General features: G+C 50.7%; 35 protein-coding genes across 35 annotated transcripts; 15 read left to right on the forward strand and 20 right to left on the reverse strand.

The window, feature by feature from the left end:
- Positions 1–978: 978 nt before the first annotated feature.
- Positions 979–1,461, reverse strand: TGAM01_v200596 (hypothetical protein; the record flags this gene model as incomplete). Its single annotated transcript, XM_018808206.1, has 1 exon — positions 979–1,461. The coding sequence occupies one exon, from the start codon at positions 1,459–1,461 to the stop codon at positions 979–981; it is 483 nt and encodes a 160-aa protein (XP_018658606.1).
- Positions 1,462–2,409: 948 nt separating this feature from the next.
- TGAM01_v200597 (elongation factor Tu) lies at positions 2,410–3,871 on the forward strand (the record flags this gene model as incomplete). Its single annotated transcript, XM_024548585.1, has 3 exons — positions 2,410–2,587; positions 2,639–2,679; positions 2,738–3,871. 3 exons carry the CDS (start codon positions 2,410–2,412, stop codon positions 3,869–3,871), a joined length of 1,353 nt encoding a protein of 450 aa, XP_024406596.1.
- An 806-nt stretch (positions 3,872–4,677) lies between these two features.
- TGAM01_v200598 (40S ribosomal protein S29) lies at positions 4,678–5,125 on the reverse strand (the record flags this gene model as incomplete). The annotated part of the gene is made up of 3 exons (XM_024548586.1): positions 4,678–4,686; positions 4,815–4,998; positions 5,064–5,125. The coding sequence occupies 3 exons, from the start codon at positions 5,123–5,125 to the stop codon at positions 4,678–4,680; spliced, it is 255 nt and encodes an 84-aa protein (XP_024406597.1).
- A 528-nt stretch (positions 5,126–5,653) lies between these two features.
- Positions 5,654–6,831, forward strand: TGAM01_v200599 (protein disulfide-isomerase erp38; the record flags this gene model as incomplete). The annotated part of the gene is made up of 2 exons (XM_018808209.1): positions 5,654–6,167; positions 6,242–6,831. 2 exons carry the CDS (start codon positions 5,654–5,656, stop codon positions 6,829–6,831), a joined length of 1,104 nt encoding a protein of 367 aa, XP_018658609.1.
- A 234-nt stretch (positions 6,832–7,065) lies between these two features.
- TGAM01_v200600 (hypothetical protein) lies at positions 7,066–7,546 on the reverse strand (the record flags this gene model as incomplete). The annotated part of the gene is made up of 3 exons (XM_024548587.1): positions 7,066–7,157; positions 7,216–7,318; positions 7,505–7,546. The coding sequence occupies 3 exons, from the start codon at positions 7,544–7,546 to the stop codon at positions 7,066–7,068; spliced, it is 237 nt and encodes a 78-aa protein (XP_024406598.1).
- A 604-nt stretch (positions 7,547–8,150) lies between these two features.
- TGAM01_v200602 (hypothetical protein) lies at positions 8,151–10,652 on the forward strand (the record flags this gene model as incomplete). Its single annotated transcript, XM_018808210.1, has 1 exon — positions 8,151–10,652. The coding sequence occupies one exon, from the start codon at positions 8,151–8,153 to the stop codon at positions 10,650–10,652; it is 2,502 nt and encodes an 833-aa protein (XP_018658610.1).
- A 511-nt stretch (positions 10,653–11,163) lies between these two features.
- On the reverse strand, positions 11,164–13,412 carry TGAM01_v200601 (hypothetical protein; the record flags this gene model as incomplete). Its single annotated transcript, XM_018808211.2, has 2 exons — positions 11,164–13,057; positions 13,126–13,412. 2 exons carry the CDS (start codon positions 13,410–13,412, stop codon positions 11,164–11,166), a joined length of 2,181 nt encoding a protein of 726 aa, XP_018658611.2.
- Positions 13,413–16,318: 2,906 nt separating this feature from the next.
- Positions 16,319–16,867, forward strand: TGAM01_v200603 (hypothetical protein; the record flags this gene model as incomplete). Its single annotated transcript, XM_018808212.1, has 1 exon — positions 16,319–16,867. The coding sequence occupies one exon, from the start codon at positions 16,319–16,321 to the stop codon at positions 16,865–16,867; it is 549 nt and encodes a 182-aa protein (XP_018658612.1).
- Positions 16,868–17,341: 474 nt separating this feature from the next.
- On the reverse strand, positions 17,342–17,575 carry TGAM01_v200604 (hypothetical protein; the record flags this gene model as incomplete). The annotated part of the gene is made up of 2 exons (XM_024548588.1): positions 17,342–17,452; positions 17,525–17,575. The coding sequence occupies 2 exons, from the start codon at positions 17,573–17,575 to the stop codon at positions 17,342–17,344; spliced, it is 162 nt and encodes a 53-aa protein (XP_024406599.1).
- A 908-nt stretch (positions 17,576–18,483) lies between these two features.
- TGAM01_v200605 (hypothetical protein) lies at positions 18,484–20,143 on the forward strand (the record flags this gene model as incomplete). Its single annotated transcript, XM_018808213.1, has 3 exons — positions 18,484–19,030; positions 19,099–20,039; positions 20,099–20,143. The coding sequence occupies 3 exons, from the start codon at positions 18,484–18,486 to the stop codon at positions 20,141–20,143; spliced, it is 1,533 nt and encodes a 510-aa protein (XP_018658613.1).
- A 1,719-nt stretch (positions 20,144–21,862) lies between these two features.
- TGAM01_v200606 (DNA polymerase delta subunit 1) lies at positions 21,863–25,288 on the forward strand (the record flags this gene model as incomplete). The annotated part of the gene is made up of 3 exons (XM_018808214.1): positions 21,863–22,618; positions 22,678–24,491; positions 24,547–25,288. The coding sequence occupies 3 exons, from the start codon at positions 21,863–21,865 to the stop codon at positions 25,286–25,288; spliced, it is 3,312 nt and encodes a 1,103-aa protein (XP_018658614.1).
- A 2,306-nt stretch (positions 25,289–27,594) lies between these two features.
- On the forward strand, positions 27,595–29,338 carry TGAM01_v200607 (glutamate/Leucine/Phenylalanine/Valine dehydrogenase; the record flags this gene model as incomplete). Its single annotated transcript, XM_018808215.1, has 4 exons — positions 27,595–27,640; positions 27,840–28,065; positions 28,132–28,181; positions 28,302–29,338. 4 exons carry the CDS (start codon positions 27,595–27,597, stop codon positions 29,336–29,338), a joined length of 1,359 nt encoding a protein of 452 aa, XP_018658615.1.
- Positions 29,339–29,804: 466 nt separating this feature from the next.
- Positions 29,805–31,998, reverse strand: TGAM01_v200608 (hypothetical protein; the record flags this gene model as incomplete). Its single annotated transcript, XM_018808216.1, has 10 exons — positions 29,805–30,341; positions 30,402–30,524; positions 30,585–30,928; positions 30,989–31,109; positions 31,180–31,214; positions 31,287–31,477; positions 31,553–31,628; positions 31,691–31,739; positions 31,805–31,825; positions 31,894–31,998. 10 exons carry the CDS (start codon positions 31,996–31,998, stop codon positions 29,805–29,807), a joined length of 1,602 nt encoding a protein of 533 aa, XP_018658616.1.
- Positions 31,999–33,439: 1,441 nt separating this feature from the next.
- Positions 33,440–34,540, reverse strand: TGAM01_v200609 (hypothetical protein; the record flags this gene model as incomplete). Its single annotated transcript, XM_018808217.1, has 1 exon — positions 33,440–34,540. One exon carries the CDS (start codon positions 34,538–34,540, stop codon positions 33,440–33,442), a length of 1,101 nt encoding a protein of 366 aa, XP_018658617.1.
- A 1,223-nt stretch (positions 34,541–35,763) lies between these two features.
- Positions 35,764–37,343, forward strand: TGAM01_v200610 (hypothetical protein; the record flags this gene model as incomplete). Its single annotated transcript, XM_018808218.1, has 3 exons — positions 35,764–36,436; positions 36,724–37,037; positions 37,140–37,343. 3 exons carry the CDS (start codon positions 35,764–35,766, stop codon positions 37,341–37,343), a joined length of 1,191 nt encoding a protein of 396 aa, XP_018658618.1.
- A 197-nt stretch (positions 37,344–37,540) lies between these two features.
- On the reverse strand, positions 37,541–38,971 carry TGAM01_v200611 (C6 zinc finger domain-containing protein; the record flags this gene model as incomplete). Its single annotated transcript, XM_018808219.1, has 1 exon — positions 37,541–38,971. The coding sequence occupies one exon, from the start codon at positions 38,969–38,971 to the stop codon at positions 37,541–37,543; it is 1,431 nt and encodes a 476-aa protein (XP_018658619.1).
- A 1,275-nt stretch (positions 38,972–40,246) lies between these two features.
- TGAM01_v200612 (hypothetical protein) lies at positions 40,247–46,412 on the forward strand (the record flags this gene model as incomplete). Its single annotated transcript, XM_024548589.1, has 9 exons — positions 40,247–40,392; positions 40,469–41,331; positions 41,396–41,511; positions 41,574–41,718; positions 41,779–42,208; positions 43,217–43,893; positions 43,991–44,727; positions 45,088–45,181; positions 45,298–46,412. The coding sequence occupies 9 exons, from the start codon at positions 40,247–40,249 to the stop codon at positions 46,410–46,412; spliced, it is 4,323 nt and encodes a 1,440-aa protein (XP_024406600.1).
- A 655-nt stretch (positions 46,413–47,067) lies between these two features.
- TGAM01_v200613 (vacuolar protein sorting-associated protein 1) lies at positions 47,068–49,577 on the reverse strand (the record flags this gene model as incomplete). Its single annotated transcript, XM_018808222.1, has 6 exons — positions 47,068–47,236; positions 47,296–47,380; positions 47,438–47,699; positions 47,782–49,168; positions 49,293–49,427; positions 49,516–49,577. The coding sequence occupies 6 exons, from the start codon at positions 49,575–49,577 to the stop codon at positions 47,068–47,070; spliced, it is 2,100 nt and encodes a 699-aa protein (XP_018658622.1).
- A 2,010-nt stretch (positions 49,578–51,587) lies between these two features.
- Positions 51,588–53,150, reverse strand: TGAM01_v200614 (hypothetical protein; the record flags this gene model as incomplete). The annotated part of the gene is made up of 1 exon (XM_018808223.1): positions 51,588–53,150. One exon carries the CDS (start codon positions 53,148–53,150, stop codon positions 51,588–51,590), a length of 1,563 nt encoding a protein of 520 aa, XP_018658623.1.
- A 1,638-nt stretch (positions 53,151–54,788) lies between these two features.
- Positions 54,789–56,817, forward strand: TGAM01_v200615 (WD domain-containing protein; the record flags this gene model as incomplete). The annotated part of the gene is made up of 4 exons (XM_018808224.2): positions 54,789–55,473; positions 55,540–55,961; positions 56,036–56,661; positions 56,727–56,817. 4 exons carry the CDS (start codon positions 54,789–54,791, stop codon positions 56,815–56,817), a joined length of 1,824 nt encoding a protein of 607 aa, XP_018658624.2.
- Positions 56,818–65,009: 8,192 nt separating this feature from the next.
- On the forward strand, positions 65,010–67,031 carry TGAM01_v200616 (hypothetical protein; the record flags this gene model as incomplete). The annotated part of the gene is made up of 3 exons (XM_018808225.1): positions 65,010–65,081; positions 65,190–65,339; positions 65,415–67,031. The coding sequence occupies 3 exons, from the start codon at positions 65,010–65,012 to the stop codon at positions 67,029–67,031; spliced, it is 1,839 nt and encodes a 612-aa protein (XP_018658625.1).
- A 1,184-nt stretch (positions 67,032–68,215) lies between these two features.
- Positions 68,216–73,962, reverse strand: TGAM01_v200617 (hypothetical protein; the record flags this gene model as incomplete). Its single annotated transcript, XM_024548590.1, has 11 exons — positions 68,216–68,843; positions 68,898–69,201; positions 69,261–70,656; positions 70,762–70,932; positions 70,993–71,160; positions 71,250–71,392; positions 71,507–71,753; positions 72,235–72,434; positions 72,530–73,475; positions 73,557–73,866; positions 73,919–73,962. 11 exons carry the CDS (start codon positions 73,960–73,962, stop codon positions 68,216–68,218), a joined length of 4,557 nt encoding a protein of 1,518 aa, XP_024406601.1.
- A 780-nt stretch (positions 73,963–74,742) lies between these two features.
- Positions 74,743–75,609, forward strand: TGAM01_v200619 (ATPase; the record flags this gene model as incomplete). Its single annotated transcript, XM_018808228.1, has 1 exon — positions 74,743–75,609. The coding sequence occupies one exon, from the start codon at positions 74,743–74,745 to the stop codon at positions 75,607–75,609; it is 867 nt and encodes a 288-aa protein (XP_018658628.1).
- A 461-nt stretch (positions 75,610–76,070) lies between these two features.
- On the reverse strand, positions 76,071–78,606 carry TGAM01_v200618 (hypothetical protein; the record flags this gene model as incomplete). The annotated part of the gene is made up of 6 exons (XM_024548591.1): positions 76,071–77,041; positions 77,307–77,565; positions 77,617–77,787; positions 77,847–77,970; positions 78,044–78,491; positions 78,552–78,606. The coding sequence occupies 6 exons, from the start codon at positions 78,604–78,606 to the stop codon at positions 76,071–76,073; spliced, it is 2,028 nt and encodes a 675-aa protein (XP_024406602.1).
- A 3,571-nt stretch (positions 78,607–82,177) lies between these two features.
- TGAM01_v200620 (hypothetical protein) lies at positions 82,178–83,941 on the forward strand (the record flags this gene model as incomplete). Its single annotated transcript, XM_018809082.1, has 3 exons — positions 82,178–83,603; positions 83,694–83,825; positions 83,886–83,941. The coding sequence occupies 3 exons, from the start codon at positions 82,178–82,180 to the stop codon at positions 83,939–83,941; spliced, it is 1,614 nt and encodes a 537-aa protein (XP_018657749.1).
- A 677-nt stretch (positions 83,942–84,618) lies between these two features.
- Positions 84,619–89,370, reverse strand: TGAM01_v200621 (hypothetical protein; the record flags this gene model as incomplete). Its single annotated transcript, XM_018809080.2, has 1 exon — positions 84,619–89,370. One exon carries the CDS (start codon positions 89,368–89,370, stop codon positions 84,619–84,621), a length of 4,752 nt encoding a protein of 1,583 aa, XP_018657747.2.
- Positions 89,371–93,213: 3,843 nt separating this feature from the next.
- On the reverse strand, positions 93,214–96,050 carry TGAM01_v200622 (hypothetical protein; the record flags this gene model as incomplete). Its single annotated transcript, XM_018809078.1, has 2 exons — positions 93,214–94,007; positions 94,091–96,050. The coding sequence occupies 2 exons, from the start codon at positions 96,048–96,050 to the stop codon at positions 93,214–93,216; spliced, it is 2,754 nt and encodes a 917-aa protein (XP_018657745.1).
- A 1,197-nt stretch (positions 96,051–97,247) lies between these two features.
- TGAM01_v200623 (hypothetical protein) lies at positions 97,248–97,781 on the reverse strand (the record flags this gene model as incomplete). Its single annotated transcript, XM_024548592.1, has 2 exons — positions 97,248–97,425; positions 97,540–97,781. Coding segments are annotated over 2 exons (420 nt in total), but the record flags the coding sequence as incomplete, so codon positions are not given.
- Positions 97,782–99,094: 1,313 nt separating this feature from the next.
- TGAM01_v200624 (L-serine dehydratase) lies at positions 99,095–100,241 on the reverse strand (the record flags this gene model as incomplete). The annotated part of the gene is made up of 2 exons (XM_018809077.1): positions 99,095–100,091; positions 100,159–100,241. 2 exons carry the CDS (start codon positions 100,239–100,241, stop codon positions 99,095–99,097), a joined length of 1,080 nt encoding a protein of 359 aa, XP_018657744.1.
- A 1,761-nt stretch (positions 100,242–102,002) lies between these two features.
- Positions 102,003–102,952, forward strand: TGAM01_v200625 (hypothetical protein; the record flags this gene model as incomplete). The annotated part of the gene is made up of 2 exons (XM_018809076.1): positions 102,003–102,466; positions 102,532–102,952. The coding sequence occupies 2 exons, from the start codon at positions 102,003–102,005 to the stop codon at positions 102,950–102,952; spliced, it is 885 nt and encodes a 294-aa protein (XP_018657743.1).
- A 759-nt stretch (positions 102,953–103,711) lies between these two features.
- On the reverse strand, positions 103,712–108,832 carry TGAM01_v200626 (hypothetical protein; the record flags this gene model as incomplete). The annotated part of the gene is made up of 9 exons (XM_024548593.1): positions 103,712–104,570; positions 104,639–104,729; positions 104,830–105,127; positions 105,214–106,089; positions 106,164–106,252; positions 106,314–106,447; positions 106,498–107,319; positions 107,888–108,733; positions 108,807–108,832. 9 exons carry the CDS (start codon positions 108,830–108,832, stop codon positions 103,712–103,714), a joined length of 4,041 nt encoding a protein of 1,346 aa, XP_024406604.1.
- A 1,610-nt stretch (positions 108,833–110,442) lies between these two features.
- On the reverse strand, positions 110,443–112,496 carry TGAM01_v200627 (NDT80/PhoG like DNA-binding family protein; the record flags this gene model as incomplete). The annotated part of the gene is made up of 3 exons (XM_018809074.2): positions 110,443–111,097; positions 111,154–111,525; positions 111,625–112,496. 3 exons carry the CDS (start codon positions 112,494–112,496, stop codon positions 110,443–110,445), a joined length of 1,899 nt encoding a protein of 632 aa, XP_018657741.2.
- Positions 112,497–126,227: 13,731 nt separating this feature from the next.
- On the reverse strand, positions 126,228–128,414 carry TGAM01_v200628 (hypothetical protein; the record flags this gene model as incomplete). The annotated part of the gene is made up of 2 exons (XM_018809073.1): positions 126,228–127,768; positions 127,835–128,414. The coding sequence occupies 2 exons, from the start codon at positions 128,412–128,414 to the stop codon at positions 126,228–126,230; spliced, it is 2,121 nt and encodes a 706-aa protein (XP_018657740.1).
- A 909-nt stretch (positions 128,415–129,323) lies between these two features.
- TGAM01_v200629 (hypothetical protein) lies at positions 129,324–130,099 on the forward strand (the record flags this gene model as incomplete). Its single annotated transcript, XM_018809072.1, has 2 exons — positions 129,324–129,380; positions 129,455–130,099. 2 exons carry the CDS (start codon positions 129,324–129,326, stop codon positions 130,097–130,099), a joined length of 702 nt encoding a protein of 233 aa, XP_018657739.1.
- A 603-nt stretch (positions 130,100–130,702) lies between these two features.
- On the reverse strand, positions 130,703–132,765 carry TGAM01_v200630 (hypothetical protein; the record flags this gene model as incomplete). Its single annotated transcript, XM_018809071.1, has 4 exons — positions 130,703–131,785; positions 131,849–132,225; positions 132,281–132,444; positions 132,494–132,765. The coding sequence occupies 4 exons, from the start codon at positions 132,763–132,765 to the stop codon at positions 130,703–130,705; spliced, it is 1,896 nt and encodes a 631-aa protein (XP_018657738.1).
- Positions 132,766–136,144: the final 3,379 nt, after the last annotated feature.

Genomic DNA, 136,144 nt, shown 5'->3' on the forward strand with positions numbered 1-136,144 from the left:
GTTGCCACTCGTGCCCAACCAGCCCTTGCCTCCAACCATGTCGATAAAGGGCCGTTGAAAAGCGCCTGTCTTAGTACGAGGCTGTGCTGTATGGGGCAGTGAGAGTCTAATATCTATAAAAGCATTTGATATTGTCGCTGAAGTCCGAAGTAGGGTTTCTCCGTTTCTCGCTTGTGTTGGCAGCTGATCAAGTATCTTCTCCATCGAGACAATTAAATTGGCGCACATGCTGCAACTGCATCAAAGCCGAAGCCACCTCGAGCCTGATTTCCCTTGATTCTTGGAGTCTAATGTCCTGACCATGTAGATTTTCGTCATCTATTCAAAGTAGATACTAAATTTGCAGTAATTTGGTTGGCATAAGAGTCGGGTTTTTGACATGGGTAAAATATCTTCACGCATGCTCATGTCAGGCCAGAAAGCTGAGGCATATTATAAAGAGGCAGCCGGGTCAAACACGTTCATATATAAAGTGCCTATATGAAGCATTGCATACACGTACATCGACTGCTAGTGGTGTGGGGTCCTCAGCGAGGTTGCTTGATAGGCGTTTTTGGGACTTTGCAAGCACTGCCGCCCAAATAGAGGCTTACCTGGGTACATGTAGGTTACAGTAGTAGAGGTAGGTAGGTACCTAAGGCACTAGTAGTACTAGTAGTATTCTTTCTCTGACACAGGCATGCATGCGTTTCTTTCTGAGACTTGAGTGTAAATTATGTGATTATTATTATTTTTCCACTTTCGTGAGATCGTAACGTATTAATTAGGTATGATCATTTTGTAAGACGTAATGCATGATAAGGCCACTTTGGCCACATCCACCCAACCCGACTTTTGAGTATTTCGAACTTTTAGGCACCAGCCTAATTGCGGCTCCCAGACCGATTGGCATGCTTGCAACAAGCAACTTTGATAGCAAGTACGCAAACCAGCAAAAACCGAATATGGCCGTTGCTAGCCCAGCCAATTTGCCCCTGCTTACTCCAGGAGGTCCCTGATGTCCTCGTCACTCTCCTCCTCATACCGTCGTTGCTCCTCGGCTTCCAGAATCTTCCTCAAAGTCTTCCTTTGCCTGACTCGTGCCTTTGAGCCCCAGTTAGCCTTGGATCCGTCGGCACCCTCATCAGCGTCCACATCTTCTTCTTCCACCGCACCCAGGCCACGCAGGTCATTTGGCGACATTTTCGCAACCTGCTCCTCGGCGAATTTCTTGTCCTTCACATCCTGCTCCTCCAGCTTCTTGACAGCATGCTTGGTTGAGTAATTGATGATGTGTGGTCGTATCAGCAAGTATGTGCATACAACCATGATGAGACGAAGCCAGCCCTGTGTTGACATGTCGGTGAAGCTCTTCTGGATGTTGTTGGAGGCATTCTGCCCGAACTGAGACAACTGGCCAAGGATGGACTGAGCAGACTGCCCATCATCGTCTGGGTATGGCTGGTATGTTTGAGAATCCATGGTATCAAGAGCAGCGGGAAGTTCTCATCAAAGGGACAATAGAATTTTCTTCAATATGAGCGGCAGATGGCCAGACAAATGAAGACAACGATTTCCAACACAATTGGAAAAGAAAAAGCCAGCAAGGTAGGTGAGGCAAGGTGACCTCTTTATAGGGGATGGCGAGGTTTGGTAAAAGATGAAGATGCAACCGTAGTCTCAGAGGAGGGATGGCGGAAGTTTTTGTTTTAGACACCGACTCTGCAAATTCGCTAGTGAGCACGGCGTGCTCCGGCCTATTTCTCCGAGACTGCCGGTTGGGCGTGGCGGATCCGATGAGCGCCATTTACATGTATAGAAGCTCAACGGGACCCATACGTCGTAGGAAAGCTTGTGTTTTTGCGCGAGGTAATAAAGGGGCAAAAAGTTAACCCAAATATTACATTGCTACGTAGCATCAATTTTTCTTTTCTAGTATCGATTAGCTATCGACGGCTTTCAATCATTTCGAGAGGGTTTCCGTGCTCTAGAGAAGTACTGCGATACAATGGCTTCCGGAGTTTCCTGACCGCAACCTCTGATGTAGCACGGCAACGCCGTTGGGCCACTTGCTCCCCCCAATACTATTTCTTTTGCTGCTTAGTATTGACTGTGCAATTCGTTCGTTCTCCCAAACATTTTGAAATGATTTCGCAATTTTAACCCGCGAAATGCTGCATTACATGAATATTAAAAGCGAAAAGCTGCTGTAGAGTTATATATGAGTCACGTGATGTCCGATTGCAGCCAATCGGCCCAATCAAGATAGCGTGAAAGCGCTCCATGCTGGCAGCTCAAAAATTTCGTCTGTACTTTGTACCCCGGAACGCCTGATTTGCGACTCGGTTTTTTCCCCTCCCCCACTGGCCAAATATTTTTTTTTCTTTTTCGTTTGGTCTGGCATTGTGTATTTCATATTGGCGGCGCAACATGTCGACTGCATTCAGATCAATTGCTCCGTTTGTACGGACGGCCCGATATGGCCTGAAGTCCGGCAGTGTCAACCCTCTCCAGGCTGCGCTCAAGAACAGCCGCAGTGCGGCTGGTGTTCTTAACATCGCTCGTACATATGCCGTTTTTGAGCGAACCAAGCCTCACGTGAATATCGGTAAAGCGCCTTTTCGAATGCGTGATGATTAGGGATTTTGTATTAATGAAGGGTTTGCAACAGGCACCATTGGTCACGTCGATCACGGAAAGGTAAAGTTAATGGAAGCATCTTATAAAGACTTCACACTGACCCATTTCGCTGTTGTAGACTACCCTGTCCGCTGCCATCACCAAGAGGCAAGCCGAGAAGGGCTTCGCCAACTTCCTCGACTATGGCTCCATTGACAAGGCTCCCGAAGAGCGAAAGCGAGGTATCACCATCTCTACTGCCCACATCGAGTACTCAACGGAAAACCGCCACTACTCCCACGTCGACTGCCCTGGTCACGCCGATTACATCAAGAACATGATTACTGGTGCTGCCAACATGGACGGCGCCATCATTGTTGTCGCCGCCTCCGATGGTCAGATGCCCCAGACCCGTGAGCACTTGCTGCTTGCCCGACAGGTCGGTGTCCAGAAGATTGTTGTCTTCGTCAACAAGGTTGATGCCATCGACGACCCCGAGATGTTGGAGCTTGTTGAGATGGAAATGCGTGAGCTTCTCAGCACCTACGGCTTTGAGGGAGACGAGACCCCCGTCATCATGGGCTCTGCTCTGATGGCCCTGAACAACCAGAAGCCCGAGATTGGCCAGACCAAGATTGATGAGCTGCTCAAGGCCGTTGACGAGTGGATCCCCACCCCCGAGCGTGATCTCGACAAGCCTTTCCTCATGTCTGTTGAGGATGTCTTCTCCATCTCCGGCCGTGGTACCGTCGTTTCGGGCCGTGTCGAGCGTGGTGTCCTCAAGCGCGATGAGGAAGTCGAGCTTGTCGGCAAGGGCATTGACCCCATCAAGACCAAGGTCACTGATATCGAGACTTTCAAGAAGTCTTGCGAGCAGTCCCAGGCTGGTGACAACTCTGGTCTCCTGATCCGTGGTATCCGTCGTGAGGACGTCAGGCGTGGTATGGTCGTCTGCAAGCCCGGCACCGTCAAGTCTCACAAGCAGTTCCTTGCTTCCCTCTACGTCCTCACCAAGGAGGAGGGTGGTCGCCACACTGGTTTCCACGAGCACTACCGACCTCAGCTGTACCTGCGTACATCTGACGAGTCCGTCGATCTGACTTTCCCCGAGGGTACCGCTGATGCTTCTGGCAAGATGGTCATGCCCGGTGACAACGTCGAGATGGTTGTCACCCTGACCAACCCCAACGCCATTGAGGCTGGTCAGCGATTCAACATCCGTGAGGGCGGCAGGACCGTGGCCACTGGTCTGGTCACCCGTATCCTCCAGTAAATACAACTAACGACTTGACAACTCTGGAACAGCGTGGAGTTGTTGGAATGAATATAACAAACAAAAAATTGGACAACAGTCGTCAGGAAACTGGGAGACGACAATATTGGCGCAATGTTACGGCCATATCTCCTAAATCTGAGCCACATGTGCTCGTGTATAGTTGTAGGGGAAGCGGATATACAAAAAAATCTCCACTTCGCTTCTTCCTTAATGTCTTCATATATCAATGTACTTTAGACGGATGGTGGAGGCAGGAATAGATGTGCAAAAATACAAAAGCATATGATTTACCTCTAGCTCGTTTTAAACAACCAGAATGTGGGCCAGAAGTTTGCTAAAGCATTGCTTTCCTTTAATGGATATATCATATTGGGGCGATGGAGTAATATCTTGCATAGAAAGGTTTGGGTGAGGTCACTTGTATTTACACATATTTGAGCAGTATCGAAGATCTGTTGCCTACGAAAATGTCCCTTTACGAGAATTGCGACGATGCAAGTTTCCAAAAAAGTTTGATCCATGGCATTCATAGGTATTCGTCTCATCATCTCTTGGGCATACATAATGCACCAGTGGGGAAAATAGCGGACGCAGAAAAATTTATCGAATGCAATGGTATTCGTCTATCCTCGGAGGATGTTCGTCAGACGCACGATCTTTTCTTAAAACCAAGCCATCCATTAAACTCCGGTTCCAAGCGGCCGCCCTCCGAGTGCTTTTTGTGTATTGGCCATCAAAAATGCAGCACGCATCCGTCAATCCCTTGTCCCCCTTTGGAAAGCCCCCTTTTTACAGCAACTCCTTTATCGGTACTAGAAAGACGCAAAACCACGTTAGTCACTGCCCTCTCTGATGTCTCGAACCCCGTATCCCAATATCTTTCTATCATGTCTTCCATCTTCCAGCTCCTCCTCTCCATATATCTTTTGAGGTGGCTTACCTTGTGGAAACCAATGTCCTTGGCCTTCTCACGGAAGCATTGACGGCACAGGTCAAGGTCGTACTTGCGGATCAGACCAGCCTTGTGCTTGCAGACGCGGCTAAAAGAATGTCCTGTTAGCGTTCGTGGTTCATTGTATTGAATTTCGTCGATCGCCCTAATATCCTCCTGATCCGACACTCGGCTGCAAGTCGTTGCAGTAAAGAATCCCCCAGCTACAAAAAAAAGGGTAGATATCAGGCGTCATACCATTGGCGAGAGCCCTTGCCGTAGTTTCGCGGGCGCGAGTTCCAGACGCTTTCGTGAGACATGATTGCGGTTGTGGTGTTGCAAGATGGTGATTTCGCGAGGGTAGAAGTGGGCGGAAATTTTGTGTGAATTTTGCGATTTGCCTAGGCCTATCCACCAACCGATTGGAGGGTTGGCAGCCCCGGCGAAGCGGGCCCACCAAAGCCAAAGGTCGCTTTTGGAGGGTCACGTGCGATATTTATCATTATCAGCACGTGCAACAATCTTTATCTGATTTTCGACTAGAGCAAAGCTTCGGTGGGGCCCCTCTCTCTCGGTGAGGCCACCGCCACTAGCTTGGCTGAGCTCCCCGCCGTGCCTGAACCAACCACACACCTTGCATTTGGCGCAAGCTGTCCTCTTTTTGCCGCCTTGATTTCAAAGCACTTATCTCAGGGCGACTGCCGGGCTACAACGATTGATTATCAGGGGTTTTCAAGTCGGCCGTATAAATCACCACCTGCTTCTCCATTATATCCAAGCTGCATTTGATATTTCCACTACGGAAGCACCCCAGTTTTCATTGATATTACGTCTTTTCCTAATCCGTCATGGTTCTCATCAAGAACCTCATCTTCGCTGCCCTAGCGGGCTCGGTGGCTGCCAAATCGGCGGTTATTGATCTGATCCCGTCCAACTTTGACAAGCTCGTCTTCTCCGGAAAGCCCACATTGGTCGAGTTCTTCGCTCCCTGGTGCGGTCACTGCAAGAACCTTGCCCCCGTTTACGAGGAGCTGGCCCAGACCTTTGAGTTTGCCAAGGACAAGGTACAGATCGCAAAGGTCGATGCCGACTCTGAGCGAGACCTTGGAAAGCGATTCGGCATCCAGGGATTCCCCACGCTGAAGTTCTTTGATGGAAAAAGCAAGGAGCCAGTGGAGTACAACTCGGGCCGTGATATTGATAGCCTGACCAACTTTATCATTGAGAAAACTGGTGTTAAGCCCAAGAAGAAGAAGGCCGACCAGCCCAGCAATGTTGCCCACCTGGATAACAAGAGCTTCTACGAGACTATTGGTGGAGACAAGAACGTGCTGGTATCATTCACTGCTCCTTGGTGTGGTCGTAAGTATAAACCCCATTTACCCATGTTTTCATTCAGTGATCATTATATATTTACCGCCAATGTTTTCATCTAGACTGCAAGAACCTGGCACCTACTTGGGAGCAGGTTGCCCACGACTTTGCCAATGATGCCAATGTTGTGATCGCCAAGGTCGATGCCGAGGGTGACAACAGCAAGGAGGTTGCTGAGGAACAGGGCGTTAAATCTTACCCCACCATCAAGTTCTTCCCCGCTGGCAGCAAAGAGCCCGTCGCATACGAGGGTGGCCGACAGGAGATTGACATTGTCAACTACATCAACGAGAAGGCCGGCACTTTCCGCGCTGAGGGAGGCGAGCTTAACGACCAGGCCGGTCTCGTGCCGTCTCTGGATGCTATTGTGACCAAATTCCTCGGTGGCGTCTCACTCGCCGAGGCTACCAAGGAAGTCAAGGCCGGTGTTGCCAAGCTCAACAACTCCGTCGAGGCCAAGGCTGCGGAATACTACGTCCGTGTCTTCGACAAGCTGAGCAAGAGCGAGCAGTTTGCTGCCAAGGAGCTCACAAGACTCCAAGGCATCTTGGCCAAGGGCGGTCTCGTTGCTGGTAAGCGAGATGAGATCCAGATCAAGGTCAACGTCTTGAACAAGTTTGCCGCCAAGCCAGAGGAGAAGGATGAGCTGTAAGCTATTGAAGCTGTGAAAGGAGTAAAATAACATATTTCTTGTCTACTATCAAAGCGAAGAAAGCATCATAGATTGTATGAACCTAGTTGTTACAGCTATCAAGACAATTATATATCAAGACAAAAGTCAAAACAAATCCTCCAGTAACTCCGTGACTACCTGATGAGTTCACTTCCTAGTTGGGCCGTCATGAATCTCATTACAAGACTTGGGCTTGATTTCTTCAGTTCATCATCAAGGTTTAGATGAGGAGGTTGCTTCTTTGTTTTTCTTGCTCTCTAGCAGAGCAGCTTCCAAGCTATCGAGTCTGCGAGACATTTCATCCACTAGCCTCGCCTATTAGCATATTTTGAGCTACTGAGTCTTTCAATCCTTCTCACTCACTTTTGGCGAAAATCTCGGACGATACACCAGATAATTTGTTGGACAGGGTGTTCAAGAGATCTTCAACAGCTGCTGTGACATCCGCATTTCCTTCGTCCCCATTCTATCCAAGGCGGTTAGCTAGCTTCTTCCAAGCCATGTAATTGTATTTTGATTGCACAGTAATTATGGGAGGAGAGATAGAGTGTATAGAGAGCAAGGTGCGGTTTTATACATGGAGCAGTGACTGATACATCCTTGAAGATGCTCCTGTAGTATAAAGGTGAGAGAATGAGTAAACCAGACGTACAGCAGCTGGATTCGAGGCGACAGAGTCACGGTTCGATGCCATGTTGAACCTGGAGATGAAGGGTAGCGCGGGATTCGTCGTGGATCCTTTTTTGGCGGGCAATAGCGGTGGGAGCTGTTCAAAAATACGACGCGACCTCCTTCTTGACTCTGAAACTAGACGCGTGGCTTCGGTCTCTTGTGTATCTAATGTGGAATCGTGGGCTATCTGGAGCTGAAGTTTTGCACCAGGTAAAAGCGAGGTTGAGAGTTTGTCAAGGAACGCCACGAAGAGGAATGAGATTGAGCTCGAGCACAAGCATTACCGCCTAGATTTTAGCCCACCGCTAAAACCGGAGACTTGCGACAGCAGCTTCCAGCGTCTCAGTAGCGACATTAGCTCCCTGCAGGGCACCCCCTACAAGAGCTGTGCTCGGCCCATAGCTGCAGGAAGCCCCTCCGGATGTCGCTGACTGATAACGTTGTGCTGCCACTCTCGTTACTCCGAACTTGGAGCACCGCTACCACATCAACATCCCCCGATATATATCTTCTCCTAGAACCCAGCCGATTCGAAGCGCCCGCGTCCCTGACAACGCTCGGTCTGGGACAACTATAATGATAGCGACATAAACGACTCCGGGGTCTCGTCCACTAATCGGGACAAGATGCCGCAGACAAACCAACCCCACGCCTGGAAGTTCTTCTTTGTCTTCTTCGTCATCTGGCTTGTTTTGCCCGATAACGAGTACCAAAGCCAGTCGGTTGCTCTATCCGACCTCATTCTCTCGCGCCTTTCGGACTACGGTGTTGCCCTTGATGTGCTAAACTCGACACGATGGGGGGACTTTGCTCCCCTAGAGGCAAACCGTACGGAGAACAAGGACGCGAGCTCCCCCAAATATGTCAACTTGACGGGGTTTCGAGAAGAGGATCACTTTTCGTGGCAACACTTGAACAAGTTCCGGGAAAGAGGCCTGAAACTCAGCCACCATGCAGTCTCTGCAGTTGATGGCAATGAGCTGTGGGATGTGGCAGAGGGCGAGCCGATATGGGCAAACGCTTCCGGTGTTCTTGGGGGCCAGTGGGTGCGTCGCCCAGAGCTGAGTCCAAGGATCCCTGGCAGCTACAATTTGAGCCAAAGTGTGCCATCCATGCACTGGTATGCCGATAAATGGAACTGGGCTCGTAATTTGACTGGTACAAGTGGGCGAATCCATCTGCGTCTGGAAGGGAACAAGACGGTTACTGGATATGAGCAGCTCTCGAAGACCGATGCCCCCCTCGGCGGCGGCCTGATACGCAATATGAAGGGGGTTTTGACGATGGAAGATGAGGGATCATCCTTTGAGACGCGTCTCTGGGGAGTACATTGGCCACGGCAAGGAGTTATCATGATGACGACTACGAGCGAGAAATTCGACGGCATCTTTGGGCTGCCGCATCTTACACCTGGACCAGACTTTTTCCAATCTAGCCAGGGGCTCCTCAACCAGTCTCTGGCGCACACTATAGCCACAAAGAAGAAGAACATCTATACCGACCAAAATATACCGTGGAACGCAGACATTGAGAACCCTCTCCACACTCCAAGTCCTGCTCCCAACTGCGAATACGTCATGTATGCGCAGATCCATCCTCCAAGCAGACAGAGTCTTGGTCTCGGGGATACTGTCCCCAAGGGCGAAAATGTGGCAGACATTATACAATCAATCGAGTCAGAACTGGAATATCCGCTCGGTGTGCCCATTCAACGCATCCCAGATCTACACATGTCGTCGGTGATATACTCTCCAGACTGCTCATTCATGTTGGAAACGAAGGGCCCTCCAGATTTCCCTCCCAGCGAGGCTGACCATCTTGTCGGCGTCAAGTCTGAGGTTCAGGTCACCAGGATCAATAAATGGCTCATCACATATGCGGCAGTGATATTTATCCAAGTAATGTTGCTCAAAGACCAGATGAGGGAGACGTACACACCGTCCACTCTCGGCAGGGTCAGCTTCTGGACAATCAGTGTAATGGGCATCGTCGACTGCATGACCTTTTGTGCGGCTGCGACGTGGGTTTCCGAGGCTCAGAGCACCTTTTTACCGACCTTGACGCTCATGTTTACATCACTCATGTCTATGATGATTGGAGGGAGTCTCCTTGCTAGGATCCACGAGATTCAAGCGCCACAGCCTCGTGCCCGCCGAGAAGGCACGGCTGGATCAAATAGCGGCCAAGCCAGCTCGACTGCTTCTGCACCTCTGACTCCCAATGCAACGGGCACAGGACCTATTCTTCCTGGGCCTGTGACAGCAGGACGTGGCCCCGATCCCGCTGCTGCTGCTGCTGCTAATGTCGCAGACGGCGCTGCGGCCGTACCTGGGGCTGCCACAGCTGCAAGGCCATTGCCACCGCCCTCACCACCTCAGACGTTTCAGTCCATCATCGGCCGATACTTACTTTTGGTCCTCTTCATCTCTTTTGTTGGGATCTCTTCTCTGACGTGGTATGCGACTGCGCGCTCATGGTTCATCAACATATGTGTGTTTATATATCTATCCATGTGGGTTCCCCAGATATACCGAAATGTCATCCGCAACTGCCGCCGCGCCCTCAAATGGAAGTTTGTCGTCGGCCAATCCATCCTTCGTCTGGCCCCGATGGCGTACTTTTGGCTCGATGCGGATAATTTCCTCTTTGCTCGGACTGAGCCGCACTCCTTTCTGGTGCTATGCCTCTGGGTCTGGCTGCAAATCTTCGTGCTGGCCACGCAAGATATCGTCGGCCCGAGATTCTGCGTTCCCATGGACTGGACGCCGGATGCATGGGACTATCACCCAGTGCTGCGGGAAGACAACGTCGAGGCTGGAGCCTTGCCCATCGGGCTGAATCCTGAAGACAGCCCGGGTTATGACCCTAGGCACAGCAGCGAGGAGAGGGATAAGCTTCGCCCGGGTGGCGGTGTTACGCGGACCATTGATTGTGCAATCTGCAGAGAGCTGCTCGAGGTACCCATTGTCAAGGCTGGGGAAGAAGACACGAGCGTGACGGGGGTGTTTGCCAGGAGGATGTACATGGTGACTCCGTGCCGGCACATTTTCCATACTGATTGCTTGGAGAACTGGATGAAGTTTCGATTGCAGTGTCCGATTTGTAGAGAAGACTTGCCTCCTCTTTGATTAAGTACTAGTATATACCTGTTCAATAAACTCAAGTTATAGCGGAATAACACACCCAAGTTAAAGCAAAATACAAATCGCGTAATTGAGAGATTTTGTTGACACAAGAGGCAAATAGACGACGATAATTTGTCTATTAAATCTTTGACTACATAGTACTTGAACTATATAGTAATCTAGTAGCAAACCTATGGTCAATCCTTCATACATGCGTTCATCTCAGCATTTCTATGTGACGGCGTGATGCCATATGCTTTTTCCCGCTCCCTTTAAACTCCTTGTGATAAAACAAAAGGGTAGAAACAATCGCTAGACTCATGCAGATTTGATTCCAACAAGAGATAGAACACAAACAAAAGAAAGGAAAAGTGGAAACTTCCAAAGTAAATATAAATGAGGATTATTGTGCTGCGTAACACAATCATGTCGCATCCATTGTATGTTTCATAAACGCAGATGCAAGAGGAACAAGCCTGCTATTGGCCTGTTGGCTGGCTGGTTGGCTGTTGGCTCACCACGTAATTCGGGTTGTCCTGTGTCGTTGGTCATGCATCCCTTGGCGCGCATCTCGCGAGCCCACCGTCAAGTCGGCAAACCGAGCGCGCAGATCAAAGTCGACAGATTGCACCATGACTCTCTTTTCCTCGGGGATCATGGGCGTCGTCGTCATTTCGCCTGCGCGGACTACTTGAGTCTTGACATCGTCGTGATGGTGATGGCGCGTGTCTGGAAAGGCGTCGGCCTCTTCGAGCTCCATGATCCATTGGCCAATGTTGGCCGCCAGCTCGCTGTCCCACATGCCCTCGCGGCGGGCACTGCTCCTCAGTAGCCGGATGGATTCTCGCCGGACAATGGGATCTCGGCATTTGGTGGCCACGACGAAAAGGGGCGTGACGATGCCGAGGTCTGCGGAGAAGCTGGGCTTGATGTTGGGGGTGTGGGATGTTGTGTGATGGTTGTCGTGGTGTTGCTGGCATCGTTGCGGATCGGGACAGCGGTCAGGGGCTGCTCGCTTCTCGTCATCGCCGACGACTTCCCACCCGAGGCTGACGACCTCTTTGAAATGCGGAAGGAAGTTGTCAAACTGGACCTCGGTCTCGCAGAAAATGGTCAAGAATACGATTTGGGTGTTCATGTGGAACATCTTTAGAGCTGAGATGGCTGATTTCTCCAGGAGGTCTATGCCAGGCTGCAGCCGTGATTGAAAGATGGGTTCGAAAGCCCTGGTCCAGGAATCGATTTGAGCCTGAAACGTCGAGCCCAGCTGTAGCCAGGACGGCGGCAAGGTGTATGTGGGTTCTCTCCTGGCTGCCTGCAGGTGCTCGATGAACCGGAGCAGCATTTCACAGAGCTGGTCGGAAGCGAGGCGTGCTTCTCGCAGAGATGCGAATTTGTGAGGGATGGGACTTGATGGCTGTGGTGAGCCTGAATCTGAAAGAGGAGAGGATGGGTCGTTCAAGCTCTGAGGGCCGAGCTGAATCACATAGGGGTGGGGGAAGTGGAAGGCCATATCATATGATTTGGCCTGGATGGCGAATCGCGTGAAGATGACGAGGAGATCCTCCTCGACCCGTTCGCTCGGATGTGGATTTCGGGCCTGGTCATGCTGAATACGCGCCAGAAGCTGCAAACCGGTCTGGATCTGAACAATGGCCTGCCTGTGGTCACCGATAAAGGAGTCGAAACAGGCCAATAGCACGCTGGCCATCAGCCGGGTCTTATTGGTTGATATCTTGTCCCCGCTGAGAAGCAGCATGGCGTTGCAAGCCTCTGAATACTTCCTGACGGCGACTTGCCAGTGACACATGACAGACTCCATTCGGCTCATGGCACCAGGGAGGGTTGCCACATCAGGCTCGCACGACTGCTCGAGCGTCTTGTACAAGGCGCCGAGAGCCACCACGGCATGCCGGATGGAAGGCTCAAAGTGGCACTCTTGAAGAAGCCGCTGCGTCCAGAAATTCATGTTGAAGTATCCAGACAGCTCCGACGCCGTTTGCACGCGGAAGAGGTCAAAGTAGAGGCTCTCGGTGTGCATCAGGGCCAGGCTATGCGACGGCTCATACAGCAGGGGCATTGGCATCGCGCCGGCCGCGATCTCAGGGTTGTTGGCCTGGCGCTTGCGGCGATTCGCCCTGCGCGGAGGCAGCAGGATCGTATGGCCGGTCAGGAGGAGGCTGGCCGTGGTTGAGGCACCCGCCATGCCCGCCATGCCGCCGCTCGGCGCCGGTTGGAGACGCGGCATGCCGGCCGACGGAGGCGCCAGAGGCTTTGGCGCAATGCGGACGTCGGCGGCGGTAGATCTGGCGGTTCTGCTGGGGGCCGGATAACCAACGCACTCTTTTTTGCTGCGGATGCATTGCGAGCAGGCTGGACGCTTCTCATCACACTTTATGCGTCGTTGTCTGGCGGCGGTTAGTGGTGAGCTCACAGGGTTATGTTCCTGGGCCGGCTCTGCTTCAAGGAGACTTACTTGCAGTTCAAGCATCCGGTCTTGACTTTGGGATTGCTCCGTCGCCCTCGCTTGGCCGGTTTGGCTTCCTCGACATTGCCTTGAGGAGCATCTGCTGGGAATGGAAATGGAGCTGGAGCTGGAGCTGGAGCTGGAGGTAGCTGGGTTTTTCCGTCGCCCTGAGGCAGCGCCGACTTCATGTCTTCAGGATCAGGAGAGCAAGTTGGAGTTGCATCTGGAGTCCGATACGAGCCCTCACCAGACGAGGCCATTGTTAATGAGTTGGGTTCCTGGCCGGGAGCAAACATCAATGACAAGGGGTCGAAGGCCGAAACGTCAAAGCTTGCTTGTGCGAATGCTGCGGCTTCTAGGCACGGGACAGAGCGTCGTAAAAACTCTCCGTAGCCAGTTTCAGAATGAGAGGGAAGAAGAAAAAGAAGAAGCAAAGGAAGGAGAAGAAAGAAAAACAAGAGAGATGAGGAGAGCCCTGGCAATCGCGAGTCTGGATGCTATCTCGAGAACCTAGCTTTGGCGGGAAGCTAACTGACTTATAGCCTCTTCTCTCCGGTCCCCCGTCAGTCTAGCATAACCCGGTCCAGGGCCCTGGACCCAGGTCCTTTTTGGCAACTGACGGCAAGTCATGGAGCAGTCAAGATGCCCGGAGCCACCTGTTAACTAATACAGCACTAGCAGTAGCGAAGCCCGAGTGGAGCTTCAAGTGAGACACCGCTGCTGCATCTGTAAGACTGCATTGTGATGGAACATGGAGCATGGATTTCTCGGCCTGCGGCAGCGGTGCTGTATCTGTACCAGGCCGAGTCTGGAAGAGGACTGGAGACGGTTGACACGGCTTTGCGTAAGCCCGTTGTGGCCGCTGTTGGCTGACCGAGCTGGTTCCGGGAGAAGAGGAAAGAGGAGCAGGCAGATCAGAGCTAGCATCGAGATGAGATAAACGCGGAGTATACTGTACGAGAGTGTACCGGGCATGTCTTGCGGAGAGTACACACGGAATCGCTTATCAGTTCCCATTATTCCGTGCCGCTAGGTACATGTATCTACCTTTTCACATCCAAGACATCACCGTTGGCCCCCCGACATGGTCTATGCCATGAAGCATGAAGACGCCGGCTTTCTCACAGGAGCTGGATCGTGAAGGACTAAATTTCAATAGGACTATGGTACTACTACTGTAGTAGGACTGCATATATGCATGTCGCCCCCAGTTATGCAGGTCCCCCTACAAGGCTGTTGGTAAGATGCAGGAATCCTTCAGAGTTGACAGCTTGGTACACTAACCAACCGTCCCGGTTGACAAGTAAACTACCCAGTACCGCATAGTACTAGCCCGTCACTGCCAAAGGCGGCGTCTGACAACTTCTCTTTGGCGCGGGATTCGCGCGACAGCCGGAGACGGGACATGTGAGCTGCTGTGTGTACATCCATGGCTCCGCGGAGTGCTATGGCGGGAACAGGTACCTGCTCAATGGGTTGCATCGTCGACCCGCGATCCTTGGGGCCGGAGGATGAGGGAAGTCGACGTTGGCGCTTGGCCAGCGAAACACGTTGCTGGGTTTGTTGTTGGCAAGGGCCGTAAACCTGGGAGTCGGGTAAATGATATGTCAAGAATGTCGTCGTGTGCTATGAGCTACCTTGATGTAACTACATGCAGTACAGCTTTGTTGTAGCACTTAGCACCGTTGGATGATTTTATGTTCCTTGTAGAAATCGCTTTTACAGGGACTTCGCGGGTGCGGAGACGAGCGAACTTGACTCAAGTGACATCCCCAACCCTTGCATCGCGGTTTGATTTCTCCTCTTGATGACTTCTTCTATACAAACACACATTGTAACGTTATAGTCCGCAAATGCCTATAGTAGTGCGAGGTCAAAGGGTCTTCATCCCCACTGGATCATGCACTCGCCAAGTCGGGCATGTTAAGCGTAGAGCCAACGCGCGTTTGTTAGCCCCAGCGCGGTTACTTGACTTGAATCTGATCTTTGATCCTCCGAGCACCTCAGTACATGTGCGTGAACTAGACTGACAGGGTTGATCGGGCGGCAGCCTTCCCCTAGCATCATACAGGCATATCCATGTCCACGTGGGCAGAAAATTGAACCAACATCTGCCTGCTATTGGCATTAAAACTGACACTAAATTGCTGCAAGCAGCATGAATTACTACATTTCAGGTAGGTGAGGAATTCTCTTTAGTTTACCTCGCCTATAACGGTGATAGGTGCTGCTGCTGCTGTCGTGTCGTAGTCGCATGAACACGCGTCTTGCATGCATCCCCTCTTACCTGCTTGGACTGTATGATATAGGGAGGGCTCCTGTGTATGAAGAGCTCCATGCTGCATGTCGCCATGTCAGTTGGCAGCTTCTTGCGGTCAGCCAAGATAAGCTGACAGTTTCGGGGTAAATGTCATTTTACCTAATTGACTGGCTCTGCGCCCTGTTGATGGAGCAGTGCAGATGCGTGATGCTCTTTACTCAACATTGAACTCTACTCAACAAAAAATTGGATTAGATGTAGGTAAGTGCCTGTTCTCGCTGCGTTATTCTAATTGGTACATATATGTAGAATAACGGTCCAGCAAAAAGGATTTAGAGCCCCTGCATGCGGCCCGCGCCAACATACTGCCAGCTTTCTCTGCTTAATAGTGGATACAAAGAGGAATGACCCTGCTCAGAATGATTAGATGAGAGATGTTTAGGTCTGCAGTTCTTAAATCATTGTCTAGTAATCGCTGGACCCCAGATCTCGGCAAGTTCCCAGTCTCTTGCTAGGCCCAGTTCATAAAACCAGCAATTACCCAGATGCGTGGCAGACGAGCGATCATTCTCCAGTATCAACAAAGAATTAAACTCATCGTCTGATGCTCGCTGTTACGAAACATTAAACGGTGGACAGAGCGAGCATCGCCGGAGGCGGCCAGCTGAGGTCGCTTGATTGGCCGCATCAATGGTCCGCCCCGCAAAAAAGTTGCGATGATTTGCGCAATCGATTTGAATCTTTCGACTCTCCATCATCCGTCGCTGCAGATCTTTAATTGCGCATTCCATAAGCTGTGCTACGCACTCTATCGAACGAAATCGATGAGAAAAACTACATATTGCATCATCATCTTTCTCATACCCGCATCTCACCATTCTGGCGGTGCATGCGCCCTTGCCGGTCCCTACGATATACCAACCATAGCCATTATATCGAACCATGTCTGAGCAACCTGAAAACCCGCTCCCGCCTCGCAATGAATTCATACACAAGACGGCGCTCGCTGGAGCAATCCTAACCCCTCTAGCCATGCTGCTCCCGCCCAGAAAAGCCGATATCCGATTATTTGTGCTGGTGGGAACGTTTTCGCTCTGCACCAACCAGCTTGCGTACGAATACACAGGACAGTCTGTCTACGGCCGGCTTGGAAGTCGAGTGGGATCAATATTCGATACGGGCTTGCCGGAGGGCGCAAAGAGGACCCAGCAGCTGTTAAGGGAGCAAAAGGAGAGAGAGGCTGCGCATAAGCAAAAGCAGGAAGAGAGTAAAAAGTCTGTGCTCAAGGATATCTGGATGGGCGGCGAAAGCGAGGGTTGGAAAGAGAGGAGAGCGGAAGAGCACAACAAGAGCTTTCAGGAGGGCAAGGGCATGAGCGATATCATCTTTGAGCAGATTGCCGATGTGTTTAGTGGAAACTGGAGAGGGAAGGGAAAGGCGGACGAAGAAGCTTCTTCGTCTGATGACTCGCAGGGAGAAAGGAAGAAATAGATTTGAGAGAGGGAAAGATCTACGATTATGATGATGATGTCGACGATGCGGTATAGCATGTGTCTATGGTTGCTTCGTGTGTATTATATGTACGGGTTATATATTTGTCTGAATATGGGATACATGTATGGAATATGGTCTCAATGACGAGGGATTGTTCAAAACAAAAGGGAAATAACTATTACTTGGAGAGCCGAGGAGCGTCATGGAGTCTCTCATAATGAGCAAGCAAAGGGAAGGTCGGGGTCAGTTCAACTCGGCGTTTTGCTACCCTCTTGCGAACAAAGGATCGCCACACTTGACAAGACAATTTCAAGCAATTTAAGCTTAGAATGACAATCATTGGTACCCAATAGGGTCTACCTACCTAGTAGTTTGTGGAGTCTGCGCAAGTGTCTCTTGACTGAATTGCTCCATAGGTACATGTAGGTAGTTAATACGAGTGTGTTGCTTGCTTGCAACGTCAATAAGCTTTCATGGGGATTTACAGGTTGGCAAATATGTGGGCGGAATAGCTTTCACATGTAAGGTAAGACTGATCTGATAGTGTACGTGTAAGACAAAGGCGTGGAATGAAGAGCATGTCTGGTGTGAAAGTCAGCGTGCGCTGCGCTGGGGCTCTTCAGCATACAAAGAGCTAAAGGTATACGAACTCACACAAGCGGAAACAAACGTCACAAGACAAGACAAAGGTGCTTGAATATTCATCCAGCTCTGTGCTGTGCAGGGGGCAAAATGATAGGCTGGAGGCCCTCCATGCGTCCAAAATAGCAGCATTTTGGGCTCCAGCTATATGCTCATGAGCCTCCGATCGCCCACGGCACAGCCCAGCCCCCCTGGCTCCACCGCGTCAGCGCTCTGGCGCATGCCATGCCGTGGGCACTGACTTTACTGTTGAAAAGAATGGAAGCCCTGGAGTTGGATGTGCGCTGCGTGTTTCATCGCTGAGCCAGGCTGGCTGGGCGGTGCATGCAGCCACCCTTTGCTGGAGCTCGTATTTCACAGCTGTCTGCAACGCTGCATCTCTTTCTTGCAAGGCAGCGTTTTTGCGTCTCTCTTGTTTGCCTTCACCATCGCCTCGGTTCTCAGTTTCAGCCTGCCAAGCCGCGTCCATGTCTTTTGACGTCCCCCGCTGAGCTCCCGAGGCCTGAAACACCGGCATCCCAGCCCTGTGCCAAAGTGCCAAACAAAACTGACGAGTCCGGTCTGGTGGCAATTTGGCGATCTATTGCTGCACGAGCACAGACCTGCATCTCCGTATCCATATTAAACCACGCGGCGAGCTTGGCTTGGCAACCGGTACGAATCACACACAGCCTCGACTTGCTGCAATGCTTGGCTTTTTGATCGTATCCACTACGTAATCGCCCGTGTGCCAACCTTAACCACGACCGAGACATCGGTGCTATTTCACTTTTCTCTCCTCCATACCTTTCATACCTTTCGAACCTAGAAGAAGGCAGCTTCTGTTCTCCTCACGATACACCGATTCCCTGGAGATAGAAGGCGTTCGCTCATTACTGAAGCCGGCCCTTGATTTTGGCTTTTACCTTAATCTATCCCTCCTTAATCTCCTCTGTGCGTGGCGTTAGAGCCCGCGGGACAGCCCGTTCGCCATGGCAGCAAACAACTACTACTATGGCGACAACCATCAGCCTCAAAGCCACCAAACTCCCCCTTACTACGATCACACGCACGCGCCCTCCGCAGACTCGGACCTCCCGCAGGCGTACAACCCAGGCTACTCGGATCCTCATTACGGGAGCCCATACGGCGCTCCTGCAAACCACCAGGGCCAGACAGGTGCGTCGCCGTTTGATACCGTATTCGACGATCACGCATACCCAACGAACTCGAATCCAGGCCCGGGTGCGAGCGGCAGCGACATCTCCCAGCAAGGCTTCTACCACCAAGATACGAGCTACTATGGATCGAGGACGGAGAATATTCCGTTGCAAGACCACACGAGCAAATCCCCTGACATCAACGACCACATCTACGACGCGCCGGCCGAACAGTCAAATCAGAGGCGGGATAAGAGAGGCAAGGTTCGGGTTGGGGAGCTGGGCATGCTAGGCTCCAACAAGAAGCGCATCCCGTGGCTGGTTTACATCTTCTCGTTGGCGCAAGCTGCTGTTTTCATTGCCGAAGTGGTGCGCAATGGTAAGGGCAACACTCTTGATTCCGGAAATATAAAAAGCTTACGACTCTAACAATGTTGATTTTGATAGGTATATTGACGGGCTCTCCTATTATGATTAAGCCCCAGTTCAACCCCATGATCGGGCCATCGACGCAGGTTCTCATCAACATGGGCGCTCGATATGTGCCCTGCATGCACAACATCAAGGAAATTCAAGGCTCCACCATTGAGGTGCAGTTTCTTTGTCCCAACGCCACAAAGAGCACGCAATTCTGCCCCCTTTCGGAACTGTGTGGCTTCAGCGGCGATGTCCCCAACCCCAAGTTTGACGGCAACGCGAACCAATCGCCTGCTCCCAACCAGTGGTTCCGCTTCATCATTCCTATTTTCATGCATGCCGGACTTATCCACATCGGCTTCAATCTGCTTATGCAGCTCACCATCGGCAAAGAGATGGAAATTGCAATCGGCTCGATTCGATTTTTCCTCGTCTACATGAGCGCTGGCATCTTCGGTTTCGTCATGGGAGGAAACTACGCTGCCCCTGGTATAGCCTCCACAGGAGCTTCAGGCTCTCTGTTTGGAATCATTGCTCTTACTTTGATCGATCTGTTGTACTCGTGGAAGGACCGCCGAAGCCCCGTCAAAGACCTGTTGTTTATCATAATTGACATGGTCATCTCTTTCGTGCTTGGTCTGTTGCCTGGCTTGGACAACTTTTCCCACATTGGAGGATTCTTGATGGGTCTTGTCTTGGGTATCTGCCTTCTCCATTCTCCCAACTCGTTGCGACGTAGAATTGGTCCAGACCCCTTTTATTCGGCGGTGCCCGGGGCACAAGATCCGGATACTGTTCCCTTTTACAAAAACCCCGTTGGATTCTTCAAGGGAAGGAAGCCGTTGTGGTGGGCCTGGTGGCTCGTCCGAGCAGCCGCTCTCGTGGCCGTTATCGTTGTCTTTGTCGTTTTGATACACAACTTTTACAAGGTGGGAACCACTTGCAGTTGGTGCAAGTATCTTAGTTGTCTCGTGAGTTGTCCCTCATTGTCCTTTTGCTAATGCATGAGTATAAAGCTGACTTGTCTTAGCCTGTTAATGGTTGGTGCGATCTCGGAACCATCCAGGTACAATAAGAGATGGGGATCGATGTACGAAGTGAAAAGAGACCAGGGAAGAATACCGACATCTATAGTTATTAAGTAGGCAAAAAAAAGGGAAGACATCAATTGGCGAGGGGATTATTTACATCTTATACAGCGCTGGCGTTCAGGGGGCGAGGGAGAGATCACGGTTACAAGCAAGACAAAGACATTGGGGGTTAGATGATGGCACCATGGCATGTGCAACAAGCCTGCTTGCTGCCTTGCGGTTTGTATATAGAAACTTACTGTATCGTTTAGGTTAAACAGCTTCTATGGCAATTAGAAAGAAGTTGAACGGTGGAAAGCGTTGTTACCTGCCATTTGTTCTTTCAAAGAACAATAAACTTGTATGGTTTGAAGTGATGAAAATGCATCTGGCCACTTTTGCGTCACATCTCGGCAGACCATGCAACATGAAAGGCAGTTGTTTGCCCGCGCAGATTCCAAGTCACGCGACCTGTCACCTAACAAGCTTGCCAAGCTGCCTGATGTTGCGTCAACAGCTGGGGCGCGGCTAAATGCTCTACTTGTGATTCTTTGCCCGCTCTGCCTCTCTTTTCTCTCTCTTCTCTTCTTCTTTGTGCCTCGTAGTTTGCTCTGTTGATATGCTGATCCTCGCACAAGCGAACACTACTCGAATGAAATGAACGATGGGCTCTAGCTCAGGAATCACATAGCCGTGATATGACGGCACCAGGGATTTTATGATTTGAATTAAGGAAACAATCGCGATGCACTAGGTAAGAAAAGAAGTGGCACTTTAGCCACTTTCCTCGCTGCTATTTCATGATGAATGTTCTTCAAATGCATGGCTTAACTGAGTGATCCCGCAAGGAACATGTGTTGAGTAACAGAAATACATCTCTGATACGGCGGCTTGCTTTCTTTCTTTTTCTTAGCACTTCTGCCAGCTTCTATCAGATAATACTTGCCAATTGAGAATATAGGAAACGTGCAGATGAGGTCAACTTGTTGGCAGTGTGCCGCTCTAGTATTGCAGCATTGCCTCGATTTCTAAACCCTAAAACTACCTTCTTGCCCGCCCATGTGTCATCTGTAACGAATCACAGATTCTATAACTCTAGTCTCCCCTTATGATCTGTCGAGTATTTGCCTAGTAGTAGATACCTGGGATGGTCATACCTCGTAGTTTTGGAGTGCATGCTGCTCTGCACCGTAGATGAGGGGCTGCTGAAGATCTCCAGGTTTCTCAGCTGTGACTCCAGCTTTCTAGACTAGCTGTAGTATCCTACTATAATCATGCGATCTCATTGATCAACCAACTTATAATAGAGATTACAGTGTTTCTATCAAAGGCCATAGACCAAATCTAGCTGTGGTGGCGTTCTTTGTGTAGAATCTCTGCGCCCAAGTAGGGAAAAAGCTGATTCCTGTTCCTGGAGGGAGTTTAGTGGCGGGAGCCCCCGGAGAGCTGCTTAGTGGAATGCAGTGGCGAGAGCAACGCCAACTCACGTGCAAAACCCATTAAACAACAGGTGGGACTGTCACGTCACGGTCCAGCGGCGCGTATGTGCCGGCATCTGGAAATATTACCGTGTCGGCCGTGCAGCGGGAAATCCCACCTTTCTTTTCAACAACCGACAATTCGCTTCACAGAGATCTGGGACCTGTCTCATGACGAGAATTAGCTGGCCCCGATCTTGCTTGACACGCAATTTCTAGAGAAAGTACAGCGGAAAGAAGATCACCATGGCTCCTACGGCTGTTCCCCAGAAGCGAGTGCTGGGCGAGTCCCGCGACGGCCAGAATATATCGTCGCCATCGAACATCAAGAAACGAAAGACCGATGTGGATGAACCCGTACCGACACCTCGCTTCCTCAGCTCACAGAAACCTGCCGGAGCCAAGCTGGGAGCTGGCCAGCCCAAGAGCGCATTCGAATCCGAAGTTCTCGAGAAGCTCAGCCAAGACATATCAGAACGCAAGCAGAACAATACAGAAAAGGACCAGGCATGGGACCGGCCGCCGGTGACGGATTTTGTCCCCTCTCGAGACAGCCTCACCTTCCAGTCCATCGAGGCCGAGGAAGGCACCCTGAATGGCGGCAAGGTCACCGTGAAACTGTTCGGCGTGACGATGGAGGGGCACTCCGTCATGCTGCATGTCACCGACTTCAAGCACTACCTTTACGTGGCTGCGCCAATGTCCTTTCAGCCAAAGGACTGCGCTCTGTTCAAGGCATACCTCGAGACGCAGGTCGCTCAGCACCAGCCTGCGATCCACTCGGTCAGCTTGGCCATGAGAGAAGACATCTATCATTACCAGGGCAACGTGCAGAGTCCCTATCTCAAAATCACAGTGACGGACCCCAAATTTATAAATTCGGTGCGATCAACAATAGAGAAGGGCTTTGCCAATTGGAAAGGCATGTGGGGAGTTTTGGACGGTGGTCTGCGGACGTATGACAATATTCAATACGTGCTGCGATTCATGGTTGATTGCAAGGTAAGGATTGATTCTGGACCTACTACTAGAGTTTGCGGCTAACGTACTATTTAATCTAGATTCAAGGCATGTCGTGGGTGGAAGCCCCTGCTGGCAGCTACAGTTTAATCCCAGAACACAGCAAGCAATCCAACTGCCAGATTGAAGCCGAAATCAACTACGTCGATCTCATTGCCCACAAGCCAGAAGGAGAGTGGGCCAAGATGGCTCCTCTACGGATCCTATCCTTCGATATCGAGTGCGCTGGACGCAAAGGCATCTTCCCCGAGGCCGACATGGATCCGGTTATTCAGATTGCAAACGTCGTGACCAAGTACGGAGAGAAGAAGCCCTTTATCCGAAACGTCTTTTGCTTGGACACGACCAGCTCTATTGTGGCCACGCAAATTTTGGACTATGAAAAGGAAGAGAAGATGCTTCACGAGTGGCAGCAGTTTCTCATCCGGGTCGACCCAGATGTCATTACCGGATACAACATTTCCAACTTTGATTTTCCCTACCTTCTTGATCGTGCAAAGCACCTCAAGGTGCAAGGCTTCGAATACTGGTCGCGCATCCCCAGCAAGCCTTCCAGGGTGAAGGATACCAACTTTACAAGTAAACAAATCGGTAGCCGAGATACCAAAACTACAAATACCAATGGCAGATTACAGCTCGACATGCTGCAGTTAGTCCAGCGAGATCATCACCTGCGAAGTTACACCCTTAACTCTGTGTGCTCACAATTCTTGGGCGAGCAAAAGGAAGATGTGCACCACACCATGATTACAGAACTGTTCAACGGAACACCCGAGTCGCGCCGTCGTCTGGCGCTCTACTGTTTGAAGGACGCGTATCTTCCCCAGAGACTGATGGATAAGCTGTCTTGTATGGAAAACTATACAGAGATGGCCAGAGTCACGGGTGTTCCTTTCAACTTCTTGCTTTCACGTGGACAGCAGATCAAATTCGTGAGCCAGCTTTTCCGAAAGGCGCTGGAACAGAAGCTGGTCATCCCTAACATCGCCCCTCAGGGGACAGAAGCTCAGTACGAAGGTGCGACAGTTATTGAGCCGACACGAGGATACTACGACGTACCTATCGCTACGCTGGATTTTGCTTCTCTGTATCCAAGTATCATCCAGGCACACAACCTTTGCTACACGACCTTGTTAAGACCAGGAGACGCGGAGAGATTTAAGCTCGAAAAAGACGTGGACTACATCATCACTCCTAACGGAGATCAGTTTGTGACTGCCGCAAAGCGCAAGGGTCTGCTCGCGCAAATTCTTGAAGAATTGCTTTCTGCCAGAAAGCAGGCCAAGCGAGAGCTTGCCCAGGAAACGGATCCCTTCAAGAAAGCTGTGCTGAACGGTAGACAGCTGGCTTTAAAAGTCAGTGCCAACAGTGTCTACGGCTTGACGGGTGCAACAACAGGAAAGCTGCCTTGTCTCGCAATCGCAAGTAGCACGACCAGTTTCGGTCGTCAGATGATTGAGAAGACGAAACGAGAGGTGGAAGAGAGGTACAATATCGCAAACGGCTACGCCCACGATGCCCAAGTCATCTATGGTGATACCGATTCCGTGATGGTCAAATTTGGAACCAAAGATCTCGCAGAGGCGATGAAACTGGGCGAGGAAGCCTCCAAATTTGTGTCGGAGAAGTTTTTGAAACCAATCAAGCTGGAATTCGAAAAGGTCTACTTCCCGTATCTTCTCATCAACAAGAAGCGATATGCCGGCCTGTACTGGACAAGAACGGAGAAATACGACAAGATGGATACCAAGGGTTTGGAAACAGTGCGGCGTGACAACTGCTTGCTAGCGCAGACGGTAATTGAAAAAGTGCTGAGAATGATTCTTATTGACCGAGATGTCCAGGGTGCACAAGAGTAAGTAAAGTGTTGATTGTGTTTCGTGTTGTCAGATCACTAACAGAAAGAAAAGCTACGTCAAAAATACGATTGCAGATCTGCTGCAGAACAAGATTGACATGTCGAAACTGGTCATCACAAAGGCCCTGACCAAGGAGGATTATGCAGCCAAACAAGCTCACGTTGAGCTTGCACAGAGGATGAAGAAGCGTGACGCCGGCTCGGCTCCTGGTCTTGGCGATCGAGTGGCGTATGTCATGGTGAGGGGTGCGGCGGGAGCCAAAAACTTTGAAAAGTCGGAGGATCCAATCTACGTGCTGGAGAACAACGTGCCGATCGACACTAAATACTATTTGGACAACCAGTTAGCGAAGCCGCTTGGCCGTATCTTTGAGCCCATCCTGGGTGAGACAAAGGCCAAGTCTCTGCTAAATGGAGACCACACGCGTATCATCTCGGTGGCCGCCCCCACGGTGGGAGGTCTCATGAAGTTTGCCAAGAAGACGCAGACGTGCATGGGGTGCAAGAAGCCGCTCACAGGCCAGCACGAGAGCGCAGGCGCAGTTTGCAGCGACTGCGCGCCGCGTGTCGGAGAGCTGTACAACAAGACGCTGGATCGAGTATCAGACCTGGAAGTGCGGTTCGGACGGCTGTGGACGCAATGCCAGCGATGTCAGGGCAGCATGCACTGCGAGGTCATTTGCAGTAGCAAGGACTGCCCCATCTTTTATATGCGGATGAAGGCTAAGAAGGATTTGGAAGACGCGGGCAAGGAGCTTTCCAGATTCGATGCAGATCAAGCAGCTATTTGGTGAGAGATGGGGGTTAGGAGGCGAAAAGAGCGAGTGTGTGGGGACATGTACAATGATGCATGCAACCCTTTTTTCTGTTGATCTACTATTTTATCCTTGTCAAGCGAGGAGAGCTAACTTTGTTTTGCTATTTGTATTCATCATTGGATGTGTATGATGTATGCGTGGGATAATGCGATGCGAAAGGGTGCGGAAGAGAGGTCGGTAGTTGGTATGAGGGGCATGTTACAAAGTGCTTGGGATCGGTTGTGCATATCACAACTTTTGATTTATCATTTATTTAGTCGGAATAGCGTATCATTGAAGATAAAAGAAAGAAGAGCATTTAGGATCTAATTACGTCCCGATATTATGAGAGGAGATGTTGGAGTGATGTATGCATCGCCGAGAGAGGAGCGTATATACGTTCGGCGCTGATGCAACGCAGGGCCTAGGTTTGGCTTATTCCGAGGCCCAAAGCAGACAGCGCCGCTAATACTATTATGCGCAATTTCAGATGCTAGTCTCTGCTAGTAATTGCTGCGTCGCCTCCCGCGTTTGTCAGGCCAGTTGAAAGAATCTTGGCGTGGCGGTTTCCGTGCCACTCCGATACCGCACTTTGCAGGCTTGGAATCTTGTGTGTGGCCATTGTATTGGCGGTTTGATGTTGCTCGGTAAGGGTGAATTCGGGAGGCGAAGGGGACGATTTGCAGGGCGGGATGACGGGAGGAGTCGGAGAAAGGGAACCTGGAACTTTGAGAGTTTGTGATGCGCAATGTACCTAGATTGCGTGTATGTATGTAGGTTATTGTGAGGCTACATCGGGCCTATGTAGAGATTGGCTAAATGAAGCTTTTTAATACGATGATACTGAGGATATTTATGTTAGGATACGTAATCAAGAGAGATGATATTTAAAAAGCTAATCGAATAATATCAAGCCAAATTGAATTAAAAGCATTGAATGTTTGGAACTTTGATAAAGGCTCATTTGTATAGATAGGCACGACAGCATGTGCCAGTGGACAAAGTGTAATATGTGGTGGCGTCACCTACGATGCTGAGATAAGGCATTCTGCCACGTCGGCCTTTGTGTCCTCTGAATGGCTCAGACACGGCAAATTACACATGTCATGCCAAAATATAATGAATTACACAGCAGAGATACTGTACTACAGTACATAGACAATCTGAGTAGAAATAGCTCGTGTGCTCCCAATTCCCACAATGCCGGTTACGGCCGTCCGGGCAGCGGCCAGCAAAGCGCTGTGATTGGCCAATGGGCATTGCGCGAACGCAATTGTATCTTCAAACCGTTTGGAGGCGGATCTGGCCAATCACGGCGGACGGGGTCGCTCGGATAGGGACAATTGATAATGGAATTTCGGGCGCTAAAAGTTACAGGTTTCAAGCCGCAAGACACTTAGATATCGATGTCGGCCTTTTTGGGGGGGGCGTCTTGGTCTTTATTTGGTGGATCGATCGGTTTTTCTTTTTTTTTTTTTCTCTTTTAATTATCGATATGGTTTACTTGATGAGATCATGGCTTGGGATAGATAGGAAAGATATCAAGCCGCCACGCTGGCTAGGCTTAGTCCTGTATCCTCTTTCTCTGTGTACACTCCCTGTCTTCCCCCAGTTTGTTGCCTTGGTTGATTGCAAACCATATTTGTTCCGGCAATCGGTCCTTGTGCGTGTGTGAGACGCAGCTCTCGGCGCCTTTTTTTTCTGATTGAAATTAAATTGCTTTTTCCCAATATCGCGCGTGGGGCTTGTTTTGCCAGCCACGGTGAGCGATTACCGGCGAGGTGCATTAGCCTTTCCTGGATCTTTCTCGCATTCTGGCTGTAGCCTTTTTGGTGGTGGTGATGCCATCTCATCTAAGCAGCACCCCCCCGTGAGCGACTTTCGGAGCAAAAAAAGGAAGGCTTGGTGCTAGTAATTGAAGTAAAGTATCAAGCCATGGCTTAGATCTCTGGAGACGTAACGTCCCATGGGGGGCGTGTGTGGGATGGGCGGTCCTCCCGGTGGTTTTTATCTGTACTTTTCTGCTTTGCTTGCGTCGAGTTTCGCCGAGAGTGGAAAGTCTAGCCTGGGCTTGTTGATAGGCAACGCCCATGAGCAAACGTCTATATAGAGCAGCGTCTTTCCCAGATTTCCTTTCCTCGTTCTCTCTCTCTCTCTCTCTTACTTCTTTCATATCCATCTGTCGTGATTTGATTCATCTAGCTGTCGCTTTAATAGACCGCAGAGCCTGGACGGAACTATATCCTGCTAGATACCATCCATCACTTTAGACGACAGCAAGGTTCAGCAAGACACCATCGACAATGTCTAACCTTGCGAGCGAACCCGAATTCGAGCAGGCCTACAAGGGTGAGTGGTCACTGCACTTTCCAGAGCCTCAGTTGGTGCTATGTATATATGCCCAACGTTTTCAAAACTTCATGATGCTCTCTCTCTCTATATATAAACACACACAGACACATACATAGAGAGAGAGAGCATCGAGAGATTCTCGAAAATACAGTCAACACCCATCTTTTTCGCACATATACCAACTCACACCAAACAGAGCTGGCCAGCACCCTCGAAGACAGCACCCTCTTCAAGGAGCACCCCGAGTACCGCACCGCCCTCGAGGTCGTGTCAATCCCCGAGCGTGTGCTGCAGTTCCGCGTCACCTGGGAGGACGACAAGGGCGTGCTGCGCGTGAACCGAGGCTACCGAGTGCAGTTCAACTCGGCCCTGGGCCCGTACAAGGGTGGACTTCGGTTCCATCCCACTGTCAACTTGTCCATGTAAGAGGAATCTGAGGTTTTGATTTCCGTCTTGAAAACAGACAGCTGACAAAAGAATCTGTATAGTCTCAAGTTTCTCGGTTTTGAGCAAATCTTTAAGAATGCTCTGACTGGCCGTAAGAAATAACCACCCCTTTTCATGCTTCTTCTTGCCATGAAGATCTCTCGTGCCATCTTCATGGCAAGAAGAAGAAGAAGAAGAAGGTTAAGGACCTCTGAAGCTAACCATTATACAGTCAGCATGGGTGGTGGCAAGGGAGGCTCCGACTTCGACCCCAAGGGCAAGTCGGACAACGAGATCCGCCGCTTCTGCCAGGCCTTTATGCGCGAGCTGTCCCGCCACATCGGCGCCGACACGGACGTGCCCGCCGGCGACATTGGCGTGTCCGGCCGCGAGATTGGCTACATGTTCGGTGCCTATCGTCAGGCGCGCAACCGCTTCGAGGGCGTGCTCACCGGCAAGGGCCTGGGCTGGGCCGGCAGCCTGATCCGCCCCGAGGCCACGGGCTACGGGCTCGTCTACTACGTCGAGCACATGCTGCAGCACGCCGGCCAGGGCAGCCTCGCCGGCAAGCGCGTGGCCATCTCGGGCTCCGGCAACGTGGCCCAGTACGCGGCGCTCAAGTGCATCGAGCTGGGCGCCACCGTCGTGTCGCTGTCCGACTCCAAGGGCTCGCTGGTCGCCCCCGAGGACGGCGCCTTCACGCCGGAGCACATCACCGCCATTGCCGACCTCAAGACCCAGCGACGCCCGCTGACCGACTTCCACTACGCCGACAAGTTCAAGTACTACCACGGCGCCCGGCCCTGGGTCCACGTCGGCAAGGTGGACGTCGCGCTGCCGTCGGCGACGCAGAACGAGATCAACAAGGCCGAGGCCGAGACGCTCGTCGCCAACGGCGTGCTGGTCGTCGCCGAGGGCTCCAACATGGGCTGCACGCAGGAGGCCATCGACCTGTTCGAGGCCCAGCGCAAGGTGAACGGCCAAAAGTCCGTCTGGTACGCCCCCGGCAAGGCCGCCAACTGCGGCGGTGTCGCCGTCTCTGGCCTCGAGATGGCCCAGAACAGCCAGCGCCTCACCTGGACCGAGAAGGAGGTCGACGACAAGCTCAAGTGCATCATGAAGAGCGCGTTCCTGGCCGGTCTCGAGACGGCGCAAAAGTACGTCGCCTCCAAGGAGGGCGAGCTGCCCAGCTTGGTGGCCGGCAGCAACATTGCCGGCTTCGTCAAGGTCGCCGAGGCCATGCGTGACCAGGGTGACTGGTGGGCTTAAGTTGCTTGTTTCGACCTTTGAGCTTTTTTTCCTTTTGTGATACCTCTTCTTTTTTCCTCTCTTTGGTGTCTTTTAAGAGCAAAGGGACGTTTGGCGTTTTGGGGCCGGGACACGGCAAGGACTACAGTGATTGCATAGCATGGCATTGATATCGGCGGTTGAGATATCCACGATGGCGAAAAAAAAGTATTAGTGATAGTGATGATTGTGAAAATAAGACATCTATTATTGCAAATATTATGGGCCATATTCGTGAAGATTTGTAAAAAGCCAACCGACATTTCAACCAGTTGACGTAGATTGGTTTAGACAATATATCGTATATATAAACGTTTCACCTGACATTACAGTAGATGACGTAGACAATGACTGTTTTCTTCGTCTTTCAACCAAAGAGTTGTATTATACTGGGTATCGATATGAGACGTGCATCAAGCTACTTTCGTTACTCTCTAATTCCAATAAATCACTCTTCATCCGCAGATTCTCCTGCCAGGAGCTGTTCCTTTATCCGCTGGCTCGGCAGCCATCGGTCTTCCGGAATCCACCACCAGGAAAGCAGCGCAAAGATTGTCACGGCGCCCATAATCACCGGCGCATAGTTGAGTGTAGAGCCCGTAACGGGGAATTCATATGGCGAGTAGAGTACCGCGACCACCCATCCGTTCCACAGGACAGAAATCGCCTGAAAGGGCTTGCTCCAGCGGCCCAGGCTCCAGGCTGGCTTGGGGAAGGTCTTTGGCGTAAAGAAGAGCCGGCCAATGCAGATGAGCCCGTAGGCTGCGGCAGAGGGAACACCTGCGGCTGATACGAGCGATGTAAAGGCCACCGAGGAGGGCAGGATGGTGCAAGTAATGATGGATGAGACGACCCAGACGACGATGACGGCGTTGCGAGGCTGGCCGTCGACGACCTGAGAGACCCAGGAGGACCAGGGCAGGACTCCGTCTCGAGCTACGGCGAAGACGAGGCGTGAGGCGGCGAGGATAGCGATAGCAGTGTTCTATAAAAGTGTAAGCCGGTGAATGCGACGGGCATATAGAAAAGTAGGGGTCAAACATACAAACCATAGGGCGACGATGCAGACTATGTTCATTACAATGTGGCCACCCTTGCCCAGGAGGACAGCATATAGAGGCACAAATGGTTGAACGCTGCCGTAGGAGAAGAGAGTATCTGGATCAGGCTGTTGCAGAGATGGTCAGATTGGTTTGATTTACTGTATAATAACAATTCCGGTCCTTACAGTGCAGAAGAGGAAGAGGATAACGACGACGAAGCCTCCAATCCCGCTGACTACGGTACTCCAGAAGATGCCTCGAGCCGCAGTTACGCTGGCGTTGCGCGTTTCTTCGGCGACGTGGCCTGACGCATCGAAGCCGATGAGGATACCGGCCGTCGCAAGGTAAGAGAGGCACCAGTTCCAGCCAGGAGAGGCGCCGGTACCATTGTAGGTGGTCATGAAGGCATCGTGGGCAGAGCGGAAACCGATGGTCTGGGCGGTGCCGATGGGGAGCCAGATCATGTTGAGGAGGAAGTCGAGGATGACAGAACCAGTTGAGAGATAGAAGATCCATTTAAAGTATTTTGCTGTTGAAAGGTGTTAGTTGAGGCAGGGAAGAAGTGATGGGGTGGGATGCAACAACATACGAGGAAGAAGATTCCATAACGCTGCTAGGCCAAGCAGGACTTCGGTGCAAATCCACTGCACGGCACGGAACTTGACGTCTGAAGGGTCCGAGGGGAAATCAAGATCGAAGACGACAGTTTCCTATCAAGTTTGTCAGTCGGACTGACCAAGAAGTCGTTGGTTGAATGAAGAGATTGATTCCAAGACGTACAGACAGCATGTAGTTGACAGCACCTTGCGTGTTACCTGTAGGGTTCGAGAATCTGGGTCAGTCTGCTGAATTCATTCTTTCGTCTTGAGTAAAACAGTAAAACATACTCGCACAGAATGTCGTCCAGGCAGTTGTGCTCCACCACGCCACGACATAGCCAAAGAGCCTTCCGTACTTTGGTCCGCCTGCCTCAGCCGCCCAGAGGTAGATTGATCCAGCAAGCGGCAGCGATGAGCAGATTTCAGCAATGACGGCGGCACTGATGAATGTGAAGACGCAGGTGACTATGAAACTTGTCCTGTTGGGGTATATCATGAGCAAGGAGGCACAAAGACAACCAACTCATCGTGATGAGTGGGAGATGGGGCCTCACCAGTAGGCGAGATTGCCGCCGGCAGCAATGCCGGTTGAAAAGGTAACTCGAACACCGCCGATGAAGTAAAGAGCGGCTGTGTTGTTGTATGTCTGTTAGTATCTCGTCTCGTCAAGTGCTGGGGGTGGCGATACTCACCAAAGGTCGTCGAAAAGTTGTGAAACAAGTTGAAGGTTCTGTGAAGCACCTACAACAAATTGTTAGGATTTTTCACTTTTCCCAGAGTGAGAGAGCAATATTCCCTCAACGTACAGGCTTGTATCCGAGTTTTGTCTATCCTTGTAGTGTAAGCCAAGATGAATTAAGCCAATCGTTTGAGATTTTTTCATGCAGCATCTTACCAGTACTCGTTGATCTGCGGTCTCTTCGACAATGTCTTCGACGTCTTGCGATTTGGAACCAGTAGATGCATCCTGTAGCACAGGAGAGGGCGCTTCTTCTATCATTTTGAAATCAAGTCGTGTTTAAATGTTTTTGTGTCTCGGTTTTGTAACAGCTGAATAAAAATGAAAAGAGAAAAACGAGATTAAGAATTGCCTGAGAGCTGGGACGGAGAATGAAGAGTGTTGGTTGGCTACCAAATCCTAATCCTAGCTCAGAAAAAAATAGCTCGCTATCACAGCAGGTGACAATGAAATATGGGAAATGAAAGAAGCTTAGTGTTATCACGCCCTGTCCGTCACCCGTTTGATTAACGTATGACAGCCGCCAATTCTTGTCAAGGACGGACTACTAGTGAGCAACAAACAGTTCGTATCCCGAGAGACTCCACAGCGTCGAAAAGATGGATTTTATCATTGTGCAGTAAGAGGATCTTGGGAGATTCTTGTCCGTTTTGCTCTCTCGCCTCGACCCACAATTTCCCATTGCATACGATTAGACGATTGAACTTTATTTGGCGACTTTTCTGCGGGCTTAGAGAGGGGGCCTCGATTTAGCACGCAATTGCCAGGCTATTGTGCTGCCTTTTCACCTCGGTTAAGCCACATGATTTCGGTGGCAATCTTGGACAAGTCTACTTGAGATAAGCTTAAGGCACAGGCAATTAGATAGACTTCCCTAGCTGCGTCGCGAGTTGCTTACATGTAGGGTATGGTGCAGCGAATTCCAGAAGCTTTAGGGTAGCAACACAGTTATAGGCGGGGAAAAAACACTACAACTGGGAGATATCGTCGACCCTGAAGAGTGGGAGGATACGCCTTTTGCTAAGCAGATCAAGCGGCCCGTATGGGTTTACGAGATGAGCCGCTTGCTATCTCTTGTATGACAATAGAGATAGACAATAATCATCAATACTAACCGAAGGCGTTTTTATATCATGTCTTAAGACATGCATATATATATATTCCTATCATCAAGAGTGAGAAGGCTGAAGCAAAGAGCTTGCGCACTGTGTTTTGAGACAGAAATCGCTGTAGTCGACTAATTGCGGTTGACTATAACAGCTTCTGTCTTAAAACAATTTTCGATAATCACATTAAGCTCGAATGCGGCTACGGTGCTAGGGCAGTCTACATTAGCTGCTTCTTACGTGCAATAAGTTTCTCATGCGTTTAATAGCTAAACAGACCGTTTGAAACGTCCCACAGGCGCCGCAAAAAGTCTATAATCATGCGCTAAACCTGTTGAACACTTTGTTTGAATCAGCTAGCAAAGCAGGTTTCAATTTCATCAAAACACTACATGAATGAAGGAACAAATGGTACATTTATTCTATTCTGAAACTTCATACTCGCATTATATTTTCTGCGTTACTGAAAGATGATCAAATTTCGTGTATAAATCAAAACTCTTGTCTCAAAGACGAAACATTACCCAAACTTTACTTGACTGTCATAAACAATTGGTATATATCCCTTTCTTCCCTCTTCACAACTCCCAACGCCATCAATTCTTTCCTTTCTTCTCGCTCGAAGAGGCCGGCTGTCCGGGTATCAGCACCAGCCACAGTGTCTGCGTCTTCAGCTGCAGGTTCGCCATCTCATCAATCTCCAGCCCAGCAATCAGCGGCTCCAGCGCTCTCATCTGTCCCGCAGCGTCAACCCCTTTTGTCTCCCACGCCCTGCTTAAAAAGCTGTCCAATGGCTGGCCCAAAAGATGAGCCAAGCCCGCCGAATCAAACAAGTGGGCGTGTAAGCCGCGCCTGTGAAGCCACTCTTCGTTTGCAACGGCCGCATATGTCGCCGCTCTGTCTTGGGGGGTTTTCGGCTTCTTGGTCACGGCGCCAATGGCCGAGCCGGGGAGCGACAGCGTGGTGCCGACGATGCCAAAGGCCGTCGAGATGGGCAGCGAAATGGAGCCTCCGATGAGGCCCACGGCGGCGCCGATGATGTTTCCCCGTTTGGCGTCCCGCGTGACGTTTTTGCCTATGGACTTGGCTTGGGCGATGACGTTCTTGCCCAGGTTTTTGGGGTTCTCGCCAATGTGCGCAGCTACATCGGTGGCATGTGACAGCGCACGGTCTGATATCTTGGCCGTCAAGAAGGCAGAGATGGTGTTGAGAAAGGAGCGCCAGGTCTGCTCGGTGATGCCGTAGCTAAGCAGTACAGGGGCATATGCTGGGAGGAACGCCGCGTCCGGACTCGGGCTGACTTGAGGAAAGGCGATGGGTCGTGGAGCGGCTTGTGAACTGCTGGAGGCCCCAATGTTGTCGTAGACGGGAGGACTGGCATCTTCCGCGGAGCCGTCTTTGCTGTACTTGGGGAAGTTGAATGGCGAGGTGACGGTTGGGACGAGGGCTGAGCCTGATGCTGGTGCCTGTAGCGTTGATGCTGATGCTGATAGTGACAGCGAGTGTGACGCTGAAGCTGAGGCTGAAGCTGAGGCCGATGGCTCAAGATGCGACTCTTGATATGCTGGCGGTTGTGATGCTTCAAAAGGAATCACCTCTTGGGGCAGATCTGGTGCAAATGCACTGCTTGTGGCATCGCTGTTGTTGCTGCCCTTGGCCTGTTTGTTATCTGAGCCGCTCCCACTGCCTTTCTCCATGGCTGGTGATGAATCAATCTGGTTTTTTTCCGATCAACGATGACTATGTCGCAATTCAATTGGGATTCTTCACCGCGATTATACAGATTCCACCGTCGAGAGAGTGTATTGCGGTCTGCTATATCACGTCATAAAAGCGTCGCGATACAAGGCAGTATAAATACAGCGTGTTGCTGGACTACGAGCTAGGGTAGCACTTGCGTAGCTCTAGCGGCTGCGCCACGGATGCCTCGCGGGAAAATGTCGGCTCATGCCGTCTAGCCCACATTGTTTCGTTTTCGGTTGAGTTTTCAGCCTTGAAGGATTGGCATCCTGAAGGCTGAGAGCCTGCTAGGGAATGCTTCAGATTGCGCGGCCATTCTGGTCCTGGATAGCGGTTTGCGGCGCGGGGGGAGCTGACGTTGAATGGAGTGGCTTTTGTAGAGGCCCGAGTCATGGATGTTTCGCGAATGAAGCGTCATCGATACCGAATATTTGCCTGTCAGCATTCATCTTGGCGTGCTGCACTCGGCGCATGGTTCCTTCACGTTAGTACATGAACAGCAATGCGAACAGCAATACCTGTCTGTAAAGGATGTTCATACCGTCCTGCTATAGACTGCTTGCAAGGAGCAGCCTTTGTTATATACTGCCTGGTGGGGCGACCATTATTTCTCCAACCTGGTCCTGTTCCCGCACTAACACAGCAGCTTGTATGGCAACACTAGGTATCGTGCAGATGGCAGTACTTGCACTCTACTGCCCTTCATTGCTGGTGGCTAGCACTTGGTATCTAGATATATACCAGGTACTGCGATAATTGTTCCGATAAAATGCCCAAGTACCTATTCTGGAATTACCAAGTATTACAGATGCAAGCTGCGTGTACCTCCAATAGTAGAGTCCCCACTCACCGAATACACTATTCCCGTATAGGAATTTGCATCTCAGCGTCCGGCTTACTATTGGCCACCCCCGGATCATCCAACGTCTGTCCATCCCGGCAGCTTCAACTCCCCTCCGTCGCCCCCGTGAATGTCTCTCGAGCAATACTCTCGGGAGCTTTTACCCCAAAGATGAATATGCGCTTCTAATTGGACAGAGTCTACTCTCCTGATATCCCCAATACTTGAGACAATCAGCCTTGACCCCGTCCTGCCTCCGTTATATCCACTCTCTATACACTAGGTCCGAGGTTACTTTTCCCATCTCCCCTATTATTAAGATAGAAAACGAATCTAGTCATGGCCATGGTCGGGGAATTCAACGACGATGAAGATGGCCGTTGGACTGATAGTGGCTCGTTGAACCATCCCATCATCAACTCCAAGCCCCTAACTGTTCTGCCATCACGTTCTCGTCCTAATCGCTCCTCAACCGCCGCCTCCGCCAGAACCGCAGCCACCACCATACCGAGGACGCCAGTAGTTAACCTTCAATTCATCAACACAGCTTATCCCGGCGATTCCACAACGGCAAAGCGCATCAGCCAGATCCGATCTCATGTAGCCAAGGACTCCCACGCCCGCCGCCGCCAACGCAAGGCTGCCCAAGCAGGGGCAAGTACTGCCACCACCAGTAGCAGCAAGGGGAACAATAACATCATTCTCTATTCATCAGCATCTTCCTCGCCGCCCTATGTATTAGCTGCGGACGATGCCGCCCAAACCGACGAATCATACTCCACTTCTGCGAGTCCAGATGGCCTGCAACACCCACACCAGGCCTGGCATTCATCTACAAATACCGGATTGGGACACAAGGGGTTTCGGAGAATTGCCCCGAAAGAAGGCGCTATGGTGCCGAGGGTGGCTTCGCCTGGCCCGAGGCAGATGATTGGCGACACGATGAAAGATGCGTGGAACGGACAATTTGCCTGGGAGCTGTCAGTTGAGGATTACGGCATCTTTAATTACTGTAAGTCGACGTGTCTTCTCCCATCTTTGTAAAGGCACATGTATTACCTACTGGTACTCTTACGGGAATCTCCTACCTCATCTCTTCCTCCCATCTTGTGCGGATCTTGCCGATCATACTTAGCTGCAGAGTGCCCGAGGAGTGTACTTTGGCTGCTAGGACATGTATACTACAGCGATTGTATGCACAAGCAGGGGGACCTGTACCTCTTTTCACATACCACTATTGATCCGACGCAATCACCATGTGCACATTCTGTCCTTGTCCATACTAATCGCCGCCACCAGATCTGGAATGGGTCCTCAAGTATGGCTATGCGGCTTGCTTCCCTCCCGGCCAGGGCATCCTCGTAGAGAAGCGCCTGAGGTCGACCTACGTCCCCTTTGCCATGAGAAACGCTGGTCTTCTAACTCTGATTCTATACGTCGCCTACCACCGGCGCGCCATGAACACAGATGACCTGGACGAGGCAATCAAATGTAACCGCATGGTGGAGCGCTATCGGTTGGCTTGTATAGAGTGGATCAGGCATGCCGTCTCTGTGGAGAAGAGGCCGTCTATCGAGACTGTGGCCATGGCCCTGATACTGAGCTCAGAGGCGGTAAGCCTTTCTTTTTTTTTCTCTTCTTCTTTGTCTTTTCTTTTGTCCTTGTTTTTGAAATGTCACTGCATAGCAGCAGCTAATCCTTTCCCCGTCTCGTAGTTCTTTGAAGCCAACCTCGACACATCGCTCACCCATGCCCAAGCTGCGAGAACCATGGTGTCGGCAAGGGGCGGCCTCGAGTCGTTTGGCAAAACGGGCATCGATGGCCTCATCGGCTTTCTGCTAAGAACATCTGTGTATTGCGGCAACTACTTTTACGTTCCGGGGTGCGCTCCTGTTCCCGTTCCTCTCCCTGCAGAGTAAGGATTAAAAGGCAAAGTATTGTTCAATTGAAACTTGCATCAGATTGTAATATGTACCTATATGCTTGTATCTAGGCTTCGAGGCGTTATACATGGCGTTTTAAAATTATATACAGGAATTTGCTTCACATCACGTCATGCTATCTTCGTATGTATGCTTGATATCGTTTTGCCCTCTGCTCTTCCTTCGCCGGGGTATCAAATCATGCTCAAAATCTCCCCTGACTCGTACCCCCATTCTGCCTCCAGGTCTTTTAGCCGCCAAATGGCGCCCCATCCCGTTGTCCTATCGATAATCTTGAATATCCTCGCAACTTCCAGATGCTCTCTCGGATGCGTCAGCAGCCTGCCCGCAATGTACAGCGGCTGAATGGCATTTATGAGATTGCCGCGGTGCGGATTCGTCCACGAGATACCGCAGACCCTCTGCGCGTGCCAGATGGCCGAGTATTCGAGCGTGTTGGGCAGCGCCTCGCCTGGCGGCCGCATCTCCAGCATGACGATGCACGCCGCGTGGTAGAGCTGGTTGCTGGAAATGGCCGCCCAGTGGGCAAACAGGATCACGGGGAAGATCTGGTTCTCGCTCGGCTCCGTCGTCATGATGGGCAGCAGGCACTTGGGCCGCGTGTCACGCCAGAACTGCAGCTCCGACCACAGCCGATGCCAGCGGTCGACGAGGGGCCGGTCGTCGGACTCGTCGGCCTCACCGAGCTCGAGCAGCCTCACCTGGCGGTACGTGAGGTCGCAGGCCTTTGCGCAGAGATAGACGGCCCAGTTGGCGTGCATGTCGGGCGTCTCGCGGCCCTTTTGGTAGAAGATGCTCTTGACAAAGTCCTCGGCCTGGGCCCGCGTGGTGCCGATGCCCTCGGGCACGGCCGGCACCCACTTGTCGAGGCTCAGCACCGTGCTCTCGGCGCCGCCTGAGATGATGGCGCCGCAGAGCTCCATGCGCGCGTAGCACCAGAAGACGGCCTGCAGGAGGCCCCCCGAGAAGCCGGTGACTTCGTAAAAGGCAAAGAGTGAAGCGCAGCCCTCGATGTGGCGTCGCCAGTTGCGGGGGCTGCCGGACATGAGCTCGAGGACGGCGAGGATGCAGGCCGTGACGAGCATGTTGGGATCCTTGGCCTGCAGCCCTGGAGCCAGCAGCCTGATGCTCTCTTGGTACAGCTCGAGGCTGTCGTAGCTCTTTTCTAGACACGCCTTTCTCTCCATCTGCCGTGCTGAAAAGGCGAGCACTGCGTAGAACAGGCCGGGCGAGCTCTGAGCCAATAGGGGCACCTGGATGCCAAAGTGCCGTGCCTCATCAAACTTGTCCAGGTACGGCGAGCATTCAATGACCCAGTTCTTGAGGTACTTGACCAGCCTCATCTTGGGTATCGAGACTCTTGAGAAGTCGAGGCTTTTTGACGACGGCACGGGGGTCCGTTCAGGGTCATCGGCCTCATCAGACGCCGGCTCAGGCGTTGCGCTCTTGCTGGGGTCGAGACTTACGCCTGCAAACAACAGGCCTCGCAGCTCCTCTTGAAGCTCGATATATCTGGGATTGGCGGCGTATTCATCAAAGGGCGAGAGCGAGGTCGGGGACATGAAGGCGTCCCCGTCAACCTGGCTAGCATTGGGGTCGTCCATTATCATCAGCCATGGGAAACTGAACAGCGCTGTCTGTGCTTGCCGGATCTACACTGCCAAAAAACCTGGTCTGATATCGAGCCGGTCCCTGGTTTCAATTTTTTTTTGTTAAACACAAGAGATCGATCTCTGCTCTGGCCGAAGACAAAAAGGACCCGCCGCTAAGCAGCATGCATGGCAATTGTAGTACTAGTAGTAATAGTATTAGACGAAACTATTGCTGATCCCACCTCGTATCACTTTAATTTCGAAAAACAATAGATTCAGAGAGGAAATCTCTGGCTCTCCGCGTGAAAAGAAAAATTTGGGGAAATTCGGGGGAATCGCTCAAGTGGAACCGACAAAGAGATGCCCGCTCTATGCATTGATTGCATCTGGGCCTTGCTTGATCGATCAACTTTCTCCGCATCTGCAGCAACAAATCCGGGACGCCACCGCCGTGAGGACGGAAAACCAGCATCAACGCGGTTTAGCTCAATTTCCCCGGCCAAACACTAATCAGCAAGGGAACAAGGAAGAAAAGTCATACGAAAGAGAACTGCTCGTATGTTTTACGTGTTTAGTCGGCGGCCGGCACATGACAGCCCGAGTCAGTCAACCCATCCTTGTCAGCACATGGCAAAAGAAGCCGTCAGTAGAGCCAAGCCAAGTCGAAGAGAAGAGCGCCGCGTGTAGGCTACATTGCCGCAAACAGGATAGACTGCCCCGGTGGAGAAACGGCGTCCTTTAGCCGCCTTACAGGAGGGTATCCAAGTCAAAGAATGAGAGAATCGATACGCGGACAACAGCCGAGGGCGTCGTGGAGGCCAATCGGGTCCTTTTTCGGTACTCGCTGTGGCGGTGATGCTATTCCCAAAGCAGGGGGCAGAGCCTACGAACCCCCTCAGATTTCACCCAGATTTCGCCCGCGAAGACGCTCTCTTCCCATCAAGGACAAGAATGCACAAAACTTGCCAGCTTCTTTCCCCCACCGCGGGTGTAGGTCTCCACCGAATGAACCCGGGGACATGATTCGTATGGCTGGGGGGGGAAGGCTCCAGATTTTTTCTGTAAACCACGAGGGAGCAGTCAGTCTAAATAATGGAAACATGGGGTTGAAAATCTGGAGTAAGAATCCCAGCTGGAGGGTTGCATTTAAATGCTGGGGTTCTCCCACTTGCTTCTGATCTTCGCCTCTCTCTCCATCAGCTTTGACTGAACATCTTCTCTCTCTCTCTTTTGCCCGGCACATCGTCTGTGTGGGGTTGCAACTGGAACAGACTCCTCGATTTCAACATGTCCACTGGATCGGAGGATATTGAGGTTGCTGCCAATGGCGGCCTGGCCGTGGAGCCAGCTCGACGTGTCAATGAAGCCCAGAAGACCATGTGGCAGTCGCTTAGACACAACCCCAAGGTCCTTTTCATTGCCTTTTTTGCTTCGTATGTGCCTTGAATCTGTTTCCTTTTCAACTTGATTTACAGGAACATTACTAACAAGTTTGTGCTCAACATACAGACTGGGTGGCTTCGAATATGGCTACCAGCAGGGCGTCTTGGGCCAATCCCTGGTCATGACTCGCTTCAAGGAAAACTTTCCTGCCGTTGTCAACTCCTCTTCAGCGACAGGCTGGTTGACATCCGTTCTCCAGCTCGGCGGTATCGTCGGCTCTCTATCCGCCGGTGTGCTGGGCGAGATCATCTCCCGCAAGTACACAATGTTCATTGCCTGTCTCTGGGTCATCCTGGGCAGCTACCTCTACGTCGGTGCCCACGAGGGCATGTCCTCCCTTCTATATGCTGGCCGATTCTTCACCGGTCTCGGTGTCGGCCTCTTCAGCGGCGTCGGTCCCCTTTACAACGCTGAGCTTTCCGCTCCCGAGATGCGAGGACTGTTGGTTTCTTTCTATCAGTTCGCCACCATTCTCGGAATCATGCTTTCTTTCTGGGTCGGATACTGCAGCAACTTCATTGGCGGAACCGGCGAGACCCAGTCCAACCTTGCTTGGAGACTGCCCTCCATCATCCAGGGAATCCCCGCAGTCCTTCTTGCCATTGGCATTTGGTTCATGCCCTTTTCTCCCAGATGGCTTGTCAAGGTCGGCCGAGACGAAGAGGCCAAGAAGACCATGGCTTGGATGCGAAAGCTGCCCGAGGACGACGAGCTTGTCCAGATCGAGTTCCTCGAGGTCAAGGCCGAGAGTGTCTTTGAGAGACGCGTCTTTGCACGAGACTTCCCCAACCTGGCGGCCAAGAAGAAGAGCGCCTTTATTGAGCAGTTTGCCCAGTATGCCAGCTGCTTCAACTCCAAGGATAACATTAAGCGAGTCTTGACTGGTTTCTTCATCATGTTTTTCCAGCAGTGGAGTGGAATCGACGCAAGTAAGTTTTGCCATATCCATACCTAAGTACGAGTTGAAAAGAGCTTAAGCTGACTATCCTCTAGTTATTTACTATGCGACCAACATCTTCATCACCCTGGGTTTGACGGGAGGCACAACAGCTCTGTTGGCAACTGGTGTCACTGGTGTCGTCTTCATTGTTAGCACCGTGCCTGCGATGGTAAGTTGTCGCCAGAATTTGCCACTCTTCAATAGCTGGTAAACTAACTTGATAATCCGCAGTTGATTATTGACAAAGTCGGTCGAAAGCCCATGCTTATTGTTGGCTCAATTGTCATGGCCGTCAGCATGATCATTGTCGGTATAATCGTTGCCAAGTTCCGCCACGATTGGCCCAATCACGTCGCTGCTGGCTGGGTTGCTGTTGGTAAGTAATTGTCGAAAATGATCTACTTGGAATATATTTCCCTAACAAGACTTCTTATAGCTCTTATCTGGGTGTACATTGCCGGTTTCGGCGCTACTTGGGGACCCGTGTCCTGGACTCTCGTGTCCGAGATTTTCCCTCTCTCTATCCGCGCCAAAGGTGCTTCCATCGGAGCCATGAGCAACTGGCTCAACAACTTCGCCATTGCCTTCTTCGTGCCTCCCATGCTTTCGGCCTGGGCTTGGGGCACCTACATTTTCTTCTCCGTCTTCCTCATTGCTGGCATCTTTGCTGTCTGGTTCTTCCTCCCCGAGACGAAGAACGCAACCTTGGAAGATATGGACCGAGTGTTCAAGAGCCGTACCGGCGAGAGAGATGCACAGCTCCTGAGAGAGGTCCAGGAAGAAGTTGGCCTTGTTGCACTCGTTGAAGCTTACACAGCAGGCTCGTACGAGAAGAAGGATATCCACGAGTCACAGATTGAGAAGCTGTAAGCAAGACAGCAGATGGAATGGAGATTGTGTGTGTTTTGGCAGTAATGAATGTTACGGAGTACTAATAACCATGACGATTTTGGACGCAATTGCCTTTGTTTTGAGGGTCTGTTTTTCGAAAAGAAAAAATCCAGTTGCAAAATAGGAGAAGAATAGGAGAAGAATAGGAGTAACAATATACCCACGACAAATAATTACTTAATAAGTAACTTGCAAGCCCGTTGTTTTTGTGATAGTTCCAAGCCAAGGCTACGCCACACTGGGGATAAACCAATGCACAATTAACGGGGCACCCCGTGAAGTCTGCAGCGCACTAGCGGGGCGCTAGAATATTTCGCTTTCTGCTGAATCTTGTACGCGGAGCCCCAGAAGCTGTCAGCGCGGCAAACTTGACCCTTAACCTCATCCAATCCACGGCCAACTATTTGCATTTTGAAGGCTCATATCACGTTGTTCTGCGTTTCTTATTCGTCAGTGGTGAGGTGGATGAATGGCCTCCATGTATCATGCGCTTGTAGCAGAGTGATCCCGTGTACTCGGAATCAGTCCAATGCCTGTCATTCGGAACATCCCAGACACTAAGAGGAGGGTCCGGACGGGATGCCTCTCATGTCGCAAACGCAGGCGGAAATGTATGTCCATGCTCAATATCTTCCAATCACTTACACGGTTTCTTCACTTTAATATTTCTCTGAGTAACGACTTGCACTATTTGGCGGAGGCCATCGATGGTTAATACGCCGTGAGTTAACCGCTAACTGAGCATCTATAGGTGATGAACGCAAGCCGCGATGCAGCAGCTGTGAAGAGAGGAACGTTCCTTGTACTTATCCTGACCTGACGTTTATAATGGGTCCGAAACTCGGTGCTGCTCAAGGAACAAACAGTCCCTCTTCGGATCAACCCTCGCGGCCTTATTCGAACGTCAGGGTGAGTTAGCCATCACTCTGTACCATGATCACTTCTCCAATGATCCGCAAATGATGGAAATCAACTAACAACAGACGCTACAAGTTTGTAAACGGCGCTTCGTCAAGGCGTTCGGCCCCATCGACTGAAGCAGCACAAGCATCCATCCAGCATAAAGAGCCGCCGGTGCTCATTGAAGGAAAAGAGCCGGAACTACCTCTCAGGCCTGAGGACGATATTATGGACTCTCTTATGACCAGATCAAGCTCGCAATCCAAGACGGCCTCCCCATTTACGGCCTCGCACTTACCGCAAGCCGAGTGGAAGGATTATTTTTCTCCCACCCATGCTGCCTCTATCAAAAACGAGACTGCTGCTCTGCTGCACTTCCAGTACAACCTCGCGCCTTGGATCGAAGCAGGCGATCTAGGATCTTCTTTCGGAACCGAGATTATGCTCCTCGCACAGAGACGACGACCCGTGTCGTCTGCTATCTCGCTGGCTGCTTCCAGTCAATTAGCCAAGTCTACTTCAACCTATGGGGATTTGGCAGTGCTCCAGCAAGAGACGGAAATTGCTCTTGCTCTTGAAGAGCCACGAGTGAGGCGGATTGGACACGCGCTACTCGCGGTGGGCAAAGTATTCAATATCAGTCCTTCTCGGTGGAGAACGCTATCTTTCTTCCAGTCGGATGAATCCACGAGAAACACCAACAACTTTTCGGGATTTGGAGAGCCGCTGGAAACTCTACTGAGGTTCCATTCCAGACTCGGTGAGTAATGCCATAATAGCCAGTACATCTCATGTAAGAGTATTTTGAAAAAAAAAAGGAGATTTTGGCTAACATACTCTCTTTTCTTCCTATACAGACCTCGCAGCGTCACTATTGACAGATCAGCCGCCGCTTACAACTCTGGGATTCGCCATGAATCACGATCCAGCAGACCGCACTCTCCCATTGTCAACAAAATCTATCCACAACGCTTGTCTACTTCAACTCGCCAGCTGTCTTCAACTGCTACACGGCAGCAACAACAGCAGCAGTATCGCTTCCCCCTCACCGCCCTTCTTTATGTCAGCAACTCAAGAACCGTTGCCGCCGAGCCCAGGCTCGTATTTTTCATCAAAATGGTCTTCTTTATGGTCAAACTGCCAACAATGGTATCACAGTCGCCCGCTTGAAATGCAGCCTATTCTAGAAATCCGCAGTGTTGAGGCAGGCCAAATCGACGCTGATAACGAGTCCTCGTTCCCAATCCCCGTCTATACAAGCTCGATTGCTCTGCAGTGCAACATTGTCTATCACATCTCGTCACGCCTTCTTCTATCTCGCAAACCTCGACTTTTGCGACTGTCTAGTCGCCAGCGTCATCTGTCATCGCTGAGCTGGCACGCGCAGCAAATTGCGGGAACGGCAACGCGCAACGAGTTTGCAGAGCAGTGGGACCCTATTCTCATTGCCGGGCTGTTGTGGATCGCCAGGGACATGACGCATCCGTCGCAGCAAGAGTCGCTCTTGTCCTGCTTCAGCCAGATATCATCCAGCACAGGAATCAACTTGGATGAGGAAATTCGCCTGCTGAAGGCTAGGTGGAATGTGTCACATGTGAGGGGCCATCAGCTCTCTGGCTGACATGCTTACCACGGCGGATTAGCACGACATACCCCTAAATCTCACCTCCAAAGGATCGTTTCCGTGAAAAAAGGCATGCAACAATACCAAAATCATCCTCGTGCAGCGATGACTCAACAATGCTACCTACATGCACCTTTTACTCCATGGAGCACCAAATCAGGATGGCCACGCGCAATAGCGGCTTCTACCCCACACGCTAAACCTCGGTTCGTCGGATCAAGATCCTCATCTCACCTCCCTTCTCTGTCATGAGATTCTAAACCCGCGATCCTGTTATAAATGACAAATCTACCTCAGATTGAAGATGCCCCATTTATGAAACCTTAACAGAACTCATCCACTCCCGCTGCAATCATGGCGGCCAAGGCTTCAGCTCCCCCATTGAAGGGTATCAAAGTCTTGGAATTTGCCGGTCTTGCTCCTGGTAAGCACTTTTCCCCATCCGCCTTTCGCCTTTTAATACTTCATGCATCTCATCATTACTCGCCTTTCACATTCAATCCTCATATCTGCTTCAAATAAATAACTAACATTTCCTAGGCCCATACGCAGGCCTCATCCTCGCCGATGCAGGCGCTTCAGTCCTCCGGGTCGACAGACCTCCTTCACCCCGCTCCAAAGGCGAAATATCCATTCCCGATGTGCTCGCTCGCAACAAGTCCTCCATCGTCATAGACCTTAAGGACCCTCGCGGCATAGCCCTCATCAAGCGTCTCGCAAAGCATGTCGACGTCCTCATTGACCCATTCCGACCGGGTGTGCTAGAGAAACTGGGCCTCGGGCCAGATGAGCTGCTTGCCATCAACCCGCGCCTTGTATACGGCCGCATGACTGGATTCCGCCGCGACGGCAAATACGCCGACATGGCCGGCCACGACATCAACTACCTGGCCGCATCTGGCGTCCTCGCTCTGCTTGGACGATCAGGCGAGAAGCCCCTCGCCCCGTGGAATATTCTCGCCGACTTTGCGGGCGGAGGCGCCACGCTTGCCCAAGGCGTGCTCCTCGCCATCATCTCGCGCTTCTCCACGGGCAAAGGCCAAGTCGTCGAGGCCAACATGATCGACGGCAGTTCCCATCTCGCATCCTTCCCCCGCATGTACCTCAAGACCCCCCTAGGCGACCAACCGCGCGGCAAAAACGTCCTCGACGGCGGCCGTCCGTTCTACGACACCTACGAGACGTCCGACGGCGAATACATGTCCGTCGGCGCTCTCGAGCCCCAGTTCTTCCAAGCCCTCATCAAGGGCCTCGGCCTAGAAGGACAAGGCTGGGAAACAAAGCGTCACGACCCTTCTGCCTGGCCACAGCTCTACGATCTCTTCACCAAGACATTCAAGAGCAAGACGCGCTCGCAGTGGGAAGCCGTTTTCGACGGCACGGATGCGTGCTGCGTCCCCGTGCTGCATTACAGCGAGCTAGAGACGCAGCCCGATAGGGAGGGCGACCAGAGGCCGGCGGTAACGCTGAGAGATACACCGTTGTACTCGCCGGCTGATGCAGAGGGGAAGGGGTATGTGGCAGAAGCTTTGGTCCCAGGCCGAGGGGCAGAAGACGTTTTGCGGGAGTGGGTTGGATGGAAGAATGGAGATGAGTACGAGTTGGAGAAGGGAGCAGCTGTGCTCAAATACAAAGGCGAGAACTCCAAGCTATGACAATAGCCTTGAGATTGTATATCAATACAGATCTATACGACGTTTACGAATACTGCTGCATCCAGATAGCCTAATAGTTACGATATCGTCATTAAAGCCATACACATTCACATGAAATAATCACATCGATGGCTACTCCCGATTTCACATCAAAAATAAATTGTTATTCTAATCTGGTCATGCTGTAAGCCTAAAAAAAGGGAAAAAATTGAAGAGAAGAAACGAGAATAAGTAACCCCTTTTCCCTCAACAAAAACATAAAAGCAGGCCCCCCCTTTCCCCAGCCCAACCCGACCACCCAAAAAAGAGCAGCTCTACTTTCTCCAAATACTCCGCTTATCCGACGAGTTTTAAAACCTTTGATATCCCACACTTTGCCAAACCCCTCCAAGCTCTTCGCTCTCGTTTCTCTCTCCGGACTCATTACTCATTTACTCTAGCCTCCGGAACAGCCGATGGTATCGAAAAAGGAAGAAAATAAAAGGGAGGAAAGGGGTTTAGGAAAAAGGGGGGAGAGGAGGGAGGAGGAGGAGGAGGAGGGGAGCGAGTTTCATCATGCCTCATTGCATCTCATAAGCCGTAAAGTCGCCTGGTCCACACGATCGTCTAAACATAATCACAATCTAGAAAATGGCGCGTCTCGCAAGTTGTCTCTCTACTGCACTTGGCTGACAATCTCGTTAGCTTTGCCAAGGGATTCAACCATCTGCTGACACTCTTTCCGCCTGCGGATGGTGAAGTCGCTTTCCTTGAGCAAGTCGTCGATGCTGTCGTTCTTGTACATGTTCTCTAGCAATTCTCGCTGCATGCCATCTTTTGTGAGCCTGCAAGTCAAAATAGTTAGCATCTTTCTAATTTTCAACTTCTCATTTGGGCGACATACTGGACAAGATTGAACATGATGGCCTTGGGAACCATGTCAGCCATGGTTCGCTTGACAATGTTGTAGTAGGATGAGATGAGCAACTCTGTTCATCGTTAGCATACGCACGGAAGCCTCGATTGGCTGTATATATTGTGCTTACTGATAACCTCAACTTCAATCACCTCACGCTCTGATAGAGTGCCTGAAGCCTTGAGGGTTGGTGGCGGCGGCTCCATCGATGCGGCCTTCTTCTTGTTCTTCGCGGCGAAAAAGCTTCCAAAGAATCCTCCATTGGCGCTTGGATCAGTCTCTGGGACTGTTGGGCTGCCAGCTCGGCCAGGAGTGCCAGTCAGTGGCTTGCCGGTCTTGGGGTCCACCTGAACAGGCTTTGGGTTGTGACGCTCATTGACAATGGCCATAGCCTAGAGGTACATCTCAGGTTAGATCGATTTCATACACCAAAGGGAATAGACAAAAAATAAAAAGGAAGAAGAAGATACATACGCGGTGGCCGTTCAAAAAGTCAGGATGAGCTGTGTTAATGTAGCACGCCTCCATGGAGACCAAATCTCGGACGAGCTTGTTGGTAGGCTCCATGGCCTTCTTGAAGAAAGAAACAACGGTGCTGTGCATCTTCTCCTTCAGTGAAGGATACCGGCGGTAGAGCTGCTTGGAGAGCAGCTGTGACAGAATTCGCACCAACTCGTCGTAAACCAGCGACACGCACTTTAGACTGGGGTCTTCCATTCGCTTGATCTGCTGCTTGACAATAAGCTCAAAAGCCGTCGTGCCGACAAACAGTGCGGGAGAAGGACCAGATGAGTTGTACAGGTAGGTTCGGATATCAAGATCCTTGACAACGTCAAACGGATCGAGGGCCTTGACACCGTTGGAGTAGAGTTCATGGAAAACGAAGCTGATACGGGCACCACCAGACAGTTCGCTGCTGGAGAGCTCAGTGTTGTTGCCGTCCAAAACTGTGCGCCATTCGTTGGTGAACTCGGTAATGACGTTCAGGACAATGTTGGAGCTGTTGCCAAGCATCGAGGGGCCCAAGCTTTCCAACTCGGCACTGTACTTTTGCAGGGAGCTCGAAATTCGCGCCTTGATATCCGGAAGTGTCTGCTTGATATGCATCATCAGGATGAGGTTGAGTTTGCGAGCAAGGTAGGGAGTGCCGCAGTAGGAGCTCTTGTTGCGGTATGCGTTGTGGTTGTCGAAATAGTTCTTCTCTGCCTCCAGGGCGGCGCCAATGGCCTTTTTGTTATCAATGTCTCGCTGTCCTCGGTTGACCACGGGAACGTAGCCCAGACGCAGCGGAATGATACGGTTGGACAAAATGTCAATGACGTCGGTGCCCTCTTCCATCAAATCGACCTTGGTGAGAACACCAATGGTTCGCTGACCCTCGGGGTCAACCTCGCGTGCCAGCTTCAAGCCATCGGAGTTGGCCAGATCGATGTTGGCGGCCGTGACAGCCAAGATGATGGCATTTGACTTTGAGATGTACTTGAGAACCATGTCGCGGATCTGGCGCTCAATATCACGGGGCTGGTCACCAACGGGAACCTTTGTCAGACCTGGCAAATCAACCAAGGTCAAGGTCAGGACGTTGGGGGAGTAGATGCGCAAGTTGATGGGGGCTGGGGAGATTCCCGCATTTCGTCCGACCTTGGCCTCGGTTTCTCTGGAAATTTCGTCTCTGATTTTTCCAAAGTCGTAGAATTTCTGTCCAGGCAAGTGAAGGAACTCGCCCCACTCGTCTACGTTGGCGGCTTTGTCGTTGCCAGCTTCGATTTCATCATGGCTGACGCCGTTTGTCTGGGCGGGGCGGTTGATGAGTTGAAGAACGAGAGGACGACGCGTGACAATACCGGTACCTCGGGGGAGGCTGCAGCGCAAAAATTTAGCATCAGTCTTGTCTCGAAACGATGAAGTAGAGAAAAGAAAAGCAAAAGAACAAGTAGCCGCGGTAAGTAAGGGGGCTGAGAGGCTTGCTCCGTAGCGGTACTCACAAGTCACGGCCGACGATGTTCTCCAGCACCGAACTCTTGCCGCTGGACTGACTGCCGACGACGGCGATCTGGGGGAGATCAATGGGGTTGTTGACGCCGACGGTTGCGAAAACATCCTGAAGCTTGTTGACGAGCCTAACGGTGAAGATTCCTGGTCAGTAACAGAAGCCACAGCAGCAGCAGCAGCAGCAGCAGCAGCACGAGCTCAGCGGCAGACACTCACTGGATCAGGGCGGGATCGGTAATGCCTCCCGACTGGGCGAGTGAAGACCCGGGCGTGCTCATGGTCGCGCTGGTGTTTGTGGGTTGTTGGAGCGTAGTTGAGAGGTTGAGAAGAGTTGCGGTCGAGTTGCTAAAGGGGGTTTATCGCGAAGATCGCAGCGGTCGATCAAGTGGCGGGGTGGCCTTGCTGATAAGTGCGGGAGAGACGGTGAGAGCGCAGCGAGGCCGCAGCCGGGTCGATGTTTCTGCACAGAACGACGAGACTCGCGCACACGGAGCTTGCGGCAGATGGTATCCTGAAATTCGCAGAAATGGCGGAGCGCCGCTACCAAGCAAAAGGCTGGACAGAGATGCGAGTTTATGGGTTTGGATGGAGATTAGGAGGGACTTCGCAGGAGAGCCTGAACAAGGGAACGGCGCTAGGCGGCTTTGGGCCGGTGCCCTGGCCGTCCAGCCACACGTGGCGATGCGCCCGCGGGAGGAGCGCAGCTGCAATGGCTGAACGGGTCTGGGCGTGAGGCTGGTGGCTCCAAAACAATAGGTAGCCAGGCCCTTTGGCCCTCCAGCACAGCGGCCTAGCAGGGGTCGACGTCACTGGATGATGTGGACAAACCGCGAGGCGCCACATTGAACTCTGTGACTGCCATGGCTTCCGTTAGCAGAGAAAATTTTCTGATTCTTGCAGACAGACATTCAGTCACCGTCGCATTTGGCGTCAGGCAGCGGGTATCGGCGCCGTGGCCTGTCACGAGCCAGCCAATCGATGCCATCCTACGGGTGCGTTCCAAGACAGGCCGCGTGGTATCAGGTATCATCGATTCACCACCAGACGGCCTGAATGTCCACAAGGCTGACAGGCCGCATGAACGCTCCATGTTGAATTACTCATAGTGGTACTTGCTAGGAAAGAACCATATAGACAGTTGATCAACTTGGCAGCATTTAAACAAGTTATGTATCTTAGGATAGAAGGCCGTTCAGAGTCTTTTCCCTCGCTGTTCACTACGCCTAGAGTTACAGCATCTCAGTTGGGAGTTACATAATTGTTTTCCATCCGCCACAAGTGGAAATCTACTTGGCCGTGTAATATCTAGCTCAGCCGCTATGGACAGTAAATGTCAGATCACCTCGGTCCAGTCCGCCATTAGCACCCAACGAGGCCTTGACTCTTATTAGGTACCATTTGTGCCCAGCTGCCTTACCGATGTATCAAGCCATAATCTGTGGTGGTATCTTGGTTAGTTGAAAAGCTAGTTGTCCAATACTCATTAGTATTTCTCTAGTAGGGAGTTATCAACAAGGGTACCTTTTTTTCCATCCATTTCTTTCCAACTGCAATTGGTGGAGTTTCATGTATGTGCTCCAATACGGCTGCGGATCCTGCATGAACACCACTCGGATCAGCGCTTTCTCAGGGTCCTTCCAAGCTGGGGAGGCCGGATTTGGAGCCACTATACTCCGTAGGGTCCCGAAATATGCCGTGTGCAGCTGCATACTTGCAGCCCAACCAGCGTTGACCTTGTCCTGTGGCCTGCAATCGGGAAAGCCGATAGAGATGGACGCCTAAATGGATCCGTACAAATGCCCCCAAGCTGGCCAAGCAAATCACGAAAAAGACATCATGGCTTTCGCTTGAGTAATCATGAACTGGCTCAAAACACCACATCTGAGTATTCCATTTATAACCAAGAGAATAAGAAATAAAGTTGAAATTGTTCACGATGATATGCATGTAATGGTAAATCTGATACTTGAAGATCAACAGCAAGAGGTCAATTTAAGAGATAGCTATAGTAATTTCTGAAAATCTCTTCGGAAAGCTCATGTAGGTAATATGCATCATAGCTTTGCTTGATACCACCTCAAATCCCATAATCTAGCAAATTGAAAGAAAGCAAAATTGAACCATCCCAACTCCGTTTTCGAAAACCTCTGAGGCCCACCATAGGCAATAGTCATCTCGTCTGGATATATTCCATAAATAGGCCAACTTCAATAGAAAGTGGCAACCCAAGTATCTCGAGAGCACCGATAGCAAATAGTGAATAAGAAGAAAAAGAAAAAAAAAAAACTTTAGTAGTTCATGTCCTCGGAATCATCAAAGTTGATATTTGGCCAATTGATTGCCAAGCCCATGGTCGTATCTTGGTGAAAATTCCTCTCATTGCACTGCGCCTCAACGTGCTTCGCAAGCCCATCGATCGCTATTGAGGTTCTGTTGATCATTTCCTTCATGCGATGTATCATAACTTGGTCCCTCTCATCGAGAACGCCCTGATGTACTCTCCCTTGGCGGAACATGTTGTGGTATCTTTCCCAGCGTCTGTTCACGGTAAGACGAACCGACCCGTCTTCGCTCAAAGTCATAGTTGGGTTGGAAGACTGTCGGCTCATGTACCTGGTGAGTATCTCGACGTGCAATATCTGACAGTCGAGAGCTTTGATGGCCCGGATAACGGGCGCATCGGTCTCAAAGAAATCGACAAAAGTGAAACGGCCCGCTCCGGGCTCACCTCCCTCTTCATTCCAAAGAGGCGATACGCGAACGGTCAGCGTATGAATGTTACAAGTGTCGTCCCTGGACGCATCATCATGTTGCGTGGCAAAGAATCCAATTGCTTCAGCCATACTCTCTTGAGTTGCTTTCGAGTATCGATTGTGTTCTGCTTCAACAACAATTTTCCGAAATAGGTGCGCATATTTGTCGACATCGATGCGTTTCTCTCTGTGATTGCTACAGGAAAAGGAATCTTGTTCCTCGTCCTCGTATTCCGAGTCACTGTCGCTTTCACCGTCGTTAAATGGTTCATCATCTGTCGCCAGATTGAGAATTGCGCGCTGAGAGAAGATTGGATCGCGAAGAAGGTATACGAATACATTTTCTCCGTACAGCACAACGCAGGCCTCGTCGTGCACAATCTTGCATGTTCCAAGTATACTCATAGGCAAACTCAACTGGTTGCTCCTGTGAACTTGTCTCCATTGTCCGTGAACAGTGATTGGTTTGTCGCTGAGAAGCAGATGGCGATATATCTTCATCCTAATCTCTCTTGGAATGCCCATAAAAGTGGGCGGTGTCTTTCTCACCCAACACTCTAGAAGTTCTTCTTCATCAGATTCGTCTTCTGAGTCAACAAACTCTTGAGACAGCGGCACTTTTGGTAGCACATTCGATCTCCTGCACGTTCTCTTGCTGGGTCTTCCATTGTTACAAGCACGGTTATTCCCTTCGTTTTCTTCGTTCTCGTACCCGTAACGGTGGGTTGACTCCTCGGTAGTTGGGTCGGGAATAAATGGCGCAGGGGCTTTCAAAGTCTTTGGTATTACTTGTGGATGCTCAATGTTCAATTGCTCTTGTCGCTGCCGAAGTCGACTCCAGTGTCTCTTTCGTGGAAGGGCATTAATGCCGAGATAGTCCTCCTCGAGAGGAAGTTCCATATCCAGCCCATTGGGGCGCAAATAGTTGAGCTCATATTGTTCTCTCCGTCGCTGTACCTCAGCTTTAGCTTCCTTAAAGACTGCATCGCTGACAGATGTATCATCAGGGCCAGAGATATCCTTATGCTTCCTGCGGCGAGACGTCCTGTCGTTGGGCTCAATGGTATCAATCAGCTCCTCCAAATTGGGAAGATCCATTGTCAAACGTGTTGGTAGTGGAAGAAGAATAGGCACCAGTTGTGTTATGTGACAGATGATAGAAGATAATGAAAGAAGAGGAGATGGCAAGATGAGGATGAGAGGAAAGAGAAGGTAGAGAAGGAAGAGAGAGTCTATGCAATAAATTTATAGCTGTGCATCTCGTCTTCTTTGCCTGAGGCAATCCTCTTCGAGTGAGGAGTGACGGTGTGTAGAGCTGGTGTGTAGCTGGAGACAAGATAGACAAGGTTCGACATTCATATGTCCATGACCAAGACATGAGATGACAGATAGTGAAGGCATTATCAAGAAGCGCCGATAGTACCGGCAGTGGTTGCTATCACCTCCAATTACCAATCTTTACAGCCTTGTATAAGGAATTTACCATAGCTTTTCGCTGCTAAACTACAGATAGATTATGAGATATCAAATAGTGTTTGAGAATGTCTGCAGACAAGAAACACCGATTTTGTTTCCCCGTACTTATACATGAGTCATGATTGACAAGACTGGCGAGACCAGCTGAGGTTCGCCGCTTACACGTTTACTCGGCTGTAGTAATAGTATAATTCACACCAGTTTGCGTGAGAGATATTATATTTCGAACACTATAAATTAAAAAACCATACTAACATACTTTTATACTTTACGTATTCAATTGCTTTCCCAGCATTACATTTTTGCGGTGGAGCAGCGTTCATAAACCATTGATCTCCCTTTGGCTGCACATGTCAATCTCCCAAGTGTTATCACGGCAGCTAGAGATTGCTGCCATCAGTATCAGAGATACCTCCGCTGCCGCCAGCGCTAGCCGCCACCTCGTGAGTGCTGTAGCATAGCGCAGCTGGCAGCCACCGCAGCCGCCACTGGGCACCAGTCAAAGCCCATGACAGGCGCCATCCCCAGCGGAACCTTAATCTCTCGGAACTTCTACACTTCTTGAACCGCAACCCCTCTGACGACATTACTCATCCCGCACACGCAACGACTGCAACGACAGCTACTTTTGTCTGCTCGTTACCACGGCCACCGTTCTTCCAAAGGGCCTCGAATAAGCATTTCGGCTGCGTGTCTGCTGGGCAAGCGAACCCCCCAGACGCTGCGGCCAAGCTAGTCCCGCCTAGTTTCGTCACTGGCTGAGCTTCACGATCTGAACCGTCCAGGCCCAAACCTCGACTCCTGTGAATTGTCATATCCTCTGGCTCTTGGCCAGCCGCCTGCCGAGTCTCTTGCCATTATACCGCGGCCATCTGCCGCGGAGAGGTCGACGTGGACCAACTCTCCAACTCTCGTGCCCTCTCGGTTGACGCCTCCGACGGCCCAAGCCCTCCGCCAGCCTCTCGGAACTCCTCAGATACGTCTTTGGCACTCGACTCTCGCTCTGCTCCCCGGCCCGTCGATACTTCCGCGCGAGTGCCGGCTACTGCTGCGAATATAGCATCTTCGACAGCAAACCAATCTCCCTCGGCCTCTCCTCAGCCTCCTCCGCAGATCATAGGCCGACGACGACGACCATCGGCAGAATCTCAGCCAGAAGACGGGCCCCATATTGCCGTTCCTGCTGCGGACGCTGTGTCTGCCGCTGCAGACACAACTACCGGAAGGCAATCAAAACGAAGGCGGCGCGGCGGCGCAATCATGTCATCAGACGGGGACATGGCCGGGGCGTTTAATGGATTCGGAGCGACACAGTCAAACGGCTCTTTCGCCGCATCTACAGCGCATCGAGATGTAGTCTCTTCAATTTCCGCCAACGGCAACCGTAAGGCGAATGTTGTGACGAACGGATCGTCGAATGGCGAGAAACGATTGGCTTCGCACCCTCTTACATATTTCGGACACAATCGAGAGGAAGTCACGCGGATATTGATTCAGGCTCTGACAGACATGGGCTATCAGGCGGCAGCCGACAGTGTTGGGCAAGAGAGCGGCTACAGCTTAGAGAATCCTACCGTCGCGGCGTTTCGGTCGGCTGTGCTTGCTGGCTCCTGGGCAGAGGCCGAGGACCTATTAAACGGTGCAACAGCGCCAGATGAAGAAGGCGAGGGAGGAAACGGCCTTGTTCTCACAGCTGGCTCAGACAAGGATATAATGAGATTCTGGTTACGGCAGCAGAAGTTCCTAGAGCTACTCGAGCGTGGAGAAACATCCCGCGCCTTGACAATACTTCGCATGGACTTGACGCCCCTCTATCAAGATCCGGCCAAGCTTCGACTCCTATCAAGTTTGCTGATGTGCAGTTCTCCGGAAGAGGTTATGCAAAAGGCCAACTGGGATGGCGCCAATGGGCAGTCTCGAAGAAAACTGCTATCAGAACTATCTAGTATGATCTAGCCAATAGTTTCCCCCAAGTATTACGTCCTTTTATGCTAACTTACTCACTTTTTAGAACGCATATCACCGTCGGTTATGCTTCCAGAGAATCGCCTAGCTGTGCTTCTTCAGCACGTCAAGCAAAGCCAGATCGATACGTGCCTCTACCACACCGCAGCATCGTCTCCTTCATTGTATGCCGACCATCTTTGTGACCGACGGAATTTTCCTTCAGAGGTAGCGCTCGAACTGGGCGACTTTGGAGGCGAAATTTGGTCCGTCCGATTTTCTCACGACGGTACTCGCTTAGCTGCCTGTGGTAGCCGAGAGCACGTCAAGATATGGGATACACACACATTCTCCATCGTTAGTGTTCTCACAACTGGTGAACATACAGACGATAGAAGTAAAGGCATTTGTGACATCTCTTGGAGTCCCGACGACTCCATGATTATGGTCTGCTCTTTTGATAAACATGCTCGACTGTGGGACCCAAATGTAAGAAGAGAAACTCCATTCATACACAATGCATTTCACCCTTATTTCAAGTGCTGCTAACACTCGAGATCTAGACTAGCACCCTCATCAAAGATTTCAAAAAGTTTGATGAGCCGGTAAGCGGCTGTGTGTGGGCGCCAGACGGGAGATCATTTGTCTTGGGTACCTTGGATAAATTTCACGGCCTGTGTACCTTCAACGTATACGACGATGAGATGATCGAATGGGACAAAAAGCATAGGGTACAGGACCTTTGTGGATCTCCCGATGGGCGCTTGTTGGTGGTGGTAGATGACTTACAGCACATACACGTCTACGATGCCATTACGCGGGAGCTAGAGTACGATTTAGAACTAAAGGCCAGGCCAACGTCGGTCAGCATCAGTCAAGATTCTCGGCATCTGTTGGTCAATAAGAAGGATGGCGAGGCTCAACTCATCGATCTCACTACTAGGAACTCTGTTCAGAAGTTTTTGGGGCACACGGGGGGCGATTATCTTATCCGAGCTGCATTTGGCGGCGCAAGCGAGAGCTTTGTTATGAGTGGAAGCGAAGACGGAAACATTCTCATCTGGCACAAGAACATCGGCGCCGCCGTCGAGAGGCTGCCCGGCCACCAGCCGCGGTGCAATGCGGTGGTTTGGAATCCCACGGATCCGTGCATGCTAGCATCGTGTGGAGATGACGGCCGCATCAAAATGTAAGAAACACTCAGGAATCACCGACGCTGGGAGAGCCGCAACTTTGCTAACCATGAATTTACAGCTGGACCAACAAAGCGCGGAGCGTGGAGCTTCGGGCAAGGCATCCTAGGGGAGGCTCTAACGGATGGAGGAATGCGATTGACGAGTCGTAGGCCGAGAGGCAAGCGCTGCGTCCTCTATTCCGACCCATCAACCGCGTTTCCAGACCTCCACCAAGACCGCGGCCCGCAACAACGGCTGTCTTGGAATCAGAGGTAGGAGAAGGATCAAGACGTCCAAGATTACGACCAGGGCGGCCAGCGGGATTTGTGCTCCCGAATATCGCGCCATTAGTAGATACAGCAATCTCTGCTAACCTCGTGTTGCATGCTTTGAGTTCCCGTATACGTTCCTTGGAAGACTCATCTGAAATGCACTGATATCGACGGTAGAAGTGGCAGGCCCCTGGCGCGAACTGCCTGGAGATATCATGCTTCAAAGGGAACAATGGACGAGAGGAAAGTAAAGAGCGATACAGTGCTATCATTGAAGCGTCATGCCCTTGTCAGCGTTGAGAGATGCTGCTACTCAGACTCAAGTTGCCTCAAAGCTCTTTTGTCTTTTATCATACGCTTCGCATGAGTGTTTATTGATATGTTTACCATCATGTCCTCTCCTTTCCTTCACTAGTTAGCTGCTGGGGTGTCTAACGGGAGGCGTTCAAAGAGGTAGCGGTTGATGTCTAATGGTTTTTGATGCTTTGAGCGATTAATGTTAGGTACCTATGTGTAGAAGAATGGCTTTTGTTTACATCATGCACACTCAATAAACAAATCTACACTCCAAGTGGTATTTGCACAGTCGTTACTCCTACCGGTGACATGCCATTAGGATCAGGATGACATTCAAGCACGTAGTACTAGGTAATACTAGTTGATGGATTACTACTAGTATAATACGGGGTAAGGAAGGGATCGTAGGATTTGTGTGGCTGTCAGGCTAATACAGATTGGACTTTGTAGACATTTCCCCCCTTACATGCCCTCTGCATATGCAGGATTCGAGACATGCCGTGCTACTGCTACCTGTCGGGTAGGACAGCCATGGTTCGTATGCAGAATTGCTTTTTATATCCTCTTCTGCTTTCCGGATGTAGAAAGGCTCGGTGTCACTCGTCTGCAGCTTCAGGCGAAGGGCAGCTAAACTAACAACTAGACGTACCGGAATCTCAAACAAAAAGGAAAGGAAGAAGAAAGGCAAAACGGCTAAAGGCGTGGCCGATTAAAGATACTACTGTGGGTTATAATCAAACGGCTGCATATGAAGGACTGCCTGTTACTTGTAGTAGTATTACTACTATTACTGCTACTAACAAAGAATCCCCGCAAGTGTCGCGTGAGCACAAGCTCGCTAAGATGTACGAACTGCCTTATACTGTGGTAGGTAGATATCGTGGTCATAAAAGCCAGAGGGCATTTTCGGTGTTTAGTTGGGATTAGCATTGGACGGGGTGACCCCGGACTGGGCTACCATGTTCACCAGACAGCTACACATGCTTGTACGGTATTTAGTTGGCAAGTGTTACGAAAGTAGAGTTGGGTTAAATGGGCTACCGGGGATATGCTGGCTGCATCCCCTTCTTGGATGCTCATGCTAGTGCTAGTGTGCCTGCGACAAGTCCATCGTTCAGCTTGAGATCTGGGGGATGAGAGCTAAGAATCTTGAATGCACACTGGTACACAGATGAAGCTAGTTAGAACGCAGCATCAGCATTCATGCTCAATTGCAGGCACTCCAGCTTCGTATTATGTACTACTACCTAGTACTAATATTGCCCGGTCAAAAGTGGCGATGCCAAGAAGGTGTAAAAGGAATGAAATACTGTACGGAGAAGCTATTGCTTGCGACTTTTGCACTGCGTACAAAACAAGATCCCAGCCATTGATTAGCAGGGAGCGAGATCTGCCTACAATGAAATGTCATCGCTCTTCGTATCAACCGTCTGACGCTGCCAGCATGTGCGATCAGATGGTGCTCAGGCCATTCATTGTCCGTGCTCGATGTCAGTTTTCAGATAGATTAAGCGATGCTACCCAGCGATTCCCGAATGTGCTCAGAAAGCATGCCATATGCTGCATAGCCACTCAGGGCACTGGACCACATCGGCTATCAGCATCTGTTGACGGTGCCCGTCAAGTAGGCCTAACATCTGCCGTGAAAAATTGTCTTTCGCCTCTCGTCTCCCATTCTCGGGCGCACTTTGGACATGTCATCATGTAAGAGGCTTAAATGGCCGTAACGCGGGTATGTAGAAGGTATTTGCAGTACAGAGTCTTCGAATCCCGTACCCTGGTTAGAATACGGAGTAGATACCACCGCAATATTACTAGGACCAGCAGTATTCGGTAGGTGCCGGAAAGCTTACTTACTTACTTACAGTATATGGCATCCTCCTAATCGCCCGTGCTGCTATTATAAGCACCAGCAGCTGCAGTATCCAGGGAGCGGCTTCTCCAAGTTCCCATTGAGAAGGTTCTCTTTACCCTGCCCCGACTCTCACGCTCTGCCTGCTGCGTGCAAGTCAAGTCAAGCCTGCAGGGTAATGTTGAGGGCCTGGGCTTTGGCCATTCTCCAGCATGACATGTTTACCCCTTTCTTTTTCCAACAGGCCTGAGCATTAGCCTGCTGCTGGCTCTGACGCTTGTGGTGTAGTCTGCTGAGATGCATGCATATATACGTGTATCACAGAGTTTGCTCGTATGCAGGGCGACAAAAGCCTAACATTGAGCCCATATTGCATTCGTCTTGGCTCTCTTTTGTCTCAATTCTTTCAGTTTGTTACTCTTTTGAAGCCTTGGTTGGAGCTTTGAGCAACTTTCGCGAAATTGGACAAGGATTGAATCATGGCTTGTCACGAATAGCGAGAAACCCCCACAATCCGGGGCATTTGTGAGGGGCGCGCGCCGTTGACTCGCAACTGTACGGCGCTAAAATGTTGCTGCAAGAACTCTTGGGAGCGTAAGGAGGTACTACTTGTTTGTATACCTGATATATTATCCATATCATATGAATGTACAAAGGTATAGTCGATATTATAAGTGGGAAGCTGAGCAGTTATTCGGAATTACGAAGAATAGGTCGGAGAAAAGGGGCGGTTAGAAGTCGCGCCGTCTGCTTCTTGACTGCCGAAGACTTGGAAGACCAACTAATAGCGACTTAGCCGTAAAGGCTGATACCTACCTACTCCAGACAGACTTCCAGAGACAAAAATCTCGGCTATATTTCAATTACCGAATTTTTTCGTAGGCGAGATCTACTACAAGGCATAGGCCTAATAACTGATAGACGACCACATAGGCGAGGCGAAATGTCATCCGAATAAGCCGACTTGACAGCGTATCGTTTCCCCTTTTGTCCCCAAGTGCACGTTCGAGCAGCGTGCATCGTGACCGAGGCCTCTCCCTGGCACCATGGCCTGATTGCTTTTTTTTTTTTTTTTTTTTTTTTTTTTTTGCGGGAAATGGAGCCGGAACTGCTTAGATCGGTTGCTGGCCTGGATGCCTGCTTTCAGTCGTCCCTTCAGAGAACATTCTGCTTATTGTGAGCGTTGCTTCTATGCAGGGTTGGCGCTGTAGATGCATCTTGTTAAGAGGCTGATATCCCTGGAAAGTATCCAAAGTATATAAGTCGAATACAGTATGCCGGTAAGAGTCTGTGTTGCTGACATACATGTGCAGGCAGGCTCACCTTCCATTCAGGAGACAGTTATCGGCCTTGAAGATCAACAGGCTGCTGCAAGATGGCGTTGCCTGCGTTGACGCCACTTCCAAGGCATGATGCTGCGGATCCCTTCCGCTCACTTCACATACTGCAGCCTGTTTTATGTAGTACTACTTACCAGTAATACGGCTATACACTTTGTATATTTCCAGAGACGTACACTGTTTCGGCGGATCCGGATGCAGCAAATACTATGCTTATACAGACTGTTGAGCTTGCATTCGAAACAGAAGGTGACAAGGTGAGCAAGAGACAAAGGAATCGCGAGTTTCACCAGCAACTCAACTCCCCCGGCCAGTCTTACTCGTCACATTATCCATCATCCTACTCTGTTATGAAATGCTGACTGTTGCAACACAAACAAGGCCTTGACAAGTCGATCAAAGAAACACATGTAGTACAGTACCAGTACCTATGGATCTGTGACAGCATACGTCAACATAAAGGGACCAAGAAAGAAGCCCTTGTACAACATGAAGCAGCCATGTAAACAGCGCCCGCTTGTCTCTGGTCTTTCTTTTTAGTTTCGAGCAAACCCTGGGCGGCCCTAGTACAAACAAGAGGATGGCGTGGGCGCAGCGTCGCATTGGAGCTCCAGCACTGGCCAGCTACGCATCTGCGCCCGGCCAGTAGACCAGAGATTGAAATTGATCGTAGATCAAGATGGAGGCTAACGATCACTGTTCCCCCCATCGGTGAAGTGCTATTGGCTTGAGTGAGCCCAGAGCCACGAGCCCAATACCACCGCGGAATCATTGCACCGAAGATCGGCAGCTGCTAGCAGCAGTGCAGGGGGGACTTTGGGACAGAGTTGACGGCTAAAAGGATTTGATGCGAGGCAATCAACATCACTCACTAGCAGCAGCATGGTGCTGTGTGTGTTGTGTGTGTTGTGTGTTACAAACTACTCTCCGAGCCGCTCCGTTGGCTTGGCCGTCAGTCATATCGTCTGATGTCCGTCGCCAACTGGTCGGTACAGTCGTATTCTGCGCTTCGTACCAGCATTTGATCAGTCGCCACCGTGACCATCACCGTCGTGAGATGCCGCCATGCATTAGGCACATGTACTCGTAGCCAGACGCCCTCTTCTCGGCCAATGAGCAGATCTGTGCCTGATGCAGGTACCGGAAGAGCACTAGCACCACCAAGAACGTAGCACCAACACCCCCGGCTTCCCCGAGCTTTTTTGTTCTTTTGATCTTCCTTTTGTAATCTCTTGTTTGTCTTGTTCCTCGGGGCGATCCAAAGCGCTGGTATTTGTTGCACAATCAACCGTATCGCAACGATGACATGCCCGGAGAAGTGACAAATACGCAAGAGTACCTTCCTTTAATTGATATGCTCCGTATTGAACTTTCGTTTCTGCTTAGTGCTGTCAAGATGAACCATGATCTGCGGAGTGCTGAATTAGGTCGAGGTAGTGCGCCCTGCAGATTGCTTGCTCTAACCACGACAAGTAACGGAGTAGAGTGAGCCCCATAGACATATCATTTTTGTCATGATATTACAGTAGAGCGATAGAGAACAGACACCAGTATGCGCAGATGTACTTCTGAGAGTAGTACTAGTATACAGGCAAAAGCACACAGGTAATGCTGCTCTTGGTGGAGGCCGGTATCCATAATTGCCATCTTGCAATAGCCGCCCCTGCATGCAGCAAGCAGCTAGCCTCGATTTTTTTTTCTTTGGCGGAGCCTTGAGTAACGACACGACTCTTCGAGAAAGCTGTGCTTGTACGTCCTTGTATTCGTGCATGGTATACATGGCGTTACCGTGCTAGCAATAAGCCATGGCTGCAACTTGACCTATGCTTCGCCCGCTTGGGCGTATGCCTGGCATCAACATGTTGCGGAATGCTCGGTATCTTTGCTTGCTTGTGTTTTCCCATCCTGCTGTACTTGAAAAAACTAACTAACAGCCGAAGCCATGACGAAAGGCGGACTGCCGTCTTGTGTGCCCGTACGGCTGGCTGGCTGGCTGACTGGCTGGCTTCAGGAATGATGGCTAACACGGCTAATGGCGGACACAGCCATGGCAATGCCGATCAAGACCCGGATGAAGGGATTTCGGCGCCGGGCGGAAAGGAGGGCGAAATTAGTGGTGGCCAGGCGCTGCTTGGTGCGTTGCCATGATGATACCGTGGTTGGTGGCTTTCTAGAGACTCTGCGCCGTTCCTGGCCCCTGGCCGAGGCTGGCCCATTCTGGCGGCCAAGCGTCGAGACGCTATTCCATAGACTTTGCTAGAACAGAATTAAGGAGCCACTCTGCGCTCCCGTGGCCACCCTCCCCTCCCAGATAGCCTGGCAGACCCTTGTCCGTGGGCTTCGTACTTCGTACTTCGTATACTTGGCTTGGGCTGGCAGAATCAGAATCGACTGCAGCCAGCGCAGGTGTCAAGTCGCTCTAGTCGCACACGCGGATGCAGCCCTGCAGGAGGCGCACGTTGTGCCTCGCTTGCTTGGTGCCCGGCTCTCCTAATCCGTCGACAGAGTTATTCATCCTGATAAGCAGCATGGTGGCAGTACAGCATGGCATTTGCATACGACTCACACACAGGCAGGGTGCCCAAGTGCAGCGGAGTGGGTGTTATTTCGTATATATGTGCCTGTATCAGGTCCAGCGGTGGTCTGGACAATGATCATAATATTGACTCCATCTCGTAGACGACGACTACTACGATTGAGGACAGTACTCCGCGGTACGGGACTCGCAGTAGAGGTATTTGTCAACCGCCTCGCCGATAGCCTGGCGCGGAGAGCGATGGCATGTATACACAGGGAGCTGAAGAGTGTTTTGCGGGAGAGAAACCATCAAAGCTGATATAAAATATGGAGTCGGATTACAAGTGTTATTACCGCTGGAGACCCTGGTGGGGATAGGGACCAGCAGCGCTCCGCTCCCTGGCGCAGCTTTGCCAATAACTCGATAGGCTGCGACGCCAAACGGGCGAGAGCGCTGCCATCGTCAGTTGAAACGAAGCTGCTGCGGCCGTCCTCGTGGTATCGTGGAGTACCTGGCGCCCGCTCAGGTGGGAGACGGTACTCCAAAGTACGCTGGACGCTACTGTAGATGTCTCGCCAGCGGGTGGCGAATGGTTCATGATCCAAGGCGCTATTGCTGCATCTGGTGCGCTTTAGCAGGCACATGGAAGGATCTGATGCTTCTACTGGGTTGCTGGGCTGTAACGGCGGCTCTTGTCTGTGCCTATAGCGCTGGGTACTGACCAATATCTTAGGTAATGCCATTGATTGATATGGGATGGGGTTCTGCTTCAAAATGAATTGGCAGCAACATTCCATTACTTGTGCTACTACTAACATGAAGGCTTACAGAAATTGTCTACAAAGAGTCAAGTACCTTGCATTTCCGCTATTGCAATATACTACTAGTAGCACTCTAGGGCCTCCGTCCATCTCGTACCAGCGTTTGACTACTTTATACACTTTCGATTAATTTTTCTTTCATCCTCTCTTCGTGCCCCCAAAGCCTCGCTACCTGCTCCCCAAGAGATTCCGGGCGGTGGGGATGCAATTTATCAGGAACCCTTGGAAAAGCCCAGGGAGGCGGCGTGGCCCACACGCTGTTCTTTAGGGGACAGCATGGGCCTTAGTGCGCCGGCGAGCTCCATGTACTGGGACGCCTCTGCGGCCATGACGAGACATGCCTCGAGGCCGGCTTTAGCGCTGATTGGGACGGCGGCCCACTCATTCTGGAAGTATCCTGCATCGCAGACCTCGCGCCAGGTACATGGAAGCGGTGCCTCGGATTTGACTTCGATTGCGCCTCCCCAGCGCTGGGGCCGGTGGCGGCCCTCCGTCGCAGCAGCAGAGGGCACAAGGTATAGCGAGGTATAGCGCTCAGCCAGCGTCTTCTAGCGACTGGGTACCTGCCGACGAGGGCCGTCCGGGGCCCTGTGCTTTTCCATCACTTGCAATTCTTTAGGTATCAAATACTGCTGGCAGCTTGAGCACGTCTGCTGCCCCCCCCCGCCGGCGGCGCCTGAAGACCGGATCGTCATCTATAAACTCGGGTTTGGCAGCTAAAACCTCGTCCCCAGCCGCATCCACCATCTCCGGACAGAACTAGCCCGGGCCCTCACTTGCTAAATTACTGCCCGTTGCTAGTATTTCAGCTCGCGCTTCCTCCTTCTCCATGGCTCCATCTCGGTGAATCCCTCATTTCGCCGTTTCTTCTCTTCCTTCAAGTTCTTTGTTGCTTTGCTGTGATACCCCGTTGCCATCTCTCGACCCACCAGAGACTCGCTGCTATTGCCTTGCTGAGCCTCCCTCTGTGCGGACATTCAGACGAGGTTAAAAAAAAAAAGAGGAGACGACAAGATAGGAGGCCATTCCCATTGTCGAGTTCTTACAGGCCACAGGCTCTGCTCTGCTCTTACACCCGAGAAGCGCAAACCCTCTCGACTACGCATATGAACTCAGTCGATAGAGGCGATTTTCGTCTTTGCTTTTTCTTCCTCAGCATGTGCTTTTAACCCCAGCGACTGACAGTCCCGTTTCCCTTTCTCCCGGTCTGTTTGCGACTGCAGCTGCGGCTTTCAGGAGCAGCAGCCTCACAACCGCTCACCATGGATTGCCTTGACGGTTATCTCCTTGTTCCTCCCGACCGAAACCACATTCTCGCGAAAGCGCAATGGAAGGTATGTTTGTTTGCTTGCTGTCTCGTTTGGCCTGATAACAGTTTGTGGCTCATTACTCGCCTTCTTTTCTGCTTGGATCCTGTCTAAGCTAACTTGCACTCCTTGCAGTCCCGATACGTCTTCGTTGGCAGACGGACTACCATCAACAAGCAGAAAGACCGACAGAGCGGTAACGGCGTGTGGCCTTCCAGCTCTGGCCCCAAGCCCCTCGTCAAGACGTATACCGATGAATACTGCATCTCCGTCTTCAAGTCCAAAGTAAGCGCGGATACGCTGGCTGCTGCGATTCTTGACAACCTATACAGCAACATCTAACACTTTTCTCTCTCTCAGGAAGATGCGGAACCCTCTTACCAGTGGCCTACGAGCTGCGTTCTCGACTGCCAAGTCCAAATGGTCGCCTATCGCAAACAAGGGCCTATCCAACCCACGCTTGTTGTCACCATATCCGATAAGGAGCGGAAACGCCGCTCTAGTCGATCTGTGGGCTTGATGGCAAGCAAGGAAGCTGGTACTAGTACTCTGTGGTTCCGGACACCACCGGATGATCATCACAACAGCCTTCACGAGTGGGCTCAGTTTATCCTGGATAAGAAGAATCCTCCAGCCTCAGATGGAAGTAGCACGCCGGTGTTTTCGAGCCCCTTCAGCCCCAGGAGCCGTGAGACGGAATACTTTCCCAGACCTGATAGCGGAAATCAAGGGAGTCGCCCGGATGCGAGGCCTCTACAGCACAAGAGCTCCAGCGCTACGTATTCGACGGGACCTCGCGAGCGGCCTGCCACATTCAGCTCAGATTCGCCGAGCCTGCGATCCAAACGAAGCGATCTTTCTTCGCCCTCTAGCGTCAGCCAGCACCCGATCCAGAAGTCATTTGCGGTTCCAGGCCAAATCTACACTGGACCGATGCATAACGATGCGGGGTTGCCTTCGATCAGAGACTCGATTTACCAGGGAGAGCTGATCGAGGGATGGACGCAGGCCCAGGGGCGCTCCTCGACTTTGAGTTCACCTACGCGTGGCCCTGAAACGCTGGGCTCACCAATGGAGGCGTTCATGGGGTTTGACGTCAGCGCACCGCCTGCCCCTGGAGAGACGATCCTGGACAGGGCCTTTCAGATGGGGCATATTCCATGGGCTGACACAAGCGTCCCCGGTCAGGAGAACTTCAATTCTATTGCTCGATTCGATGCTCTCATGCGTGAAGTAGACGATAAGCGGAAACAGAGAGAGGCTGCCCAGCGCCTGGAACGAGCGGCCGTACGCAACACCTACAATCCTCAAGCAGGGCAACATCTCGACTATAACGAAGAGTTCGACTCCGATGACAACGCGCACTCGGCGGATGAGCAAGAGGGCGACTATGATAGGAGCCCGATTATCTCCCCTTCGGCTCAGCGAGCATTGGCCTTTATCGCAGATCGACGCGGCGAGTCGCCAAGAGAACGTGGATCACGACGTCCCACCATCTCCAGGGCTCACTTGAGCTTCCATGTCGATACGATGGCCTCGGCATCAACATCGCAATCCCCGCCCTCACGGCCTCACACAGCTCATGCCAAAAGTCGCCTCAATCCCACGCAGAGGACCCAGAGCACGCCGCACCTGAATCCAATCTCTGCAGGCAGGGTGACTGATGATAATGCTTCACGGAGCGGAGACTCGGATCACCGCCGATCTGGCGCGAGCTCCAAAAGGTTGAGTTTCTCTGAGTTCACCAGAAGGCTCTCGAGCACCAGCAGCTTACTGGTAGTCCAGACCAACAGCAGCGGAGATAGCCGCCGAGGAAGTGTTGGCGCAGAGCCGCTTCCCTCCAGCGTACGGCGGCCCAACATGAGCCATAGGGATACCGTTCCCCCGCCCAGAAGCCAAGAATGGCAGACCCAAGATCGACGCTGCCCGTGGCGCAACAGCGTTGTCGGCGTTGGCCCCGAGGGCGGATTTCTTTAAACTGCCGTTACGCCTAGTTTTACTGCCCTCCTGTGCTATACATCTTGGCTGCCTCTATTCACGTTATGATTCTTTGCCGACTAATACACATCACCAACGACCTTCACTCATCAGCGTTTTGTTTTTCATGTGAAACTGAGTGGCACAATTCCTAGAAGAGGAACCCAATCCAAGGAGCAAGATTTCGAAATGCAGGCATACCTGGCTCACGTCGCCTGGGCGAGATTTCTCCTGTTTTACTCTTACTTTTATTAATATCGCCTCTACATAACGACGACATACATCATTTTTACTATTAGCATCACTACGCACTACGCACGACGCATTACGACGAGGACTGTTTAGCCTTAGCATGACTCCGGCGCTGGTTTTATCCTGGGAAGAGTGTACGATTCTTATCTTCATCCCCTATTCTCACTCTTCCCTTCTCTTTTCTCTTTTCTCTTTTCTCTCCTCATCCATCGGAGAGGCGGCCCCCATTTCTTGTTTAAAAGATCTTACGGTGTTTATTAGATATTCTCACAATTTTCTTTCTTTTCTTCTTCTTCCTATTTAGTTTGTTCTGCGCCCCGGCGTGGGAGAAGGAGGGGGTAAAAACGTATTTAAAGTGACCATGATGGGTAAGCATATAGTCTTTTCAAGTACATGGTTTTTTTTTTTTTTTGACTTCACGAAATGAGACGCAAAGAGATTACGCAGTGACTGATGAGGTAGTCTCTGTACGTTGTTGAATACTTTTGATAGATAATTGTCCTTGAAAGAAGAAATACAATCATATCAATCAATCACTGCCGTGTAATATACTTCATCTGCTCATCACATGGCCTTTATTCTTCTGACGTTTCCACAATTTCTTGTTCCTTTATCGCGTCAAACATATGTCGGGCGCGGATATCAATTACTAACTACTAGACTACATACCTATGTAATGGATTTCAGTGTATCTATCTACCTTTCTCTCATTTTGGCCTCTCGTTATTTTATGTCGCTTATCAACTTTCCGTGCCTCCCCCTTGACAGCCTACCGCTTCAATCCCCATGTCCCCGTTCTCGATATGGCCTTGTTCTTCTTTCTGTTTCTTTTTTTTTTTTTTTTTCATAAATGGTCATGATTTTTTCACCAATAGTAGAACAACACTGTTCTTTTCTTCTTGGCATACTTGTTCTTCTAAATTGTCGAATTTTTATCGAATGTACTGAGCAATGGCTTGCTGCAGCTCGGGCGTAAGACGCTGCGAGATGAAGCCCTCAATGGCACCGCCATGTCTCTGGTTAGCCCCAACCATGTACTGCTTGACCCAGGTAGTCACATCCTGCACCTCGGGGAAGTCATCCCGCGCAGCAAGCTTGCACGTGTTGAGGGCCGTGAATGTCAATCCAAATCCAATATCATCAGGAGAGTTTTCAGTAACGATTTCGTCTCCGACGCCAGCGGCAACGCTGGGAGGGTGTGCCAGCAGAGTGAGGAGAATCCTGCAGGTGTTTCCCCAGCCCTTGGCGAACTTGGTAGCGAACACTTGAGAATCGCATAGCGTTTTGGTCAGAGAGACCACAGCAGCCTTTCGATCAACGGGTCTTGCCAGTTTGTCTGTTTCCTGCAGGATAAATGGAGGATAAACTTGGGCAAAGACTTTCTCGTCTACTTTGTCGGCATGCTTGACAAAGTAATCTGCTCCGTAGCCAGCTTCCAGCTTCCCTCCAACGAGATGAAAGAATCGAACGAAGCGGATCTTGAAAGAATCAGCTGGGGATCCTTGTAGCTTTGTGAAAAGCAGCCTGAGAATGGTGTCAAAGTACGGGTCAAGAGCCGATCTGGGAAAAAAAATTAGTATTGCAGCATGGAAGAGTCGTTTACGATCAACTCACGGCTCAAAAGAGTTGACAATAGCCTCAAGAATGTCAAATGCATGGAGCTCTGACTTCTTTCCGCTGAGTAGTCGTTGAAAAATTCCAAGAACAGCCTCAGTCTGATTCTCAGTAACAATCTCCTTGGCTACTCTGGGAATAAGCGCGGCCAACAAGCGTGTGCAGGCTGGGATGTTGCCCCTGGTTTCCCACAAAGGAGGCTGCAGTAGAGGACCAAGTAGTGCCTTGTAATTGTCAGAGACGGAATCCACAGGGCTGGACTCAAGGAGCTGCGCCAGGATCTGGAAGACGTATGGAATAAATTCTACCGATATACCGTTAGTTCTGGAAAATTTAGAGTCGTCAAAGATGAAGAAAACCTACCCGTAACATCGTCAACCAGGATTTGATGTGCTGGTTCCCATAGTTTCTGATTAATTGCAGCGGCATGCGTCGCGGCACAGTATCGTACCAGAGCGCCGAGAGCCTCAAAGTGATAGTAGTAAAAGCGAGGGTTGCTAGGGTTAGACTTCATCACATTTGTAATGAGAATAAGGTGTGTCAGGATAGTATCGAGCCAGGGGCCCGCTCCGTCCTTGATGACAATGAGAATTCTCATCACGCATCGCATCAAGAATTCGTTTTCCTGCAACTTGGGAGCGCTAGTCTCCCTTTCTATCAGCTTGAAAAGATGAGTGAGCAGATCCTTTGCGAACGGCTCAATGTCTGCGCGGGGGAACATTGCATTGCCCGCATCGTCTGTCAGAAACAGCACGCGCTCCACGGCAATGGCCGCGTAGGTATATACAACATAGTTGGACGAGTTGAGGTTCTGAATCAACGGACCAATCGCCACTTTCCACTGCTCCTTGGACAGCTGACTGCGGAATGTGTAGAGAAATTTAATTGCGTCAACTTTAGAGATTGGCTCAATTCCCTCTCCATTCACCAGGTCAGATGCAATATGCTGCTCGAAGAAGTCGACAACGTTGACAAGTGGGTTGACGGTCTTGACGCCTTGAGCCTGTGTGACGGCACCCTTGGCGGCAATCGAAATGAACAGGTAGACGGCAGTGTCTTTAGACTTCCAATCGGATTTTCCTTGGGTGAGGTAGTGGTTGATGTATCTCGAGACAGAGCCAGTAACGGGGGCCTCAAATTTCTCTTGCAGACTGCGGAGGAAGTCGGTGGCTGATCTGCGTCGAGAGCCCGTATCAGAGCCCTCCAAGTCTCGGCGAATATACTCAATCGGCTCATCCTCAAACAGTTCGATATCAGAGTCTCGCAGGCTAACATTGGGCAGAATAACCTTTTCAATAATCTGGGTGAGGACTTCTTCGTTGTTGAAGAGCTCGGAATGCTCTCGAGTCGCCGCAACTGCCGCCAAGAAGTGCAGTGACTTGCTGACAAGAGTGTCGTACTTTGTCTCTGAGCCAATGGATGACACCAGGTTCCAGGTGCTTGTGATGAATGGCTTGCAGTATTGAGAGAAATCTGCGTCATATTTGAAGGTATAGAGCTCAAGGAAGTCGCAAATGTCGGCCTTGGCGGTGTCGACAACGCTGACTTCATCGTCGTCGTCGGTATTCAGGATGGCATTGGAGTAGTTCAGATACTTGTGAAGCAGCTCGGAGATGCTGGAGAGGTTGTCTTCGAAAACAGGAGGCAGGTCGTGGCAAGACATGTCGAACATAATTTTCAGCTGCAAGCTTAGAACCTCAAACCAGCCTTGAAGAGCCGCCTTGTCTTGCGCATTCTCGGTGATTTTACTGTCGGTAGTCTATGGGAATTCACATGAGCTGATATTAGCCTCAGGTCTTGGAAGAGAGATGATACAACCGGAAAAGGGAAAGAAAGAAACAAGGTGGGCCAAAACTGCTCTTACCGCTAACAACTGGAAGAATGGAGCGCCAAATGTGTTGATGACATGGTTGATTTCGGTATACAGGGCGGTCGTTGCCATGAGCGGCCTCCATCGAACGAAGATGGAATGAGCTACCTCCAGCACACCAATGTTCGCCTTGGGATCGGTGGCGGAGAAACGGCTGACAAGGTCCTGTTTACCATGTCATCAGTACATGTAAGGTCTTTCGAGGTCACATTGGAAGATAGCTACCTGGGTTAGAGTATCCCATCGCTCCCAAAAGTCTGAGTCGGCTATAATGCTGACAGCCTCACCCAGCTGGCTCTGAATGTTGGCAGGAGAAGCGATCATCAGCCCGATGAGGCGCTCTTTAATTGTCTGGACCTCGTCCTGAGGGATCTTGTAGTTTCCATCGGCGTCCTGCACGTAGAATTCTTAGCATCTCGAAGGTCCTGTCTCGGAGATGAGGTTCGCGTAGGTCGCGTCGGTGGCGTGGCATCGTTACTTACCACATAGTTGTTTCGGATGAAGTTCTTGAAGGCCAAAGCAGCGCCTAGCCGAGTGTTGATGGGCAGAGAGTCGTTGCTAACAATCGTGAGCAGCGTCAGTGAGTACTGAGGCTTGGCCGCCTCCTGCTTGAGAGCAGCCTCGGCTAGAGTAAATCGACGCTCGTCAGTCTATGGCGAACTCTACAGACGCGTTTCGCGCCCTCCTTGTGCTTCGCGTTTGCATCCAAGGCGGGGCAATGACGAGAAGCGCAACATACCTGTGCGGTGCTGAGCAGGATCCAGAGTTGCCTGCAGCAGCTGTGCAATGTGGCCAACGTCGGCCGCCATCGTGAGTTCTGTTCGCGTCGGATACCGGGCGTGGATGGGTGCGCTATGTTGACGAGACACAGGCGGAGAGAGGGCTTGAAGGCGTATGTACAATGTGGTGTTTGTGTTGGCGGTAGGTATGTTTGGTTCGCGTCGACTTTTTTTGGAGGTTGCCTCGTCGCTGCTGGGAGCAAGGCTCTAGTGGGGTTGGAGCTTTGTCACGGCCCTGTTGGCTCTGGGACGGCGGGGGCGGCTGCGGCTGTGGGCATGGATCAGGCCGCTGAAGCTCTTTTGACGCTGTAAATGAGGTTGTAATCCATGCTGGAAAAGGATTGCTATCGGAATTACCTGTGGGTTTATATTATTTTATTCGGTTTTTTTTTTTCTTTTCTTTTCCCTTTTCATCTATTCGAACTTGTCAAAACCATTTAAAGCTCTAATATACTGCTTTAGGCGAAGATGAGCAGTACATGTATACATCATCAGCTCTTGGCGATGAGCTAACAACTACTAGGACAAGACTTGTATGTTCACTTGACAAACTGTGCTCTATTTGAATTATCTATGCCATACATATCTCTTTGTAGCTTTATTAACATTTCTTCTATATCGAGATATACAGAAATACATCTCGTGAGTCTTTAATTCATCGCATACTTCATCTTGACGCAATCTTTACCCTCGTCACTTCCAAGGTTTCCGTATCCATCAACACAAACTCCTTCGTTTTCGAAAATGACGGCACAGCAATAAGGCGCACACTTTGGCCGTCAGGGCCGTGAATGACCTTGGTTGCAAACTCGGGTTGGCAGCCAACAAAGTAGACGTGGGGGCAGGTCTTGAGGACGAAAGGGTCGTCTTCTTGGAATGGATAACTCCCTAATAACAATTTCGTCAGTATTTGACCAGTGCTATGAAAAAAAAAAGAGCAGGGGCATAGAATGGATTTCGAGGAGAAGAGAGGGAAAACATACATAATGTATCGGGTGCGGTGGGAGCGCAGCACCTCCATCTGCACATGGCCTCCATCATGCCTAGTCGGTCGTCGCTCTCCACATACTTGAACACATCGTCCACGTTTTGGCCACCCGTGCCCAATATCCTCCACCCTTCTACCTCTGCTTCCCATGGATTCGTCACGGGGTCGAACCACCCAGGCTGTGATGCTGCTTTTGTACCAAGTTCCGCCGCATAGGCTCGTGAAAGGGGAAACATGGCGCTGTGAACGGGTTGCTGAGGATAGCTTGCGTTGGCGGGATCCTGAGCACCGGGGAGGAGGGTGACAGGGATGGAAGGTAGCAGCTCCGAGACAAACTGATCAAAGAGCTGGGATGGCACGGGGTTGTAAGCGCTGGCATCGTAGCCGTATTTCTTCTGCACCGCCTTCTTTTCATCTTCATCTTCGCCGCCTTCGTCGTCGTCCTTCTCTTTGATGGTGGAAATAGAATTACCAGCGATAATGAGCCTACTGATTTGTGAAAGATTGGTCTGCTCGTCGGGGCCGAGTGCCTCTCCAAGCAGATACTCCAACAAAAGATCCAGCTCAAGATCATATGACGCGTCGGTACCGGAAAAGGACAACCCCGATACGATGGCAATCTTCTTGCCACCGCTCTGTGAAGGGCTATCCGTCATTTCTGTATCCTCGCCTTCGGATTTGCCGCTCGCGGTAGGTGGTTTGGAGAGGGCCCAGCGCTCTGGCTGAGGAGCCAAGTCGGGAACTTTCAGATCAATGACCTCGAACTCGCCGTTTGTATTCTCGGTGCCCATAACAGCAATGATGCAACCGGTGACAAGTGGGATGTTATTGAGCACGTCGCCGACTAAGCGCACACGGCCTGAGTCGTCTTCCAGCATGATCTGATCGGAGCCGTCGTCGGAGTAGTACTTTTGCGAGGAGATGGGCGCAGATAGCCAACGCTAGCAATTTGGCAATTTCACAGTGAGTATTATCCATAGCGAGTATAGGCTTATGCTAGCCAAAGAGAAGAATATACTCACATCCTTGGACACATCCTCAAGGATGTTGGGCTTCAGCCGCATGTCCATGTAAACCGTTCCCGCAACCCAGCACAACTCGCCCTGCCGAACATCAAGCACTCGTTCAACCCTCGTCGCTCGCTCGCCGCCAATCTCTGTGCCTTCCCATGCCTTTGCAGCCACCTTTTCTACCGCGGGCTTGATCTTGGTGAGCCGCAAGAAGTACATGTCGCCAAATTGCTGCTTGTAGGATCGCTGCTTCTCCAAGGCGAAGGAATGAAGCGGTTTGTATGCTGACTCTGCTCGGATGGGCGCCTTCTGGGAGAGATCCCTTGCATCAGCGTTAGAATGGAAGCAGACGGGCTGAGGGGATCAGGACATACGCAGGCGTCTGCAAGAGACTAGAGACATCTTCGAGCTTGACCATGGCGGCGGCTGTCAGCAGCTACGGCCGAAGCTTTCGAGGTGTGTGTAATTATTTTTCAAATTTGATGCTCAGTTGGGCCGTCTTCGTGCTTCTTTGAGTACGTATTATGTGGGTTGGTCGTGCATTGATTGTTCGAACTGTTAACATCCAGGTGTCATCGTGAACATGCTCCAGGTAGAGCACTTTAGCTCAAATGGTGGTGGTGGAAGCTCGACGCGCCTTTGCCTGCACGCACTTTTTTGCGCTGCCCCGCGTCGGACACGCGAGGTCACACACCAAGTAGCTGCCCTGTGCCTCGGTGACCATTCCCACCAAAGGAGCGACCAAAGCCGGACTAGGGGTACATGAATGTACTTTTAGCTGTCTCATCCATTAAAGTAGTCCGCTATATGCTCTATTTGGCCGCTAAACCAGCGTCTTAAAGGCCTAGACCCCTGCTGTCTATTTACTGCTCTCAGCGGCGGGTTCCGGGCTGACCTCTTTAATTCGGGCATCAACTGAATGCTGTACGGAGTAACGGAGCGCTCCGTAAAGGACAAAACCCCTCCCCCACCATGCACCGATGAGGAGAGCGATCCCACCGCAAGAAGCCGAGAACAGACGGCCAAGCTGGCGCTAGAAAACTTCGCCAGTGGGGTTTGCGATTACTGAGCCTGATTTCGATGTTTATAGGTATATGAAGCGGTAGCAAATCGGACTCACTCTTCTCTCTTTGTTACTCCTACATACACACATATCGTACACTTCATTCATTTCAGAACCACCCGCAAAACCGCCAACATGTCGACTCAGCAGCAGAAACCACCTCAAATCGTGACCAAGAGTCTCTCCTACACCTTTCCAGACTTTTCCACGGGCGTTCAGAACATCACTCTTGATCTGCCTCCGCGCTCACGAACGCTTCTGATTGGTGCCAACGGTGCCGGCAAGACGACTCTTTTGCGTCTTCTGGCTGGAAAACGCCTGGCCCCGGGAGATGCCATTTCCATCTGTGGCGTCGATCCCTTCAAAGACGGCCTCGAAGGCGTCACGTATCTCGGTCTCGAGTGGGTGCTCAACCCTATTGTGCGCAACGACATTGGCGTCGTGGAGCTGCTTCGGTCTGTTGGCGGTGATGCTTACCCCGAGCGCCGTGACGAGCTGGTTGACATGCTTGATATCGACATCAACTGGCGTATGCACGCCGTGTCCGATGGTGAGCGTCGCCGAGTCCAGCTGGCAATGGGTCTTTTGCGTCCTTGGACCGTGCTCTTCTTGGATGAGATCACTGTTGATCTTGATGTTCTGACTCGTTATGAGTTCCTTGCCTGGCTGAAGCGTGAGACGGAGAACCGAGAGTGCACAATCGTCTATGCTACTCACATCTTGGATAATCTGGCTGGTTGGCCTACCCATCTCGTCCACATGCATCTCGGCACTGTCAAGGAGTGGGACACGGCAGAAAACATGCTGCACGCCGTTGATTCAAGCGTTGGGGCCACTGGCAATAGCCGTCTCGGAGAGTTGGTCATGGGCTGGTTGAGAGACGACCTAAAGGAGAGAGGACCGAGAAGCCAAGTCAACCGTGCTCCTGAAGGCAAGACTTATGGCTTTGGTGCCATCAAGATTGGAGGATATGGCGATGAGTCCAAGCAAAGGGAGAACTAAGAAAAAAATAGTGCCTCAAGCACGAGTCGAGTTTTCCCGAATCCACGGAGAGCACGTATTCTTTGGGGATGATGCCTTCAACGGTTTCTCAGACGATACGTGAGGTGGATCTTTTCTTTGTTGTCATAAACGGGTCGATGAGCACAGCATTCAACGGTGCATGGCGTTGCTATTTGGCGGAGAGGCAGGCCTCAACTCTGCCTTCACAGCCGGATTTCAGTTTCATTCTGTTTTCAACATTTTGGGATAGGATAGCTGATGGATAAACAGCATTTCTTTTTTGTTTTCCCCTTTTTCTTCAATGTCTTTTCATTTTTGTTCCTTTTGATGATACCCTGAATTTCAACCGATGGGATAAAGGCAGCTGGTCTGTTTCAACTAGGCCTAACCAATATATCAATATATAGTCACCACAAAAAGGCGCAATATCTTTTCGTTCTCCCTAGCTTCTTCGTCTTCATTTATATGGACATTTTTGCTCGTGCTCGTGGTGTTGCATCCATTGAGTTCTTCAGCACTGTCATTGTGTTTTTCAACAGCTCGGCGATGCCACCAAGGCTCTTTTCCGCAAGTGATCTCAATACTTCGATGCGATAGTCTTGCCATGAAAGCTGTACACCTCCCGCGACAGCCAATTTCGAAAGACTGTTTTGTGTCACAGGCCCGGCGTGTCTTGTCCTTATGGCGTTATCGCTGCTTCCTATGGCGGCGTCCTCAAGATCTCGCACCGAGCGAATGCTCTGAAAACAGAGTACAGGCGAATATGACAACGTAAGAAGTGAAGGCAAAGAGAACGCCTTGTCCACTGAAGAGACATATGCCGTGAGGTTGGCCACGGTACGCCGTGGCATCAGGCAGCCATGAGAGTTGGTATCTGCATCGCTAAAAGCCCTGCTTCGCCAGAAGCAGTTACAGATATCCATAAGATACCCGTTATAGAGATTCACGTAGGCTCGGTCATAAGAGAGCGCATCGATTCGATTAGAGCCATCATTTCTTGCCTTTGTTGACATGGCCATTTCGAAGCCTTTTTTGTAGCAGGCCAAGATGCCACATAGGCGAGACATGGTCGCCACTGAACTGCTGAACAAGAACGTATAAATCAGCTCGGATGGTGGCAGTTCAATCCGTATATAGTATTTGAGAGAATCGTCATTGACGAGGTGAATCGCCTGTTCATAGAACTCGATGATGGCGATATTCACCGACTCTGTGGGAGAGGTTTGTAGAAGAGTGAGACTGAGTCGCCCGGTATGGCGTATCAACGCCGTGATGCTCGTATTTGCATGGGCTGGAACTGGATCGCTCGATTGTAATATGGCAGTCCAGTGACGGAGTATGTTGGTACATAGACGTAGAATTTCCTCCTGGGAGCCTGGCGTATTATCCAAGATAGCCAGCTCTAGTGGTTGCAAGATGTGTTTATACAATTCTAGATGGAGGAATTAGTTTATATGCATTGATAGCTAGAAAAAATACTTTCAAGAGGAACGGATACTTGCCTTGGAACTCCACAAGAGGAGTGAACGACAGAATCTGTAGAATGGAGCCATGCTGACCAGACCCATTCCACTGTTGGAAAAAAGTAGCAAAAAAGCTAAGAACAACGGGAGGTACGGACTGTCATCATGTATCAGCACCGGCCTTGAAGATAGACAGACGGTATGTAAGCCTGCGAGAGCTCTAACCTACTTTACTTTGCACCACAAATTCTTTTACGACATCCAAAACTTCCCAGAGCACGGCTTCGTCAGCATCGCCATCAATGACATTTTGCAGAACCGAGTTGAGCCAGTTCGCTACCCGTTGGTAAGCCTCTGCGTTTGGACGCAGAAGCAGCAGCTTTTGCAACAAGGGATCCGCGAGGACGGCCACAAGTTGGTTGGGTAGCTCTATCCTGTCAATATTCTGTACAAAGCCTGTGATGTTCTCGACTTCTTCCAAAGTGACAGAATTCTGAAATCATGTTAGTATACGAATATACATTGGAGGTCATGGCCATATTACCTCTGTGGCATGAGACGTGTGGACGGCTGGTACAACTCTGTTTCCTCGGCCTCGACCAGTGGGGCGATTAACCCGGAAGCCGTCAAGAATAGCTTGTGAATTCTTCTCTGCTTGCAGGGCATAAGCCTCTTGTACTTCCTGAAGCCTTTCTTTCCACGATATGTCCGGATGCTGAGGCAGTATTGATTAGTTCGGGTCAACTTGAATCTGTGCTATCGTCATGAACCAACCTTGAAGGCTGAGGCCCTGCCTCGAACTAGCTCTCCCAAGATGATTTCAGGATAATAGTCTTTGTAGACTCTAAGAAGGCCGATTAAGTAAGGATCATTGGCAGTCTGCCGTGATAAGTTCAAGCTTTAAAAAGAAATCTGGTCAGTCTTTCGAGCTTTCCTAATGCATGGCCCTATCCTCCTGATGAGATACTCACAGAGCTTGGATCCTAAAGGGTCTAACATGCTTTCTTCGTGTGATGAGTGCAAGTAAATGGCAGAGATTGGGTCGAATCGCTGCCGTATTGAGCAAATTGAAGAGAACACTGTAGGCTTGAGCGAACACGGCTGGGGTTTCCAGCACGTGGTGAATCATGATGAGCCATTTCAAAAGTGCTACCTGGATACTGAGCGAAGGTTTAAGTGCTCCATGGCCAAGAGCCCCAATAACACGAATGGCAACATCGCGGGATACTCTGGAGACAGGATACAGATTTCTAACTATGGCATTTCGACTAGCCTGATCAAGGTGGCTGGGTGCAACAACCAGATCAATAAGCTGATCAAGTGCTTCCGGCAGTAAGCCATTTTCGTAGGCCAAAGAGGTCAGGCTTGCCACTGTAGGCCTGATATCTCCCATTCGGGACTTGGCTGGTAACTTGGAAGCTAACAGAGTAGGTACGGTAAGTAAATGCTACACCAAAGGAGGCATACTGGTCCACTCACCCGCAGCCACATCGCGAATGAGTGCGTCAATCTCCTTGGCTGCAGAAGACGACATATCCTTGTCATTCAATGGTAAAAAAAAAGAATAAAAGAAAAAAAAAACAGGAGAAGTGAGCACTATGGCTGGTGGCGGTAGGCGAATGCAAGAAGCCAATTTGGTTCAAAACACGTTGTGGCGCGTCAGTCACCAAAGCGAATCAGAAAACAAGGCGGCGTTGCTGCCAATTTGTCACTGTGGGGAGACTTCCATGAATAATGCAACAAGAATAAGAAAGGACGCCACGTTTTGATTTGGCCCGCTGTCCGGCGTCTTGTTGAGCTGTGCCCCGCGAAGTTGGCGATATCGTGGACTGGACGAATTTCTTGTTTGAGCGCCTGTGGAGAAGCTGTCTAGCGCGTGCAGCTCTGCGCCGGCCAAGGCATTGGACTGCGACTTGGATGCACCTGAATAGGAGAGCAGGAATAGCAACTGTGCTGTGCTGTGTGTGTGTGGATTAGATGCGGCGTGTGTACGTGCAGAGGGTTGATCGAGGCCTGGACGGGCTAATTGGACCGATATGGAGCGTGAAGCGGCGAGCTGCCTTGCGTCGAGCTAGCGGCAGCATTGCATGTCGGTCGTGTCACAGTACGTCGCACTGTATGTATCTGCAAAAGAAGCATTTACCCCAGCACCAAAATCGGAACCATCTCGAGGCAATTCGCACAGTGCCGCATCGATGTGAAGCCCAACTACCTCTTTCATGCAGCTTGCACTCCGGCTTCAGTCCCGAGGCGTCATGGCGGGATACGGGCTATGCGAGGCGTGAGAGATGTGGTCAAGATCGTCTCTGCTTAATTTTAACCGCTGTACGAATATGCAGGAAGTGGCCATTTCGGTCTATCGTGAGCCTCGTGGGCCTCGTTGATCGCGACGTGGCAGGCATTAGTGCTGCGATATCATTGGACTACTGCAGGTACAGCTTTTGCATTTCAGGTCTCGTGGTAGGGCCCAGTGCCCATCAAACAGGACTTATACGCCTGTATTAGTAACTACCGCCCCTGCCTGCTATATGTGTCCAAGTATACAATATTTGGCTGGGCAACTTGGGTGCCAGCGTCGGCTTTTGGGGGAGCCGCTCCGTATAGTTGGGTAGTCTCAGCCTGTGATTGCCTGGGAGATAAAGCAATGGTTTGACGGAGAGTACTTCGGAGGCTGCGTATTAGTAACATTATCGTTAATCCGTAATAAGCCCCTTCAACTTACAAAGAGAGGCTGAAGATGCATACAAGTAGCAAATATCAGCTAGCAAATATAGATAGGTATGTACTAGCAAACAGATACGGGAATTGACTAGCTCATTTTATTACTCTCTTTGGCAAATGGTGCTTATCAAGGACAGTCATAGTGCCTTCACTTTCCGAATTCAACTCCTCGTGAAGCAAAGTCTCCTCCACATGATGCCTGTATAAGAGAAGAATCTTGAGATTGTCTCGTCTACCCTAAACTACTACCTAGATGGTGTTGGATCCTGCCCAATATCTACCAAATTGCTACCAAGCAGCCATCAAGCTCCGTTATTTTGCTAAATTTCGCGTGATGGCGGCGGTATTTACGTGAAAATCCACTTGATTTTTCGTTCTTGATAACCTTTGATTGGTGAACCTTGCCTGTTGCTTGGAAACCCTCTCCCAGAAGGCACCCCCTGCACGCCTGCCCTGTTTCCTCCCCTGCCGCTCTCTTCCCTACCTGCTAAAAAAAAAAAAAAAAAAAAAAAAAAAAAATTCAGATTCTCTCCAAACCGCTAAGCCGATGGGTTCCCCGCTTCATCTCTCTTTGTTCTTTGTTCCTATTACCACGATGCTCTTTGTCCCGCCACTGTACACTTCGCCCGGCATAGACGCATCATCAAGCCTTGGCTGCTACAAGCGGCACTACTCGCCGATCCTCGAAGCTCCCGCCGCCCTTCCCGGCACCGGCCCCATCATTCCGGCATATTCAACCAGCGCTAGGCCGAATACATACCCGCCAATGCGCTCTCTACGACTCAGTCTTGTACACATACGAGCAAATAACTATGCATCGCATTGCATGGTGCAGCTTAAAATTGGTCCATTACTTGGACACTGCACCTATCGAAGGCATTTATTGCTAAGTGGCCAGTGTATGCCCAATGCAATATGGGCCTCGTCCGATTGGACCGGTGATCAGCATACAAGAGCCCCTTGCGTCTTTGCCTGCTTGCCGGATTGTCTCTTATTGGCAACCGTATTGCAAGTGGGTGAAGCCACCCGAAACGTGAGATATTCTTTGTTATACACGTTGTTACACTGCATGAAAACCACTTTGGCGGCGAGACAGCAAAAGGGCGACGGGTATTTCATGGCAATTGGGCAGTTTCTCCGGCCTACATGTACACAAGCTCTATCCAAGTGGATGCTGCGTCTTTGGCAGTGAATGGCTTCCCAAAATAACCCTGGCTCATGCTCTCTATCGTTTCAAATCACTCTTGGGCATCAGTCGTACTTACACTGCACCTTGGGTACCTACATAGGTGCTTCGTATCTTTGACAACTAGCCACCAGCTTCACAAAACAACAATGTGCTGGCTCAACCACGTTTAGGCTAGGGTACAACTTGTTTGGTGCGGTGGAATTCTGGCAAACTCTCAAATAAGTGCTCTCGGTGGGTTACTGAGCCAAGTGGTTCCCTGCTCCCTGGCTGTGTTTGCTTTTGGGCATCCTTATGGCCCTTGTGTCCTCCTTATTTTATTGTCTGCTTCCATTTATTGGCCGAATTTTACGATGCAGCGCCTGCCTTTGCCACTTTTGGCACGAGCTTTCTCCCTCTGTTCCTATTCTAATAGCTCGACTTGATTTATGCTAGGGTCAGAGCCAATAAAGCAAGATTTATAAAAGTTGAGGGATTTCGCACAGTGACAGCCGCGTCTCAGCCCCATCTCGTCTAATGGACGCAATTTGCCAAATCCTTTGGTTACTGGTGGACCAAATGTGCAAGTTTTGCCACATCTTATGTTGAGCGTGTTTGAGTTTGGGTTGTATTCATGGTCAATCCCACAAAACCCCCACGCGGAGTTGATCCCTACCTTTCCTCCCCCTAGCCTCCCCTTGTGAGAATTATTTGTATCCATCGAATAGTCGTGGTCTCTTGTCCAGCCCAACCGTTGGATACTAGGCAAAGTTAGGGCTATCCCTACTCCATGTACTTATAAGGCATACTGAGCTATTTGGCATTATGGCGCCTGGCGGTCCGAGCCTTGTTCTTATCCATTGCAGCGCCTGCTGTACGAAGAGGAGCTTTTGCCATGAAATATCAATCGACGTGTTTTCTTTCTATTATTCCTCCAATTGATTTCACACAAGTATCGTCTGTCACATAATCTGGAACCCCGGAAGCAAGTATTGGGGAGCCGTCAGAGTGCTGTTACATCTCAAGAACGCTGGCCTCCTGGCCAATTCTTGTTCGTTCCATAGCCTAAATTGTGGCACCAGTTGATGAAGTCGCTGTACAACCCAAGAGTTCTACTTACTCGGCCCGTGTGACGCCTATAAGCCATCTTCGGAAGGCCTGTAGCATCCGCAAAGCTTGAGATTCCCGTATTCCCAGCCGACTGGTTATAGGAGCCATCATGTCCACTAGACCATTCTGGCCTGGCGGAAATACGCCCAGCTTATACCCCTCCGAAACTTCAGAGAGGCCTGCTGCCACAGTTCTTTGGGATTATCAGAATTGCATCCCACTCCTTCGAACTCCCAGCTGGGACAGACCTGTCACTCTTATAACCCCTGTCGTGGTGCCCCCGGCTGGTAATGATCCCGCTGATAATCGGGATCCTTTTGAGATATTCGGCCAGTCGCTTTCTAGTCGAGATATTCCCATACGGCATGTTCCATACACCAAAAACCAGTGTATTACTGGTGTCCATGTGGCATTCATCAGAAGAGCAGAGGTCGTTATCTTTGTGATTACTCATTTAGACGGCCCTGGGTTCCCGCTCCAGCTGGGATGTGCTGAGCTTGTGGCACAGATATGCGAATCACGACCTCTCATAATCCTTGCTTGCTGTCCTGTTGCCGGCCACAACATTCCTAATGCCTATTTTCGGACGCTGGTACATGTCGCTGGATATGCCAACCCTGAGCTACTGATTGCAGCCAATTTGTTTCTTGATGGCGGGGCGGGCTTGACAGCGCCATACGCGAACATGTCTGTACAGAACCAAGTATTGGATACCGAATCTGCATGGCCAGTACGGCCCTGGGTCGGAGAACGAGATCTATTGGAAACATGCGCGCTCTGGCAAGAATGCCTTCCTTACCCATTCCATCTCAACCCAGCGACTCTAGAGTCTCTCTTGAAGAGAGATGGCTACGCATTGCACTACGTTGTGCGAGATCCGGTTAATGGATCCTTGGTCGGATTTTGTGCGGCATATGCTACTTTCGCAGACAGCTTCGATGTTGCTCTGGTGGGCTCTATTGCCGCCGTCATTGTGCACACCGCCTATAGAGGACGAGGAATTGGCTCAGCACTCTATAAGGCCGCCATGAGCCGGCTCCAGAGAGTTCGAGGTGTGCGAAGATTGCACCTGGGGTCGACATTTCCTCGACTGCTCTGCGGCGTGCCGGCCGAGATGGATTATGTGGACCAGTGGTTTGAGAGAAAAGGTTGGCCTGTCAGCACGCAAGGGCACGAAGGCCAGGGTGGCCTTGTCGCAGACTGGATTCTTCGGTTCACAGACTTACCAAGCATGACAGTTTATTCCACTGGCCTGGGATTCAGGCAGTGCGTCGATTCCGATGCCGAGCAAGTGCTGAGTATCGAGCATCGCCAGCCTGCGACAAGTACTCACAGCCATGGCTGGTATGATTTGTATGCGCAGACATTGAGACAAGGGTATATAGGCGATGTTATTGTTGCATATGAGAACGATACAATAGTGGCTACTGCTATTATATACACGCCTGGCGAACAGAGTCCCGCGGCAGTTGATATACCCTGGCCGGCAACATTGAGCAGCAGTATTGGTGGAGCAACTTGCATATGCATCAAAGGTGAGTTTTAAGCTTCCCCCCTGATCCTTTCTTGACATCGATACGCTTCCTTTGACAACTTTATTTCGTAACTAATGATTGGCGGGTTAGATGCCAATAATTCACGAGAGATAATTCTCACTGAACTCATATTTGCTTGCTCTCGTGCGCTGAGCCAACGGGGCATGACAGGCATGTTCCTGGACGCAGTGTCTGCCGGACAGCGAGAGATCATTCCACTAGGTAAGCCTTCCGTAATGCTGGGCAATGATGACTTTAGTATTCTGACTTGGACTGCCACAGGTTTTCAAAAGTGGATGCAGTACAAGGATGTATGGAGAGAGATGTCGACTACTTAGTTGCAACTGGGGTGATTGACTACGTATTGCTATGGAGCTATATTGAGCGGATTGATGGTGTGGCTATGAAAAGAATCTCCTTTGTATGTCGTTGTCTCGAAGAAAAGTAAAGGTAGTTGGGTTTGTTGACCCACGTCTAACGTCTAAATATCAGATTGAGGCAATGTTTGTGTGAAAGTGAGCGTATAGATATATGATGCAATTAAGTTACTAATTAGGCATATGACTGCACAGGATGGAAGAAATTACTCGGGATGACAAACGTCTTTGTAAATTGGTATAAGTACTTGTACCTATATATATAGATAGAGTAGAAAAAGACAGCAAATGACTTTCGATCAAAAGCAACACAAAGACCAACGTAGAGAAAACAAATTTGACGTTGAGGAAACAAACTTTTGGACCCAGATAGATTTCCACCCTCCTAATAGTGTTAACGCCCACCGCTTCCCAAATCAGAGTTCTTTTATCTCTGATATCAAATCGATCGTCATCGTAAAAAAAAGGATAAGTGAGAAAAAAATACATGACGGCTCGCGCCTTGCAACAGACTGTGTGGCCCAGTCCAAATCGCTCTTTTTTCCTTTCCATTTTTTTCCTATCATGTGAATAATTTTTTTTGTATCCCAAAAAAATTAGTATTAGAAAAACATTCAACTGTACAATGTACAATCCCTTCATGCCCATTTCGAAAAGTCAACTGATTCAACGAGCGAGTCAATCCCATTTACCGTTCCAACTTCAGTGTCGTTGGTCTGGGCTGTTGATAATATTGACGAGCGATGGGATGTCTGCTCGCTAGTGTTGGTGAAGAAAGTGGCCACGCTTGTCCTCCGCAGGCTGTTGAAGCTATCTCGCACGCTGCTGCCACCTTGTTGAGCGGCATCTTGGAACGGCTGCAGAGGCTGCGGCTGGATAGGCATTGAATTGGCGAGGAGCGTCGGCGGTGAAGTTGAGGACACAGAGCCGGGCTTTGGCCCGTGTTTCTCCCGCAGCCGCTTGATTTCTCGAAGACGACCAGTCCATGAGCTGATATGCTCGCCTTCCTCCCTGTTATGCCACACGTGGGAGAAAACAGATGCATTCATGGCAAGGAGCCGGATGAAGGCCGGGAGAGCCTTCAAAGACACCATTTTAGTGTCGGATGCTGGCGAGATTGATGGAAAACCAGGCTTGCTCATCACTTGCACCGTGTAGAATTTCTTCTGCTCTGGATTCACCTCCCTAGCGGCCAGGAATGAAGCTGGAGACGCTGGCGTAATGACAATATTGACAAAGTTGAACTGGCTGGGGAAAGTGTCGAATTTGAAGGGAAGCCCAGAGTCGTTGAAGATGATATTGACAAAGTCATTACCAATGTGCCGCTTTTTCGCCACGCACAGCGAATCCCGTTCAAGATTTGTTGGCATTTGCGTCGTGACATGGAAGACAATCTCAGTGACCCTGTCTCTCCAGCAGAATGTATACTGCCCATCGGTATCGAATTCGCGATCCAAGCCCTGGGTATTGAAGTTTGCACCTTTAAGTTTAGTCAAGGTCCCAAGACCGTTGAGAAATTCTAGGTAGTCGTCGCTCCCAGATACGTTTGCCAGTATCTCGGCTTCTTCAGTCTGGCCTTCACCCATGTAGATAACACCGACCTTGTGGCCATCCAGACTAGAAAGGCGATCAAAGACTCTAAGGGTTCTTTGAGTGACATCGTCGTCTGGTAAGGGGATGGGTCTCGCGGAGTCGTGCGATTGCGGAATTGGAGACATAAGTTGCACCAACAAGTGGCTGGGCATGATTGAGTTGGACGTAGGCTGGCCTTCTCTAGTGATGTCGACATGATTCTCTATTTGATGAGGAGGGGGAGGTCGGTACGACTCGCGGACAGTGTATGCCGACGTGCCTGACGGTTGTCTCTTAATGATCTGAGCCCACCCAGACGCTGTGGCCTGCTTGACGGTCACAATACTGTTTCCAATTAACCACCGTTTGACTGCAATGCTGCCAAAACGATCTTCGGTGAAGTAAGGATCTTCTGCCGACTCATCAACATCTGCAAACGTGACCCTTTGCATAAAGTCGATCGACGTGACGGCGTGATCATCCATGGCATGTACAGGGCCATCCGTATCTGCAAATAGTTTCTTGGCGATCCAGCCGACTTGGTTGACACGGTCGGGTAACTTGAGCGCCAAAAACCAGAACAGGATAACATGATAAGCCAAGGCGTGAACATATTGTGGAAGGTCGTCTGAGAGAGCGGGCTGCGACGAATCTGACGCCGCTGAGATTGAACCACCAGACATTCCAGATATTTGTAGCTCGCCTACATGGCTGTTGCGTTGCTGAATCTGCTTCTTTTCTCTAGCATAATCCAGGTATCGGAAGCAAATCGCAAAGACGACTCTATACTCGTCTTCTCTGAAGTTGACGTATACATTGTGTAACCGACTGAGGCAGGCAAGAAATTCCAAAATGTGTACTGACACAAACGGTTGCGTGATGATAGCAGCCATCTGGTTCAGCATCTGGAGCAACGACCTGCTTGTTGAAAGTGGCAGCTCGTGACAGCATATCGACAGGGCGTGAATGCAACACTTGGCGCTCCTCTCCCAGGTAGAAATGCCATGGACAAACACCTTGACGATATCGTCTTCATCCGTCTTCTTAAAATGCTCATGGTAGCTGAGGATCATAGTTAGACTGTGATACAGGCAAATCGCTATATCGGCTCGGCGCAGGCCCAGGGCATTGGGGGGCTCTTGGAAACCGTTCAGCCGGATCTGATCGCATACCATTTGGCGAAGTTCCTGTATCTCCTTTATAGCATCTCTAAATATTGCGTGATTGCTCAGCTGCGATGGCAGATGCACCAAGACAAAGCTGTATATCTCCCAATCGCATCCTTTGAGCATATTCAAGACCGTGCTCAGCCAAGCCGATAGACTGAGAGCACAGGGCTGATACTCTGTCCTTTCAGCTGCGTGCTCTTCTTCTTTCGTCTCGTCTTCGACGTGAATATGGGATCTGAGAATTGGGCTATTCAAGGATGGGGCGGCTTCGGGCAATGCGTCTAGGTCTGGATACTTCCACATTTGACTCTGCCTGCTTCCAGTCTGACCTTGGCTAGAAGATACACCGCGGACTCCGCGAGATGACATGGTCGCTTCAGTTCTTGACAGACGAGCCATATTTGTCAATTCCTCGGCTTGCTTTTTGGCTAGCGAACTCTCTGTGCGAAGCAGAACAGTGGCAGTAGACATTGCTTCCACGCTGTTGTTGGTGATGAAAATTCGATTCGCCCAGTCAGCGCGGAGCCTGAAAAGGAGTTTCATGGCTGTCAGCCGAGCATCTATCTCGCAATGATCTAGCGCTGCAATGCTGACTAGTACATTGAATAGCTTCTGGCTTTTATCGTTGTGGAAATTCATAAGCCGCATAAACATACGGACATATCCCCTCGTGACAACATTTGATGGCGACTGTTCTACTGGTGATCTCGTGTGCTCGGCAGTCCCTGATGAACTTGGCCGTACTAGAGGCGATGTAGGCGATGCAATGGGTGACTTTAGTCGATTGCTGATCACAATTGCTCGCAATGCATTAATAACAAAGTCAAAGAGGTCTATATCGCATGAAACAACCACCGAGGTCATAAACGATATGACAGCGTCCAAGACCAAGACGTCTGCTTCTTCGGCAATATTTTCGAGTATGCTGTTGGCAAGGCGAGGAATAAAGTTCTGTTCGTCTCCGTCGCCAACCAAGTCAACAAGGTCGTACGCATCCATCATAGCTTGCAGAGCTCGTAGCCGCGTATCCGACGAGCGGGTCCGATTATTGAAAAAGCCGTCAAGTACAAGAGCTAAATTGGCTTCCCATTGCAGATCTGAAGGAGAGCAGCACCTGAATTCTTGAAAGTAGTCAAGAACAGTACACGCCGCGTTGTCGGGAAGAAGTTGATGCACACTGGCGAAGAACTTGATGACCGTTTGCCTCGGCACAGAATCACCCGATTTCTGTTTCGCCACAAAGTCAAGCCGAGCGATAAGTAGTTGTATTTCCTCACAGACGAGGCTATCCATGGACTCATCCCTTGGCCGGTCACCTGCCGCCGGATCGGTGGTTTCTTGGATCCTGCGATAGCATTCCGCTGCCGTGTCCAGCAGAGGAGACCAATCCTCCTCGAGGATTAAGCGGTGCAATTGCCCATTCTCGTCGCTGAATAAAGAGTTGATGAGGAGAAGGATGGCATAGTAGATTCTTGGCGATGATGAGATTTTGAGGGTATTGGATAAGCCATCGGCCAGAAGAGCGTATGGAACAGGAGGATATCCGCTTTGCTTAGTCTTGGACAGTAGCCTCCGCAGGACAGCAAGTGCACTTCTAAAGTCTCGCCCCATGTCTTTGCTGCTGACTTCATTGGCCGATGGGTTGCGCAGAACATCGAGCAGAATACGGACCGTCGCCTGGCCATTGTGCGAAAGGCAGAGATTCGACAGGGTATTCCAGGACTCGTCATTGAGGTTCTGAACAAGGCAGAAGATGGAGCTGAGGACTTGGATCGCGCTCTTGAGTTTGCTGCTGGGCACAGAACCAAAAGTTACAATGGCATCAATGACGGATATACAGGAACGCAAATCCTCTTCAACACTAGTACTCATGCAAATTTCGAGCAGACAATCAATTAGGTCCGATATCGACTTTTCATCGGCGGGGTTGAAGTTGAACTTGATGACATCCAGAATGAAGGCAAAAAGCTGCGCGAAATTCTGGTCTTCGCCAGTTGCAGCAGCTTTGTTCTTGGAGCTCCTTTGCCCGCGCGCGGCCTGGGAGGCTCTTCGCGCGGTACGGGCAGCATTATATGCATCCTGAAGCCACTTTGTGAGGAGGGGGAGCAGTTCATAGTCAAATCCAGCCAATATTCTACCGCGGTTAGTCAAGTCTACCAGCGCGGCAAGCTGCAGATGGAAATCATCGGGATTCGCCGGGGCGGCCACGGTCTGGAAATACTCTTTTCGCTCTAAATCTGTCGAAGAAGAGTGCTTGACACATTCCGTCAGCAGCTCCCAGCCGGCCTGCCGCATCGCATTTGGCTTGTTTGGTTCAATCATATCCTTGGCGGCGTACCAAATCTCGAGGACGGGGTTGAGTGGGTACCCGCTTATGGCGAATTTAAGGGTGTTGGCAGCCGATATGCGCTCGGATGGACTGCCATGCTTCAAAAGCTCGAACGCATCCATATGGTTTGCGGATAGGCCACGAGAGCTTATTGGTACGGCATTACTGAAGTCGGTTCTGGGGAGCGCCGCCGTCGACGACGAGAGCGGCGGCGGAGACTTGGTCGACTTTGAGCCGGTCAGGCCACGGAAGACGCTGGCGATGCCGCTGGGGCGTATGGAATCCGGCGACGAAACATCCTCTCCAGGCTGTGGGGACATGTGCTCGTCTTAGAAGGTCTGAGGCTTGGCTGCGAAGAGGGACTATGCTAGCGTGTAAGCACATGAGGAACTTGACTCAGTCGAACAAGGCCATGCAAGCGGGGGATTGGAGGGACATGAAGTAGTCGTGTAGCTTGGATATCTGACTGCTGCAAAGAGTGCTTGCCAGAGCTCGCAGGTACACAACGCTGGCGGGTTGCGCAACCGGAGCAGGCTATGATGGGAGTACGGCAGGCCAAAACAAAAGAATCAACCACTCACTCCTCGAGGACCATGTATCCTAGACAGGACATCAAGGTTCCTGCAGGTATATAAAGCCAGAAAGACCGTGGTGGCAGCAGCACGTGCGCGGAAAGAGTACGTTCGCAAGCAGACAGAGCTGTAGAGTCGGTGGTACAGCGTAGAAACAATGGGCAGGCAGATTGGTTTCGCAGCGAGGAAGGGAGAATGTCGAGGTTAGACGGTACGCCAAGAGGAGTCGCTATTCAGCTGAGGTCAAGGACGCCGGGCTGGGTCATCGGTCGGAACGGCGAGTTGGAACTGGAGTCGAGGGCAATGCCGAGCTGCAGCGCATCTGTAGAATGTTGTGATATGGGCGAGCCAGCAGAAAAGGGTATACAAAAGTTTTTTTTTCTTCCCTTCCCTTGAGGTGCAGGACGGCGAAAGCTATTGGCGTAGGGCAGGTCGTGCAGGATGCAGGATGACGGAGAGCAGCAGGCCTTTTCATTTGCTCAGGAGGCCTTAGGTAAGGGCCCTTGGCGCCCTCGAGCTCGCCCCAGCAGCTTTTGCTGCCAGCGACAGCCTGGGCACGGACCTCGGCCTAGCAGGTACATGCACCTGGACCGCGCCAGCTGCACATCACTGATCGCTGGCTCTGCCTTGTGGGCGGCGAAAACGCCCTAACGGCGCCCCAATGCCTCCCAACCCGCCACTAGACAGCGGTCCCGCCCGCCACGCCTGCGGGCAGCCACCTGATTGCAGTCTGGTGCCAAAGGGCTGAAGCGCAGCATTATCGCTATTAGCGCACACCTCAGGCTACTAGCACTTTCAAACGCGGCCTAGAGCCACCTGTCAATGACGGCGATAAATTCAGGCTTTGGTAATGGGAAATAAGGTGCCTACAAGGTCATGAGAGACTTGCTCAGATACCTCTGCGAGGGTCTGTGCACCGCTATTGGGTACTACTAATAGTAGTACCCCTTCAAACTACCTCGAGGTACAAACATCTTCTGAGGATGATATGCACCACGGCGGCAGTGTATCGTTGCCTGAGATAGACCTGACGGGGGTGCTGATGCTTAGATTCAGCGGCAGCTACCCGCGATGCCGATACATGTATTCAGCTGACGCCTCTGCCTCTCGACCAGCCATCTGGGAAGCGAGAGGAGCTCCACTGTCAAGGAATACGATGAAAGGAGACTTTCGTTTCGCGTGCTGTGCTTATTGGTGAAAACGCTCCCTCTCCTTTCTTTTCTATACCTAGGCATTGTTACATGTATATCATGGTTATATCCCCTTATCAGTCACAGCATCTGTCTGGGTGTCTCTGAAGGAGCTTGTGCACTGGAAGATTCGAGACAGTTCTCCACACTGTGCTGTGGCATGGGTCGCAAAGGATGTACGACCCTGGATGCTCGTTGGCATGAATTTTCTCGCCGCGTATGGCATCGGCCATGTCATTGTATCATCAAACAATACGATGGTAGCAACGCCGGCCACTGGTGCCTGCGTCTACCTAGCACTACTACCTACTCATTAAGAGTTATTGTAGCAAAATACATGTGGTGAAAATGAGAGAAGCGAAAAAATCACAGTAGATGTAGCAGTGGTAACAATCCAAGGCTCGTCTTCTGCGTCCATGCTGTGCTCCTTGCTCTAGAACAGCTCATAGTTTTCCCCATGTTATTGTTGCTTTTGAGCTAGCTTATACGCTATTGCTCTCGTATGTATAATCGCATATGCTCTCGTCGTGTTCATACGATGCCCCTGAAACTTTGCTTTTTCTGATGGCGTGCTTCAAGATCAAGCTATATAGACATAGAGCTTTGGGTAATAGCGTATGATTTTTAGGCTATTCTCTTTCAACTAATAGAAAGGAGTCGTAATAGCCGACTTATTGATCCATATAGCTTGATGGTGAATGGCATGGCAATTTTAGAGGTGGCCAGGCGTTCATGATTCACTCCTTTGTTAGCGTTTATATAATTCTTTTTTGCCTTTTTTTTCTTCTCCCGGTTTGCCCCCTGTCAAGATGAAATTAGCAAGTAGGATAGTCTAAAAATACTCAACACCAATTTCATGAAGTGTTGGGCAAACATAATTGACGTAGTGCCTAGCCTTATATTGTGAAAGCTTCGCTATGGATTTGAGCTTCAAGCTTGTGTAAATACATATCAATATGTAAGCTTCGAATATGACGCCTTTCCTAGCTAAGGCCCCTTCATATAAACTCCCTTTTGCATGATTTCCACTCAAGGGTAGATTCGCGGGTATGAATCATGCTCCAATAAGGTCAAGGAGAGAAAACAATGTTGTAATGTTGAGAATTGAACACAACACACCTAAAGATGTCTCAATGAGAAATTGTCATATAGGCTGTGATTAACGGGATGACTCGAAGCATATGGTGATGCTCCCCTAGTAATTGCGGCATCTTGTATGCCTGTCTCATCAACTAATAATCAGCAACATCGATCAAGACGACCTCATTTTCAATCTTTTCTTACCCTTTCACTCCCTTCCCGTCACATTGTGGTGTACGCGGGTACAAACGCAAAATAAAGTCAGCTTCCCAGAAAACGAACAATTTACTTCTTCGCCTTGCCCTTCTTCGCACCACCAGTCCGATTACTACTCCCCGCCGCAGCCTCCTTATCCGCCTTCATGTCATCCACATACGCCTTCATGATGTTGTGCAAGTCTGGATTCTTCCTCGCCAGCAGGAGCACGTCGTCTGTGGTGACGGTCGTCCTACCAGCATGATTGCAGAAAGTTTCTAGATCGATGGCGACATTTTCTGAAAGAACAGTAAGACGAAGTGAGTCTCTATGTACGTGTACATATACACATATGAAATATGAGATGCTCGATGTAGAAAGGTCTTACATACCAATTTGTGCCCAGACCATTTCGGTCAAAGCACCAATAAACTGGGGTGTCGCATTGCGGTTGCGCTTTAGAGATTCTTCATCGACGATTTGGCCTATGGCATACCAAAGGGCGGATTTGAGGCGCTGGATGTGGTTTTGCAGTGAGCTTTGCTTGATTTCATTCTTGTGAGGGGGATGCCAATCATTTGTTCGAATCTTACCTCGCGATCATCCTCGGGTGTGGTGTCGGCCATGTTTATTCGAAGGCTACAGTTCTAAGCTGCAATTAACGAGAGTGATGGAGAGAAACACACGAGGTTTTGCAGGTGAATCTAATGAGGGATCAAATGGGATTGAATGAATGCCGCAAGTCAAAGCGCGTCGCGGGGCGGCTGCAGCTGCACCGATACCCATTAGGCGCTAAACTGATGAGCGCTAAATCACCGCTAGGCGTGCCATCGTTGATACGAACGGTGACTTTCTTCAGGCAGTAGCAGCTCGCAATCATAAGATGAGAATTGGTAATATTTATTCAAATCAGTGCTGCTTTATTTACTTCATCATAGTCGTAACTTCGTGTTGGTCTTCGTTCCAAAACCTTGCATCCACTCCATTATATCCTATCCTAATATAACCATCCCTTGTATCTAAATAGTCCCATAAAGGCGCCGTATTCACAATGGTATAAGTAAACGACAAATATCGAACGTGGTTCTATAGGTTTGAAATAACCCCTTTCAGTGCCCTATTCCTTCTATGTGATTTGAGCGGGCTTCTTCGTGTAAAGCGACAGGCGGTTACCCGCGCCACAATACTCCAGGTCGTTGCCGCTGCAGAGCATGTTGCAGTCGGACGCGGCAGCCTCCAGAGAAGACAGGTCAAGAGCGTTTCCGCAGTAGCATTCGCTGCCATACTCGGTGCCAAAGTACTTGAACTCATCGCAGAACGTGGCACAGGCTTCATTCGACATGGTACCTGCAGCGCTGGCAGAACCAGTCAGGGCGCGGGTGCCGTTGCCTTCTGTTTGACAGCCGACAAATACAAAGTCACCAGCGGCAGCGGGCTGCTCAGGCGAGCCACCTGTAACGTTGGGATTGATGTAAAGCTCAAGACGGTTGCTGGCTCCGCAGTACTCGAACTGATTGCCACCGCAAGGCATGTTGCAATCGGCCAGAGGTGCAGTTGCGCTGGTGCTCTCCAGGAAGCTACCACAATAGCACTCATCTCCATATTCAGTACCGAAGTACCTATAATCTGAACAGAATTCGGAACAGGCCTCGTTCGTCATATTCGCTGCAATAGTGGCATCCTGGGCCAGAGCGCGAACGCCCTCGCCTTCCGTCCAGCAGCCCACCAGTGTATATGGGCCGACGGTGGGCTCGTGGGTTAGAGTGCCAGTGGGAGAGGGCGGCTGAGTGACAGTGGTCGAATAAAGCTCAAGACGGTTGCCGGCACCACAGAATTCACTGGCGTCGCCAGCGCAAACCATATTGCAATCACCAATAGGGGCTGCCTCACTGCTCTTCGCCAGCGTGTTACCACAATAACCTGAGTCGCACATGGGTTAGTCAAGAGCGATTCAAACAAGGCCTTCACGAAAATCAAAAGAAGATAGGATAAAAGATACTCACATTCTCGACCGTATTCAGTTCCCCAGTAGACGTAACTACTGCAGTAGTCCTTGCAGCTTTCCAAAGTCATCGAGTCGTTGGAATACGAATTACCGCTTAGTGCACGCGCGGCATCACCTTCCGTCCAGCAAGAAACCATTACATATCCCCCAACCGTAGGGCGGTGAGTGGGAGAAGCAACTGTCGTAGTGGGAGGCACTGTTGTGGGAGGTACCGTCGTAGGAGGTACCGTCGTTGGGGGGTCTGAGGTAATCGGGTCGCTGGTTGCTGGCTCAGATGTAGGGGCAGCAGAAGTGGTGGCCGGAAGAGTTGAGATGCTCGTCGAGCCAACAGATCCTGAATCGCCGCCATTGCATGTGGCAGGATTGGCAAAAGCACGGCAGGTACCACCAATGCCTGTAAGGGCCTTGAAGCTATCAGACTGGTCGCCGCTTATGACATCGACGTATCCCTCGTAGGCTAAGCCGCCCTGGATGGTGTAGTCGACATTGAACAAAGTATAAGGCCCGACACACTGGCCTTTTTGAAGGCCAACGGTGGTGTTTTGCAGGAGAGGAACTGGGCTATTTGTCTGTGAAGTCTTGTACCAGATTCTGGCCTGCGCACCTTGGCTGAGACGGTCGTTGCGAACGGCAGCCACAGCAGTCAGAGCACCAGAGGATCCAAGGACGCAGCTTTGGGGAGCCTGGAAGACGATTGCATCCTGGATGGGATACTCTTGGCCGTTGTTGTCGTAAACATCCTTGGTGCCATCGGCGTTGTTAACAGTAACGGTAAAGGACGAGATACCAGACGTGGCGAGGATGTTGGCCGCAATGGGATAGAAGTTGAAAGTATCGTCGAAGCCTTGGCTAACACCCTGAACGGTGGCGGTGACAACACAAGAACTGAGGCCACAGTCGGTGGTGCCCTTGCGGTTCTTGTAAGTGATGGATACGCTGGATATGCTGTTCTGCGCAAGGCCGGTCGTCTTGACGCGGATGTAGCCCGTAAGCTGAAGGGTGCTGCCGCCATTGATGAGAGTCAGCTGCATGTTTACAGGCTTGATCTTGTAAGGCACGATGGGGTCGGACAGCTTGACGCCAGGAGGAACAACTTCAATCATCTTTTGCAGCACAGTCTGGCAGACAGAGGTGAAGTTGTTGGCATCGGCCAAAGCCTCCATCGTCTGGTTACCATCGGCATTGAAGACCTTGAAGTCGGAGTTCATGCCAAGCTTGACTGAAGGACCGACAACAAGAGGGTTTGTGGTTTTCCCAGACAGATACTCAGTTACGACCTTGTTGTCGAAAACAGCATCAGTCGAGTCAAGGCTCCCTTCGCCGTCGACACCGGTCCCGCTGGGCACAAGAGTGGGAAACTCGGTGTTGTGAACACCACCCAGAGTGTGACCGCAGGCCGTGACCTGGATCATTTCTTCGGTATTGAAGCCCATGCGTTGAAACTGCTGCTGAAAGGTAAAGACTGAGTTTTGGGGCTGGGGCACGCCCACGGGCCCCGCCTGGGTGGCATCTATTCGGCCAACGCGAATTGGGACAGAAGGGCCGCCGCAAGAGCGAACGGATGTATAGACGCCCAAGGCGATCAAATCAGCCAAAGAGGATCGAGGAGAGAGGTAAGGACCCATAAACTCCAGCGTCGTCTTGTGGCCAGGGCCCGTGTTTTCACCATCGTTGAGCTCGTACTGGAGCGAGGCGTCGAGGCCACCAATGCCAAAGAAGGTGTTGGCCGTGGACATGTCGTGGAAGCCAACACGGAGCCACTCGGCAGCGTTCTGTCGGCCGGGACCCGAGGCCTCATTGGAGCATGGGCTCACTGTGTCGGCAAATTTGCGTGCGCGAAACGACTGAAGCTGGGTCATGATCTCCTCAATCTCGTCGATTGCGTTTGGCCATGTGGGATCAGCACAAGCTGAGCCAGCCAGGCCGAGGAGGCCCAACAGGGCAGCAGTCGACTTCATGGCGGGATGAATAGGAGGATTTCCGCTCAGATGTCTTTTTTTTTTTTCTAAATCGATTTTCTCGAATTGGCGTCAACCAAGGACTCGCCAATAATCAAAATGAGGATATAGAGGAGAGAGCGGCGTGTCAGCAACAGCTAAACTCAAGGACTGTTGTTGTGTAACCTCCTCTATCGACACACACGCACACGAGCGAAGTGTGGATGGCCTCAAATCGCAACCAAACGAGCGGGCAGACTCATGTCTTTTTGAAGAAGAACAAGAACAAGAATCAGAAGAAGAGTGAGAGGAAAAGAATGACATGGCAGAGTTTGCCGGAGGAGGGGCGTGAGGCTGCAGCAGAGTCGTGCGATGGATGCTGCACCTCTGCCGTTCGTCGTCCATGGCGTCGTATAGCTTCACAGCGTCGTCGAGCGCTGCAACGCTACGGCGCCGCAAAGGCCCCTGTCCCTTGGCCTCAGCCCGGAGTGGCGGCATCGCGGCCCTCGATTGGAGAGATGCTGACCGCAAGGGCTGGCTCGCTCAGGTGGTTCTCGTATTTCTGGCAGCCGACCTGCATTAGCCACGCCTGCAGAAGGGCCCTCATGTCATTGCCAGGCGGCCACAGCAAATTAACGTGCGTCGTGCGCTGGGAACAAAGGATAATCCACTGCGCCGGCTGCTTGGCCCAACCTTTTGGCTTCTGACCCCGGCCGTTTCTCGATTGTTTGTCTTTCAGTTTGTTTTCCACTTCTCTGTGATACCTGATCCCTGCGGGCTGAACGGCTACATACGCTCACTCACACTTACAGCTTGTTCCCCACCCCCGCCCTGCCGTGCGCTGGCGATTTGTACGGAGCATAGTCGCAATATTGCTTTCCGGGCCGCATCGATAGCCGCCTGTGTGCATGTGCTGTTTTTCGGGCTGCACGGCGGCGTGTTGGCAGCTGAAAGATGGTGCTGATGCTCTTTTGCCCTTGAAGTAGTTTCTTGGCGGCATAGACGAGATGAACCAGCAGAAAATGAGTCCACTCGCACACACGGCATGCAGCATCCGAACCGATATTGGCAATGGGGGCGGCGGCGTTGAAGACTCGTCTTTTGTTTCGTGCTTTGATAATGAGCTTCTCCAATGCCCATCTCAAACATCTCCAATCCTATTTGATCCGGTAGCCCACTGCCGCCGCCCTTATTCAGGTCCCGCGGCCGTCGAGCGGGCTAAAGCTGATGGCGCTCTGGAGGCTCCCAGCGAGGACTTACAGGATTGGATATCGCGCCAGCATTAACCGAATCGGCATGTAGCCCAGAGAGCTCGCCAGGGGTCTCGTGGTTGATTGATACTCTCGGACGCCAACCGTAGCGCAAACTTTCAAGCCAAGGGATGGAGTGCGGTGTGCTAGTTATGGTCAGCTTCCACTACTAATTGGTAGTAGCATTATCATCTGGTAACTCTCTTCTTGTGTAGCACAGCAAAAGGAAATTTCTACGGCTACACACGACAAGTACTTACGAGAACCGTTCCGACTTGGCTGTTGCTGTTGCTATTGTTCCCAACCATGGAACTGCAGAGGTAAAATCGCCAGGGTAACACAGGCAATAAATCACAGAATGGCGCCCCAGGGCCGTTGAATCACACCCAAGAAAGTCTGGACGCGTCTTTTCGCCTGTCCAGCTACATAACAATTGGAACTTGGGCTTCGGCGCTACGCCAACGGTGCCACGGGACAAGATGGAAGCAGAAGCGGAAGAAGGGAGAGGAAAGAGAGAAACCAATCTCTACGTGCTGCATCCCACTCCGCAAACGCCTCGTATCTTGGCCTCTGAATCCTTTGCGACTACTGCATATGCAGTGGATCGCGAGCAGTAATTTGTCCGCGCGTGGCTGCCTTGGAGGCCAGATTCATGCTGCAGCTTCCCAATATCTATGGAGTAATATCTGCACTCCCAAGGCTTTTTGGACGTGGCCTATGACGGATCGAGTCTCAAGGCCAGCCACCCGCGAGCCAATAAGCGCCAGGCTTTTCAATCATATGCAGGCCAGTTGCAGATACGGACAGATGCTGACAATAGGCTTTTCAGACTGGCTGTCTTGGTATTTTCGCTGTGGCTCCACACTCCAAAGCATCTTTGATGTGTGGCACGGCAGATGATTTGCTCTTGGCCTCTGGTTATTTCCTCGTCTTCTTCTTCGGGAGTCAGTACGCATCAGCTATGGCCTAATGGGGTTCTCGCGGATTCAGAGATACGCCACTTTGCAGAGCGGCTGGATCCTAGACTTGGAACAAGTCCATCAACGATAGCTTCCAAGGGGACCCGTTTTCCTGCATCGGGGCGGCCAGCGAGCCGTAACCCGGCCACACCATCTTTGCTTTCACGAGCTGCCTTTTTGCCAGATCCCAGCCGTTCACGGGCCATCGCTACAGAAATGAGCAGAAGTTTTCCTTCTAGATTCACCAGCCCTGCTATACCACCATGGTGATCGCAATGTAACGTATTTGACGAGTCTATTGAAAAACATGCAGGCTCGGTCTCCTTTTCAGCAAGAATAAGAGATTCTAAAACCACAGACCCCCACAGTACTGCAAAAAGGTGATTCTCAAGCTCAAGCACTGAGCCTTGATAGTCGGCTTGCATGACTTGTTAGTTCGGCCCATAGAGGTACCGAGGACGCCAAAGCCAGGGTCCTCATCTGGATCAGCCTCACGACTCGGAGGGTCGCCAAATACTAGGTGGTTTCGCTAAGCACATTTATTCCCGAACGGATCATTGAGGCAACGTACGCGGTGGTATAAATGAAAAGTGACCATTCATGAAATATTGCTTCCTTTTTCGGCTCTCTTCGACTTTACCCGCGTGCTACATTCAGCTGGATGAATAACATCCTATGGAGAATCGGGACACCTTCGGGGCATTACTTGTCGTTACAAACAGCGAGATAGGCATTTTCAGCCATGACTAAATTCACAATTGTCAAAACTCCGGTTCAGCATTTTCCTATGCCCTTGTTTAGGGCGTGGTCTAGATCTATGTTTCTACCATCTCCTTCTTGTTCCCTTCTAGCTCTATCAGCTTGCATGCGCAGACGTCAAGCCTGCCGTATACTCTTCTAATATTTCGTAGGAAATATTGGCCCCTCCGCAAATCACAAGCACAACGACACTATTCTTGTTAAGACCGGGAACCAGCTCCTTCAGCTTGCCGCCGTATACCACCGCGGGGACAACCGAGCACGACAATTCGACAAGGAACCGCTCTTCGCTGGCGAACCGCTTGCTTGCGGCAATGGCTTCAGCATCAGAGACGACAACCGTCGAAACTTGTTCTCGGAGCCCGTACTCAAAGGCCCTCTTGCAGACCGTCCTGGCGCCCAGCGTGGTGGCCAGGCTTGTGATGGCAGGCAGAGTCACAAGCTCACGCTTTTGGACGGCCTGGTAAAGAGAGTCGGCGCCCAACGTTTCAACAGTAATGACTCGGGTCTTTTGCATGGAGAGGTCGTCAAGGCCCTGCATCAGACCCGAGAAGAGGCCGCCTCCGCCCACGCTGCAGATGACGGCGTCGACGTTCTCTATGCGTGCTGTCGGATCATGGTCTGATTTTCCATCAATGGATACCGGATAGTGTCTGGTCATGGTAGGAATTTGCCTCGCAATCTCCTTTGAAATTGTCGCATTCCCATCCCAGATCTCCTGGGCGTTGAAGGGAGGCACATAGATGGCAACCTCGCCCTTTGCTCGGGCTTGCTCCATGAGAGTGCCCGTCAAATACTCATCGGCCTCTTGCCATGAAGCCCCCACTTGGATAACGTCTGTAGCGCCGGCCTGTCGCATCTTGTCTATCATGTATGCTGTAGTAGACATGGGAACGACAATAGTGGCCTTGCATCCTAGAGTGATGGCGGCATGGACGCAAGCAAGTCCAGCGTTTCCTCCGGATGAGCAATAGAAGTGAGTATTGCTAGGATCGGATCGATGTTCCGCCAGCTTGGCCACCAGGTAGTTGCCTATGCCGCGGGACTTGAAGGACCCTGAGGGCTGGAGGTTTTCCAGCTTGAGGAAGACATTGCTGATGCGATGTTAGCGTTTACATTTCCCAATAGACGTTTTCTAGAAGATGGATTATATGTGCTTACCAGCCGGCTATTTCTGAGAGAGTTGTGGATTTAATGAGCGGCGTTTCGATATAGGGGACTTTGGTATTGATTGCAGATCCCATTGTTCCTGATTATGTAGATCGCCTTGTTGATGCCTGATGCAGACTGGTTGAACCCCAATTGGCACAGCTTTTAGTTCAAAGAGAGAGCGAGGATAGCAACAAAGATTATTTAGTGAAAAAAAAAAAAAAAGAGCAATATCAAGAAATAAGTGGTATCTTGAAGTTTTTCATTTACTTCTTTCTCACCTTCTTTACGAAGTATTTAAGGGTGATATTAATCTAGATACCGAGATGGTAGTCTAACCATTCTGCATATTTTGCACTACCGCTAGTGAGGGGCCGACCCCGGAGAAGCGCTTAGAACGTTCTGCTGTACCACTTTTTGTCGTTCCGCAGTCATTTTTGCAGAAAAGATTTCAGCCCTTCCGTCTACATGTACATGCGCCTTTCCGAGTCACACAATGTTCAATTGATTCTACATCCAGGCAGCAGAATTCAAAGGCCAGAGAGGAAGCATACACTAAGCCTATGCGATGAAGGGTCAAACTGACTACAGCACAGTGAAAACGGTTCCTTGCTTTTACCCTTTTCTTTTTAAAATGCTCCACGGTGCCTTGTTCTGCGATTGATCGGCATCTACTTTATGCTCGCGTCGTTGAGTGGCGAACAAATGAGCATCATCGCGCATGTCTTGCCCTTGCAGGTAACCTCTCCGCACAACGTGGTCGAAATGTCTTGTCTCGCAGGCCAGTTGCCTTTTAACCAGGTACGCACGACCTATTTATGGCACATGGCCGGCTAAGAGACACGCTTTCGTCACTTACACAGTGAGACATTCCCACCGTGTTCGTCCTTCTAAAAGCAGCTGAAGACCGGCTTTGGACAGGTACTTGTGTTGCTGAGAGGGAAAAAGGCCTCCCATTGTACACAGAATTTTCGGAGAATCTCCATCCGCGCCACATTGCCCAGTAGTTCTGCTTTAGTCTGGCAGAACTGGTAGTTCTTCAAGAGCTGAGCCGAAAAATGGCGATGCTATGCCCAGCTGCACAGCCACCATCCTCGAGGCTGCGCGTCTTGACATAGACTGACCTTTCGCCTCCAATTGCTCAAATGCTCAAAGAATTCGAAACACGATGGAAATATAGCTGCTGTATAATAGATTGGCATTGCCATGTTTGCAAACTCAAAAACTCGAGCTGCTCATCCCAACTCTACGTAGATCAAGCGACAATCGATGAAAACGCTTCATCAACTGACGTAAGGAGCGGTACCCATCCTCCCACTTTGCTTGTATCCCAAAAGTCGCCTCTCACAGCACCTTCACCATCTTAGTGCAGCCAAACCCAGCCAGAACCAGCCGCAGCAACCCGCGAGGTACTGCCTCAGCCACAGCGCCGGTACGCAGTCCACTAACCTGATTGAGTACGTCATCCTGTGACGAATTTGGCCCCGCCACAAGCGTGTGAGTGCGCTCCGGAGAAAAGATGGTGAGAAGGTGAAGGATGGAGATCATAGCATGGAAACGGGTTGTTTGTGGTTCTTTGTTCATTTTTTTACTTCATCCACCCACTGACTGACTCGCTTTATTTCCCTCGCTGCTTTGCATATTAGCTGAGCTCTCCTCCGCCCGGCCTTTCATTAACCCTGGCCCTTTCAAACAGTTTTCTTTCTTCTCTCTACCACCTGTAATCCGTCCTCTGACCGAGAGTTACACCTGACATACACATCACACCACCAACTTGGTTCTTATACTCGTCACACCTTTTCTTTTGTTTCTCTCATTCAGCAACTCAACTCGCACAAAAAATCAACACATCCATCATGGGTGCTAGATCAGGCTTCGGCCTCAAATTCCTGCAGTGGTTCTTCCGCGGCATCCAGTTCTGCTGCAGCGCCATCATCCTCGCCATCTACTCCTACTTCCTCGCAACGCTACACAACCACAACCTGCCCATCGCCACCAGCCTGCGAGCCGTCGAGGGCATCTCGGGCGCTGGAACTCTGTACACTTTGCTGGCGCTGCTCATGCTGTGCTGCCTTGCCGGCCACACTCTGACCGCCTTTGTCGCTGTTGTGCTCGACATTGCCTTCATCGGCGCCTACATCTACGTTGCCATTGCCAACAAGAATGGCGCCAGCAGCTGCACCGGCGTTCTCGATACGCCTTTTGGCAAGGGCCAGTCGTCCAGCACAGTAGATGGGGATAAGGGCTTCACCAAGCTGCCCAGCTTTCATACCGCCTGCAGACTGCAGAGCGCAACTCTCGCCGTTGCCATTATCGCAATGTATGTTCCCCTAGAATACTCATTTCAAGGCAAAACAAAGAAGAGAAAACTAACATCCTCTCCAGCATCTTCTTCGTCTTTTCCATCCTCATGGAGTTTGCTCTGACTCGCCACCACCAGAAGGAGAAGCGCTACGGCCCCAGCCCGCAGAACGACTACACCTCTGGCTCCGGCCACCGCAAGACCGGAGGCTTCTTTGGCCGCTTCTTTGGCCGCCCCAAGGCTGATCCCACCGAAGAAGGCAACATGCTTCCCCAGCACACCCTGCCCGACCAGCTCAACGCCGACGTCGACGACAGCCCCTACAAGCACGACGGCTACAACAACAAGTACGAGTCTGGCTATGGCTACTCCGGCGTCACCGGCCCCACCACGAACACGGCATACATGGGTGCTGGTGGCTATGTGGCTCCACACGGCACGGCTGGCTACGGGCAGCAGAATCCCTACCACTACGACGATGGCGTGTACGACTCTCGCCATTAAGCCCATTTATATATGAGTCGTACCATTAGTAGTGTATTATCCTTTTGAGGAAAAGTTATTCCGGATAGTTACAGTACTTGCTACTGATGGGAGACGAAGACAAGCAGAAATGCCTACCAAGAAAAAAAAAAAACTCGTCAAAAAAAACTATTTAAAACTCAAAGAAGATGAAATCATGAAATCAAGAGAAGCAGAAGCTGTATCATTGTATGATCACGAGCCAGAGGAAGAAATAATACCCTTTTTTTTTTATGTGTGATTAAAGAGACATATGGCTGGGGAGGAGGACTGTATCATCACCTGGAACGAAATACTATCAAATGTTATCTAGAAGTAGCCTCACAAATGGGCAAATAAGAAAAACACCGCAGAGGGTATGACTCGTCAACCTCGTATTAATAAGTAATAACATGACAATTTCAATCTATACTTGGGAAGAAATAGTGAATTGAACATCACAACGGCCCTTTTTCCACTCATGATACAGAGTTGGAAACAATCCACTGCATTTCAATTCTATAGTCAATAAGATGGTTTATTTTAACTCGCTCAGCTATAGGAAAGGGGAAAGAAACAAACATTCATGCCCACGCTCTACGAAGCGAGCACTACCTCACCGTGAAACACCTGCCCCCTTCTATCAACATAGTTAATGCCGCAATATATATATATATGTATGCTGGTTGCTCTCATACGCTTAACACACTCTCACTTACTCTCACTCGTAAGAAAGAGGAAAAAACTTGTCATCGCTTTCCATTAACCCCATGTCGACTCCCCATGATCCATCTCACTCATAGTATCATCAGCATTGAGCATCAGATCACTCCAATTCAAGTCCACCTTCTCCAGCTCCCTCGAGAAAAAGTCCTGCTCTTCCCTCATCGCGATACGAATATCTGCCGCAATCTTCTCAGGATATCTCCGCACATTCAGCCAGTGCGTCAAGCTCCGGAGGGCTTGCTCCAGGGGCAGCGCCGAGTCCACCTCGGCGTCAATGTCGCTACCTGCGAGCCACTCGTCGCGGAGCTCGGGCCGGCAGTGGAGATAGACGGCTGTGATGACGCGCATGTTGGACTGCCTCCACTTACGGCCACAGTACGGTACCTGGCCCTTGAAGAGCTTGAGCGTGTAGAGTCGAAGCTCAGGCTGGGGTACCCGGAGGGACTTCTTAAGAATGGTGGATGATTTGTACTGCACGAGCAAGAGGTTGCGGTGCGCCTTGTTCTTGCAGATCTTTTGCATCACCCTGAGGTAGTTGATTAGAGAAAAGAAGTTTCTCCTCGAGAAGTCGGTGATGGGCTCCAGCGGGAGAGAGCTGAGCGGCAACCCCATCTCGTCGACTTCTGGCCTCATTGGGACGGGGTACTCCCCATTGACTGCAATATCCTCCATATGGTCCACTGCTTGGTCCACGGGTTCCTCCAACTCTCGCTGCCTCCTAATTGGCGGCGGTGCTGCGTCATCTTCGCTGTCTTCTCCTTCTGGATTTCTATCCTTGTTTTCTTCTTCGCCGTGAGCCTTTTCTTCTAGGCCTACTTCTTTCTCCCCCTCGTCCTCGAGATCGCTCTCGGTCTTGTCCTTAAATTTCGACCGAATGTTGCAGAATTGGAAGAAGCTGCTTACGCGGTAAGTAAAACGGAACGTCGCTACGAGTGCATCATTCAAATTGAATGCTAATCTTACCTGTTTTCAACATGATCCATCTTGCTGTCAACTACTTGTTGAATGTCCTGATGTGCAAAGAGCTTGAGAACCAAAGGAAGATAGTTAGAGTCTAGTAAAAGCTGCGTCAAATATTCAAATTTGAGCACATCTACATATTCACCCTATTATTAGCTTAGTAGTTCTTGATACAGAGCATTCCGAGCACTTACGTGAGAGTCTAAGCCATTTCAGTAGGAGTAAGAGAATGGCTGTCATGGCTTTTGAAGTAATCTCTCGTGTCCGAGTAGCATCAATCTCTTCAGGAGTCGGCTCTCCTTCTCCGTCGGCTTGACTTTGTCCATCCATGCCCCTCTGTGATCCAGGGCCGCCATTCATGCCAGGGTTATTGGCCCTACTAGTCATTCCTGCCATCTGATTCTGCTGCTGGGTCACAATAGCCGTAACATTAACCAGGATTGGACGAAGCAAAACAATCACAATAGACTGAAGATGAGGCAAGGCGTTGGCCTATGAGCAAGGGTTTGAGCATTAGTTTTGGGTCAACCAGAAAAAAAGGGGGGGGGGGAGCAGGCAAGCAGTCCGGGCACACTTACGTAGAAACGCTCCACCGCAATGAGACGTTGTTTGTCTCTCTCGCTCAGTTTCTCCGGATTGGGTCCCAAGTCAATCTCAGGGCCTGGAGATGAGCGTTCCTTCCTTTTCTTCTCCTTGTTATCTTCTACTTTCAGTTCGCGCAAGACTTCTTTCTCCTCCAGCGTGAGCTCGCTAAGGTCAAGGTCCTCAATGTCATCGTTTTCGTCATCATCTCCGTCATCATCCGTCTCCCAGCCGCGTTCAAACTTTAGAAATCGCTCTCGCTCTTCCCAGAGTTGACGGGTCGCTCGGGTCATCCTGACGCGTGAGGAGAAAAGCTGCCCTGCCTCGAGGATTGAAGCGGGAATATCGCTTCCCTCCCATTTTCTAGATACCAGAGGATTGCCATATCCAGCGCCACCCTTCCCACCAGCACTGTTGCTGGTGGCATCTAGAGGAGGATACATGAAGGGGAAATTTTGGTTAGTTTGGTAGTTTTGCTTCTTACCGCCCTTACCACTAACGCCCGGCGACGGCGGAGGTGATGGAGCCGGGGTGGCAATATGCACCGGTTGATTGAGGATAGATGCTCCTCCCATTTGGGTGTTAGTCGGCTGCGTGATGATTCCGTTGGAACCATTTCGAGTCATGATATTAGGAAGAGGTGGGAGAAGCGACGGATTATCAGCTTCTAGAGGTATTAACGGCTGTGGAGGGACATAGGCGGGATATTTCGATGTGATTTCCTGGCGAAAGACGTGGTAGTCTAGGGGGTTTGCCGTGATTGTGTCCTTGTTCTTGTCACCAACCAGCTCGCTGGTGGCCTCCTTGATCCGGTCAAGGTCACCAGTGCCACCAAATACCAGGAGAATGGACTTCCAGAACAGCAAGAATATCTATACAATTTATAGTCAGAACATACCCTGGCCACGTGCTTGCACAAAAGAAGATAAGGCTTTGGAGTCTTTACCTGAGTATGGGGCATAGTATTTTGCTCGTCCCATCTGAGTTTGGAAATGGCTAGCATAAGAAAGTCAACCAGCGAGGGGTTCAATTCAACTAGCCATCTCATGTTAGTTACGCTCGCCAGAACAAATTGAAACATGGGGTGTGTGCATACGCAATTTTCCATAGGTAGGAGACATTTCCTCGGGATCGTTCAATGTCTCTTGAACAGCAATATACATAATTGTCAAGAGATTCATCAACTCGTCCTGGGCATCTTGAGCATTTGCCTGCTGAATATCGCCAGACCTATCCACATTAGACTGCATCTCATGTTTTCAAGCACGGGCGCCTCATACCAGTGAATCTCGAAGACATTCTTCAGTGCCTCCCAAACGGCCGATAGGCCATCGAGCGATGTGAAACATGTGACTCCAGCCTTGATCGCTTGCAACTGCGGGATGCTTGCAATGGATCGACTCGTCTCGTCCGTCGCGTAAGGCATTGCCGTATCTCCCCACCTACCCAGCACCAGGTACATAATCTTGCCAATCGAGGTTGCCCTCAACGCCGCATCGTCTGACTGCACGCCCGCAATGGCAGCTTGTACAAACTTTGCTCTTGTGTCGTGGTCTGCGTCGTCCCAGCCAAGCTTGCCACCTGACTCCTGATTCCAGTGCCATTCAAAGGCCTTTTGCGCCGCGTTAAGACGCACCCACTGCCAGAACTGGTACACGAACCACTCGTCAATCTCTTCGGCATGCGGGCCCATATCTTCGTACACAAAATCGTATGCCGCAGGCTCGGCAGAGTTGACTCCGGCCACGATGCGCCGCAGCTGCATCAGGGAGAGAGAGTCGGTGGGAGCATGTTGCGGTATTGGTGCTCCACGGTTTATATTATTATTGTTATTAACATTATTGCTGCCGCCCGGGGTCGAAGCAGGAGGTGCTGCCGAGTTATAGCCCGCACCACCGCCCTGCGCATAACGTTGCGATTGTTGTTGGGACTGTTGAAGGGGGGCTCTGGCAGACGAAAGCGGCGGCAGCATTGGAGCTGGAGATGGCTCCGCCGAGTCGTCAATAGCGGAATCATCTGGCGAGAACTCGATTGGCTCTTGTGTCGCGTCGTTAGAGGCCTCATTAGAGGGCCCCTGGGCCGTTTTCGCCGAAGACCACAAACTATTCATCATGAGGTGGGCTTTCGATGGGACGTGGCGGTTTCTCGATCCGTGCAGCGCATTGCGGGGTGCCGCCAAAGATTCCTCTCCAGTGGAGGTTTGGTTAATCCATGAAGACTGTGATATACAGTTACCGGAATGCAGAATAGGAAGATGCTCGCTGGGCAGATGCTATCGCGTGTTGGTGCTGGTCATGTGCAGGTGATGATGATATGCTGCAGCTCCAGAATCAGAGGACGTTGGAGCTTTCTGATAAGGTGGGTGCTTCAACTGGAGGGGCGCTTGTTTGGAGCTCCCAGCGCAGCTCCAATTGGCTGGGCGACCCCTCATGTCCCCCCTGAGGTGCTGCGGCACTGCTCGCTGGGGCTGGGCGGGTTAAGCGCTACAACAACAGCGAGTTCATGTAGGTATTTGATTGATATCTTCTGATATCAGCTAGAAAAAAGAATCAACATTGATTCAAAAAGCGTCATTATTGTTTGCAACTTGAATAATATTCTAAGCGCTTGAAAATATATACCAATTATTCTTATGTGCATCATATATACAAAGTAATTCGCTCCTCTTACTCTTCATCAGACATATCCTCGTCCGATTCACCACCAGCTTCACCCCCTCCCCCTTTCTCAGTCTTTTTCTTCGCCCGTCTTCTCAACTTCTTCAGTCGATTCATCCTCTTCTTCTTATCCTTTACATGCTCCTCCTTCTCAGCCCTCTTCTGCTTCGCCGCCTCCTCAGCCTGCGCCTCTGCCCTCGCCTTGATCCTCATCGCGGTTCGACGCTTCTTCCCCGGCCGTTTCCTCTTCGCTGGTTGATCATCTTCGACATGAGCCACGGCTTCTGCTCCTCCTCGCCCTCGTTTGATGGCAATTTTTCTGGTTGCCTTGATCGTTGTAACTCTCCAGGGGAGCTCAAGTCCCCACGCCCTCACTTTCGATCGCTCAATGACGTCTTCGCCGCTCACGGCTGCCATCTCATATTGCTGTTTCTTCTCGGGCGACAATTCCGTCACCAAATAGTATGATAACGGCCGACCCCTGATCATTTTGCCTTCCACGACTCTGTTCATGTTTTCAAGAACAACTTGCGGCGCCGGACCAGCCGCGCTGAATAGTCGGAAAGCATAAACTTCATCGTCGTCTTCGCCGCCTTCTTTGGCTGGAGAGGCCTCGGCTGGCGTCTTTGGCTCGCTTTCTTCATCGGAGCTGAGCTCCTCATCTTTCTTCCTTTCTTCAACCTTGGGTTTTGTGACAATTGGCAGCGAAGTAGTCTGGAGCTTCGGCGCACGAAAGGCGCTCTCATCTAGCCCAAGGGATATGGCGATTTGTGCATTAAGCCGTGCCTCCAGCTCGGCATCTGCTTCGCTCTCACTCCATGAAGACTCTTCCGATGCATGCAAGTCTTCTCGACGAATTCTACTTGATCAATTAGCCTTCAAACATCTACAATAGGCAAGTATGCAAGTAATAGAGAGGGAACAGCTCATACCTCTTCGCATCAGGTACCTCAAACATGGTGACTTGCTTCCAGTAAGCCAACAAAAGTTTTTTTCTCAATCCGCCCAATCCCGAATCTACTAGATTTAGACGTGCTCAATCAGTTGTTAAGAGATACGATATCAAAGAAGGAAATGAGATGAAACAAATGGGTATAGTTGAAAAAAGCGCCACTCATCAGCACAAATGTCACCGTTCAATTACTTCCAAACCAGCATAAAACGAGGCTGCAGACGGAAATGCGTCGCCGTCTTCTCATGGGCTTATCTTATCGGGCGCCATGTACCCAGGTACCCCATACGCCACTGTTTTGAAGTACAGCTTTTGGCGTACTTTCCACCGGGGGGCCACCAAATTGAACTCCAAATACAGGTACCCACCCACCCACACATACCTAGAAACACCAACACCCATATCAAACCTTGCACCGCTGTAAATGGCAGCAGTCAAGCACTCGACGCAGCATCCCGTCCACATCCAACTCCTTTCGTATCTATTTCTGGATTCAGCTCCTATCTCTCTGGGGCCCAGATCATGACCCCGTAACCTTCCCCCCCAACAGTCCACACAACCAGGAAATCAGCCAGGAACAAACTCCCAGCATACAGGGAATAAAGCATTCCTTGGCCCCCACGCCCGGAAAAACCAACTACAACAAAAGAGAAGAGAATTTCGATATGATCCGTTTTTTAATCTATTTTGAATTTATCCCCCTCCAACACCATGCCGTCGCTCGAAAAGGAGTAAGCAACAAAGAGCCTTGCCGAGTTTCTGCATGTACTACATTGTTTATATTAGCCTAGGGTCACACCTCATGCAGCCCTGCAGTAGTAGACAATTCACGCAAAACGAACAAAGGTACAGCACGTTAGAGAGAGGCTTTTTTCCCGGGGCTGTTCTTAACTCCTCTCTGTCTCTTTTGCCCCTAGTTCAACGCCAAGTGCTTGGTGACTGCAATCACTCTGAATAATGTACATCACATTAGTAGTTCGTCATTTAACAAAAGTGCCATTGGCAGGTATCTCGTGTACAACCTATTGCCGCCCAATCAAAAACCCTTGGAGAAAAGCGCTCATCTCGCTAACTGGAAAAAATAACAACGAGAGAAACAATCAAAATCAACGATCAGCCCATCACAGCTCGCCATCGTGGTATCTTTAGTATTGTCAAAGCAGATACCTGAACCATAACATCATACCAATGGACCCAACAACCGAGTTTGACCTTGACGCCGCAGCAGATGAATCATATTTTTAGCCACCTTTCCAACCAACTGCCAATCCAAAATCCCTAAATGTTTTCTAAATATAATATAAGTAGACATACACACACACATACATACATCTACACGAACAAGAACACGCATGTGTGTATGTGTATCTGTGTGTATATATGCGTACATGTACATAGGTAAGCATAGAAAAATCCGTGAAACAAAGCCCCCGTAGCATTTGCTGCCTATTTGCGCCGCAGAACCAAAGTGTCATTGCACACATGTCCCAGTCCATCCTAAGTAAATAAAGATCCCTAGTAATATACAACCAAAAGAATCAAAAGGTAAAAACAATCAACGCTCTGAAACTGCTTGTCGAAACTGCCTCACATCTGAACATCACGTTGCAAGCTCCTTAGCTTGCAGTCCATGAATAATTATGCATGGGCTCAAACGACCCGCGAGGTTCAGGTTTCACTGAGGATCCAGTTGCTGTCCCCGCCTTATAGGAATCGTGGGAAAATGGATATGGTCTCGCATCAGTCGTAGTATAAGCTGCTGTGGAGCTATTCTCGCCGGCGACGGTGGTAGACCAGGCTTGTGATGATGAATAGTATTCTCTAGAAGGATTTGATCCTTGCGTCGTTGATCCATACCGATACTCGGGCGATTCGCTGTTGTTGACGGAGTTGGTAGCATGAACAGACTGCTGGCCGCTGTGTCTTGGACTCTTGTTTGGTCGGCCGTTCTCGACGTATCTGGGGATGCTCAGAGTGCTGTCCTGGCCACTCACGGCTGGTGTACTAGCCGACAACTGGGATCCGGAAGTTTGCTGTTGCACATAGGTATACTGTCCTCGAGTTGGTGGTTGCTGCTCTAGTGGCAAGGATGATATCGTTGACTGAAGCGGCAGCTCCTGGGGATCCGGGCTAAAGGTTGATGCAGTAGGCATGGGAACTTTAGAATAGGTATCGGCACCCATCGTCGTCGCTGAGTAGCTTCCTGGTCCCGAGGAGCCGACTTGAGAGATGGACGTGTTGCTGCTGCTAGCACTCCACGTTGGATATGGACTTGAAAGTTGTTAGCTCGCTCGAAAGATAACCCAGCCACACAACTGAAAACTCACTTGGTAGGTCTCATTGAACCCAGTTGCCCGCTTCCTGGTACCTTGGGAGCGCTAAAGGTAAAGTTCGAGCGTGGTACTTGTATGTCCACACTTGTTCTCTTGAGCTCTTGGGGCTTTGCGCTTAATGCGCCCGCGACAACTCCCAGGCCTGTTTCTACCAAGGCTTGACCCCTTGAGCCAGCGCTTGACCCCAGCAGAGGGATCTCTCTGCGGGCTTGGAAATTGCGCGGGCTGCGGCCGCGCACTACGACTGGGGCAGTGGTGGATTCTGTTAAGACAACTTTGGAGTTGTCAGACAAAGTTCCAAACACTTTAAGGTGAAGCACAAAGTGCTGTTGAAGCTCCTTTCGTCGACCGTTGTTTGCAGTAGCACTATTACCTGATGTCAGAACTTTCCTCAAGAATGGAGGGGCAAGCTGAGGGGGAAACAAGTCTTGGTGAAAGAAAAACTTAGTAGCCAAGTAAACATACATTCTAAACTGGAGTCGACGCCAACCAATAGGATAGACAGCATAGTCTCCTTCGGGCTCAGATCCATCATCTTGGAAAGGAATCAAAGGGAGGGCGGCGGGTTCTTGATCAGGATTTTGGGCAATTTCAGGGGCATTAGGCGGCGGAGTTTTCCATGGGATGACAATGAGGCGGACGGGGTTGCCATCAACAGATTCAATAGCAGATATAGCGACCTCCATACTTGTCACCAACAGGGTCTCGTTGCTCTCGTTGACAACAGAGAGTTGCCCTCTAGGAGTGATCAAAGAACCACTAATTTGGAACAAATTCCTTCGGTAGCAGGTTAACTCGGGCTGTAAGGCAGTTCCGTCGCTGGCAGTCGATGGCATCTCAGAAAGAAAGAACATGCCATGAAGCTGGGCGGATAGTTCTAGTTGCTGCATTCGGCCTTGCTGATCCACGATGGTATGCTTATCTTGTGTTCGCCGGAAAGCCAGCAGTTTGTGATCTTGATTTACCGTCAATCGAGAGCCGTCATCCCGCAAGTCCTGAACGATTTCCTGATAGGCGGCCGGTTCAGTTTGAGAGAAGGGTCTCTTGAGGCTGGGGTAGCTATGTTGCGCGGATAGGCTTGATTGGGAGTGGCGTTCATACGCAACAGAATCTTCTTGAGGATACCGTCCATAGGGGTAGGACTGGTCATGGCCACTGCGAGGACGCCCTGGAAGAGGGGACGCCGAAGCTGAGCTATGAAAGCCAGAGTCCATTGTTGCTGTGCCGAGTCTGTTGGCCAAGTGAGCGGAACCGTTGTAGGTGGACCAGAAATTCGAATGAGCAGGCTCTCCTCTGAGGTCTGACATGGTTACTGGATATGCTGTTGCTGTCATCATGGGCGCATATCCCTCTTTGCTTGTTCGCTCGCTGAGGAAACTCCGGTGAATCTTGCTATGCTGAATGATGAAGTGTAGGGGCTGATGTCGTGGCGGATGAAGGATCAACTGAGTGAGATGGCTCTTGATAGTTCACCACTCGAGAGAGCAAGCCGCTTCAAAACTTCTTCAAAGAGAGAAGGGCGTGCAAAGTACAACGACGGATATGATTGAGAGTTGAAGTTGAGAAGAGAACGGGATATAAAGAATGATAAACAAGAAGCAAGTCCATAAATAATAGACTGACGGCAGATGATGGAGGGGAGTGGTTGATAGATTTAAAAGGCCCGGCACTGGACCGGGAGTGGGATATCGATCCTATTATTACTCACAGCCGAGTAGTAGTATATACATACTGCTACGTATGGATGTGTGTATGGGTATGTGTGTGTGCGCGCATGTGTGTGTGTCTATAAAGACAACTCAATGGACAGAACGGGCTTGCGGGCAGGCACTTCCGGTGAGGGCCGCCGCCTTGCACCCCAGTACGGGACCTAATATGGCCTTCTGTCTACGGAGAGGTCCAGGGACGCTGGTCCACTCCGAACTAGAGACCCATGCTTTCTTCACAAGCAAAAGGCCTCGAGTGAGGCTAAGTGGGATAATGATTCGGACTCTTTGACACAAGCGCCAGCCAGGCGCAGCGACTTGCAAGAATATAGCCCATCACGTACCCATGCATGCAACCTTTCTTGGAAGGAGGACGAGGGGGGTACGTCGCGGCAGTGAGAGGGGTCGAACTCGGATCTCGTTCATCAGACGCTTGAAGGGGATCCCCGGGATTCCCTGCAAGTCTTTGGACTGACGTCCGGGCAAGCAGAGCATGCCTGAAATTCATGCTAGAGAGCACAAGCATCGTCGGTCTTTTTTTCCCATTTCATTCGTCTATCATATCCAGGGGGTGTGTGGGTGGGTATCTTTACATTTTTTTCCCTCCTTCTGTTTCCTTTGCTTTGAAGCCTCATTATTACCTGTTTATGCAGCCTCTGATCTCTTTTTTTTTTCTTTTGGGCTCTTTTTCCCTTGTTTCTCTGTCAAGACAAATGAGATCCGAGAGCTGGCCAGATCGGTGTTATCTGACCCTTCTCCTCCTGGTCATCACTGATGAGCCATATCTCCGTGCGACGCGAGACATGCGCAAAAATCGTTTGAAAAGTGGCGTTCCAAACCAATCTCCCAATAAGCCCGAGGACACAATACCAAGTTGGGTAATCTTAGCGGAGGGCAACGAGAGGAAATTAAGAACAAAGGCCGAGAGAAAAAGGCCGAGCAATGAATTTCCTTTTGATCAATAGCCAACTTGATTCTCCCTTATTTCAAGATGAAAGTGCCTGTTTCATAGTACACGCCCCCTTCTTCATAGCAATGTCCGCCTGCTTTCTATTTTGTATAGAGGTACTGTATGAAGTACAGCAAAGAAGACAAACGTGTAGGCGCATTCGGGGGCTTTTTGTTGCTGGTCCATGCTAACCCTGCTAGCACTCGATGGCATGTATCGTAGTAGTAATTCGCGTGTTATTGTAACGTGTGGTAGATATTGCATGTACGGAGTAAACGTGGGCGCCCATCAATCTCACCAGTACGCGTTCAGAGCGTCCTTCGTATGAGATTCCTCTCTTCCTCTACTACCCAAAAAAGGCCCACTAGCCTTTGCATGTACCGAGTGGTGGGCGTGGAGACGGTTCTGCCGAGACGTGCACCAGGGGTGCTGATGACTGGCGCAGCGACTTGATGTACACACGGTCGTTACCCGGCTGGGCATGGTAAAAAAGCTACAAGTTGACGAGCCAGGGTATGGTGGGGAGCGCCCTGCTCATCTCAAAAGACGAGATTCTCATAAGCCGCTGAAGGATGCGCTCCGGAACCTAGCGAACCAGTATTGGTGCCTGTGCAGTCAGAGGCAGAATCCTCCGAAGCCAAGGTTAATCCGGGCTAATTGAATGATTTCTAGAAGACGATGGTGGAGTTGGGAGAGTAAGACGCAGAATGTCTCTCATTGACGGGGGATCACGACGCTGCTTTTTGCTTCGTACAAAGTACTCCACGGACAATCACCGGTCTCGAGCCAAGACGCAGCCAGCCATGTGCAGAGACAAGAGAGGACTGCTCCGCAAAATTAAAATGCGACCAGGTAGGGCAGCCGCGCGAGAAGTCAAAGACGAGGCAGGACAGGACAGGACAGGACAGGACAGGACAAGAGGCCGGTCTAAGGAGCCACTTGCAGGGATACTAGTGGAGGCATCCCTCAACGAGGATCCCTGACCAAACGGAGAAGGTATGGCACAAGTACTGGAGTGGCGCGGTACGAGTATACAAGAGCAATAATAAGCTACAGGGAGCTGTACATGCAAATAAGCCACTGCTAACGATAGGTGTGTATACTTTCAAGTGATGACCAAGATAAACGGGACCAAGAGAAGGATCTTATACCTTTGTGCTTATTCTTGTATGTACCAATAAAAGATGGCAGCAAGCGCAAAAGCAGGGTCCTATAGTTGACAAAAGCAGTAGGCAAGTAAGCATATACCTACATATAAGAGAGACAGAGAGAGGGAGAGGAAACGAAACTGTCGAGATACTTACTAAATCCGCATGGCTCACAGGCTCAATTCCTATCTGTCTACCACTTGGCTAGTAGATGTACCTACCGCATCTTTCTATTGTACTCGTTTATACGCCAGCTTCCAGAGTATGCTTGTACGCTAGCATTAATTGCGCTTACCTTAAAACGATGCGAGAAGCGGGCTTGAAATCGGCCGATTGACACCATGGAGGTGGTGGGTAAAGGTGGTGGATAGCCCCTCTGCGTATTATCCGCGAAAGATTATTGCGTCTTGGCCTCTCGCAGTTATTGGCGCTTTACTTGTACACCAAACGTGAGAAAAGCACATTCGAACAAAAGGGCTGTAGTACTTGTAAGGAGAGAGAAAAGAGGCCCGTTGCTATACGACGATGTCGTTCCAAGAGCGCCGAATCTCCCCGTCAAGATAGGAGGCGGCAGTGACCAGGGTAGGCAGCAAGGGGGGTCCGGTATCGTGCTCTGCAGGGTGTATACACAGTAGTAGTACTTAAACAAATGCCTGTATGCCATACACCATACTTGATCAATTTGGCTCGATGGCCCAATCACCATCTTGAACTAATGTTCGTCCGATCAAAGCGTATCAAGCGGATAAAAAGGCAGGTTGTGAGATGATCTCGTGGCGGCACTGACAAGCAACCGGCGGCTCAAACACGGCTGTCGCTTGCTAGCCAATGCTATGCAGTAAATACCACTCTCAGCACCGGCTCCATCCATCCAAAAGCCAAAGGGGGCGAGGGGGCCTGGGGGCGTCGAGGGCGTTGTCGGAAAAAACAATGCGTGCAAAGTACCTGTAGCAATACTCGGACTGCTAGCATTATTGGAGGGATTATGAAGAGGATGGGTGGGCTTGAAACGGGTGATGGCGGGGCATGGCCATGGGACCAAGGCCACGCCTTGTCATGGCCTGTTTGCATCCGTGATGGGCTGAAGCTTGGTTGATTGTTAGTATCTGCGGGAAATCGCGACCCACGAGTATCAAGCAATAGTAATCAGTCTCTGGGGAACAAGCATACGCTGGAATGCTTGTCCAGTCTAGAGTGCTACGCCATGCTTGCATGGACGAGGTGCAGCCCATCGCAGGGAGGAGGAAACAAAGCTTCGCTCGTCCGTGTATTCAAGCTCTAGCGGAGCTTCAAGGTGCCGTATCTGAAGAGGATTTGTTCCGGAAGAAATCGTGCATGCATTCAAAGACATGTTGAGCGATGTGATGAAGGCAGAACTTTGTCATACTTTGAAGTTGCGCAAGAGATGGCAAGGTGACGGCAGAGCTGCTTGTGCGCGCGCGTATGCATATGTGTGTGCTTAAACAGCGCGGCAAAGAGAGATTCATCACAAACAAAGAGCCTCGCTAGCTTGCGGCAAGGCTGTTGCTGCCAAGAGAAGGGCCACAGGGAATATGAGGTGGTACCAGCAAGTACCGTTGTCGCCACCATCTCTGAGGATTTGCTCAGGAATCGCATCGAACAAAGGCAGCCGAAGGCATAAATGCCGTACTAGCAGCCTCCCTTCGGTCTGATGCCCCCCAGTGCCGCGCCCACCTAGTTTGCTTAGTATCCGGATCATCCCTCTCTCGTGATTTGCCCGCCGCAGCCACCGTCCTAGAAGTTTGCCAGAACGGTGGCGTCGAGGTGCAGACAAAAGCCTCAAGACAATGCGGAGGCGGTCGTCCGCGCTGACCAAATGTGGAAGTTCACGCAGGGCGTCCTCGAGACAAAGATACAAGAGTCTGCCAAGAGTGGACTCGGTGGGCTCTAGCCGTCGATCTGGCCTCGGGGTCATCATCAGTGATCACTCGGCTGCAGCCCCACTACAGCGGCGGATGACAAGACGGACATGGACACAAAGAACAAGAAGCAGAGCCAAAGTCCTTGAAAGCCGTTGTGCGAGACACCCTGGTGCGACCTGTTTTCCCATCTTCTTTCCTCTCTCTTCCAAGGCTCCTCTTTCTTCATCTCAACACCGGCTTCTGTGCTTTGGTTCGTCTGCAGTTGACTGGGGTAACACACGATCTAGACGTGCCAAGTTTAGCCGTGAGGGGATGAAATCAACGAGCCCCATGCTGGCAATAACCCGGGTCCCCGTGATAAAGCCGTGTGACTAGTGACGTTGGCATAAGAATCGGAGTAGAAAAGAGAAAGACGTAAATGGATCAGTGTCGACTTTTGGCTATAGAGACGCCGGATAGATATGCACCAAGGTAAGTTGGAGGTTTTGAATCTCTAACTAGCACGACACAAGGACAAGGTGCCCTGTAACTGAGTGACAGTTGCCGGATCCCTCCGTGCGCTAGATCCTAAACTATTAGTATTGGATTGCCTGTATCTTTGACATGGTAGGAAGTTAGCGTTTCAAGACAATTCAAGCGCTCCAGTGCCGATTGGATTAAACCCGTATTTCGTGGAGGTTGGCTGAACAATGCAGCTTCGAGGCTCTACAGTATAGAGTTGCGAAAAGTGGATGCCTTGGTGCGAAGGCAGCAGGCGCCAGCTCCAACCAACTGACCCCCGCCCTCGTCTCTACTACTCAGTCCAACTTGCACTCGCCCGCAGAGCCTTGCCGCTGGAAGATACAGGGCACAGTTATGTTGAGTAATGTATGTATCTGAAGCGAATGCGAGGCTGAAACTACGTTGGCGACTACTAAAATGTGCCTATTTACGTGACAGTTTTAGGCACTAAACACAGTAGAGAAACGGAAATGTTCATCCAAGCATGCACGACGCGACCTAGAGAATCAATGCCTGCCCGTATCTCACTACAGGCAGCCCTTCAGCTTACCACCCACCTAATTCTCCGTTCTCCCGCCCTTCAAGCCGACTCAGAAATGCTGCTGAGCAGCACCTCTCTATGGCGGGCCGTTTCTGTGCGGGAATCGCCTGCGCCGCCTGTGGCTTCGGCAGGCCGCTGGAGCTGGTGATCAGAATCTGGTGGTGTACGGCGCAAGCCCGCTGAAGGCACCCTCAAAGCTTCTGGGTCCACCAACTTTGTCTCTTTTACGTGCCCCTGCGCCTCTGAGCCCCTGTAGGCACTCGTCCCGCGCGCCCCGTAAGGCAGGTACCCCGTCCAAGCCACCAAGGGCCTTGATTTCGACGCCTGCATATGCACGGGCACGGAGTGTCTGCGGTTATATTTCGAGTGCTTTTGACGGCAGGAGACTAGCCCGTGGACGGCCTAGCGTTTGGCCCCCACCTAACTGGAGGTGGAGTTGACAGCCGCGCCTTGCTCTGAGTCTCAAAGAACGAACCTTCAGGTGTATGTGGAGCGGCCATGCTGGTGTGGGCGCGAGAGGCATCCACTCATATAAGACCTACAGTACAAGTATGTACACACGGGGTACAAGTACGAAGCACGATATACAGTAGAAAGCATTTGAGCCAGCAAGGTGGTTTACAGAAAACCCAGCAGCCGCGCGCGCCTAGCTTCTGTACAAACCGAGTCCAAGCCACGCCTTGCCTTGAAAAGCTTCAAGTTGGCTGGTATCGCCGCTAGAGCAAGAACTCACTTTATTCACACACGAGCACCCTGTGGCATGTGGAAACTAGTACTGGGCTCTGGATCCACTGGCTATCTATCGACCTGGCAAGCAAAAGCATGGCTTTGAGATTTTCGTCCACGGTCGCTTGCAAGGCAGCAAGGTACTTGTACGAGTCCAGGGCCTTTGCGCCTTCTCCAGGCTTCAGTATTTCTTCGGGCCATCGAAGCGTAACCCACGTCGACAACTTGAGCAGTGGAAAACACGGGCATCGCTTAGGGTAGTCGGGGCCGTGGCTTTGTGTGCATGAATTCTCAATCAATCGTATCAATCGTGGCGCGTGTACCTGCTCGTACAAGGTTCGAGGTTCGACGACTTCGTCAAGCCAGGGCACGACAAAGGCCAGTTCCCCCCCGCGCTGTTGACTTTTGCGTAACGCAGAAGCTCTGCTTGCGCAGGTCGCCATCTGCAGCAGCAACAACAACTGCCGCTGAGTCTCAAGCAACACTCTCAGTTCGCAGCTCGATTTGCCATCCATCTACTCACTTGTACTGGTATGACCGACCTCCTTGCAGGCACCAGTGAAAACTTTATCGATTACCACACGCTACAGTAGCATCCGGCAGGCTCGCCGTTGAGATCCACTGTGGACGCGCCATTTCTAGCAGGGTAGACACATTGTTTGTCAACTGCCGGGCGGAATTGTATGCATACTTGTGCTACCTCGGCTTGCGCTGCGGAAATAAAGTCATACACGGTCACATTGATGTTGCCGTCCGATTCAACTACTGTATGCTGTCCTGTCCTGCCCTGCCCTGCCCTGCTTATTCCTAGCACTAGCAGCTAGGACCTCTTTATTTTCCTAGTAAGAACCTCCAAAGACCCATAGTATCGAGCTTTTTAAGCTTTACAGCAATGCCTTCAGCATTCTCTCTTCCCCTACCTGCCGCTTTCAGCATGTTGTATTGGCTACTGCTAATGAACACGCGTACCAAATATTTCCTGTTCACCACAAGTGATCCCAGATGGTCGCCCATGTCAGCACTTTCCCCTGACAGAGAATGGCGTAACAACTACTCCTATCGCCATCTTAGCTCTTCAACTCTTAAATGTCATTTCGCAGAGCGATTGCCTCACCGACAGCCGTGGCTTCTTTAGGTGCTGGCAAGCTCAAAGTAGCACTAGCAATAGCGGCCATTGCTTTCTAGACAGGTACGGAGTGCTAGTGGGATCTTTTCATGGGCTAATCCTTCAAATTACCTTGAGAGGTAGTGCAGCCAATCAGCTCTTGGCAGCCCGCAGTGGCTGTCGATATCAAACATTACCTAAGATGGCAGGTACGCAGGTCTATGACAGCTTTACGCCCCCAGATGCCGCTCTCGGGTACGGAGCATTGAAGTACCACGGAGCAAGAGATCTGCAGAACGTGACATCCGGCAGTAAAGCAGCCCGGTGCTTGTGCTTGCGGCAGCCGACAGCCTGAGATCCGTATGTACAGTAAGGTTACCTGTGCTGGAAAAAATAAAGGACCGACCAGGCAGGCACTACATGCCCAGGATGCACAGCACCTGCTTGAATCGAAGCTGCTGAGGCCTCCTCCACTCAGGACACGTTTTCTTGTCTTCATCACTTTCTTCATCACTCCTCTGCAGCTGCGATTAATTACCCGTCTGAGGCAGTATTTCCGGCCTTCATTCATGCGCGCCACGCCTTATCCCACTCCGTGCAACTGCTCCGCACACTGACAGGCATCAGTAGCGCTCAGGCCATCCATGTGACGGCAGGGCTGCTGGCCGCAGAAGCGCAGGTCAGCCAATCTGCGTCTTCCGCGGGCTCGTCTGCGTCTGCGTCTCTGTCCGGCTCAAGGAGCGTCCGTCTTGGCCGCGATGGCGCACCAGCAGCCACGCCGTATAGGTGATAGCCCCAATCGTGGTCCTGTCCTCATCTCAAGTTTCATCGCTCTGCGCCGGGCCTTTTTCTCGCTGGCGATGTAACCATCAGGGGCTCGTTGGGGGCCGCTTTGGAGATCTGGCTATCCAGGGCGCCCATCTAGCTCTCATCGTGATGGTCAACGAGCAGCGCAAGATGGCTGATGGGTTACTTCCCGTCTCCCCACTCCCATGCTCTTTTGCCATCACCAGGCATCCTTGGCGTCCCACGCGGAAGCATGCCACTTGCTGTGGCCTCTCCTAGTACCTACTCGTACTCCTACTACAATTGTCGTTCAAGCACGAACAGGGCACAGGCAATCCACGAGCGGGAGATATTCATGGCGGAAGGTCATGACGAGGGGGCCAGGGCAGCTAGTCCAATCGATGCTTCGGCCGGGTACTTACTCGTACAAGCTACCATTGCTACATGTGTACCTGCTTGGCTGTCGGCTGTGCCAAACCAGCCTAGACAGAGCTTCGTTCGCCCCCCCGGCTTCTTCAGGATCCTCTTATCCGCGTCTTCAAGAGTCCCGACAATGCCCTCACCATGTGCCAGCATCTAGCCAGCGCGCCTCATCACCGCCTCTACCTTACGCCCCGAGTCCATGGTGCCAAGTGCACTACTATTATTTCGCGGCCAACAAGACCGATGTTTCATGAGCAAAGCCGCACAACCGCAAAGCCGCACAACCATAGTCCAAAGTCGTTATTCAGGGCACTCTGCGCCGACTCTGTGAGCTTCATACAACTATGCATACACACATGCTATGGCTAGCCCCTCGGCTTTTGCCCGAAGTCATTTTAGCGACGTCACAGAGCTGTATCGGCACTCGCATGGAGGGTCGAACCCATCACCCATCGCCACTCATTACGGCGAGCCACTACGTACGAGTACAAGCTTCACCACCCACCGCTAGAATTCTATGAGATCACGCACAATCATCCGAGGCATTCATGCAATCTCATTTGTCAGATGACACATCCAAGGTTTTTCTCCATCACCAGCAGTAATTCAAGGAACTGGAGGCTCTCTTTCTCCTCCTGCAAATACAAGCACACTCATTTGCAAAGCGCTATAATTGGAGTGTCAGCTTAACCGGCCTTGTTTGGGTGCTTATTGGGAGGCCGCTATACGCGAATTACCACCGCGAGATGTAGGTGCTCCGGATCGGATCTATCTACTACCTATTACTGCCTATTACCCATACGACTACAAAGTATTATCTTACGCAAGAATAGTGCTCCATATCCATCCAGACGTATAATATCTACCCACCTACCTACACGCCCCATCGGCATCTCGGAGGTATTTGGGAATTTGGAGCACATATGCAGTCCAGCTCGCTGTAATTCGTTCCTTCGCAATAAAGGCATCAAGCTCAGTTCTGTCTCTATTTCCGTCATATCCAAGGCAACGACTTCGCAGGTCGCTTCGATTGTCGAATCAAAAGATCCTGAGAAAAAGACCTTTTAGTCGTCTTGTCATGTCGCATTCGGCAACAACTGCCTACTGTCACATACTTACTTTGGTACTAGTAGCACAGGGTGCCATCCCCAGGCGTGATGATCTACGACGCTTTGGTAGTAAGATGCAGATCCCTGGTCTGCAAAGCATTCACAATCCTTGAACAACGGGGCCCCTAGGGTTATTTATAAAGAAATGGCCTTCGCGATCGCGAGATGAATTTACAACTACAAGAGGGGTCTATAGATACAGTATACTGTATCTACATACCTATGCGTTTCACTCAGCCTGCCTCTTCATATGCCCGGCGCTAGGGTCATGAATAGATAGATAATCGCTTTTCCCGCTTGTGGTCGAATCAACAGACCACCTACCTAGAATGCTGCTAGGCGTCGATCACGGTGCCGCGACCAGTTTGCGACAGTCGGATTGCCAGTCTCGCTTGCGAAGAGGCTTCTGTTGGCCATCGTACCGGCGGCCGAGCCCTTACAGCCGGTGTTGGCCAGTACGCGCCTAAACTCCTGGTCCGGTGGCAGCGGTGCCCCTGCTTCCACCTTACCCCGTAAGGAACAGGCGCCGTTGTGGTCTGGCCCGCAGAAACCCCGCGATAGAGGTTGTCGCTTTGCTACAAGGCTCTGTAGTGCATGGGCAGCTCGCAAGTACATGCCCTGCCAAGAGACGAGACTACAGGGTGCGGTACCACGAGGTACAGGTAGTCTGTACTACCACGAAGTAATCCTTGTGACAGTGGCAAGTGGACATGCTACTCGGTTTAGCTTGTGTGGAGCATCCGCTGCATGAATAGAGCTGTGGGCGCGGATACAAGCATCTGTGCCGCGGCCGCATAGCTTGCCATGGAGCAGATTGGCCAGATCAATTTACGAATTATGCCTAGCAGGGGCATGCTTTGCCAGCCGCTTCTTACTGTACTTGCAGTACTTGCAAGTATTGTCGGCTGTTACATGGACGGCGCTCGACCGAACTAGAAGAAGACGGAGAACGAGAGAGAGAGAAAAAGAGGTAGAGACGGTATGTCCAGGGAGCGGCGTCATCACAAAGCGGCTGATAATCGAAAAGTCCGAACAAAAGTCCGCGGTGTTATGTGCTTGAGCTCTAAAAAGCCGACGATTTAGTCTTGGTCACGCTTGACATATACGCCTGGCTTGATGATATGCGCGAATATTAGAGCTCTTCCATCAGAATACACATCTAAGTATACTCAAAGAAGGGGTAAGCAGGTCCCCAAGCACGCAACTGATACGCGCATATGGAATGCCGTAAAGCCTCCGATACCACCTAACAGCAGTCGTTTACTGTAGCAGTACTCGGGACTCATCTGAGCATGTTATACGATGAAATAAGCGCAGGGCGTCTATCAACCCGCGCCATCTAGCAACGGCAAGAATTAACAGAGACGCTCATTCTAACCGAGCAGTAGGCATACCCCAGTTAAGCGACCAGAGATACGGCTAGCGGGATGTCACCCACTGTTGAATAATACCTCATCCGCCCTGTCTTGAGACTACACCATCCGAAAGTACTACTCGTACGAGTGGCTGTTTTACACTGCTCAAAGTAGTAGTATTACGGAGTAGATCACCAACTCCGTCTTCATGCGGCAAAGAAAGCAGAATAATAGTATCAGCCACTGTAATCTCATTCCGCGACACGAGCCGGATCTGCTGCTGCTATGAGTCGTATATCTGGCGCCACCCTTGACATCTTCCTCGGCCTGGTGTGACATCTCTGCAGCTTCACTAGACGTCTGCCACAGCCCGGCTGGGGTAAGGCAAGATGTGATCGCATGGCCTTGTGACCGGTGTCCAGCAGAGAGACTATTCACGCTCTGATATCAAGCTTTCGGAATTCCACGAGTTGATCTGAGATGTTAGCGGCACTCTGTTGTCAGATCTCTCTTGCATACGCATCATCATGAAATAAGCCATGGCTATCATGCATTTCTAATGGACGATGGCACTACGGATGCATGTATGCACACACACTCATCACGTTATCAAATCCTCATCAGGTGTCAACTTGGCATCATCAGCAAGTACCGGTTGCTCTGTTCGTAGTAGAGCACTCATACACAGCAGTCCGCTATCCTTGACAAGTGCCATCGACTCCTCGAAGGACTATTGATGCTACGCTAGGGGTCTGTTCTAGTCCATTGCTAAGGAATGCAATAGTACCACCTATTGTCACGCTGTCAATGTGAGACGGGCTCTTGTACCGTCCCGAAGTAGCCGATCGGACGTATTTAAAATGTAGTGCCAGTACCTACATACTACTACCTACTGCTACTCATACAAGTCGCCTGCCCATGCATTGCTACTCTGCATGAGGTAGTATGGCTCGTACTGACACTAGCCTGGGCACTAATAACGGTATAGCAGTAATGTTCCTACTCTCGTGGGGCGCTATTAGTCTACGAGAGGTGGATGTTTCATCACTCACAGGAGCGATTTGGTCGGCTGAGAAGCTTGGACGCAAAGTTTGGATGCACTTTTGTTCGACTGTTTATGGCTACGAGTATTTGGCTAGCGATTGAATGAATGTCGGCCGCCTTGACTTCAGACCGAGTCCAGGAAAGCCGGACCACAATAGTGAGACGGGACCGCTTGGCCGCTGCTGAAGTGAAGAGGCAAGGCTGTATGGCCAAGCCATTCATACTGCATGTCTCAGTTGAAAGATGAGGAAGGGGCCAGGCCAACGCGGCTTTCTGCTCACAGATGATGGCATTTCGCAAGGTACCCAGCCTTTATGCTTAATGAACTAAGCAACATACTCTTCAAGCTTATCGTTTCCCTACCAGGCCTTTAGCCTCAACAAAGTTATTTTGCCTCTCTGCCTTGGCTTTGATAGGCTGGAAAGGTGAATTATAAAAGCGGCATAATCTTTATTTAGCCGTTGCTGCCAATCGACATGCCGCTTATACTGGTTTATGCTATATAAAGTATGCTATCATATACAAGCAAGTGCTGGCGAAGAATCCTACGATGCAAGTTCTGGTGCTTGGCAGTGTCAAAGCTTTGCTCTTCTTTGGTTAGACTGTCTTGCAGTGCCTTCCTGCTGGCCTTTTTTTTCTTCGTTCCTCTTTTGTCTCATAGCCTTTTCCTTTCCTTTCTTTTCTTATAGACGGACCCATGCTGTTCAACCCCTGGCCCCCAAAAAATCTGCACGATTTGTTGCTCCGTTCGCCGCGTGGGCTCGGAGACCAGGGGACCCGTTAGCCACTGCAGTATGTACAAGCGTGGACAAGCATGTCTTACCAGAGAGCTTCCAGCAAAAGGCGACGGACGAGAGCCCTGAGTCGCCGGCCAGGTGAGGCGGCCGGCCCGAAAGGGATTCTCCGCCATGACCATTGGCCCAATGCGGCAGTATGTACGAGCAGGTATGTGGTGGCTGCGTTCCGGCCGCTCAGCTCCATCGATACTAGAGACACGGCAATCCAGAGGGCTCCATATACCGTACGAGGTGCAGCCTACGGAGAATGCTCTCGTCAGGCGGCCGAGATGGGGCTTCTACTGGCTAGAAGCGGTACCTGGCACTTCGTCTTTGCGTACCTGGCCCTGGAGATGGGTGCCGGATGACATGATCATCAACCTTCTGTTTTCAACACGATAGGCGGGGATCGACATATTCGTCAAAGTGACTACAGTTGTGCTCGGGCCCGGTAGTGGCGTCTGCTCTGTTGCGGGTGTAAGTTGGCGCCATACGCATTGACAGCACTAATAAGCAGATCGCATAGCGGCGTCGTCGGTCGCTAAAGAAGCGTCCAAGCACGATCAAATGTTGTACGCCCGCGTCTACCTAGGTAGGTACGGTATGTAACGTTCTATTCAAGCTAAATACTAAGGACAGAGTTTGAATTCGACCGGACAAACACATGCAGTGTCTCCACGCAGCGGTGCAAATTCCCGACTACATGGCCGAGGAAAATATCAGATTCAGCTGAAAATGTTTTAACTTTTTCGCACAATTTGTTTCCTAATCCCGGAAGATTTGTTGCCAAGATCGCTCTGTAGATGCGTGAAGAGAAAAAACAAAACGATTAGAATCACTAGCCTAAAAAAAAAAAAAAAAAAGTATAGATTTTGAAGAGCCCAAAGAAATAGGTGAAAACGTGAGAATTTGTATGTGTGCGTTCGTAGAGCCTCCTTTTCAGGGGGGTATGCTTTTTATGTCATTCGTAGGGCATCCTTTTGAGAACTCATGCTTTTGTGTCGCCGCCGCAACTGTCACCGACGACGCCAATGCTCGTTATCTTCGTCTGAATCGCCGCCTTCTACTTGATCTTCGGCATCGATGAGAGCCATCTGAACAAAGTGTCGGATCCAAGCCTCTTGAGCAGGATCGAGCACGTCCTCGTTGTTGTTGGCGTTGTTGTCAAGATTTGGATTCTGTTGCCTTACTGCTGCCGCTGCCGCTGCAGCAGGTTCGCCACGAACCATGCCGCCTCGACCTGGGCCTCCGCCTTCTCGTCTTCGAGCTCCTCCTCGTCCACCATCATGGCCTCGGCGGGCATCGCCTCTGGCGCCCCTGGCGCGATTGGCGACATTGCCTCTGCCATTGTAGTTGATGGCTTGGCCTGCACCGCGATTTGGGCCCTGTGCATTATTGGCACGTCCTCTTCCAGCTCCTCCACCGCCGCGTGCTCTGATGGGCTGGTTGTTTGCAGCATGATGCCCGCCACGCCCCTGGTTGTTATCATCGTTGTTGTGGCCGTTGTTGACGGGGTTGTCCATGAGTCGTAGAACAAGAGGTGCTTCGCGAGCTACCGCAACTCTCTGGCCATTCTCGTCAAGCTGCACTGCTGCGTTGGCGTTGGCATTGTTTTCAGCATCGTCGTCCACCTCTTCGACAGCTATGGCGAGCCACTCCTGAGCTTCACCATCGTCCGGTGCGGCTTCAGGGGCGTCCTCGTGGAGTGCGGCGCCTCGACCGCCGGCAAACTCCAGGCCGACGTCATCGCCATCTCCTCCTTCCAGCTCCCACAGACGCATATAGCATGATGTGACCTTGCCATTTTCTTGTTGGTTATAATGCCGGTACGGGTTCGCTGGATCCAGCCACGAGGAGCACAGATAGCAGAAGTGCGTGTCACATCGTGAGCATATCATGTGGTTACAGCCGTGAGTCTTTTGTGCAGGGGCATTACAGGTTGGGCAGGGACTCGTATGCAGCTTGAGATACTCGATGGAGGCCTTTTCATCCTCAGTGAGCTCACCGTTTTGGCGCCTGGGTGCGCAATGGAAGAACTCCCCATGCCATGACTGATAGCACCGACTGCAAAAAGCAAACCCACAGTCTTCACAGACAGAGAGCAAGTCACCAAGGTTAAACTTGCTTCCCCCCTTTTCATTCTCCTCCTCTTGGTCAGACTCGGCATCCGACGTTTCTCCAAAGTCGAGCCCCAAAGGCTTCTTGTGCTTCTTGGAGCGTGCAGCTCCATTACACCACTGCCGCGGGCAATATATGGTGTTTTTGTCAGACTCAAGTTCCGTCTTGTACTTGAGATCAACATAACGCTTGACCATGTCGTCAGCGAGGCCAATCTGCAGCAACTCGCTGGGGCTAACAAAGGTCTTGGGCTTGCCTGCCTTGTTTCCTGCAGCTTTGATGGCGGCGGCCCGCTCTTTGGCGCAGTTGGGGGCCAGGCAGCGAACGGTTGATAGGTTGCCCTCTTTGATGGCATCGTTGTAGAAGTCATGGAGGCATTGCAAGCAAAAGATGTGACTGCAGTCAAGCATCTTGTGACATTTTGACCCTTTCTTCGGATCTTATGCAGCGTTATAGCGAGTTAGTATAGAGTACACGAAAGTAGAGATGTTGAAGTGTTTCATACCTAAGCAAATGCCGCAATCGAAGGTTTCCTTATCAAAGGCCGCCTTTTTAGCTTTGATATCGTAGTCCAGCACAGCGAGTTTATGCTCTGGGTGGACTTGAAGAGTGCCTTCGGCAGTGATGGCCCCGAATACGTCGTCAGCGGCCCGCTGGACATGATCGATATAAGCGTAGGCCACCAGATCTCGTCCCATTTCCTCCCACAGCCGGGGTGCTTCTCCCGCAAGGCGTGAAAGCATCTCAGCCGAGAGCCACTGAGGCGTGGTTGAGATCTTGACCAGAGGGGCACATTCTGCGGGATAGCCTTCTGGCAGCGTGATGTGCAAAGCAAGGGGCGGCAGATGAGAGACCTGGAGAGAATCTTCCAGGGCTGGAGCGGCAGATGTTGAGCCGTTCAGAAGCTGGTCAGATGAAGCCGCCGCTGGAAAGGTGACGGTTACGGGCGCGGCCGGTTCCACGGGCAGCTCAAGCTCAAAGGCATAGCCACTGTCGTTTGTCCGCCGAAGTTCGGGATAGATGGCCTCGAGGGTCTCAAGCTCTGTGGCGCGAGCTTCGTCGTCATCGGCTGTGGAAAGATCCATGTTGGTGGCACAGCTGCAGCATGTCCGCTTAGACTGGAAAAGAGGGGATGAGATGGGGGGGCTGCTGCTGCTGGAGAAGTGAAGCTGCAGAGATGGGACGGATAGCGAGGGCAGAATAGCAATAAAGCAATAAATAGATAATGAGATAAAAGAAATCTGAGCTGGCAGAAAGCTGGCGGAAAAAGCTGCGAGCGAGCTGTGGCAAAGCGTGAGTAAAGGTGAGGTTCTGCCTTAGTCGCTGATAATTGCTAATCCAATCATATCCAAGGCACCCGCCCGACTAACGCACACGGCTACAATAATATGTTTGATCGAGATGACCAGTTGACGGGGCAGATATGAAAGAAATGACAAGGCAGAGAGAATATTTAAGAAACAAACTCTAGAAGAAAGCAGATATAGATTTTTCAAAAGCCTAGAATTTGACACTGATAGTTAAATCTCTATTAGTGTCTTCCCTGTAATCTAAAAAAAAGCCGTCCATTGTATGCGTCACTTGCCGTGGCTAATTTTACCACTAAAAGGACGCTGCCCCAGCACCTGGAGCCTCTGCGCCACAGCTGCAAATTAAGCCACGTTTCTCTCTGTTCTCCAGCCTCAGCCGCCCTTCCGTCACATGCAGGCAGCTTGACATATTCCACTCTCAGGTGTGCATCGTCATTCATCCTGACTTCTCTTCCATCTGATGTGTCTGCACGATGCATGATGGTCAACGCCGACAATCTATAACATATAATATTTTCTCGCGAGCTATTACTGGCTTCTATTCTCTTCCATTGCGTCTTTTTTTGCCTTTATTTTCCTCTTCCTCTTCGTCTCCACCACTGATATCATGCATCTACTAGCGTTTTGCAACTTCGTTTGAACATAGCCATTTGCAGCCAAATCACCCATCTAGTCTTAGCAAGAATGGCCGACGAATATACCCAAACCCTCGCCTCTCTCTCTGTCACACACGTCTACTATGTAAGTTTCCACTAATCACTATTCCAGTTCTCCATCTGCGATTCTCTAGCTAATACGACTCTACTTCTTCCCAGGACCCTGACGATTACATCTCCCTCCTATGCGCCTACCTTGCCCTCCTCCCGCAAGCTCTCTGCGTCGTCTACGCCACCCTAATATTCTCAACGCGCGAGGCTGAAGTATGTCTCGCCTTTGCCGGCCAGCTCGCCTGCGAGGCCCTCAACTTCGTCCTCAAGCGCATCATCAAGGAAGAGCGTCCGCGCCTCATCCACGGCAAGGGCTACGGCATGCCCAGCTCGCACGCCCAGTTCGTCGCCTTCTGGAGCCTCTCCCTAGCCTTGTTTCTGCTGGTGCGACACAAACCGCTGTCAGCTCAGGGGAAGGCGAAGATATGGGAGGGCGGCCGACCCTGGACTCTAATCGAGAGGCTGGCTGTTAGTCTTGCTGGTGTTGTTGTGGCAGCGGCGACGGCGTGGAGCAGGATATACCTCAACTATCATACGACGAAACAAGTTGCTGCTGGTGTCACTGCTGGCTTCGTGTTTGCGCTGGTCTGGTTCGTAGCAACGGAGATTTTGAGGAGGACGGGATGGCTGGCCTGGGGCATTGAGCTTCCACCGGCGAGGATGCTGAGGATACGCGATCTGGTGGTGGAAGAGGACATGTGCCAGGCAGGGTGGGAAAAATGGGAAGAGAAGAAAACGGCGAAAGCGAAATAAGGAGAAGAAAAGAACATCTACAAATGATATGTAGAATACAACATATAAAAATCATGATAGCAATGTCAGCAAAGCGGTTAAGCGTAATTATGCGATGCACTCATTTTACATTACAAACGATGACAGCAACTACGAACTTATTAAGGGGCAAGGATAACAAAATCTCTTAGGCTTGTCTAGAGCTTTATTTCTTCTATATCTTGTTTGTTCATAAAATAGCCCATTTCATACGTCGCAATATCCAGTGTCCCAGCGATGGGGAGAAAGAGTGAAAGAAGAGAAAAGAAGATGAAAGAAAAATAGAAATAAAAGAAAATAAAAATACATCATCTTCGCTTGCTAGAAATGACCACATTTAACCCAGTATGGCACATGCCCCCCTTTGCCAATTCCGATAGCCGTCAAATAAAGAGCGTCCCTCACAGAAGGACAAATTGTAGAAAAGAGGATAAGGGGGAAGGAGTATGAGAAGGAAAGAAAAAGGGTGGATCGTATCGGGGTATGGAGGGTGAGTGTACGTATGAGTATAAGAAGAATGTTTCTCAGTTTCAAGAAACGATGAAAACAGCCAAACTCGTAAAAAATAATCAAGTCGTCAGTTAACTATATCCACTCAGCAGTGCCTACTGAATATCGTTCATCAGTTCTCGCAGCACCTGGCGTTGACGGAGTAGATGCCATGCCCCTGTGATGCGCAGCTGCTGGTGGAGTTGGCGGCTTGTTTGGGCTGTACACCGTAGGGCTCAGGGTGATTGGCTTGTCTTCATCGTGATCCTGCTCTTGATCATACCTTACCTCAATAGTTGTTCTGATGGGCGAGTGAGGCATATTGTTGCTTCTACCGTCGTTGAAAGCCATGCTGTTGAGGCGAGAAGCGGCTCCGTTCGTGCGGTTGGTGGGCGTCCCTGGAGCCAATGGCCAGTTCTGTTGATTTGGTGAGAACGGCATCTCGGGAGAAAAGAAATAGGGGGCCTCCAAGCGGTTCACGTCGCTAAGATTGGATACTCTGAGGCCAATCTGTACGGTCAGGCCAGAGACCAAAGAAGAGTCGCGATTGTGTCTGGGAGCGCCCGAAACGCGGATTGTTGGTGGTGGTAACAGGTCTTCAAAGTTAAACATCTGGTTGTCTGGTGCCTCGTTGCTGTTGCTCCCTGTTGGCGAGTATGTCGTAGAGGGAAGAATGGCGGTGCTTTGAGGTTTGATGTCAAGCGTTTCCCGTTGGTTTGGAAACAAGCTATAAGAATCCTTTCGGGCTCGAGGCATAACTGGCGTCAAAGGCACATTTATCAAGTCGGAGCCGTCTGCAGCGTCTCCGCCAGATATTGCGTGGAATATCGTGTCTTGTCCGTCAAGGCTTCTCTTTCCTTCGCTGGCTGCTGACCTCGTCGTGCTTGCGCGAGATTGGACTATTCTCGCCGGCGAGACGGGCTGTCCAATTTGCCTGTTGAAAATGTCTGACCCAGGCCAAGAATCAACAGACTTTTCCCGTGGGCCACCAAGCTCGATATGTCCAAGCGGCCCAATCTTTTGCATCTTGCGGGAGCGAAGAAAGAGATAGAGAGCGCCAAACGTGATTCCCGACACGTTGCTCGCCACCGAAGATACCATGTTCAAATCCAATTGCAGAGTCGTTAAGGCCATTGGGTTTTGAGACAAGATGCTGAAGAAGTAAGGAGCCGTTAACCCCTGTGCTCTCTTTGTTAGCCATCCACATTTTGAAAAAGAAAGGGATTGATCATGAGGACATACGTTTAGTATAGCGCCTAGAATCATGTAGTAAACCATTCTAGAGGCGGTCGCCCTTTCAACATGGCCGACTGAAGCACCTTGGTGCAGTCGAGCGAATATGATGATAGCCCCAATGATCAAGATACAAGCAATTGTAGTTAGGAGAATAGCTGCTTCGAGTCTCCAGGTTTGGACAAACCAGAAGAGAGATGCATAGCAAAAGTCGGGAGCTTTGATGACGCGCGTCAACACGTACATCACCAATGTTCCAAGAAGAACAAGGAAGAGACAGGAATAGATGGCCCATTTAGGCGTTCGTTGGAACGGCCGCGGCCTCAGCGCCTGTAGAACTGTCTCCAGCCCAAAGAAAAGCTGGACATAAGGGACAAGAAATAAGGCTGGTAGCAGTGGTTAACAAAAGAGTCAGAGTGGTGCCTGACGCCAGAGACTTACCTGGTAGCATGGCCTGAGAAATAGACGTGCATCCAAGTATAAGCAACCCCTCGAGGCCTTTGGTCTGACAAGCGATATAGATGATCCCCTGTACTGCTATGCCGATGGATAGGACAAACGGAAATATCTCTGATACATCTATAACATGGAAAAATGAAGAACTACTGATGTGAAGTTAGCAAGGTAAAGTATATGTCTGCTAAGCAACCATACCGAAGTCTGAAAGTCGGGTCATTTTGCTTCGTCGTTTTATAGCAATTCCGAATGATGATAATTGCCAATATCAAGGCAATAGCAGTGTTAAACCCAGCAAGGATAGTAATCATAGATCGAACTTGCTTGGCAATGGTGAACTTGAGGTTGTTGATGACTGAAGATGTCGAATTGTCCATGAACGGGAATCCTGCCGCACTATTGTCCGTCTGCCTGGCCCATACCCCATTCGCCCCATTTTGTTCTTCAAACAACATGTTCCAGCCATCCATGATTGCCTTGATCGCCCCTTTACGGCCTTTTTGCTGTATATAGCGAGAGATGAGAAAATAAATCGAAATAAACACCGGCGTCGAAGCCCCCCAGCGAGCCGCGCCTCAGATCGCCATTGACACACTCTATCCCACTCGAGTTGTGTTGTCGTCGTATAGAGAAAAGCGAGAGTAAGTTCAGGAGAGGAAAATGTTGCTATCGTCCTGCGGGAGCAAAGAAGCGAATGAGAAAACGAGGCCTATAGAGGTAAGAGCTGCATGCCTGCAAGTGCCCCCAGTCCCTCTCTACTCAAATAAACCAAATATAAAACGGGTTGGATGTCAGCCGTCCAGACGACTGCAAACACAGAAAAAGAAATTCAACACAAAAAAAAGGTAAGAGAAGATGGAAAGAAAGGAAATAGCAGAAACACGATCTACTCCAGATTGACGCCAAGGATCGCTACCAGAGCGAGTAGAGGTAAGAAGAGAAAACATCTAGAAGAGAGAGAAGGGAGAGAGGCGAGAACATTGAGATGGCGGAACATTGTGGGGCAAAGAAACACAGTCAAGAGCAAGGAATACCGGGTTATGGAGATCCGGACGAGGGCCGTTGGGAGAAGGGATACATGGACACAGCCCGATTCCAGAGGGACATGGGTGCTGTGTTTCAATCGACACAAAGTCTTGGAATTGACGCCATCGTCTTGGCCAGGGGGGGGATAGAATGGTAAGTGTATTGGCCGTTGAGATTAGGGACTCATGCTTTCAATAAGCTCTCACGCCGTCCTTTTTTGGATGAGACCCTGATACGGACTATTGACGGGGTGCTACTAATCGTTTCTATGTGATGCACGAGAAGAAGTCAGCCAAGAAGAAGACAAGCCCCTTCATCTCTTGATAACAGAATCCGTCCGTATCGAGTTCCTGTGGCGCCTCTTAGCTGCGTCAGTCAGATAACCCAAGAAGCGCAGCCAGGGCATCTTCGGTCGCCGCTTCAAAAACTTGCCACATCGTCCTTTATCGCCGCGTCTCTCATCAAAATGAAGGTCCCATCGCCCGTATCCGTCCTCGCGTCAGCTGTGATGGCCGGTTTTCCAAGGGCCGGTAGCGGCGGGGTTGAAGCAAACGTGGAACAAACTCGAGTTTCAAATGTCAGGAGCCCTTGTTAGAGGTTCGACGAGTTGAAGCTATTGCTGTAGGCAGTCACCAGAATGGTTCCGAATGCGGTAAGACGCGGAAGTGCCGCTATGCTCAAAGGGGCCTGAGCTGTTCGCGGAGAACCCCTGGTGCCGGGAGCTGGTTCTCAATGGCTGCGGGTCATTTTTGGACAAAAAATAGCATCAAATGAAGTGACTGATGGGGTGAGCAGCTTGCGACTGTTATTGACTTGGGTATTTGCACCGCAACGCGTGCGTGGAATCTGGATTGCAATGTGACAGGAGCAATACCGAAAATCTCGAAGAATTGGCCAGTGAGCCTCTCTGTATGCTTACTGTTACAAGTTAGCCGGCTACTCTTCTAAGGAAACCATGGGGCAGTTTCGATCAGATTATGACGATATCCACTAGCCAATCTTCCAGGTGATACGGTATTCATCAGATAAACAGCAACTGTCAGCGTTGGGTGGTTTCATAATCTTATCTAAATAGCCTTAGCTACCTACGTATGTAAATAACCTAGGCCGATGTGATAAGTGACAATGAGCATCGCCTGAGCAGTCCAACGCTTTTGGGTCTGGTTGACTCTGTTTCTAAAGAATTGAATGCACGTACCTCCAATATCAGGTTAATGCATTAGCTGCTTCTCTTTATCGTTGATAAGATACCAGATTCGGCAACTTATGTAGAAGCAAGCCTCAATCTATCATCAATCTATCATGATATTGCATGTCTCTAGTCTTTACCGCATTGTTTGGGCCAGGTGCGTTAGACTAGATCTGTTCCAGAAGATGACTTGTCGATATTCCAAGTTCAAAAGTGACAAGGCGTCTGATGGATTCAGAGCACATATATGCACATTGGACAAAGCCAAGAAGCTATTCACAGGATACAGAAGCTCTTCTCCTCTCCCCTCATAAACGTTTGCCATACTTTGTAGGAAGTACCATTTCTTGGTTCTCAATGGCCAGCACTGTCCTCGGCAGCCAGTAAAAGTATTTATCTAGAACCGAGTCAACTTGGCCATGTTCTTTAATGGTCTGCCTCCTAAAAACAGTAGTCACCAGGCCGGAATCTATTGCTACAATCTGCCACTTGGCATCAAAAAGCTACACTTGAATCACATATCATAGATGGTAAGGCAACAATCGTAAACACACGTTGATGGAATCTCTCCGCCCCAATTCACGTGACAACTTTGCCGGGATCCCAAAATTGAAACCCAATATTGGCATCGTGACTTTGATTCCGCGTGTGGAGTTCCCATCGGCAAGGAATTCGTCAGCCATCGGCTCTCGACAGCGACGGCAGGCGATTTATCCCCTCTTCAGAGAGTCAGGATGAGCATCATGGCGTCATAGGTTGCCAAACTCAGTAAAACTCAATAGTAAATGATTATCTGGCATCTTCTCCTATGTGTTGATTCGGGATCTTCTGTGTGGCAAGCATGTGAATATGAGATTGAGATTGCGCAAGAGCTCCCTGCCAAGATAGCCGCTTGTAGCCTCTGCCAAAGCTGCCAGCACACAAAAACAAAGATGCAAACAAGCTTCAGGAGCCAAGGCCTCGTAGAACCGATGCAACTGCGCTTTGGATGCTCCGGAGAGAACATTCCGGTTGGGTCCTGCAGATCTCGATGCGAGCATCAGCGGACCCAGCAAACGCGGAAAGCGCAGACGGGTTCGATCTCACTGAGGGAAGCCCATCGTAGCGATTATGCCACGACTACGTCATACATTGTGGTGGCCCCACATATCGACATCCCGCAGCGCCAACTGCAGGCGCCACACGTGGCGTCGCCCACTCTGGCCATTGACAGAGCTCCAATCGCTGCTTGAATGGAGCTGGCACAAGCCACATCTGGCATTTAATCTGCTCGCAACAACTGGATGGCGCTCGATTCGATCCATTTGCGCGTTCAATGATTGATCCGCGTTCGACGATTGACCCGCTTTCTGCTGCATGGAGAGAAATAAGCTTGTATACAGTATGGAGGACGTAGGCCTATGTTTGCAAGGCTGTTCGCAGGCAGATGGAGACGCTCGCCTTACTCGGCAGCTCACACGAGCAGTGACGTTTCCCCCTCTTGGTCGTGATGTCATAAGATTCAGTAAACAAGCTCCCAAAACGCCCGTGTTCACTCAGTGTTGCGTATGAGAAGGCAGCCTGTGCGGTGCAAAGCGGGTATCTACGCCTAATGATTCATGACGGAAGCAAGCACCCACCCTGATCTGAAGTCA

This window comes from Trichoderma gamsii (genome assembly GCF_001481775.2).
Source record: "Trichoderma gamsii strain T6085 chromosome Unknown Scaffold_2.2, whole genome shotgun sequence".
NCBI classification, from domain to species: domain Eukaryota; kingdom Fungi; phylum Ascomycota; class Sordariomycetes; order Hypocreales; family Hypocreaceae; genus Trichoderma; species Trichoderma gamsii.